Below are 144,179 nucleotides of genomic sequence, written 5' to 3'. Positions count from 1 at the left end.
ATGCCACGCTGCCAGGCCCAGGAGAGAAATCAATTCAAATGACTAATTGACATATGAAAAAGGTGCTGGCTTGCTGGTTGTCAGGGATATACAAATGAAAAGCACACTGAGATTCCAACTAACATGACTAAGATTAGTCTACATTCATAACTCTACTAACAACACCTGCTGGAATGGACATGGGGAGAAAAGCATCCTCTCTCATTGCTGCTGGGAAAGTGGGCTAATATGATCACTATGGAAGTCAGGATGGACATTGCTAAGAAAACTGAAAATGGACCTGCCATATGACCCAGCTAGCCCATTGATGGGAATATATACAAAGAAAATGAAATCTACATGTGAGAAAGGAATCGGTAATACTTTATCTACAGCAGCACAATCTACAATAGCAATGACATGGAAAGAGTACAGATGCCCATCCATAGAGGATTGGATAAGAAAACCATGGTTACTGTGGTTACAGAAAATGGGTGGACATCACCGTTAACTCAGTCAGAGATCTGACACTCCCCAAAGGCTGCCAATTCCATGTACAGGCTGATGATGCACAAAAGCCAACATTCTCTCTCATATCAGAGCCCAATCAGAGCTGATGTCAGCACCCATGTCAGAGGAAGTAGAAGACCTTTGTCTCCACTATGCTGCTGGTCTTTCACACTTGCAGTCCTCTCTTCTCCTGTCTATTCCTCCACTGCACACCATAGGCCCAGGAACTGACTTCTCTTCACAAAAAAAAGGTCTGTTTCTACTTGGTCCGCATTTTCTTTTTTCAGTAGAACTAACAGAAACTGTGCTACATCTACTCCGTGGAACACCACTCAACCACCAGAAAGAATGAAATTCTCCCCTTTGTGACAATATGGACCCAACTACAGAACATTATACTCAGTGAAATAAGTCAACCTCAAAAGGACAAATACCATATGTTCTCTCTGGTATAAGGCAAACCACATAGAATTATAAGATCAAAATCCTTTCAATATGCTGTCTGTGTTATGTTCCAGGTATTTTTGTTTTAATTTTTATTCATTCAAATGAAGTATTTATATTCCCTTACTGATTTCATCACTGACTCAATTACACAGTAGCATCATTGTGTTCCAGAAGATTTTTGAGTTTATATTTTCATTTCTTCAATAACACTGATCATTCAGGACTATGGTATTTGCCTTCATTTTACAGTTAATTTTCTGTTTTACTTCCTGATATTGATCTTATTATGTGGCTTTTCTATTATGGGGATGTACAATAACTGTGTGATAGAGACTAACGTATTGAGATGTGAAGACACTAAGCCGTATACATGTTTAATTCTAAAACAAAGATGTACTATCAGTGAGACTGTTCCCATCATTGTTAAAATAGAATGCTGCCATTGTCCATGCTATGGATGTTCTTGTCTATTTTGAGTGGTATGCAGTACTGCTGCATTTTCTCTGCATCTTCTCCTTATGAAATGCTGTTGAGTGTTGTTTTGTGTCTTCCTGGAAAGCTGCAAATCTTGTAATTGGGTAGCTGTTTAGATATTTTCCTCTTTTATTTTGCCTTTTCATTGTTGAATGGATAGTTTCTTTCTTTGTTTCTAAAGTGTACGTACTTATTTGAAAATCAGAAACATCTCCCAAGTGCTGTTTCATTCCCCAAATGACTGCAATGTCCAGAGCAGAGCAGTTAGGAGGCTGGTATCCAGGAGCATCTGGAAGTTCTCTCAGCTGGCTTCAGGAGCCCAAGGGCTTGAACTGCTGCTACCTTCCCATGCATGTTAGCAGGAAACTGATTCAGAAGTAGACTGGCAGGACACGAAAGATGAATGTTTTCTCTATGAAATATCCTAGCAATAGGCTGAGCGAAATTTAAATATGGATGTGGAATGAGCCTTAAGGCTGTGTAATGGCAACAAAGAATTATTTCACAAAGAGATCATAAATAAAAAATACCACAGAGTTCAAAAAAAGTACATTTAACAACATGAAGGCATTATGATAGTATTTAATAGTTACTGATTTGAAAGATATGTTCAAAATTTCCACACTCTTGCTATTGTCTTTACTACTGTGAAAATGAGAAGAGACACATTCCACATGTTCTGTTCTAAGCAAGCCCTGCTTTACTCATCCCCTCAATTTTAAACGGAGGAACATAGTTTCTTTCTGCAAATTGAAGTGTTTGAAATTTCCATTTATCACTTAAAGGATCCATGTGATTTATACTGCAAAATCATATGATATTTGCTGAAAAATAATACTGAAAAAGTAAAGAATCCTCATGATACATACTGCCAAATCATGACAATACATTATCAAACAAGAATATGAAAATTCATGGGACTCTTTAGCCATCTGACTCTAACATGGCTAACACACAAAGTGCACGTTGGACAATAACTTTATGGTTTGTATCTTGGCAGGGTCTTAAAGCATATGAATAATAACTGAGCATATGAATAATAATTGAGCATTAAGTTTGGAGCCATGATTAAGTTACTAAGCAGTTCTGCAAAGGAGTATTCATTCTGCTATCACAAAAGAATTATTCCACAGGAAGATACTAGAAATGTTTTCTTTTCAGAAGATACTGGTCTAGAGATCAATTACCAGTCAAATTAAGCATCTGGTCATGTTTAATGTGCTATTGATTTTTAATGGGACACATTACATCTTTCCTTTGTTATCTCTGTGTCTGCTATATAAAAGTCAGTGGAGAATCTTTCTTTGTTTCATTTGTATCTCCTGACAAACTCAAAACTTAACTGGTCTTCACTGGTTCTTATGTCTTGTGCAGATATCATTGGGTATTTGATCGGCATATATTTCATGGGTTACAACAAATTATTGTTAGAAAAAGGTAAAACTGAGTCAAAACATTTGAATATGACTTCAGAATTTTGCAGCCAGCCGAGTGCGGATGCAACACTTTCCATCTCTGCAAGAATTAGTCCTATAGGATAGATCCTGACCATGGATAGCAAAGTTGCCCCATTTAAAGTGATATTGCAACCCTTAAGGCAACGTTTCCCTGAAACCTTGGTCATAGACTTCAATTTCAAGCATGCTTTTCAACTAATGATATTTCTTGTCGTGTGGTGCACATGCTAACAACCCTGAACTACTCACAATAGTGATTCAGGGGATAAATCTACTCTGTGAATCTGCACCATACAATGACTCCTACACATTTACTCAAATTACACTCCAGTTTTCTGCCCTCACACTTTGAAATCTCAATGTCACCTAACCCCTGTGTTACTGTAGGGAAGCTGTTCTCAAGTATCATAGGCAACCGTCTCATCAGCCTAGTGCACTTCTGTCAAAATGCCATTTTATGTCTTGACTGTAACAAATTTATTGCACTACTGAAACAGGAAACTCACGCAAAGTCCAAAGATTTTGAATCTATGAGATGAAAATAATCAAATTCAATTGGAGATAGATTGAGAAATGGGTAGGAAACACAGTTATGGTTATATTCACATACCTTTGTATATACCAGCTCAAATCATAAAATAGAGAACACTTGTAGAAACTTTAACAATAAAGATGAAAAGTTCCTAAGAGAAAGGCATCTGTGTAGTAGAGATTATCACACAGGATACACAGGAAAGAAGTTCAGTAAAACTTATAAATACCTGAATGATGATGTAAACTAAGAACAAGTGAAACCAATCTATGTAAGGTGCATGCCAAATATACCAAATGACCTTTTCTATCTGTGGTTAATTGTCCAGTCTAACAAATCAAGAGAATGATCATTGTCTTACTGTGTCCAATTCATAAGCTCCCAGTGAATTTCCTCTCTAACCTTTCTGCTGCTGCAGTTTTGCCTATCCCTGGAGTTTGGATTCCATGCCTGTTTGTTGACTGCCACAGGTGTATCTGGTCTCTGTTATGCTGCTGTGCTCTTGTCACTTTCCCCGTGTCCAGGGTGTTGCAGGTAACCCACTGCAACTGGTGTTGGCTATGGCTACCATGAAAATCCCTGGGCCACACCAGATGCTCCGAAGTTTGCAACACATCTGAACTCAGGGCGAGCCTGGACAAAAGTGGCAGTGGGCCAGGTGCTACCACCTCACACTCCCCAGACCTGTAACCACCTTTTTATTGGAGATTGGGTGTCTACGTTCACCCAAGGAGTGCACCCAGGGCCCAACCAGGGTGAAAAGGCCTCAGTAGTGGTAGCGATTATCAACACTGAGCCTCAGGAGGGGTGCCCAATAATTACTACATCGCAACGGAGTTAGGCCTGAGTCTTGCTGAGAGGCACCCAAAACTGCCCAGAGCAATTACAGGAAATCCTAGGGTTACACAGTTCCTTACAAGTTCCCCAACCCTCACAGCACACTCAAGTCAATCCAGTAGCCAACAAACCACAGGGGAACCAGGTTTAGAGGCATAAATTCAAGGGTAAACAAAAATACCCAACAACCCAACAAAGCATGCTATCCCTAACAAAATACAGAGTATCTCATTGGTGTCTTCAATCCATACAGCAGGAATAGGACCACACCTACTGTAAGCTACTGCGCTGAGGTCAAAGTATGCCCAAAATGATGAGAAAGCAACACACAATCGGGAAAAGTATCAGAAAAAGCAATGATTCAGACCAAAAAACCAACACCTCTCCCAAAACAACCAAAAACCAACCCCTGTCGCTGAGAAGCGAGATGAAGACATTGAGGAGATACCAGGGAAAGAATTTAAGAAAATACTCACAAAATTCATCAGAGACAGCGAGAAACACTGGGAAGAATTCTAAGAATTCAAATATCACATTGTTGTGGGTATCAAGCAAGTCATAAATAGATTCCTTGGTTTATAGTACAAAGTTGACAGTCTACCAACAGAATGAATTCAGCAGAAGATGGGTTATCAGAAATGGAAGACGCTCAGAATGGAAACAAGCAGCTCATTATACGGCTCATTATACAGCTGGAGAAAAACCTGAACAAAGCCAGCAGGACCATTCAGGAAATGAAAGACAACTTTAAAAAGTCAAACATCAGAGTAATAGGCCTTCCTGAAAGAGAGGAAAGAGAGACAGCCTTACGACAGCTGTTTAATGAAATAATACAGGAAAACTTCCAAAATACTGGAAAGATGAATCTACCCCAAATTCAGGAAGGACAAAGAATGACCAACAGATTTGATCCAAAGAGATCTTCACCCAGATATGTGTTACTCAACTCCCCTTCAGCGAATGTCCTAAACCCAGAGAAAAAGGAAGCAAACTGTAAGCAACGATGGCAGATGGCAAGAACTCCACACTAAAGCCCACACAAGCAAAGGACCAGCTTCCACTAAGGGATAGCATAGCGGATAACTCTTTGGACAAATTCAATGCTCAGGAACCATTGGTGACAATGGAGGGAGTGACACACATTCCAGTTAGACTAAGCACACTGGGGGTCCCCACATGATGGAAATAAGTGTGGAATGCGTACCAGCACCGCAGTGCCAGAGCCATTCCAACATTGGTTAAGGCCTCACTTAACTACAGAGCAATTCAAAAGGGTAGCATTAGCACTCATGGAAACAATAAACATAAATGGAGCTTGTACATATACATAAATAGCATTATAGATAACATCACAACTGCAATTAACTTTAACATTTTCTTCCCATATTCTAGAACTATTACTATTATACTTACAATTTCTTATCACTACCTTATCAATAAATGCAAAAGCTGATATATCTGAACACCTACCCCTACTAGTGCAAAGTGTTCAGACATTCCAAGACTTAGCAGAAACAGATTGAACAAGGTTACCACATGTATAGTTATACCCCACAAAGGCAGAATTTGAACAGGTAGGAAATAAATTGGTCACAGCAAGATCAGGTGCTACTCTTTTAGGATTAACAGTAGTTTGACAGCTTTCCATTCTGGGGGCCATTTCCAAGGCCCTAGACAGCGAGACAATATTTGCTGCACCCCTTTTATGGTGCAGTTTTAGCTGGAGATTCTGGTTGTCTCCTCTCGGTATCTGAATGAACATCAGGCTGGTCAGCATCCACCACGTCCACAGGTTCATCTTACTCTGGCTTTCTTATCACTTGCGTCAAACGTTCTGGCACCCACACTGGTCCATCAGAATCCTACGGAAAAACACAAACCGCTCCTCGTGTCCGTTTTAAGACAGGATACGGGCCCATCCATTGTTTTGTTACTTTCACGGGCCCAGCGCGGTGGCGCAAGTGGTTAAAGGTCCTCGCCTTGCATGGCCGGGATCCCATATGTGCGCAGGTCTAATCCCAGCAGCCCTGCTTCCATTCCAGGTCCAGGCCTGTGGCCTGGGAAAGCTGTCGAGGACGGCCCAAAAGCTTTGGGAACCTGCACACGCGTGGGAGACCCGGAAGAGGCTCATGGCTTCGGATCGCCATAGTATCGGCCCGTTATGCTCACTTGGGGAGTGAATCATCGGGCGTAAGATCTTCCTCTCTGTCTCTCGTCTCTGTATATCTGCATTTCCAATGAAAAAAATAATAAAAATAAATCTTAAAAAAAAAAAATACTTTCACATCACCCAATCTTTGCAGGTGCCGGTGCCAACAACGTGGCTTTTGGCATCAGAATGGCCATCCAAATTCAAAATCAAAATTTGAAAATATAAGTAGCTAAAGCCAATTGATGTTTAGGACTATTGGGATATAGGGTGGCTCCTACTCCCCCTTTTTGTTTTATTAATAATGCTTTGAGAGTTCCATGGGCAAGCTCTACCACAGCCTGGCCTGAGTGATTATATGGGATGCCAGTGGAGTGTTTAATCGCAAATTCTGAACAAAATTTATCAAATGCTTTGGCTGTATAGGCAGGTCCATTATCAGTCTTATAACACCGTGGGACTCCCCAGGCTGCAAAAGCCTGAAGGCAATGAGATATAACATCTTGAACATTTTCCCCTGTATGAGCTGAGGCATAAAGAACCCCAGAGCAGGTATCAATAGAGACATGAACAAAAGAAAGGCGACCAAAACTGGGAACATGGGTAACATCCATCTGCCATATATGATTAGGCAAGACCACGGGGATCCATCCCAAAGCAAGGCTGGGATAAAAATGGGACACAAGTTTGGCATTGTCTAATAATAGTGCGGGCAGCATCCCGAGAGATTGGGAAGTACTTTACCAAGGTTTGTGCGCTAACATGCCACCTTTGGTGAAAGTGCTTTGCCTCTTCCTCCACGGAGAATGCTAACAGGAATCTAGAAGCAGAGTCAGCCTTGTCATTGCCTTGGGCTAAAGATCCAGGCAAGTTGGAATGTGCCTGTATAAAGCCCACATAAAGAGGATTGGTCCAGGATAATATCAATTGTCGGACTTGAAACAGGGCCTCATGCAACATAGAGCGAGGTAAAATATATTCTACCATCTCAAGGCATTTAACAGCATTCACCACATGTAAGCTGTCAGAAAGAATGTGCAGTGGCTCATTCACTAGCCACAAGGCCAAAGCAACGGTAGCCAATTCTGCAGTTTGTGGAGAAGAGGAAGCAACCGCAATTGGGAAAATTTGGGTATCCAAGACAACTGCCCCTCTGCCACCTTTAGCCCCATCTGTAAAAGCAAGCCGAGCTCCGCTAATGTGCCACTCCTTAACCACCTTGGGAAAGCACAATGGGACTTCTTTGCAAAACTGCACCCATGGATGGGATGGATAATGCGTATCAAATTGCAAAGAAAAGCAGGATAGCAAAATGGCCCAAATATCTACCGTTTGGCATAGACTGGCAATTATTTCTCTAGAATAAGGGGTAACACATAAGCGAGGATAAACACAAAAGGTTTCTCGGGCTCTCTCCACTGCTTTAAGAATCACTTGGCCCATAAGTTCAGGGAAGGTGGCAAGCACTTTGGAAGGTTGCATGAGTAAACACATCCAGACTAAATCCCCCACCCCCGCCATAGCAGCATAGCAGGAATACTTTCAGGTATAATCAGAACAGACAATGGTTGTGAAGGATCACAACGCTCAACCTGAGCTTCTTGGAGTCTATGCTGGACTAATTAAAGAGCCTTGTGTCCCTCCAAAGTAAGCTCTCGGGGTGAATCTAATGCGGTGTTTCCATGAAGTATAGAAAACAGGGGCTCTAAATCTTTGGTGCTAATATGAAGATAGGGTCGGATCCAATTAATATGCCCCAATACCTGCTGGAAATCATTAAGGGTCTTTAAACCATCCATTCTGATTTTAATCTGTAATGGGGCAACCTGACGGACTGTCATCTGTAGTCCCAGATAGTTTACATTGGGGCCCTCTTGAATCTTCTCAGGGGCAATGTGCAATTTCCACCGTGCCAGTTCTGGCTTCAAGCACACTAAGGCGGCCTGCACTTCTTCTTTCTGCTTTCCTGCCACAAGAATGTCATCCATATATGATATATGCAAAGCCGTGGAAACTTTCATCTTACAGGGCACAGTGCTTGAGCTACATATAGTTGACACATAGTAGGACTATTCATCATACCTTGTGGGAGTGCAACGCATTGGTATCTCTGATCTGGGCCTTGATGATTAATAGAAGGCAAAGTAAAGGCAAAACACTCTGAATCTTGTGAATGTAGAGGTATAGAAAAAAAGCAATCCTTAATATCAATCACAATAAGATACCATTCTTTAGGCACTACAGTGGCTAAAGGCACTCCAGGTTGTACTGCACGCATAGTTTGCATAGTGGCATTTATAGTGCGAAGATCATGCAAAAGCCGCCACTTCTCTGATTTCTTTTTAATAACAAAAATAGGTGTGTTCCATGGAGATACTGAAGGCATTATACGTCCCAATGATAATTGTTCTAACACTAACTCCTGGGCAGCCATTAACTTTTCAGAGGTTAGAGGCCACTGCGACACCCATATGGGCTCATTCGATATCCATGCAATCTTGAATGTCTGTTGTTTCGCAGTGGCCCCAGCTGAAACCCCAACCCTGCCCTTCCTAGGTGTTGTCTAACCACAATTGGTTCTATTCTTCCTTGTTCTTCTTTACCTAGACCCTTTCCTGAATAACCCATATTCTGGATGATATTCCATGCTTGTTGGCTTCCTGTTTGGTAGTACTCATTGCTCAGACTAAGTCCCATAACACTTAAGACTTCCCGGCCCCATAGGGTCACAGGGATGGCATAAACATAAGGCTGAAAGGACCCTTTGTGACCTTCGTGGTCCACCCAGGAAATAACACATGTACTCTGTTGTGGTTGGCAAGCCACTCCTAAGCCTCGTAAGGTTTGATTAGATTGCTTTAGGGGCCATTCTTTTGGCCAATCTGATTGCCTAATAATGCTGACATCAGCCCCAGTGTCCAAAAGACCTTCGAATGGGGTGCCACGTAGCATATGGGTGGCCAATGGTCGGTCCTTGAGAGAGACAGATAGATTAACTAAGGCGTCTCCTGAGGATCCAAAGCCTTTGTCCCCATGGGTGCCATGGCGACTCCACCAACTCACAAGACAGCTAGGAAAGACTAACTGTTGGGCAATACGCTCTCCTGGAATTATAACAGTTATTCTTTTTGGCAAAGAAACCAAAACTTTGACAATGCAGTATAATGCAAATCAATTATTCCTGGGTGAACAATCAGGCCCTGCATGGTCTTACAACTCCGTCCAAACACCAATCTCACTGTGCCATTAGGAAATGGTCTGTGAAAATCAGTACCAAGTGCCTGTGGGCCCATCTCAGGGGTTAATACCATGTGTGAGGTGGCACAGAGGTCCAATCCTGTGCTTGCATGTTGGCTCCACGTATTGCCTGGTGGCCTGTTCTGTCTGCTCCTGGTGCACCCCGTATGCTCTGTGGGGGCCCTGGGATACTAGGCCCCTCTGCCTGTTTTTTGGCTTAAAGTTTCCTTCCAGGGTGTGGCCAGAATTATCTCACACTGAGCGACACTCATTAGCCCAGTGATTCCCCTTTTTACATCTTGGGAATAGCCGAGGCTGAGGAGGAGGATGAGTGGGCTCTCTTTGCTGGCAGTGACTTTTAAAGTGCCCCGGTTTACCGCATCTGAAGCATATCTGATCAAGCCCTTTAAACCCCTTCTCCTGTTTCATAGCATTCATTATCACTTTAGCCTGTTTCCTCACCTGCATAACTCCAGCTATAACTTGATCATGCACATCTCTATAGATTTTAATCCATGTATCCAAGTCCTTATGCTTTCAAGGGTGTATGGCTTCATGGCACCATTTATTAGCATTTTCATAGGCCAATTGCTTCACTAATGGCATAGCTTGTTCTACATCAGGAAACAATTTTGATGCAACCTCCATGAGGCAGCTCACAAAGTCTGCATAGTGCTCATTAGGCCCTTGGGTCACTTTAGATATAGAAAAGCGCAGATCGCCTTTGCTATGAAGGGCCCTCCAAGCATTATGCCCTATGGTGGCTACCTGGGCATAAACAGGCTTGGAACAATCTATTTGGTTTTTTTGTCCTGCTTAAGCACCTTCCCCAAGGAGTACATCTACGTCCCATGCAGGATTGCCTGCTAGGGCAATACGGCATGCAGTGTCTAGTGCTAACTCACGGCAGGCTGACCGTCAGACCAAATATTGTCCAGGGGAGAGGGTGGCTTTAGCTAAATTTTTCCAATTATCGGGGTCAATGCCGAGCCTGCTATCTGCTCCAGCACTGAGAGGGTGAAGGGGGCATGAATACCATAGGAATCAACAGCGGTCTTCAAATCTTTAATTAACTTGAAATCAAGTGAGACCCAGGAGCGAACTGGGGGATTTTGTGCTCTATCCTTTGTAACTGGAAACACTTTCCCTGCCTTGGCAAAATTGCACCATGAACTTGCACCCTGAGGCGAGGGGGCACTTACACAATCTCCCTTTTGCTCCTGGCATTGCCAAGGCGGCACAGTTGGTGTGAGTGGTAGGTCTCCCAGAGGGGGAGGCAGCTGCCAGACAAACTTTTTGATTGCATTGAAGTGGTCTCTAGTTTCTGCGCGAGTTCATCAATATCCTTGCCAGAGGCCCCGCCTGACTGCCTGAGTCTGAGTATTCTTCACTGCTAACTCCACCTTTCAAGGAAGCTTCTTCCTCAATTGAATAAGTTAAATTGCCCATGTTTCTAACACAACTCAGATCCTTGCTAACCTGCAAACTTGACTGATCATTAAATCATGAAATTGTGTGATCCTTAACCACAAACTTGAATGGGCACTAGACTTCGAACCTGAATGGGCCATAAACATGATGGATCGTGAATGGGCTGTAAACGCTATTGTAAATGGGCGGTAAATGCGATTGTGAGTGGGCGATAAACACGATCGTGAGTGAAACTGAATGATTCTGAATGGCTGCTAGACCACTAGCCTGAAGGGTTGCTAGGCCTGTGCTTTAATGGTCACTACCCTGCGAACTTGAATCATCGTTAACGCTTGAAGTTGAAGTGCACATCCCCCCTGCTATAGCAGTTTCCAGAGCAAACGTCTCAGTTGTAAACTAATTCCCTCTGGAAGCAGCTCCCTGAGCTATCTGCTCAGCTTACCTTCCTGGCATTCACCAGCTGACTTCTATCCAAACAAAAGTGCCAGTATTTTTGTATCTGAGTCACAGCACAATTTTCGGGGTCCTCCTGTCCGGAGGAAGAAATTACCAGATACTTGGGTCAGAGTATTCATTCTGCCATCACAACGGAATTGCTCCACAGGAAGATGCTAGAAGTATTTCCTGTCCAGAAGGTAATGGCTTAGGGAACAGTTTCCAGTAAAATTAAGTATCTGGTCATCTTCAGTGTACAGTTAAGTTGCAGTGAGACAAATTACATCTTTCTTATCTGTTTGTGTCTACTATATAAAAGCCAATAGTGAATCTATGTTTGTATCATTTGTATCTCTTGCCGAACGCAAACTTTTACTGGTCTTCATGGTTCTTACACCTTGTGCAAATATCATTGTGTATTTGATTGGCATATATTTCATGAGTTACAGCAAATTATTGTTACAAGAAGGTAGAACTAAGCGATACAGTTCAATATGACTTCAGATTTGTGCAGCCAGCCAATTATGGATACAACACTTTCAATCTCTGCAAGAATTGGTCCTATAGCATAGATCCTGACCATGGATAGCGAAGTTGCCGCATTTAAAGTGATATTGCAACCCTTAACGCAACTTTCGCCTGATACCTTGGTCATAGACTTCAATTTCAAGCATGCTTTCGCCACTAATGTTAACTCTTGTCCTATGATGAATACACTAATATCTCTGAACTAGTACTCACAATAGTGAATCAGGTGATAAAATTACTCTGTGAATCTGCACATTACAATGAATCCTACACATTTACTCAAATTACACTCCAGTTTTCTGCCTTCACACTTTCAAACCTCAATGTCATACAATCCCTGTGTTACTGTAGGAAAACTGTTCTCAAGTATCATAGGCACCCATCTCATCAGCCTAGTGCACTTCTCTCAAAATCCCATTTTATGTCTTGACTATAACAAATTCATTGCAACACTGAAACAGGAAACACAAATTCCAAAGATTTTGAATCTATGAGATGAAAATAATCAAATTCAATTGCAGAGATTGAGAAAAGGGTTAGAAACACAGTTATGGTTATATTCACATACCTTTGTATATACAAACTCATATCATGGAATAGAGAACACTTGTAGGATCTTAAACAGTAAGGATGAAGAATTCCTGAGAGAAAGGCATCTGTGTAGTAGAGACTATCACACAACACACACTGGAATGAAGCCGGGTAAAATTTATTAACAGCTGAATGATTATATAAACTAGGAACAAGTGAAACCAAACTATGGAAAGTGCATTATAAATATTCTAAATGACAATTTTCATCTGTGGCTCATTATTCAGATTAACAAATCAAGAGAATGATCATTTTCTTCCTGTGTCCAATTTGTAAACTCCCAGTGAATTTCCTCTCTAACCAGGCTGCTGCTGTAGTTTTGCCTATCCCTGGAGTGTGGATTTCATGCCTGTTTGTTGACTGCCACAGGTGTATCTGGTCTCTGTTACGCTGTTGTGCTCTTGTTGTTTTCCCTGTGTGCAGTAGATTGCAGGTATCCCACTGCTATTGGCCATATTACTTTTTCTGGAATCTAGCCTTTGTTCTTCACCTTACTATTGATTCTGCTTCAGGTATACCAGTCTGTACCCTATACAGACATCTTTCTGCTTCAATGATTAAATTTTTAAACAGCCAAATTACAGCTCCATTAGTTACATCTCACACATGTTTGGCATTCCACTGCTCACCAGGAGCTTGAGTTGGGAATGGGAACTGGAAGGGGGCTGGACCTCCACTGGGGTGTGGGGTAAGAACTGCAGCAGCCGCCTGGATGCAGGATACCATGGAACAGGGGTGTCTCATGCCTGGATACACACACCTGCAACCACTTGCACGTGATGGGTTGCACCTTGGCCTGTCTAAGCGCCATGGGCTAGCCTTCACTTGGGAGTCTTCAGGCTGTTAAGCAGGCCTGGACCCTTCCACTGCTAGCTACTAGCTTGAGCTGGGAATGGGAAGAGTGGGAGCTGAGCCTGTGTGATTGACTTCCAGGGCCACCTGGCTTCTGGGGTGCCAGAACCAGTGCTGTGTCATGTCTGGATACACACAAAAGCATCCACGTGCACATGGTGGGCTGTGCCCAAGCCTGAAAATGCCCCTGGCCTGCTTTTCACTGGGGTAAGTCTTGGGGCTTTGTTAAGCAGGTCTGGACCCTGCCACTGCTCACCAGATACTTGAACTGGGGACAGGAATGTGCTTGGGCAAGACCTAAGCATGAGGTTTTGGACTTCCAGCAGCCACCTGTTTGCGGTGGCCCAGGGACCAGGTGTCTCTCATACCTGGATACACATGCCAGCCACCACGTGCATGTGATGGCTTGTGCCCAAGACTGACCAAGCCCCATGGGCTGCCCTTCACTAGGGTAAGTCTCAGAGCTTTGATAAGCAGGACAGGACCCTGCCACCCCTCCCCAGGAGCATGAGCCAGTGATGGCATTGGGAGGGGTTGGGACCTGAGCTTGGGGCTTTGGACCTCCAACAGCCACCTGGCTGTGTGGTCCCCGTTACTGAAGGTGTCTCATGCATGGATGCGCATACCACCCACCAAGTGTATGTGATGAACTCCAAATGCTCCACTTGCTGGACACACGGCAAGTGAGCTCTTTGATTTTGGTTCTTTGATTTGCTGCTTAGGTAGGTCCCGGCTGAACCCACAGTGCTTTGGGGATGAGAATCAATCCTAATGATTACCAATGACAATAAATCTTCCCCTGAAGAACCTGCAATTAATATTATCTCAACATCACACAGCCCATACCACATGCCATAAGATATTGTGAAATAACAGAAGAACCAACAGTCAAAGTAAGTCAGACTGTTTATGATCTACATCAGAGAACTAACATAAAACCTAATATACTTTAATACTCTATGTTATTCCATAAGAGAGTGGGAGAACAGAGAAATCTTCCATCTCCCTAGAATGTGTAAGGTAGATGTGATATACAAGCTAGGAGTATCATACTGGCAACTGATAACAACAGACTCGAATCAGAATTAGACAATTGTTAAACAGCAAAGATATACAGAAGGATTCAAGAGCGATCCTGACAACCTCTTAAGCGGAGGTCATATTCAAAGTGCAGGGTGGGATGCCAGAGTGGAGCATGGGGACAAGAGGAGGCTTGTATCTGAACCCTGAAGACTCCGAGATCCTCACCAAGTTCTATCAGTATGAGCACTAAGGACTACATTCCAGCTACTAAGGAGACAATGAGGAATTGAAGTGCCCTCGGAGGCCAAGAACTCTGTGCTCATCCATTCCTGCTTGAGTCTACCACATGGAATGGAACAAGTCCAAATCCTCCCTCACAGGATCCAAGAGCAACAGTCAGGAGTCCTGAGCAGTCTGCAGATACAAAAGAACAATGGACTTCCTTTGTGACTAGGGAGGGGAGCTCTCTCTGGTCCTTGCTTGGTTCCGACTTTGATTCCACACACTCCCTGGCAATGACCATCAGGGTCACTCCAGAATCCCCTCAAAACAAATAACCAACCAAACTAACTAAAATCTAGAATATATAGACAGAGAACAACATGGAAAGCCTAGAAATAGACAGGAAGCAGTCAGCGTGGACTCACTTATATCATACTAGGTGAGACACAAAGATTAGTTACTCCTCACTGGGGAATTAAAGATTACTCTGCACACCCTTCTATAAAACTATTCTGCACCTAAATTGTTGATATACTACACTGAAAATAGACATGAGACAACTGAATTAACCTATAGCAATTTTAAGGTGTATAGAATCTGGTTGTATATAAACTAAAATCGAAATGTCAGTGAAGAAGTCACAGGATGTGGTTAAGAGCTTGCATTTTTTTTTAACATATTGACTACTCAGTAATATGTCCCCTAATTCCATAACATTATAAATTGTTGCTGATGATATGTTGGGGCTTTTGGTTGATCGGGATGATACTCTGCCAGCTTTGCCTTCACACCAGAGATGGTCTCCATAAGAAGCCATTGAACTTATCTGGACTGTGAGATACTGTACTCTATGCTTGGTGTATGATTGCAATGAAAAAGTCTCAACTGAACTTGAACTGTGGCAACACAGGAGGTGGAAGAATCCATAATGGGAGGAGGGTTTGGGGAGGTGTGGGACGAATCCCAGTATATAAGAAACCATATCAATAATGCAATGTAATAATTTTAATGAATAAATAAATAAATAAACAAAAAACAAATATGCATTCAATGGACATAGCATGGTCGACTAGCAGCCATAGTAGCCATGAAGCTCACATTTCATGCACCAAAGAACTCATAAGACACTGATTCTAATACTGGTAATGCCACTAACTGTACAAATTCTGGCTTGTGGCCTTGGGAAACAGTGAAGAATGGCTTAAGCCTTGGGGCCCTGCACCTAGGACAGCAGATCCAGGAGATTCTCCTGGCACCTGGCTTTGGATCAACACAACTCCAGCCATCACTGATGCTTGGAAAGTGGATCAACAGGCAGACGATCTTCCTCTCTGACTCTCTGTTGCAAGCCGCATCTGTATGCACTGGCCACATGCTGTGTCTAAAATGGCGCCGGCCGGAGAAGCCACACCTTCGTGCGTGGTGGAAGTCACGTAGCCTTCGCGGTACTGCGCAGGCGCCTAGGGCATGCACAGTGAGCTGCGGCGTGGCCGGCACGTGAACACTGGGGACTGACGAATCCGGTCGCCCAGGACCCTGCGTGATCATGACGCCGACCTATCATCGGCGGAGGCGGGGCCGGTCAGCACATAAGAGTAGAAAGCCTGCCGGGGTTGGGGCCCCCTTCCTCTTCCTCATCTTTGTGCACGCAATAAACTCTACCGCAGAAGACTCCACTCGCGTCTGCCTCTTACTGCTGGGCGGTAAGACACGTGGGCGCGACAACTGGTGCCCGAAACCCGGGACCTGGAGGGGGCCTCCCGTTTCAAACGGGAAGGAGTCAGAACTGCGGCCATAAGACAGGTAAGGAGCTCTGAGAGGGAGAACTTTCGGGTGACTAGGAGCATAAATCGGAGGTATAGGAACCACCGCTTCTGGTTATAGACATGGGCGCACGGTTCTCTCTGGTGAAATTTTTGCAGAGGGTTTATGCCCTCCGTAAGGGAGCGGTCAGAGAGAGTGACAAAGCCCTTCAGTCTGCCCAGGATAGTCTCTCAGAAACAGAGCGGGAGAGGAGAACCGGTTTGAAGCAAAAAATAGAGGTGAAATTGAAAGCAGTATCTTCCTCATCAAGTTCGGAGACGTCCGACGCGGAGGAAGGGTACAAGCGGCATAGGCGCTTAGGACGCAAACAACCCGCAGGAATCAGAGGAGGATCAGAAAAGGAGAAGAAAGAGAATGGCGGTGCTACTGCGCCGGCCACGCTCGGCCCATGGCCTCAGGGCTCTGGAGCCATTACACTAATGGCTCCTCCTGCTGTGAAGCCATCTGCCCCGCCCATGAGTTGTGGCGCCGGCTCCTCCCTCATTGATCCAGCCACACGCCGGGAACTTCAAAATATGTTCCCCGTCTTAGAAGAAGAAAGGGAAAGAGTTTACAGACAGGTAGATGCAGCATTAGTGCGAGAATTGGCCATGTCTGTAAAGCAATATGGTCTTCACGCCAATTATACTTTGTCCCTGTTAGAACGTATGGGGGGAATGAATATGACTCCCTCTGATTGGCAATTTGTGGTGAAGGCTGTTCTCCCTAATATGGGATCATATCTAAATTGGAAGGGCCTATGGCAAGAGCTTTTGGCTGAGACCGCCCGGGCAAACCAACAGCGCGGCGGTGATGCTTTGACCTGGACTTATAATATGCTTTCCGGACAAGGCCAATACTCTGATGATCAAAATAGATATCCATGGCCAGTGTATACCCAGATCTCTACTGCAGCTATAAAGGCTTGGAAGGCCCTTTCACTTAAAGGGCAAGAGAAACTGGGCATTACACAGGTTAAGCAGGAGCCAGATGAGCCCTTTGGTGATTTTGTGGCACGTGTAATGCAGAAAATGAGTGTCAAATTAGTGACTGGCATCCCTTATAATCCACAAGGTCAGGGGATAATCGAACGTGCTCATCGCTCTATTAAGGAATTGTTGCAAAAACAAAAAACCACCTGGGAATCACTTGGCCTCGCCAGTCAGAGCCCTCGGGCCACTCTAGCCCTGGCTCTCTTCACCATCAATTTTTTACAGCTGGATGAGCAAGGCCTTAGTGCTGCAGATCGTCATTCCCTTAACACGGCGCAAGAGCAATCTTGGGTCAAGTGGAAGGATGTTCTGGAGTCCAAATGGAAGGGCCCAGACCCAGTTATTAGGCAGGCTCGAGGAGCCATTTGTGTGTTTCCACAGGACGCCCCAGTTCCGGTTTGGGTTCCAGCTCGATTGACTCGTTCCTGTCCATCACCGCCTTCTGACGTTTCTGCAACCGCTGGAGCGCTTGCACGAGGATCTGACTTGGGGAAGATTCATGCAACCCCGCAATCAGAAACTCCTCCTACAATCCCACAGGACAATGGTGCCCCGCCCAGTGCAAACACAGCTGATGGTGCAACTAATGGTCTGTATGGCGCTTGTGAGGACCGTGATTGCTGAGCCACGATGAGGAGTTTTGAGTGTTTTTCCACGACCCTTACCGGTCGCCCACTCAGCCCGAGTGTTTCCTTGATTTTTTCTTCTTTGGATTTGCCTTTTCTCCCTTATGATGATATTAAGGAGAATGTGAGTAATTTTTTATTCCCCCTACAGGACACGCTTTGTTTTCAAGCATTTCCTGAGAATTTTAGTGTCAAGGTTTATGTGTTACTTCCATTCCTTTTCAGAATGTTTCAACGGCTGCTAATCTTTCTTGCCAGCTTTCTTCTTATCTTTTAGGAAATTGGACGAGAGAATTTGATATTTCACAGTCTGAGTTGAGAATTGCCATTGTCCAGATTAATTCTACACGGGTGGATCCTGTTGTTGCTGAAACCCTGGCCACTTGGATTTGGAACATCACTTCCCATATTAAGGAATGGGTGGGAGTGGTTGTGCTGATTCTGCTCTTGTGTGCAGGCTGTGCCTTATGCCTTTTTTGCCTGTGTCATCTGAGACGCCGCGCTCAGCGAGATCGTGTGGCAATACATCAAGCCCTACTAGCCATGCAGTATGGTGACTCCCCCATGGTATGGTTGAGCATGCTTCAACGGGTTTAGTTAAGAGCATGGACATCATGGCTCCTGCACCTCAGGCCATTATGGCATTGCACTGAGTTCGAGCATGATGCACCTGACTAGCCCTTGCACCTCGCAGGACTTATCCATTGCACGCGAGAGGGTAGTCACTCTTATAACTGCCTTGTCGAGACATTGCTCTTTACAACCACCGCGGTTGTAGCCCATGACGGGTAAGATAGACCCAGACAATTATCGGTCTAAGACAGGGACTACGTCAAGCTACGCAGCCTCCCTATGACGGATCGTGCGCCTTGAGTCTACAACCTAAGACAGGCCCATACCAGCTTATTTTTTCTATTGTATAAGAAGGGGAGAGATGTTGCAAGCCGCATCTGTATGCACTGGCCACATGCTGTGCCTAAAATGGCGCCGGCCGGAGAAGCCACACCTTCGTGCGTGGTGGAAGTCACGTAGCCTTCGCAGTACTGCGCAGGCGCCTAGGGCATGCACAGTGAGCTGCTGCGTGGCCGGCACGTGAACACTGGGGACTGACGAATCCGGTCGCCCAGGACCCTGCGTGATCATGACGCCGACCTATCATCGGCGGAGGCGGGGCCGGTCAGCACATAAGAGCAGAAAGCCTGCCGGGGTCGGGCCCCCTTCCTCTTCCTCATCTTTGTGCACGCAATAAACTCTACCGCAGAAGACTCCACTCGCGTCTGCCTCTTACTGCTGGGCGGTAAGACACGTGGGCGCGACAACTCTCCTGCTCTATATATTTGATTTTCCAATGAAAATAAAAGAAAACTACTTTAAAAAATGAATTCAATGAAATAACAAATGAGACATTTCCTAAACTACACAAAGAATGGAAATTAATATCCAAGAGGGGCACAGGACTCCCAAGAGGGTTGACCAAAGTGATCTTGACCATAACGCAAGATAATCAAACTCTTGTCAATTGAATACAAGAAAGAAATCCTTCAATGTGCTCAAGAAAAAAAATCGATTGACATATAGATGTAGGAAAATTAAATCCACAGCTGATATCTCACAGGAGACTACAGGTCAGAAGAGAATGGTGTGATACATTCCAAAATCTGAAAGCAAAATTTGTCACTTTAGAATAATGTACCCAGCAAAGCTTTCTTTTGTCGTCTTCTTCTTTTGTATTATATATATATTTTTGCATTTTATATACTCATTATTTATGTATTATTAATAAAATATTACATATTTTATGTTTATTTTATATTATTATATAATGTATTATTTTATACATATTTATTATTGTTTAATATATATTATCTTTTATATTATATATATTATTTTTATGTATATTTACTTTTGTAGATTTTTTACATATGTGATTAGCAGGAAAAAGAACAAGGGCTACAGGAAGGTGGCTGAGATTACAATTTCCTCACTGTCTTTTTTATCCTCCTGAATCTGAAGGAAAGGAGGAGTCAAGGAGAGAAGTCACATCCAGCCTCCTTTATTGAAAAGGCAGATAGGACCTGGTGCGATGGCTCAGGGGTTAAGGTCCTCACCTTGCACGCCCAAGATCCCATATGGGCACCGATTCTTCTCCTGGTGGACCCGCTTCCCATCCAGCTCCCTGTCTGTGGCCTGGGAAAGAAGTTGGGGAAGGTCCAAAGCTTTGGGACCCTGCAGCCGTGTGGGAAACCCGGAAGAGGATCCTGGCTTTGAAGCGGCATAGCATCGGCCATTGTGCTTATTTGGGGAGTGAATCATCAGACAGAAGATGTTCCTCTCTATCTCTCCTCTCTGTATATCCGCCTTTCCAATAAAAAATAATAAAAATAAATCTTATAAAATTAATAAAAAAGAAAAGGCAGATAAACAGAGAGGAGGAGAGATAGAGAATTTCTAATAACTCACTCTTGGAGCAACCACAATGGCCAGAGCTGAGCCAATCTGAAACAAGGAGCCAGGAGCTTCTTCTAGGTCTCCCATGTGCACTCAGGGTCCCAAGGCTTTAAGCCATCCTCAATTGCTTCCCCAGGCCACAAACAAGGAGCTAAATGGGAAGTGAAATGTGCCACCAGGATTAGAACCAGTACCCATATGATCTCCTGGCCTATTCAAGGTGAGGACTTTAGTCTCTAGGCTTCTGTGCTGGTCCCAATTTGTATTATAAAAATGAAACTTCTTCTACAATGAAAAAAAAAAAAGAGTTAAAAGAATATGCCTTTCCTGCACTTCATGAGCCACCATGCACGTGGAGTAGTGTGTGTGCCTTCCAAAGCCAAAGTGCGTTTGGGAGCAAGAAATGTCTTCGCTCTCAGAATATGCCCTTTGGATGAATCATCTGAGTGTGGGCTCTTTAGTGAAGTTGCCAGGCACACTGGTTCCAAGTCTGTGAAAATGGTGAGACTATTCAGCTTAAGCCAAATAGAGGGAATTTACAACTGGCATCCCTATAGCAACATGCTCTTGGCCCTCATGGTGATTCTCCCATTTCATGGCCTCTACAGAGATGAGCATTAGGCTTTTTGGAAGGAGGAGCAAGCACAGGTAAAGAAGCTTCATGAAAAGGGAAGCCAAAGAAAGAAGGGGGAAGAGAAACAAAAAGAAATAGAGTTGGCCTATGCAGAGGGAACTTCGTTTGCAGAGACTGAAAGGACCATGTGTAGTTCTTGTCCATGTTGGAGGTTGTTCCTGGTTCTCAGTGACCTGCCTTATGTGAAGACAGTCATCTCCACGCTGAAGCCAAATGCAGGTAAAGTGTGACAGGTCACCTCAGTATTCTAATACTGCAAAATCATTCTGGTACTGGGTTTGTAAGCTGACGTTCACCTAATAGAATGAATTGAATAGTGAAATGGCTCCATCAATGAATAAATGATTGTCTCATGACTTATTTAGCATGGAGATGGAATGTTGGAGAGCAGCAGGGGCTGTGAGGGGTAGCCTCATTACATGGTTTTTGGAGAGTTTCTTCCTCAGTCATTTCTTGCTTCCCTACTAACTTAACACTAAGCTTCTTTGGCCATCAGCCTCTGTTTCCCACAGCAAGATCCAAAACTACATTTCACCTACCCCTTTGAGAATATCTAGTAAGATGGATCTGTATATTAAAGGAACTGCCTGAGAAGAGAGAAGTGAACACCATCCTATGTACAAAAGGTCCTGGATACATGATAATGTGGTGATTACCAAGAGAAAAAGTCCCTATTACATAGAAAAGTGAATCGTATGGATGATACTAATATTACATATAATTGCATTAAACACTACAAAGGGAAAAGCCAGACTTTGATGAAAGTGTGAATGGATGGCTAGATGGGTCCAGAGGCAAGGTCCAAAGCTCATCAGTTGAAATAAAAATTCCATGATGAAATATTTAAACTGAACTTCAAAGGATCAATGAGAGCCAGAGGCATAACATTTGCTCTAATGATTAAGACACTGGTGGAGGGGTCAGCATCGTGGTCACTACCTGTAAGTTAACCTGTAATTTAAGCCATTACCTGTGATGCCTCATGCTGCATGAGTATGGATTTGAGTTCTGGCTTCTCCACCTCTAATCCTTTTTAAATATGAATTAGAAGTAAACAAACAAAAAAATGGTTGAAGCACCATGCTCCATATCAGAGTTCCTGAGTCTGATTCTTGCTAAGGCTCCAAATTCCAGCTTCCTTCTAAAGCATACCTGGGAAGCAGAAGTTCAAGTGATGGCAACACAATCCATGTGCAAAAGCTGGATTGAGTTCCCAACCCCCAGTTTTCACCTGGTCCAGTGTGTACATTGAGGATATGTGGAGTGTGAAATTGGAGTTTTTCTCTCTCCAGGAAGTAAGAGAAGAAACAAGTACTAAAGGTATTTGGAGCAAATAGATTTTCATTTGCAAACCTTAAGGTTAGAGAACACCAATCTCTACAAAGAACCAAGAACAGGCAACAGGCTTGGCCATAGGAAATAATCAAGCCATCAAGGGCTTTGGAACTTTCGTGAACAAGCTTGGATTTAACCCACTTAGTCAGAGTTCAGAGTATATAAGATACTTTTGTTGGATATGACAGTACAGTATATTTGGCAGCTAGCTGCTGATTTGAATGTTTTGTAGCATTGAGTTTCCAGAGAGGTTTGGGGGCTTCTTTGAAGTATTTTTCCAAGAGTAGGTCTGAAACAACAGTTCCCGGTAAATTTTTGAAGTGTGTTTTAATTATAAGAAACATAATAAAATGTACCATCTAACAGAAAAATGAATACAATTCTTCCAATCCTTCCTTGCATTGATACTTAAAAATATACTCTCTTGATGGAGAAAAGGAATAGCAAAACAAAATGTAATGGCAAATGTGAAGAACATCTCAGTAAAATAACAAGAAAAAAAATCAAACAATGAATATACCATTGCTAAAATGACAGGGCCAAATCACCACCTCTGTATATAAATCCTGAATGGAAATGGCTAAACCCCTAAACCAAATGCATAGATTAGCAGACTGTGTTAAAAAAAAAAAAAGAACACACACACAAAAAAAACATAAAGCATTTGTCTGTTTCCGACAGGAGACATATCTCAATAACAAAGATCAGCGAAAACACTATCTTACAGATTCTGATGATTTTGTTTTTATTTTCATTACTTCAAAACATTTTTCTCATAATATACATCTTTTTCAGCAGTGCATGGCACCTTCGCAGAATTGACCACATGATTAGGGCACAATGGAAGACTCACTAACTTCAAAAAAATAGGAATCATACCAAGCAGCTTCTCAGAGCACAAAGGAGTGAAAGTGGAAATCAATGAATCAAAATGCCCCAAGAATCACGTAAACACCTGGAGGCTGAACAATCTGCTACTAAATGAAAAATGGGTCAGGGAAGAAATAAAGGACGGGATCAAAAATTTTATGGAAACCAACGAAAACTCAGACACAATGGTCAAAAACTTGTGGGGCACCACCAAAGCAGTGTTGCATGCCAAGTTCATAGCAATCGGTGCCTATGTCAAAACCCAAGGAAGATGCCAAATACAGGAATTAAATACACACCTCCAGAAATTAGAGAAACAACAACAAAATGACCCTTCAAACAAAAGAGAATACATCATCAAAACCAGGGAGGAAACAAATCAAATTGAAATTTAAAAAAAAAGAAAAGAAAAGAAAATACTAATCACAAAATCAATGAATCAAAAAGCTGGTTCTTTGAGAAGATAAATAAAATAGACAGCCCACTGACCCGTTTGACAAAGAAAAAAATGAGAGAAAACGGGAATTAGTAGCATCAAGGATGAAAAAGGCAACATAACAACTGACACCACAAGCTCAGAGGCAACAGAAGACCTGAACAAACCTGTAACTGAGATATTGATTGAGTCAGTGATTAAAGATCTCCCAACAAAGAGAAGTCCAGGTCCAGATGTTTCACTACAGAATTCTACAAAACATTCCAAGCAGATCTAACCCCAATTCTCCACAATCTCTTTAACACAATAGCAAAGAAAGCCACCCTTCCAAACTCATTCTATGAAGCCAACATCACCTTAATTTCAAAACCAGGTAGAGAATTAACAGAGAAGGAAAACTCCAGACCAAACTCCCTGATGAATATTGATGCTAAGATTCTTAATGAAATCCTAGCCAATATATATATATATATATATATATGTCTGATATATATATATATCAGACATATCATTCATCCAGATCAAGTAGGATTCAACCCTGCATGCAGGCATGATTCAACATTTGAAAATCCATAAGTATGATACATCACATTCCAAAACTGGAGAATTGAAATCATAAAATGGTATCAATTGACACACAAAAAATCTTTAGACAAAATCCAACACCACTTCGTACTAAAAACCCAAACCAGGGTAGGCGTAGAAGGAACAATCCACAACATAATCAAAGCAATATACAAAAAACACAACACTAGCATTAGACTGGATGCAGAAAACCTGGAACACTTTCCACTGAGATCTGCAACAAGACAAGGATGTTCACTATCACCATTGCTATTCAACATAGTCTTAGAGGTACTTGTAGAGGCTTTCACTATTTGCAGATGACATGATCATTTACACAAAAGAGCCAAGAGACTCTACAGAGATTGCTAGAACTTATACAAGAGTTTGGAAGAATGGCAATGTTCAAACATATGAACAAAACACAATAGCCTTAGTGTATGCAAACAGTGCCAAGATGGAAAAAGATCTAACCAGCACAATCCCATTCAAAATAATAGAGAAGAGCATGGAGTATCTAGGAATAAACCTCACAAAAATGCACGAAATCTCTTTGAAGGAAACTACAGTAAGCTTAATAAAGAAATGGAGGAAGATTTCAAAAGACGGAGAAACATCCTATGGTCCCGGATAGCTAAAATCAATATCGTTAAAATGACTATGCTACCTAAAATTATATACACATTCAATGCTATCCAAATCCAAGTACCCAAAACATTCTTCATAGAACTTGAAAAAAATGATACAAAGGTTCATCTGGAAACCCACACACACACACACACACACACACACACACACACACACAAGTACGAGGAGCTAGAACCATCTTGAAGAATGTGAAGTTAATGGGGAAACCACAGTTCCGGACCTCTGGACATACTATACGTGGTGGCTATTAAAACAGCATGATACTGGCAAGAGATAGAGAGGAGGACCAACGGAGTTGAATAGAAACAACTGAAGGGAAACCACATAGATACAACCAAATAATCTTTGACAAAAAAAAAAAAATACAAAACAAACAGATGACAATGCATGGAAATGGGAAGGTGTCTTTAATAAACTCTGTTGGGACAACTGGCTAATAGCCTTAGGAAACTGCAAAAAAGACCCACACCTTTCACTATACATAAGATCAAATCTAAATGGATAAAAGACCTAAACCTACACCCAGAAACTTTAAACATTTGGAAGAAAATGATGGACACATCGGGCAAGAGTTAGGCGTAGGCAATGACTTTCTAAATAGAACACCAACAATAGCTCAGCCAATAGCTCAGCACCATTGAGAGAGTGCAGAGGGGGCTAGAGCCACTCTATGGGTCTGGGTCATAGAATCTTGGCTCCAAACTATGGATTAACTACCGGGTTTACTGCTGTGCTCAGCCAGAGACCCAGAGCATCGCACCTCAGAATCAGCTAACCCAGAAGGAGGTGAGGGCTAGAAGGGACATTGCTTCGCACCTTACAGCTGGGGAACACATCTAAGTGAGTCCAGCAGGAAACTTCACAAGGCCTGGACAACCCAAGCTTTTCTGACCCAGCTCCTTGCTGCGGATTCCAAGCTGCAGGCAACTGGAAACTCCAGCAGAGACCAGCTTTCCTAACCCTGCTTGGGGCTGCAAATTCCAAGCCTCAAGCCAGCAGCTGGCGGCTTGGGCGGAACCCACTGCCAGGCTCAGCTCTTAGCCCAGAGGTGGGATACTGATTCACGGGCTAGCAGGACCACAACAGTGTGTTCCACAGTGCGACAGTGCCTTTCAGAAAGCGCAACATATGCCCTCACTAGATCGGGGCATGCCAAGTTGTCCCAAACCAGCTTGGGGCTGCAAATTCCAAGCTACAGGCAGCTGGAGCTCTGGTGGAACCCCCTGCCATGCTCAGCCCCATCTCCAGAGGCAGGGCAGCACTGCTCCACACAGCTAGCTGAGCCAGGCAGTGTCACAGGCTGGCAGGCTTGGAGGGAGATGCCCGTGCACCTTTGAGTGGGACAGCGCCTTTGAGCGAGTGTAACAGGTACAGCAGCCTCGTACTAGGGCCAGGCCCACAGAAGCTTCCAACACAACTCAGGGTCGGAAAGAACAGCAGGTGGCTGGAGAGTGGGGCTGAACAGCCTACTGTGCTATACTCAGCTTTTACTCCAGAGGCGGGGCACTGCTCAATAGAGTCTGCTGACCTGGGCAGAGGCACAGATAATTGGGCCACAGCAGCATGTTTCCCAACAGGTGAGTACATTTGTGAGAGTATAGCAGGGTGTGGAACCTCACAGTCTATATCTACCCAGAGCAAAGACAAGAAACCCAAGCCTGCAAAGTCTTTCATCCACACTCTATCCCTGTTGGCACACACAAGACAATACCTAACCGAGGAAACAGAAGGAGGTTGACCAAGAAGGGCAGGCATAGAGGAGGACATGGTAATAGAGGGATAAAAGATAGCTGAGGAAGAGCATCAGACCAGAAATGTGCAGAGAAGAGTGCTTGAAGCATACCTGAACACGCAGCAACCAAGAAGAATCACACAACTTAGGAATCCAGAGAAAGTAAGCAGGAAACACAACAATCCCCAACCTGGAGCATGGAAAAAAATAGTACAATGAGAAAAAAGCATCAGAAAAAGCAACAACTCATTGGAGGGAGCCAGCACACAAAAAATGAGGGCCAAAAGCCATTACCAATATTGGAGATGCGAGATGAAGACATGGAGGTACCAGACAAGGAATTAAAAAAAATAATAATAATGCTAAAATTTGTCAAAGACCATGAGAAAAAGTGGGAAGACTTCAAGAGTAAAATAGTCACAGAAATACAAGTCAAAACAAAAATGGCTGACATGGAATTTAAAATGCAATGTTTGACCAACAGAATAAATACAGCAGAAGAAAGGATCTCTGAAATTGAAGAAACATATAATGCAGACACCCAGCTCGTTAAACAGCTGGAGACAAGCCTCAACAAAGCTAATAAAATGATACAAGATATGAAAGATCACTTCAGAAAATCAAATATTCGGATCATGGGTCTTCCCGAAGGAGTGGAAAGAGAGTCACGAATGCAAGGGTGCTCAGCGAAATTATACAGGAAAACTTCCAAAACACTGGGAACATGAATCCAACCCACATACAAGACAGACAGAGAACTCCCAACAGACATGACACAAAGAGATCTTCGTCCAGACACATGGTACTCAAGTTCGACTCCAACGAAGGAAAGAAAGAATTCTGAGACAAGTACGAAGCAGAGAAGTGATCACATACAGGGGAAAACCCATCAGAATCACTACTGACCTCTCTGAAGAGACTCTACAAGCAAGGAGAGAATGGACAAAGATTTTCCAAATCCTGAAGCAAAACAACTGTCAACCAAGGATAATATACCCAGCAAAGATCTCATTTATATGAGAATGAAATCAGATACTTCCATAGCAAGGAAAAACTAGAAGAATATGTCAATACAAAACCAGTTTTATAAAATCTCCTTAGAAATGCACTAAATCCAGAAAAAAAGGAGGCAAACCATAAACCAAGATGGCAAACAGGAAGGTCTTCAAACTAAAGCCCACACAAGAAAAGGCAATTACACAGATAACAACATGCACAAAACACACTTGCATGGCAGGGCAAAATCTCAACCTCTCAATTTTAACTCTTAACACAAATGGTCTAAACTCACCAACCAAAGAAAAAGATTAGTGGAATGGATCACCAAAGAAGACCCAACTATATGTTGCCTACAAGAAATATAGGCACTCTTGTAAGTTGAAAAATATGCTATTAAACAAACAAGGGAAATAATCAGCAAAGTAAAAAAGCAACCCATAGAATGGGAGAAGATCTTTGCACACTGCACAGGTGATAGGGGGCTAATCTCCAGGATTTACAAAGAACTCCAAGTCAACCAAAACACCAAAACTAACAAGACACTCAAGAAATGGGACCCTGGAAATGGGCAAACATTTCACAAAGGAACAAGCCCAAATGGCAAACAAACATATGAAAAAATGCTCCAGTTCCCTGGCAATAAGGGAAATCCAAATTAAGACATCCATGAGGTACCACCCAACACCAGTAAGATTGACCCACATCAAAAAGAACACCAACGACATTTGTTGGTGAGGATGTGGAGAAAATGAACCGTACTCTACTGCTGGTGGAGCTGCAGGTTGGTACAACATTTATGGAAATCAGTCTGGAGAACACTCAAACAACTCAAAATCTGCATACATATGACCCAGCAATAAGCACTCCTAGGAATACGTCCAAAACACTTGTTTCACAAAAAAACCAACATACACCACTATGTTCATAGCAGCACAATCAGTAATTGCAAAAACATGGAAGCAACAAAAATGCCCATCAGCAGAAGATTGGCTAAGAAAGCTTTGGTTCACCTATTCCACAGAATACCACTCAGTTATTTAAAAAAACCAAAATGCAGCTCTTTGTGGCTAAATGGGCCCAACTGGAAACTATAATGCTAAGGGAAATGAGTGAATCCCAAAAGGTTAGATACCACATGTTTGCCTTGATTTAACCTGTAATTTTGGTTTGGTTGGTTGTTTGGTTGTTTGTTACTTTTTGAACTTGTCATTGATACTGTCTCAACCCAGGGGTTTCGGAGAATTGAACTGGCATTATTTTTAACATATTGTTTATTCCATACTATGTCAATTAAGTCCATAATATTGTATATTGATGCTGATGTTTTGTTGGGGCTTTTAACTGACCGGAACTTTACTCTGTTAGCTTTACCTTCAGACCAGAGAAGGTCTCCGCAAGAAGCCACTGAACTTATCTGGACAATAAGATGCTGGACTCTATGCTAGGTATATGCTTGCAATGAAGGAATCTCAACGGAACTTGAACTGTGGTTATGCAGCAAGGTGGAGGAATGAACTATTGGGGGGAGGGATGTGGGAGGGGCGGGTGAATCCCAGTGCCTATAAAACTGTATCAGATACTGCAATGCTAATGAAAATTTAAAAATAATATTAAAAAATGAAATGAAATAATATATATATCATAAAAAGAGAGAGAGAGACAGAGAGAAAGCTTATAACTGTCTTGATCATAACTGCCCTGTTTTTTCTGGCAATGGTGGGCTTGGCTACAAGGGTTGCATCCTTAATCACCCAGACCAGAGAGATCAACTGCTTAGGAGCAGCAATTCAGGAAGGTCTGGCGTACATAGAATTAGCCATTTAGAGAAGTCTCTCTCCTCTATATCTGAGATAGTTCATACACAATGATTCAGGGTTGGATCTGTGGTTCCTAAAGCAAGGTGGACTTGGTGTTGCCCTGGGGGAAGAGTGTTGCTTTTATGCAGACCACACTGGGGTGGTGAGAGACACCATGACTTAACTCGGGGAAGGTCTGGCCCAAGGAAAAATGAAGGAAAATCCCAGCAAGGGTGGTTTGAATTATGGTTCAACATGAGCCCATGACTAACTACACTGTTGCCCTCCATCTGGAAAGGCCTATAGTCATCCTAATCCTATTAGTTACAATCGGTCCTTTCAGGAAGAGACTAATAAAATTTGTAAAGGACCATATCAGTATTGTCCAGTTGCTGGCCCTCAGAAAGCAGTTTCCAGCATCAGCCCCAAACTGAGAAAGATTTCTCAGTATAAAACAGAAAAGGGAGGAGAGGTAGAGTGTAGAAAAATATTAGAATGCTATGTAGGAATGATGGTATAAATAATTTGCTAAAATGAAATTTTTGTTGGGCAGTGTGAGATTCCTTTGTGCTGAAATAACCGCTACTTTGCTATGCCAGGAGATGCCTGGACTTTTGGAGGATTCTGGTTTAGTGATAAATCTGTTCTTTGTTGCCTAGCAACGTTGTGAACCCAGGTGCAGGCTGGCAAGGGTGCAATTCTTCTCTGATCCTAGGGGCAAGAGGAAGTTAAGGGTGTGAGAATGGGATGGGCCATAAAGATTTTGGGCATGGGAAAGGAACAGGCTGTCTGAACCTGAAGATCATAAAAATAAACATGTCTAAGATTAATATTTTTTTAAAGATTTATTTTTATTATTTTTTTCATTGGAAAGGCAGATATACAGAGAGGAGAGACAGAGAGGAAGATCTTCCGTCCGATGATTCACTCCCCAAGTGAGCACAACGGGCCGATACTATGCCGATCCGAAGCCAGGAGCCTCTTCCGGGTCTCCCACGCGGGTGCAGGTTCCCAAAGCTTTGGGCCGTCCTCTGCTGCTTTTCCAGGCCACAGGCAGGGAGCTGGAAGGGAAGCGGGGCTGCCGGGATTAGAACCGGCGCCCATATGGGATCCCGGGCGTGCAAGGTGAGGACCTTTAACCACTTGCGCTACCGCGCCGGGCCCTGAGATTAATATTTTAATGTATTTCCCAGCCAAAAGCGTCCTATATAATCTTCTTTCTTGGGCTCATTTGGGGTCCAACCGCCCAGCTTGGTTGGCGCTTATGGCCCAAGTATGGTCTGACCCAAGCAGGCTAGTGAAGTAAACCCCAATTGCTGTTTGCATTACCAGGAAGACTTTGTCATTCTCTAGGGGTTGACTAGCTCACACCTTTACTTTAGGAGGTTTAGCTCAGACTCTAACATGGGAAAGTGTGATCTGGCCAGAAAATGCATCTGCTTGCATGCACAGAGCAGGGCGTCAGGAGACATCAGGCTAATAGTTCCTGGCTGCTTTATGACTGCACAGCTAGGTCATTGTCATTATGCTTAGCAGCACCCCTCTGGGAAAACACCTGCAACTCTGATGTTGACCTACATTAGCTCAGTACTGTCAAAACCTGCTGAGACCCCGCCATGCAAGTTGGTTGAAAGAGCACAGAAAATGGCCACCCAGATCAATAGTACAAGGTTGGGAGCCAGACTTCCCAGCTGCTGCAAGGGTGGTGGCTCCTGAATAAGGACAGAATTCATCCCTCCCACTAGGATCAGCCCTGTGATGACTCCAGGTGCTGTCCTCTGGATGTCACCTTCCTCTGGCCTTAATATCTACCTTTTGTCAGCTTAAGCCATGGCTCTGTCCTTCATAGGGAACAACCAGGAAAAGGCCATGGAGCTACCACACCTGTGCCCCTCATGTGGACTAGATCAGGGAAAAGAAGGGCTCGGCGGATTATTCCTACTTGTGTAAACAAAATTAAATTGGGCGAGGTTTGTTTGGGCTTAGACGCAGCATCAACTGGAATCTGGGAGTGGGAGAGGCCTGGGAGGGAAATAGTTGGCTCATCTCTCTTGAGTTACCACTTCCACGGGAGGACATAAAACTAAGATAGCGGCTGGGATGGAATGGGGTGTGGGACAGACTGGAATACTGCTACACTTACTAGCAAACCACGGTAGGGGGCGGGTCTGGTGGGGGTTATTGTGGGTCGCTCCAACTAGGCTGCAGGTCCCACTGGTTTATGAGAGGGCCAAGTATGTGCGGGGCAGAACCAGACTGGACTGCAACACCCATTGGTTCCAGTGGAAGTCGGGAGTGAAAACAGAATCAACCCAGCAATTACAACCACCAGCTGATTGGAGTGATGGGCGGTGCCAGGCTCTGTACTTGTTAGCACATACAAGAAGTTTCTTTGGAGATCTTCCTAATCTAAATGCTGGAGTCAGAACCTTAACGAAGAAAAGAGAGAAGACAGAACGGGTCAACCAACCATCTCAGTTATGATGGACTATGTCAATCAGTGGATTTTTCAAAGACCTCATAGTGCTTGGAGTGGCAAGATTGACAGTGATTCATAACTGTGGCAATATCAGGACCACTTGAGCAAGAACCTCAGAGCATGCCCTACATGCAGGACCTGGGGAGGGTGGGAAATTGGGTAGCCCTTCTCCCTTAATACCCCCCTTTAAACATGAAGGTAACAATATGGAAAACATACTAGTATTATCCACTTTCCTGTAGTCCTTGAACCTTCTTCCTCTAACCAACTATGTAAAGAATGTCAAAATAAATTTTCTTAATTAAAAAAAATATATATATATTGTAATTCTCAGTGCATTTAAGTGTCCAACACCTGAAACAATTCACATTGAAATCCAATTCATGTGATTATATAATCATTTCCAAGTCTGCATTGTGTTACCTTTCTTGTGGTTACTGTGTCTCTCCTGCTTCAATAATACATTGTTCTGAAGTACGTCTCTTACCTACCTGGAGATCCTGGCCTAGTGGAGCTGTCATTGCTCTTGCCTTTGCTGTCCCAGTCTCAGGGAGTCCTCTCTGTCCCTGTGGACCCCAGCACCATCTTCAGCTCTCCTCAGCTATAAATGAAACCTACAAACATCATGTTGAGTACAAAAAAAAAAAAAAAAAGAAAGAAAGAAAGAAAGAAAGAAAGAAAGAAAGAAAGAAAGAAAGAAAGAAAGAAAGAAAGAAAGAGAGAAAGAAAGGAAAATCAAGATGTGGAAGAAAGATATACCACAGCAACTTTATAAAAAGCATTCATTTCCATGCACTTGATTTCCACTTTATTTGATAAGGAGAGAGATGGGTGAGGAAAGGAGGCCTTCCATCAAGTGACTCATGCATCATATTCCTACAGCTTCCAGAACCCAGTGTGGGTCTGCTGCACGTCTGCTGTCACTACCTGATGCCTCCCAGGGTGTACAGAGTCAGGAAGCCAGAATAAGGAGCTCTGATACAGAAAGATTTACCACCCGTACCAGACACCCGCATCTTACAGCAAACTCTAAGTCACACAAAAAAATATAACTCAAGCAGGATCTTTTTTGTTTAGGCAAATTTATAAAAAATTACATGAAGTTGACATTAAGTATGGTCAGGTGTCACTTTGTCTTAGAGTTATGTTTTGAAAAACATATCCTTAGACAATTTTGGCATAAACAAAATGGTGCAATATCACTAGAAGATATAATCTATAGAACTATTTTATATGACTGTAAATGGTATTAAAATTAAATAAGTATTAAACTCTCATCACTTTAATGATTGCAATGAGCAGATTATTGTAGGCTTTTCAACTTGTATTTGAAAGGCTGATTTATAATTACAAGGTATTGTAGAAAAGTTTTCCTTCTGCTGGTTCACTTTCCAAGTGTTTGAAATTGCTTGAGGTGAACCAATCAGAAACCAGGAGCCAGGTGCTTCTTCCAGGTTTCTCATGAGGGTGTAGGCTTCCCAGGCTTTCTGTCATCGTAGTCTACTGCTTTCCCATGCCAGAAGTAGGAAGTTGAATGAGAAGTGGAACAGCCAAGAGCTTTGACTTGAAGTGGTGCCCTTGGGGTGCTGGTGCAGGAGGCGGAGGATTAAACCTCTCTGGTACTGTGTCAACCTCAAATCAACTGACTTTACAATAAGCAGAGTATTCGGGATGAATCAAGTGAGCCCAGGATAAGCAATGTATGCTAAATAGTGGAAGAGGAAGGTAGCAGAAGTAACCTGAGAATTCAGGCCTGAGAAGGAACCCACTGGGCATATGTGGGTTTGAAGGCAGGCAGGAGCAATCAGCCAAGGCTTATGTGGGTCACAAAAGAGTGAGAAGAGCACACAATAGCACACAGAATCTGGCTTCTAGAGAGAAATTGGGCATCTGGGTCCCACAGCCATTTGGAACTGAATGCCCCCTAGTAACCTGAGTAAAGAATAATGCATGGAGAGAGAGAGTAAGAGATCAAGTTTAGGAGACATGCTGAGGGAAGATGAAGGAGGATTTTGTAGGGTAAGACACACATCTGGTCCGGATTTCACAGTGGGATTGTTTCAGGAATGTTCGCTCTAGAGATAGAATACATTAGGCTGCTAGAACTACTTCTAGTCTGACATGGTTCTGCAATCAAAGCAATTCTGGGGAATGCTCTCTGTGGCATCCTCCTGGATGTTGGCAATGTTGTTTGTGTTAAGCCTCCCAGATCTAAACTTTTTTTTTTTCAGGAGACAACTTCCTTCCTCTTAACTTCCATAGAAATAACACTCTCTGTGACATGTCAGCACAGCTTGTTTTGACCTTGATCTCAAGTTTACAGCTTGTCTAGGACAGAAACTCACACATTTTCTGGGAAGGGCCAGCGAATACCTACTCAGGCTCTGTCACAACCACTCAAGTCTGCTGTTGTAGCATGCAAAAGGCTCTGAAGAACACAGACCACACCCAGGCATAGCTGTGTGCCAATATTTTATGTGTGGACATTGGAATTCACATCCTACAGACATTTCACATATCATTAAATATTCTTCCCCCTAGCTCATTTAGCAAATGTGGAAATCCCGCATACTATATGCTCCTGCACCAACAGGCGAGGGGTAGTTCTCTGCCCGCAGGTTGCAGGATGATGAGTGTCATGCACAGCATGTGATTGATCTGAAGGCTATTTTCAGGTGGAGCAGCAGGTTCTTAGGGCAGAGAGCTGTTCTTTGGCTGGTGTTAACTTGGACCCAATACTTCAGACTTCTCATTTCTAAGTTTCTGTTTTGTCTGATATAAATAAAACCTATTAAAATTAGGTATATAAACTATTTAACTTCTAATATTTGTCCAGTAATTTTAGGATTTACTTGTGAATATTGCTGTCATAAAAAATATTTCAAATGCTTCAAATGCATTCACTGGCCTTTACAATTAAGGAAGGACTGATTATGCTCTCCCATTCACTTACTCAACTATTTATTTTTGATTTTAAAAATTCCTGTATTTGTTTTTATTGGAATGCCAGATTTCCAGTGAGAGGGGAGACAAAGAGAAAGATCTTTCTTCTGCTGGCTTCCTTCTTAAGTGGTCACAATGGCTTGTGCTCAGCTGAGCCAAAGTCAAGAGCCAAGGGTTTTTCCAGGTCTCCCACACAGGTACAGGATCCCAAGGAGTTGGGACCTCATTGACTGTTGTCCCAGGTCATAAGCAGGAATGGGATGTAAAGCAGAGGAACGGGGATATGAGCCAGAGCCCAGATGGGATCTGGTGCATCAAGGTGTGAGGTCTTTAGTCACTAGACTCCCATGCTGGGACTTATTCAAGTGTTTATTTATATCCATGAGAACTCTCAGATTTCTGGTACTTTATTAACAGCATTTGTTAATGAGTGGAATAATTATCATCACAAAACACCCTGGACATATTCAGTCTGATGGATATTTTTGAGATGACTTAAAACATCCATCAGTTCCCATAAACCAGGTCTTGGAATAACTTGTTCATTCATTCACCAACTTTTCTTTCCAGTCAGCATCGTGGAACCTGACCCGCAGGAATCAAGCAAACACTAGAGGTGTGGATCACCAATTGAATGGGAAGAGGGAAGGAGGGAGAAAAAGTTGGAGAGAGGGAGGAAGGGAGGAAGAAAAGAGAGAGAAAAACAGAGAGAGAGATGTAGGAATGGACAGGTACATGAATGGATGGATGGATAGAGGCATAGATAACAATTGGATGGAAGGATGAGTGAACTGGTGTATAGACCAACATATATTTATATGTTGTTGGTGGTCAAGCCAGTAATTAAGTGGGCAGTGAGTTGATAGACAGGTTTGTGAGTGGATGTGATGGATGAACGAATTTAAGCAGTTTTTTTCATGGAGACAATGGGAGGCTTAGCTGGTCTCTAAGTCCTTGTATAGCTCTTTTCTTCTGTGATGATCTCTCCCTGTTCTCTGCTCACTAATCTTGATAAGCTGTTATAAACCTGAATGGCTGATGCTTCTGCTTTCCAACGGCATTTGAAGAGAAAGGTAAGATTCAAGGGAATCCCACATTTGAATTCCCATAACAAAGATTTTCTTGAGATTCCTCTGGATCTTGGGACCCTTCCAGAAATCCTGGGAATGGTTGGAATGTGGATCATGTGCTGACTCTGACCTCGGATGAGGGCAGAACTAGTAAAAATAAACTACTGTCATTTTTAAGATCCATTAAGGCACAGAATCAGAACAGCTTCACTCTTTCATTCATATTTCTGGTAGCAGAGAAGAAGGAATGCCTGAGGGATATCACATCTCTTTAGTGACATCCCTCACTCACTCTCGCTTTAGTTGGGATTCATAAACTTTAGGTTCTTAAAGTGTTAAAAACAATGAAGGTCCTAAAGACAGTTCCTTTTTTCAATTTGAATCATCTTTGTGTATTTATTTTGTTACTCTTGAAGCATTTTGGTTTAAGATGTGCATTCATACAAATGGTCAACAGGCTCACAAGGAGACATGCAGAATTCTTCTCTATCAGTAATTTCCAGGTCAAAATCTCAATGAGGTATTGCATCACATTAATTAGGATGGCTGTATGCCCACAGGAGAATGATATCGAGTGTTGACTAGGGTGTGGGAACATTACCTACTGTTGCTGGGAATGTTCAGTGAGTCTGTTGTTTTAGAACATTCTGGAAATTTTCCAAACTTTGAACATTGCACAGCTAAACAATTCTCCTCTTAGAGGTATATGCAATAGAATTAAAAGAGAAATCCACAAGCAGGGAGCTGGATGGGAATTGGAACTGCCAGGATTAGAACCGGCACCCATATGGAATCCTGGTGCATTCAAGGCGATGACTTTAGCCGCTAGGCCACAGCGAGTGGGAGGCTAGGAGGAGGCTCATATCCCAACCATGAAGACTCCCAAATTTTCACCAAGAACAACCAGTACTGACACCAAGGACTACATTCCAACCACTAAGGAGACCACGGCAATAGGAGTGCCTTCAGAGGCCGAGAACTCTGAGGGCACCCATCCCCATCTGGAGACTCTACAGCGGATGGAAGAAGTCCAAACTCTGCCATGCAAAAACCAGCATCATTGGAATGATGGCCAGGATCCCTGAGTGGTCTGCAGAAATGGAAGAATAATAAACTTCCTTTGGGACTAGGGAAGTAAGCTCTCTCTGGTCATTGCCTGGCTCGGGCTCTGGGTCCCTACCTTCCCTCACGGTGACTATTAGGATCACTCCAGAAACCTCTCAAAACAAATGAACAAACATACAAAGAAAAAAAAAAATGAATGGACAGACAACAACAAGGAAAGCTTAGAATCAGACCAGAAATGGCCAGCGTGGATCCAATCATGCCTCACTAGGTGAGACACAAAGATTAATTACACATCACTGGAATATTGGGGATTTCTCTGCACACACATCCTAAAAAAGAAAAAAAAAAGTTCTGTACCTGAACTGATAGCTCATGTCTTGCTAGAGTTATAAGCCAGTCCAGACCACCCGAAAAATAACTAAGTTCAGCAAAACCATGCTTCAACCGTATAAACAGCTAAATGCAATAACCAAAACAGATGAGACAGTTGAATAGTGATCTAGAGCCATTTTGAGGTGTATGCAATCCGGTTGAATATAAACCAAAAGTGGAAATGTGTATGAAGAAGTCTCAGGATGTAGTTAAGAACCCACATTTTCCCATTAACATCCTCTTAATCAATAGCATGCCAATTAATGCCATAATGTTTTAAATGGTTGTTGATGTTATGTTGGGCTTTTTAATAAATTGGGATGGTACATCGCTGGCTTTATCTTAAGACCAGAGATGGTCTCACTAAGAATTCATTGAACCCATTAGGATAATAAGACACTGGGCTTTATGCTTGGAAAATACTTCCAATGAAGGAACAACTGAATTTGAACTGTGGTAATGCAGCAAGGTGGAGAAATTCACCATGGGAAGAGGGTTCAGAGAGGGGTAGGGAAAATTCCAGTGAACATAATACTGTGTCACATGCCAGTGGAAACATCATTATAAAACCGGTGTCTTTTTCTTATATTCCTAAAAGAGAAATAGCTGTAACAGAATTTTAAATATGGACAAAGACTTGAAACATCTATATTCCATTTCATGATAGCAACTACTCCATCCCTTCAGCAAGGCAAGCTAATTTTAAGTTTTTTTTCCTCCCTCTCTCTCAATCCTTTTTTTTTTTTATCTTGATGCTTTGCAACAGCCTTCTATGTATCACAGACATAAAGAATGTCAGTAGGAGTTCTTGCTGCATTTGTGCATTTACAGTATTCCTATACCCATTTTTCTTCAAATAAATTTGGATTTTAACGCTGTGGTTCAATCCATTAAGCAAGCTGCTCATTTGTGTAAATGGAAACCTACTTGTATTACCCGTCATAAGGAGAAAAATCACTCATAAAAATATAAGAAAGACAACAACATGGCATTCCTGAACGATGTTTGTGGGGAATGTCCCAACTTCTCCCTGCCTGTAGACAGCCTGGGTCACCCCAGGGCCCCGCACTGTTGCCCAGAAGTGGTGACAGTGCCAAGGCCAGGCACATGAGCAGAGATCTCGGCATTGAAGAGGTGGGGCGACTCTGCGTGAAGGTGCCACCCAGCCCTCAAATCCATGGCAGTGCCCCACATGAGTCAAAAGCTCCTCAGATCCAAGGTAGAGCCCTGTGTCAGCCTCACAGCCATCAGACAAATCAATAATCCCTGCAGGAGCTGCAAGGCCCTCCTTCTTGGCAGAGCCACATATGGTCTGCAGGCCTTTCAAATTCATTGTGAAGACTCCTTGAGGTGAGGAACACCTGTGTCCTGAGAGTTGCAACCTTTAGTTCAAAAGCAGAGCCTCATGTCACTCTGCAAAGCCATCAGATCCATGACAGAGTCCTCTGTGATTTGCCTGCTCCTCAGATCCATGGCAGAGCCCTGTGTGGTCAAAAGCCCCTCAAATCCATATTAGAGACCCATGTGGTACTCACTGGCCTCAGACCCATGGCAAACTCCTGTTCAGGTACACTTCCCTTTGATTCACGACAGAGCCCCAAGTGGTCTGGAAGGCCTTTGATTCATTGCAGAGACCCCTATTTGGTCCACACATACCTCAGATCCAGGAAAGTGCCCCATGTTGTCTGCATAGTCCTCAGTTCCATGGCAGAGCCCTGTGTAAGCTACACAACTTTCAGATCCATGGCAGAAACCTATGGTGTACTCTTAACCCTTAGATCGATGGCAGTGCCCCATGTGTCCCTCACAGCAGAACACCACATTATCCTCAAGAGCCTCAGATTCATGGCAGAGTCCTGTGTGAGCTGCATGATCCTTGGATCCATGGCAGAGGAGCATATTGTCCATACAATAGTAAAATAAATGGCAGACAACATATGGTCTACAAAGCCCTCAATTCATCATAGAGATCAGCAAAAGATTCACAACCTCATGTCACTGGCAGAGCCCCATTTGGTGCTCAGCCTTGGTCACATGACAGAGTCCTGGCTGAGCCATGTAACCTTCAGATCAATGGAAGAATGACATGTGGGCATCCAGAACCTTAGATCCATTTCAGAGACCCCTGTTGTTCTCACAGGCCTCAGATCCATGGCAAAGCCCCTAGTGAGCCATACTCCCCTCTGATCCATGTCAGAGCCCCATGTGAGCTGCACATCTCTCAGATCAATGGCAGAGCCCCATATGTTTGAGAAGGCCTTTGATTCATTACAGAGATCCCCATGTGTCCCACACGCCCCTCACAGTCATGGAAGAAACCCCATGTTCGGCAAAATTTTCATATTCAACGCTGAGCTATGCATTAGTGGCTTATTCTGAGTCATGCATAAGCCACACAGCCCTCAGACCCAAGGAACAGCCCCATGTGGTCCTAATGGGCCTCACATTCATGGCAGAGCTCAATGTGGTTCTTTTTAAAATTTTTTATTTAGTTATTTTTAATATATTTTTGACAATCTTTACACACTTAATTAGGCTAAAAAGTTTCAAGGGCTATAGGAAAGTGAGTAAGACTATTATTTGCACATTGTTCCCTTCATGTATCTATCTGGGGTAAAGGGGGATATTGAGAGACAAGCCCAACCCACTTTCGCATCCATCCAGGGTCCCAGATATGAGGCATGCTCTGAGATACTTGCTCAAGTCGTTTTGATACTTCAACAGTTATGACTCCCTGACATTATCGCCACTCCAACCACGATGAGGTCACTGAAGAATACACTGATTGACATAATCCATGATAGAGTCTCCATTAGCCCAGTATTTCACTGCTAGCATATAGATGACGTGGTTGATTCACTTGTTCTGTCTTCTGGCTTTTCTTGCTTAGGGTTCTGAGTCTGGCATTTCAATTGGGGAGATCCCCAGAGAAACTTAGTCTGAGGTGTTCCCAGACCAAATTCTTGTATGTTCTAGCAAGCACAGGGCCCAGCACAGTCCATTGTCCTGAACAGTTGGTGGTTGCAATTGCTGAGTTGGTTCTGTTTTCAACATCAACTTCAACTGGAACCAATATGTGATGCATGGCAGGGCTGCTTGCCATCCTCATGGCCCTGATTTATGGCAGAAAACAATGTGGTCTGCGCACCCTTCAGATCTCTCACAAAGAGAGTATGTAGTCTATATGACCCTGATATTTGTCGCCTCCCAGGGTGGTCCACAGTCTGCACATATCCATGGCATAGCCCTATATAGGCTGAGAGCCTCAGAACAATGACAGAGCAAGAAGTGAATTGCACAACTTTCATGTTATGGCACAGCACCATATGCTTTGCAAGATCCCCAGATTGATGGCAGAGACCCAAGTGGTCTGCACAAAATTCAGATCCATGACAGGGTCCTGAATGAGCCATACAGCCCACAGATCCCTGCTGGAGCCCTCAGTGACACACACCCTGCTAAGATCCATGGCAGTGCCTAGTATAAGGTGCAGGCCCCTCAAAACATGGCAGATCCCCAAATCATCCACAGAGCCATCACATTCATGGCAGTCCCCTGTGTGTTTTGCATGTTCCTCAGATCTGCGGTAGAACCCCATGTGGTCTTCAAAAGCATCATTTCCATGACATTATCTGGTGTGAGTTGCACTCTACTCTAAATCATGTCTGAGCCCCATGTGATTCACACACCACTCACATCTATGGTTGAAACCCATGTGGTCCTCACTACCCTCACATGAATGGCAGAGCCCATATGGATCCGAAGGATTTGATCCATCGCAAAGACCGCCATGTGGCTCACACATCTCTCAGATACAAGGAAGAAACTCACAGTTGCCAAAAGGCATTCAAATGCATGGCAGAGCCCCGCACAACTGCACAGACCTTAAAACCATACAAGACCCCAGTATGATCCACACAGTCCTCCAGTCCATGGCATTGACCCAGGTGAGCAATGCTCCCATCAGATCCATGCAGAACTTTGCATTATCCAGGTGATCTGAATGCCCCTCTAATCCATGGTAGAACCGTGAGTGAGTCATATTCCTTTCAAATTCATGTCTCATCGCCACGTGGTCCGCACAAACCTGAGATCCATGCAGAGGCAAATGTGGCTTGCATTGCACACACATCCATGACAGAGCCCTGAATAAGCCACACACCCCTGAAATCCATGGTCATCACAGTCCTCAGGTGCATGGAAAAGCCCCACATGAGCCTTCAAATCCATGACAGAGCCTACAGTGTTTCACATATGCCTGAGATCCATGGAATAGCACCATGTGGCACACATGACCCATAAATCCAAAGGAGTTTCTTGGGAAACCACACAACCCCCAGATACATGGCAGAGCACCATGTGGTCCATACAGCCCTCAGATACATAGCAGATCCCTATGTGGTCTGCACAGTTCTCAAATCCATGGCAGAGTCCCACATGAATTGCACAGCTCTCAGATCCAATGCAGAGCTCCATGTCGTCCTTATGGCCCTTATCTATGGTATGGCCCATGTGATCCCAAACAGCCCTGAAATGCATAGCAGAGCTCCTTGCCATCCTTATGGTCTTCAGATTCATTGCAGAGACCCATGGGGTCCACACACTCTTCTGATCTCTATCAAATCCTTATGTTTTCCTCACACACCTCATATCCATGGCCTCTCTGAGTGCTGCATGAACCACAAATTCACAATACAGTCTCAATTAACCTTCACAACCCTCTGATCCATGGTGGACATGGAGGTGCTCCTCACACTCCTGAGTAAAGCAGTCTCACGTGGTCCTCATGCCCCTCAGATACATGGCATAGCCCTTTGTGAGACATAAGCTCTACTGATCCATAGTAGAATAAAAAGTGAGTTGCACAATCCTCATGTGATGGCCGAGCCCTATATGGTCCTCGGGCACTGCAGATCCATGGCAACATCCTGGATGAGCCTCATGACCCTCAGGTCCATGACACAGTCCTTCATGAGCCACACACCCCTCAGATTCATGGGAGATCACTGGGTGATCCAACTCCACTCAAATCCATGACAGAATCTTGCATAACCCACATGCACCTCAGATCCATGGCAGAGCCCAGGTGGTCCACACAGCCCTTGATCCATGGCAGAGCCCTGTATGCTTTACATGCTCCTCATATCCAAAGCAGAGCCCATGTGGTCCCACAGAGCTCAGATTAAAGGCAGAGCCCATGTTGTACATACATCACTCAGGTACATGTAAGTGACCATCATAAGCCATACATCCCTCAGATCATGTGGGAACCACATTTTGTCTTCACACTGCTCTGATCTATGGCAGAATCCCATGGGAGAAATACTCCCTTAAGCCCATGGCAGATCCCCTGGTAGTCCACACAGCCCTCAGATCCATGCAGAGCCCTGTGTGTTGTGCACGCTTCTCAGATCTATGGAAGAGCCCCAAGTGATCTGCACATTCGTCAGATCCATAACAAATTCCCTGGTGAGCCACACTGCCCTCAGATGCATGGCAGTACAACACATGATGCTAGAGCTTTCAAATAGGAGACAGAGTACCTTGTTGTCTGCACACACCTCAGATCTATGGCTGAGGTCTATGAAGTCCTCACAGCCCTCAGGTGCATGGCAGAGCCCCACGTGGAGCACAAGGCTGCCCTGGTTCCATTGCTGCCAGAATTCAGCTCCAGCTGAGCTCAGAACTCTCAAAGGTTGTAGGGATGAGGCACAAAGAGGAACAAAACAGGCTACTACAGTTCCAGGATCACGATGGACAATACAAGAAAGCTGTTCACTTTATTTATACAGAAGCACTCATGAGCCAATGCACAGACTTTTGACATTATGGCAGGATAATTGTGCCACTTGTTTCACCTAACAACTGTAGAAGTTCCGGCTACAATTCTTATTCTACAACTCAATCTTGTATCACAAAGAAAAGGAGAAGCTAAACATCAAGGAAAGAGTGAAAACCTAATAATACAGGTCCCTTGATTACCATGAAGTCAATGGGAACAGTCAAAACAGTATGAACAGCAAACAGCCCTTTTGCAAGGTGTGATTATTGACATTAACCTCCAAGTTCAGTGAAATCCAACTCGACAGGAGCAAACAATGCCTGAATGAATTAGAATTCTTCAAAAGGGTGGTCCAGTGTCCATGCAAAGGAAGATGGAGTCGCATTCAGCTGGTTGTAGAGACATCCCCTGGCCATTGCCATAGAGCGGGAAATTCCTTGTGGCCCTGCCTGCAATGAAACAATCGTTTTCCCCACTTGGTGTCCCCACATATCAACTACACAGATCCTAACATCTTCCCTTCTCTTATTATTAATTTTGACAATGCAAAGGGGAGAACAATTAGTATGATTCATAAATCTACAAAAAGCCGGTAGAAGGCCTTTCCGGAAATAAAATATGAAGGAGGGGCCCGGCGCCGTGGTGCAAGTGGCTAAGGTCCTGGCCTTGCACGCCTGGGATCCCATATGGGTGCCGATTCTAACCCTGAAGGCCCTACTTCCCATCCGCTCACTGCTTGTGTTTTGGAAAAGCAGTAGAGGATGGCCCAAAGCTTTGGGACTCTGCACCCACGTGGGAAACCAGGAAGAGACTCCTAGCTTTGGCATCGGCCGTTGCGCTCACTTGGGGAGTGAATCATCGGAAGGAAAATCTTCCTTTCTGTCTCTCCTCTCTGTATATCTGCCTTTCCAATAAAAAATAAAAAATAAATCTTAAAAAGAAAAAAAAAAAGAGTGAGAGAAAAAAAAAGGAAAGAGAAGGGAAGAATGGATTAGTATTGCTTTCTGTTATGGAAACCTGATAATGAGAGTTAGAAATTGAAGAAAACTAGGCATGTGATCATTGGATACTAATACTAGTAGATGTGTCATTCCATACACATTGGAGATGAGTTTTAACATCACTCCAAGAGACATGTGAACGAAAATAACTGAGAGTTATATTGTAGTATATTTGTATATTGGAGACATAGTTAATCGCATGAAGGAGGATTATGCAAGGTGAAGCAGAGTGGATAAAATCCAAGACAAAAAGAGAGGACAGGATGAAGGCAAACGGACACTTGGAGAACCACCAAAGCAGAAAAAGCAGCAGAGATAGAGAGGAAACATATTAAGTTGGCTTTCAGAGTGTCACTCAGAGGTCCAGGTCTGCATTCTTATGTTATATTTTCACCAAGAACTCTGTAGTTAGATGTTAGATGTCAACCAAGAACTTCCAAAATGCTGGTTCACCAATCTCCACTTCCATGATACCATGCTGAAGTTGCACCATTGTCTCTGCACCATTTTTCCTACTTTAGGTTGGAACAGGTCGCAGGAATAGAGAGACACCAGGTATCCTATAGAGCGAGATGGTTGGTGGCACTGATCTTGCCAGAACCTGCCATAGTCGGTATTATGTTCCTGAAGAACCATTGCAATCCATGGAAATCACTGAGTTCTCATAAGCTCAGCACATGTGCAGTCCACTGTTGTCCCGTGCAGTCCTAAAGTTATTGCCACAGTATATGCAATGGTGCCTGACATAACAATGCTTCAGTTCTTGATCTTCTGCCCATCAGATCTGAAGGCTACGCAGACCTGTCTTGGGTGGAACCTGTAGAATGCCATGCTGATGCATGTACCTGATTCAGAAGTGATTTCACTCACAGCTCAGCGTATGGTCAGTCCTTTCTTGTGCGTTTGCATCCTTATGCAAAATGGTGCCCAGTTCAGCTCTTGGAGTCTAACTGGGCTGTGAAATCCATGCTTTTCTCATACTGCTCATCTGTGATCTGCTACTCTGTCTCTGTTTCTGGTCAAATTAAATGAATCAGCAGGATGGATGGTTCCTTGTCTGGGTTCACCTCCCAAGCTCCCAGTGAAATTCCCTTAACACTTGGTTGCTGGTGGAGTTCTGGTTGCTGGTGGCATTCAGATTGCCCGTTAGCTGAATGCCACTGGAGTATCAGTCACTGCAACACCACACGGTTGTGTCCTTTGCTTTCCTGTGTCTGACAATGTCCAGGTATCCTCTTGCACTTGTCTGCTCTCTTCTATTTCCTGGAACGTGTTCTCTATACTTCAGCCTGATTAAATGTGTTTTTTTTTGTCCATTTAAACAGTCCATAATGGTTTTTCCATCTTGATTCTCTTACCTTAATTAAAGTGAATTAATATGTAGCTTCTTAAAAATTACACAGACATTCAAATATTCCACACTATTTAGAAATATGTGACATTTTGATACACACGTGCTTTGTGTACTTTTTCAAGCAGTAGGTGCTTTGTTTTGTTTTGCAAGCAAAACGGACATGTTGCTTTTATTAGCATATTTATATTTATGTAAAATTTAGACAATGCAACTACTAATATTCAATATCTTGTGTGACACAGGAATAATCATGGTTCTAAATCAAAGCATACTGGTCATATCATGGTCTCACATCAAATAATTTCATTTCTCTATCTTCTCCTCTTGGTTTCAAGAAATGATAGAAACATTAAAATCAACACTAGCTTTCCATTCGATGAAATAAATCACATATAAATTTGGCTCTGGCAGAGCTGTCATCCTGAAACTATTGGCTGGGCCTTTGGAATGGAGTGACATCATCAATCACTGATAGAATGTTTCTGGCACCTTGGTGAGGACTTATAACATTCCTGACTCTGTGCTGAGTAGCGGGCAGGACATTAGGCAACTATTGGAGAGGATATCAATGACATTAGTTGTTTTTGAATATTCTAATATTGTTATGTTTTACAATTCACTGACTATAACAGCAAGACTTTAGGGGGCAAGCAGCAGCTTTGAGTAATTCCCTACTGTTGGGACCATGAAGCGCAAGCAAAAGACAAAACATCTGGAAGGAACAAACTGTGCACCAGCTGCAAAGACTGCGACAGGTATGTCTGGGAATAGTCTTTGGCAGATGGTATCTGGTACTGACATCTGAAAGACAAGCAGGGGTGCTGCTAACTGTGGTGGAAGGAGAACAAAGATGAAAAGAAAAGACCAATGAGTGAACAAATACTTTGGTTATTGTATTCAAAAACATTTTCTTGATCTAAGTATTCATATGCATTGTTTCCTGCCTCTCTGAATTCAGAGGAACTGCTTGATTTCAGCTTCTGCAATGCTTTCCTCCAGCACATAGCTTACCAATGCCACCTAACTTTCCCTCGCTTTGTCCTTCCTAACTCCATTTTGCATGTTTCTTTAATTCATATTTGACATCTGCAGATGTCATTGAAAGCAAATTTCTGCACCACACACTCTTTTCTACCACATAATTTGAAAACTTACACTGGCTCACATGGTAACATTCACAATCTCCAGACATTAGCATACAACCATTGGATTCGAGCTGTTCACAACACTCATGAATTCATAAAACAAAATAGCACATAATTAAAGAAACATATAATACATTCAACAACAGCAGAGCTTTAAAACAGATGCAATCCAACAAGTGACGCATAACTACTGTGTCCACCAATTTACTAAGACACTGAGAAACCTAGAATTTACTTAAAATTTCTGCAATAAGTTTTGAGTGGCCTATGTCATAGCCCTGGCATGCATGAAATCCCCTTTACTCCTGTGACAGCAAGATTTGTGAGTATTCCCATGAGATAAACAACATGTGTGTTATGTACTGTACTTTGGAAAACAGACAAGTAAGATGCCACACCCCAAGTTTAACTTGTTGTCATTTTCGAATCAGTATCCAAGAAGCCTCATGAAGATGCTCCTGAGATGTGTGTGGAGGTCCCAACCCATTACACATATGAAGGAGAAAGTTGCTCTACATGTGACGATGTCTATTTTGTTTCTGCTTGGAATGAACCCATTCTTGTCAAAGGAGATGGTAAGGTGCAAATACCAGGTCCAAACTCAGAAGTTATACTTTAGGCAGCCAACCCAACCTCTACTCACTCCACTTTCTCATCACAATGACTGCTTTACAGCACAGCGAATAGATTAGAGGCTTTGAGAAAGGACACATAGCTAGTGTGGTGCCAAGAACAGCTCAAAGCTCTTTAGAACCAAATAAGCTTTTCATCATCGGAAGATCTGCAAGTGAGGCCAGGTGCATAGATGATGCTTATGGAAGCCTGTTTGGAGCTTCCACACACACTTCTCCCCAAATCACCTGTTCTATCATCCCATTAAGAAAAAAAAAAAAAACAACAACAACAACAAAAAAAAAAAAACTCAAGGCATTTTGCCTAACTCATCAACTAAAGTCCATCTGCATCCATCCTGCCCTTCACTACCCTGTATAGACTGCATAGTGAGATATTTATACCTTCAAGTCTGTAGATTATCTATAACCATGGGTAATGGATGCACTGCATTCCATTCCAATAAAAGTGCCTAATTTTAGGTCACATGGACAACAACTGTGTTTATCATGAGAATTCACTTTCCTTTTCTAACATGAAGTTATTATGCATTATGTATTTAAAAGGAATAAAGAGCCCCCATCAATTTCTGCTTCTTTTTCCCCATCAACTCTCCAACTCACACACACCTTTATATTAGTGACAGTTTAGTCACAAACATCCATTCACCTCACAGGTCGCTGAAGCCACAGAAAATTCAACCTGTGCAAATGCAAAACACATGGATAAATGCACTACAACACACACACACACACTCACCACACAAAATATACTCTGTTTATGACAGACTATGCACAAATCCAAAATGGAATGGTGTGACACTGATATATACAGGAGTGTATAAACTGTCATTCAAATAGATGAAATTTCCTTCTAAACTCAATATTCACTGCAATATTCACTTTAGTATGCACTTAATAACATATTAGCTTCAACACAACATTTGCTAATATGATGAGGGCACATACCACCAGAAGACTGAATGCAGTGACATATTGTCCTGCAATGTGCGAGTCCAGTGAGTTAATCGTAAATAAAACTACTTCCTGACACACTAGCTAATCTCAAGATTTGTGCACCAAGTTTTGAACTATTTTAACAATCAATAGCAACAATGATCTGAACATTCATAGAGATGTATATTCTTTAGAGACTATATTTGAAAAAGTAAACATGTGTATATGCTTCATTTGAGCCTGTGTTCATATTGAGGTGAAGTGGAGCGAGAGTGTTAAAAATGTAGTGGAGCTAGAGACTCAAAAACATTATCCAACGAAGTTGTATCTGAGGTCCATGCTACAAAACACTGAGAGGCACAAGACTCCTGCACATGCTAATTCCATTTCAGTTCCTTATGTCTAATCTAGACTCTGGCAAATGTGCACACATTGAGTTTAGAAATTAGCAGGATAGGCTTTATTTTTTTCCCTCAGATTAACTTGTGGAAACACAATGACACATCAGATCATGATTAGAATTGTTCTAAGAATTGGATATTTGTCTTAGAAAAGGGTAAACTGCTTTGAACTCAAAATGAAAGCAATTGCAAAGAATGGCCTAACCATGGCAGAGATATAACCTCAAGGCAAGCTTAGTTAGTTTATCTACTATGTATTAACAAGTATCACAAATGGGCACAAACTGAAAGAAAATACAGCAAACTCTTCTAGCATAGCTCAGCCTGTGAAGCTGAAAATGAACTCAGCCTATGATATGGGCTACAAAGTAATTACACAAGGCCTACTTTTTCAGTGGCTTAAGAAGAGAATGACCTCATGTTTTGTACGTACATTCTTTGTGCTATACCACCTTAATTGCTTAGTTCAAACCCTTGTCACTCTGCTGCGTCACCTTTAAATTTGATTTTTTGATGCCTCTGTCTATTAAGTCAATCTGCAATTGTAATGCAGAGTCATCTTTGAATTATAAAATGTTTAATTTTCTCACTTCGAACAATTCCCATTTTACACAGTTGGTAACACTAATAAGCTTGAGAAAGCTACAATAAAACATCATGATCTGAGAGCATTACATAAAACAATTCATAATTTTAAAACAAACATGAAACAGAAAAGCAGATGTATGGAATAGTGAATGAATATTTAAGCACCACACATGGATAAATTCTAAGTGAGGAAAGCTTTAATATAGCAATTCCCCATGACTATGATGAGTATATAAACACACACACACACACACACACACACACACACACACACACACACACACGCACAGTGCCCATATAAAAACAACAGATGCAGCTAAAATGAGATTTATTGATGATTTTCACTTGACCGCTGACCAGGGAATAAATAAGAGTGCTCAACGGGTAGCATATCTCATTTTAGGTATGTTGAAGCTAAGTTCATTCCAATTAAAGCATGCCCCATGTTGACTGACAATATATACACTGTATGTGCTATCATGTGCAAAGAGAACCTCAGTTCAAACCGCATTTCAAAGGCCACAAGAGGAGAATGCCACAATGAAATTTTTTTGAATGCTGGTTCTGGTGGATTACTGACTTACACAAACAGTTTCTTTTTGAGCCAAGAAAAAAATAAATAAATAATAACCCACAAATCTTACACATAAAGACAAAAGGAATATAAGTATCTCATGTAAATGTTTATACACAGACATATATGTGTGCATATTCATACACATTTATATGTTGATATCTATGCATGGAAAGATTGTGAAAATAACCTCAACGAACAAACCAGTATGAAAGATATGAACACTCTTGCTTCTGTGCTTTGGCTGGGGCATATATCTCAATCAGTATGACAAACACCAAGAGGTAACAATGTAGATTTACTGTTTGGCACAGTTAACCTTCTTTCCTATTTTTTTCTGCAATTTTCAATGCCAGTCACAACACTAACATAAATACTTGCTCTACTATACTTTGAAATGACAAGCAAATCCAATGATGCCACAGCTCAAGGCTGACAGGATGTCACTTCTCACACAGCAATCCAAACACCTCAAGAGGACACTCAAGGTCATCTAACAAAACAAGGAGAGAGTTGCTCCATTTCAGAAGAAGTCTCCTTCGTTTCAGCTTGGACTGAACCCGGTAATATTGAAGAAGATGGTAAGGAAGAGTACATGTGCAGGCCTAATTGGTGATGAGAGATTAAACTCATCCACAAAGCTCAAACACAATTCTCTGCAGATTCTGAAAACAATGTAATTAATCAGGATATAAGCACTAGGATGGAGATCTGGAGAGAGATTCCTTGGGAATGTAGCCCCAGTTACAGGAAACCTGTCAGTGAGAAACTTGGACATCTCTAAATGGTAACCTGGGCATTTTAGAGAAGAATAGAAACTTCTTCAGAGGCTCCCCCATACATTGAGATGAGCTCCTGCTCAGAAAATTACCTGCTTCACCCCACTTAATGTAGAAGAAATCTTTTAACCCTCTAACACATTTTCTAAAATGTATTTTTTCATTTGCCATTGCCTAACCAGGCTTAAGATGTGTTGTAAATTAAACTTTGCTTTACATTTGCCTTTCATAGACAGCCATTGACATCACAGGACACATCATTAATAATCAAGTTAGCTTTTTAGATACAGGCAAGTGGAAAGGGAAATTCTCTAGGATTTTCCACCTTGCAATGTCTGTTTTCTAATAGTGTGACACAATCAGAAACCGTTTCAGCTGAGAATATGCACAAACCACACCTCTGGACACAAACCCCCATGCACCACATTTAGCATTTAGCATAGAACGAATAGAAATCTAATATGCAGATTTATATAGATTAATTCAATAGCATATATACACTGTACATAATACATCACAATGTGTATATACCATATGTAATATAAGATATAAAGACACCATCACTCCTGACAGAGTTGGCCAGGACATATGCCATGAGTGAAATGGCCAGGACATATGCCATGGTCTGCACTGGGGTGGATAATGCTGGCTTCATTGAATGATGAACAACTAGCGTCAATGAATGATGATGTTATATCAACGCTTAAATGTCAGTCTTATGCATGAGTTACAGCATATTAACTAGATGTGCTTTTCTTTTGAAAACCTTGACAATTAGATGATGTAGCATTTAAAATTACCTGTTTTCATTTTCTCTCTCACAATTTCAAGTGTCTCAAGACAATGCTCCTGAGATGTCTGCGGCACTCCAAAGACATCTTATCAAAAAAGGGGATAAATTTCCCAACTTAAATGAAGCATCCTGTGTTTCCGACTGCATTGAACCCATCATTATTGAAGAAGATGGTAAGACACCTTGTAGGTAAAACCTAAAACAGAGACAGATGATTGAATTCAACCAGCCCATACACTATCCAGTTCAGTTTCCCCTCACAAGGTACTGCTTCAGGATACAGGCTCTAGGATAAGGACTCTGGGTAATGATTCATGGGAAATGTGGCAGAATGGAGGGCATGGTTCATGAAAAGCAAGTCAGATGCACAGAGGTAAACCTCCCAAACAGATTACAAGGGCAGGAATGGGACATATGGAAACCTCTCCAGAGCCACATTTACACACATGGAGTAAGATCCTGCAAACAAAATTGTCTGATTCATCCCACCACACTGTGATTTTCATTTTGCTTCTAACAAATCCTTGTAAATACAACTTCACTCACAATGTCCCTACAAACCTTTTGAGGAATTGCACATTGATTTTGTGAAAATTGATTTTCATAGACACACATGGGCCTGATAGTTTTCAATTTGCTATGTATCAAGCCCTAAAAAGAACAGCATGAGAAGGAAATATGTCTATATATTGCCAACAGGTTTTAGGAAGTGCTCAAGCAGCGAACATGCAAATATAGAAGCCATACTACTAAATCCACAGTAACATACAAATATAAACACATAGGCTGGCACCACATAACACAGGCGTACAAAGTGAGTATATATCATATGTATATATGTATGTCTAAATATAACTACATGCATAAGTGAGAATTGTGAAACACTTGAATTTTTATCGTTTGGATTAAACATCTGCCTTAGTCTACATGGCAGTGGACCAATAGGAAACAATCAAGATTCATGGAAGCGCAAAGACACCATTGCTCCTGAAACATACCAACACAAGTATGGTCACATGCAGAAAGACATACTGACAGTGTGTGCTAGTTTTTTTTTTTTTTAAGACTTGTTCATTTTTATTGGAAAAGCAGATATACAGAGAGGAGGAGAGACAGAGAGGGAGATTTTCCCATCCAATGTTTCACTCCCCAACTGACTTCAAGATACTAGACATGAGCCTATCTGAAGCCAGCATCCAGGAGCTCTTCTGGGTCTCCCATGCGATTGCAGGGACCCTAGGCTTTGGCCATCCTCATCTGCTTTCCCAGAAAACAAGCAGGGACTGGATGAGAAGCAGGGCTGCTGGGGATAGAACTGGTGCCCATATAGGATCCTGGCCTGTGCAAGGCGTGGGCCTTAACCACTACATTTTCACGCTGGGCCCAGCACGTGCTAGTCTTTGAAAACATGATCCACCCATATGAAGCTGCATTTCAAGATTGTGTTGTTGTTGTTTTATTCCAAACAGCATTCCAGAAACCTCAAGAAGATGCATGCGAAATCTGTGTGGAGGTCCCAACTCATCTTGCAAAAGAATATGAGAGTTCTGTCACATGTGAAGATGCCTACTTTTTGCCAGCATGGGTTGAACCCATTATCATCAAAGATGATGGTAGGGGAGACATTATGGCATGCCCTTTTGTAGAAAAGAATTGTAATTTTGTCACTGTCATCAGTCTCTACTTAACACGCTTCTTTCACAACGGAGTACTTCAGGGCATAGGAATGAAAATGAGGTCTGTTTGCTGAGAAACAATGGGAATATGGTCCCAAGAATAAATCACAGCCCCTCAGCTGTATATCAGATGTGAGTGATTGGACATCTTCATGTGATGTCATGGTCAGGGATGAAATTTATGAAAACTGTCCAGAGCCACATCCAATCAATGGGGACAAGCTCCTGTATACAAAATATCTTGAACCTCTCTTCTCAGGGTGGAAGATGATTTTCCTTTTCACTAAGCCACTTAAATGCATGCACCTTCTGTTATCATTTCATCCCACCCCCACCACAGTAAATGCATGATAACATAGAACCAACCTCTGACCTGCCAGCTATTGAACTCTTGGATATTCTGCTGTCAAATGACAGAAATTGTATTCACAAACAAATGTATGCACTTTTGGAATTAATATTGATATAGAGTCACTTGAAACACAGGAGTCTGCAGCAGTAACATGTTCATCTCTTTGAAGCACTACACATGGTGAAGCATAATATGTTATCATTAAGATACTGGTTCTGGTTTCTCTTTATCACGAATCGTGACATATTCAACATTTTTTAGCGATCTGAATGTACAAGTACAAGTGCCATAAGTTTACACATACATCACATGCACAAGTGCATGGGCTTGCATGCACACACACACACACACACACACAACATTGTACACTGATAATGTAACATATCATAGAGTAAAAAAAAAAAAATATGTAATAATACCCTTCATGCCAGCATTCAGGACGTAAAATGAAAAAGTTTTATGCACTGTGGATGGAGTCTCCTACCAGGGAATGTGCCAACATTTGATTGGATCTCTATGTGATGAAAAATAATCTTGGAATGCTAAATTAGTTATACTTCAAAGGATTTGCAGATTATGCCTTGTGACAATTGACATTCACAAACAGCTATGGCTTCAGAATCATGGCTCTGGCAACACTTTCAGCGCTTCAAAGAACTGTGTGTTATATGACCTCGAGTATGCTCATCATCTCATGCAATATCTTGCCCTCTGTGGACTGACACAAAATTAATAAATTTGTGAGCTTAGCAAAATCAGAGAGGTAGACCATGCACTGAACAGATGAATCAGTCCCCACACAGTCCACACACACTCAAATGCATACAATCAAACACATATATACATATACATGCAACAATGAATACATGCAGAATGAATACATTATCTGTGGATGGGTAGACCTAAGCATCTGCACAATTCAATATATACTCTTGTTACTCTAGTTCATTGGCCAAGTGAATGTGGATTTTCAAAGACCTCATAATGGTTGGAGTTGCGATTAATAACTGTGGCCATATCAGGACCACTTGTTCAAGAACCTCAGAGCATGCCGTACATCCGAGACCTGGGGAGCGTGGGAAATTGGGTGGGCTTTCTCCCATAATACACCTCATTATACATGAACGTAACACTAAAGAAAACATACTAGTATTATCCACTTTCCTGTAGCCCTTGAACTATCTTACCCTAATTAATTATGTAAAGATTGCAAAATAAATTTTATTAAAAAAAATGAGCAAAAAAAAAAGGGCTCCAGTGGAAGCTACTGAGAGATGTGTGTAATGCTGTGAGTGTGTCTTCGGAACGAAAGAGAGACTTTCAGCATCTCACTTACATTCTGCTTTTTATCAACTTAATTGAAAATATTCTTCCCACAAGGGATGGTAGGCCAAGCACCAAGTAAGATTTGAGAGCAGTGGGAGATCCTCATGTGTGGACATGGGAGTGAGAATAACACAGATCTTTCCATGCATTGGTGAAGTCATGCATTGGTGAAGTCTCACAAGTTCACATGCTCTATTAGGCCTCATTGTGGAAGGAATCTCTTCATCTTCTAACCAGTCCTCACAATGCATTTCCATTCACCATGTCTCTGCCAGCTCACAAAGTCTTTGAGCATGCACACTCATAGAAAGACATTGATACTACAAGTCAGAACAACTGCAAACTCTTCGGGGCTTCAATGCACTGTGTGTGATAATATACGACTTGCTTTTGCACACGCTATGTCTCATGTGTGTATGGCACACCCTCTGGAGACTTTTCAAACCTTCCTCTACTGATGAAACAAACGGAATCAAAACCATATAAAATATATATATATATATACACAAAATCTAAGAATAACACATACACACATACAAACTACACAAAATACCAATTACATATAACACTGAGATGCTCTATATTCATATATATATCTATAAATACACAAACACACTCGTATATATATACAATGGTAAGGTTGTGTTAGGACCACATGTATACATATGATCCTAAAACTATCTTACTAATTTTCAAATGCATACATATGATATTTTTTAATAAAATATAAATTTACTTTTTATTGGAAGCCGATATACAGAGAGGAGAAGAGACAGAGATGAAAATCTTCCTACTGATGATTCACTCCCCAATTTTGTGCAATGGCAGATATTGTGTCAATTAGAAGCAGGTAGCCAGGAAGTCTTCTGGGTCACCCCACACGGGTGCAGGGTGTCAAAGATTTGGGCCATCCTCAACTGCTTTCGCAGGCCACAAGAAGGAAGCAGGATGGAAAGTATGGCCACTGGGATTAGAACCGGCCAACAGATAGGATCCCAGTGCAACCAAGGCGAGGTCCCTAGCTGCTAGGCCATGGTGCTGGGCCCATGCCCTTCTCTCTTTCAGACAATGGGCTTTCAAACTTGTGATGGGAACAGATGTCATCTCTGATATAAGTCAAACTTTGTGCCAAACAAGATAATTAAGCTGCGTGAGTTCACCCTTATTCAGTCTCTGTTGTGACCCACTGAAAAGAGCAAGGAGCTGAATCCAGGAGCTCAGAGGAATGTACGCTGAGGGGAGGAGTACTGTAAGGAAGGAGTGAATCAGGAGCTCAGAGGAACACTCACTGAGGGCAGGAGTACTGAGTGTAAGCAGGTGACCATGGTTGAATGTAGTGACTTCTTTTCCTCAGCCAAGGGCACCTCTGGCAGCCCAGGTTCACACTCCCTTTCCATCAAAGAGCCCCACACCTTCCTGAATGGGGAGTCTTGTGATTTTTCTTCTGTCCTAAACATTTAACGGCATTCAGGGTCCATTATACAGTGAGTGGGTAAAATCACCTGAGGGAAATGCTTACCAGAGCCAGGGGACAGTACCAATCAGGTGGGAGAATGAGCTGTAACAGAGTTAGAAATAGAATGGTAGGAGGAGAACGGTCTCCATCAACTGGGAGAACAAATCCTTTGCCTGTGCTTGCTGCCTTCTCCCCGGGGGTCTTGCTGAGTGCACAATGACCCCTTTGACCAAGAGGGGCCAACAAGCCAGTCATCTCGGTGTGAGATGTCTGACCTCCAGGTGCAGGCAAGTCCCTCTGCAATTTTGCACAACAACATCTCGGGCAAGCAGAGAGGAATCCACACAGGTAAAAAATAAGGCAATAACAGTGTCAGCCACAAGCACAACAGGACACCAAGTTTTCGCTGCTGCCCCCTTGCAAATCTCTTTTGGGGAGACAGAGCACTGCAATCTCAGCTGAGAGAGAGTCCTCAGGAGGCTGAGAAAGTGCTGGGCAATGGAGGTAGAGGGAAATGTGGCAAAGGGCCAGTCTCAGGCCTCGGGCTCTGACCTAGGGACAGAAACCTCTATTCCCACTTGGTGGTGGACATCATCCCAGCTGCCCACCAGGTCTGCAAGAGCTGTTATTAAACAATATGGGTGCAAACAAAACACTGCCACACCTTGTTATAAGTAAATATTAATAACTGGAGGAGCAGGAGAGACTGAAGAAAAGGCAAGATAGAATTGTGTGTGCCCAGAAGCACAACAGTCCACAGGTGACAAACTCCTCCAGAGGTTCTCACTGCTTCGTGGGGACTGGGAAACATGACAAATTACCAAGATTTGGATCCTTTTGGAGACAAAAACAGAGAGAAAGAGCTTCTATAAACTCCCAGTGTCTACTCACGGAGTATAATGGATTGTCCAAAGCAAGACTTCCCTGGGGCACGGCCTTAGCCAGGTGTGGAGCAAGGCACCATGCTGGGCCCCCAACTAGCTTTTCAAACCTTGAGTTGAGGCAACAGTGTTGTAGCGTAATGAGTAAAGGCACTATCTGTGATGGCAGCATTCCATAGGATGCCAGTTTTTTAGCCAACTGCTGTATGTCTGATCCAGCTTTCTGCTTGTGGCCTGGGAAAGAGGTAGATGGTGATCTGAGCCCCAGGAGAGACTCTGGAGCTTCCCCAGCATATCAGATAAAATCATCGCCTATAGGTGGCCCAGCCATTGCAATCTTTTGGGGAATGAGTGAATGCATACATGATCACTCTTTCTGCATCTCTCTCCCTCAATGCTCACATCCAGATTGTCCAGGGAGTTGAATGCACTGAGGTCATGGAGGGGCGATAAGGAGGAAGGCCTCTCTTTTCTCTTCCTCTCCCTTGGTTCCCCCTAGCTCTTCCTCTGCCCCTGGCAGGTCCAGCTGGACATCCAATAGAGACACCAGACAGAAAGTGCGAGTAAACGTGCTGTAAGTTTACACATACATCACATGCACAAGTGCATGGGCTTGCGTGCACACACACACACACACACACACACACACACACACACACACACACACACACACACACTGTACACACATAATGTAAGATATCTTTGAGTAAAAAATAAATATGTAAAAATACATGCTGCATAAAAAAATGCTGCATGCCAGCATTCAGGACGTAAAATGAATAAGTTTTATGCACTGTGGATGGAGTCTCCTACCAGGGAATGTGCCAACATTTGATTGGATCTCTATGTGATGAAAAATAATCTTGGAATGCTAAATTAGTTAGATTTCTTAGATTGAAGTCTCGAAGTTTCAGAGCCTGATGAACAATGGTTTGATCATTTATTTTCAGAAGTAGAGAAAACACAGCTGATGCCACAAGTAAAGATTGACATGCTGTCATTTCTCACACAGCCATCCACAAGACTCAAAACGGGACTCCTGAGATGCATGTGGCACTCGAAGATTGTCTAATCAAAGAAGGAGAGCATTCCTGCAGCTCAGATGAAGTCTCCTTTGTTTCTGAATGGGTTGAATGCGACAATATTGAAGACGATGGTAAGGATGGGTGTATGTGAAAGCTGAAATGTCAACAAGAATTTTAATAAAGCCATTCAGCCCTATCACTATCACTTCATTTTCTCCTCCCAATATAGTTATTCAGGACACAGGCACTGAGATGTAGTTATTGCACAGAGACTCAATGAGAATATGGCCCTTAAGGCAGGTCATATCTACACAGGGCTAAGCCTCATGTGAGTGGTGTGTGGGAGATCTCCACTTGAGCATACAGGGAGAGAAGCCATGACGTGCATGGACCCCTGTACAGTGATTCACCTCCTAATGGGAGTATACTCCTACTCAGAAAATCAGCTGCTTCAATCAAGCTCAGTGTGGAAGAAATCTCTTTTAGATTCTAAGTCTATGGCATGTAGATTCATTCATTCTAGTTTTATGCTTCAAATGATTTGCAGATTTTGCCTTGTGACAATTGACATTCACAAACAGCTATGGCTTCAATCATGGCTCTGGCAACACTTTCAGTACTTCAAAGAACTGTGTGTTATACGACCTCGAGTATGCTCATCATCTCATGTAATATCTTGCCCTCTGTGGACTGACAACATTAATAAATTTGTGAGATTAGCAAATTAGAGAGGTAGGTTATATGCTGAACACATGAATCAGTCCTCACATAGTACACACACACTCAAATGCAAGCACTCAAACTCATTTATAAATACACATGCAACAATGAATACATGCAGAATGAATACATTGTCTGTGGATGGGTAGACCTATGCATCTGCACAATTCCATATATATTCTTGTTACTATTGATCATTGGCCAAGGGATTTTTCCTAGAAATGCATGATTTTTTTTTTTATTGTTGCTTACATTGTATTATGTAGTACAGTTTTATAGGCGCTGGGGATTCCCCCCACCCCTCCCATACCCCTCCCCCCATGGTGGATTCCTCCACCTTGTTGCATAACCATAGTTCAAGTTCAGTTGAGATTCATTACTTGCAAACACATGCCTAGCATAAAGTTCAGCGTCTTATTGTCCAGATAATTCCAGTGGCCTCTTGGGGAGACCTTCTATGGTCTGAAGATAGGTCTAACAGAGTAAAGATCCGGTCAGTTAAAAGCCCCAACAAGGTCTCAGTATCAATATACAACATTATGGAATTTATTGACATAGTATTGGGTAAACAATATGTTAAAAATAATGCAAGTTCCATTCTTCGAAACATCTGGGTTGAGACAGTATCAATGACAGGTTCAAAAAATAACAAACAACCAAACAAAAAATTACAGGTTAAATCAAGGCAAACATGTGGTATCTAATCTTTTGGGATTCACTCATTTCCCTTAGCATTATAGTTTCCAGTTGTGCCCATTTAGCCACAAAGAACTGCATTTTGTTTTTTTTAATAGCTGAGTAGTATTCCATGGAGTAGATGAACCAAAGCTTTCTTATCCAATCTTCTGCTGATGGGCATTTCGGTTGCTTCCATGTTTTTGCAATTACTGATTGTGCTGCAATGAACATAGGGATGCATGTTGGTTTGTCGTAAAACAGGTGTTTTGGATATATTCCTAGGAGTGCTATTGCTGGGTCATATGGCATGCAGATTTTGAGTTGTTTGAGTGTTCTCCAGACTGATTTCCATAAAGGCTGTACCAATTTGCAGCTCCACCAGCAGTGGAGTAGGGTTCCCTTTTCCCCGCATCCTCGCCAGCAAGCGTCGTTGGTGTTCTTGTTTATGTGGGCCAATCTTACTGGTGTTAGGTGGTACCTCATCGATGTTTTAATTTGGATTTCCCTTATTGCTAGGGAGCTGGAACATTTTTTCATATGTTTGTTTGCCATTTGGACTTGTTCCTTTGTGAAATGTTTGCCCATTTCCCGTGCCCATTTCTTGAGTGGTTTGTTTGTTTTGGTGTTTTCGTTGTTTTGAAGTTCTTTGTATATCCTGGAAATTAGCCCCCTATCGCCTACATCATGTGCAAAGATCTTCTCCCACTCTGTGGGTTGCTTTTTTACTTTGCTAATGGTTTCCCTTGCTGTAAAGAAGCTGCTTAGTTTGATGAGGTCCCATTTGTTTATTCTGTTGTCAACTGCTATTGCTTTTGGTGTCCTTCTTAGAAAGTCAGGACCTAATCCTAGGTCTTGCAGGGTATTTCCAACATTTTCTTCCAAGTGTTTGAAGGTTTCTGGATGTAGGTTTAGGTCTTTTATCCATGTAGATTGGATCTTAGTGTATGGTGATAGATGTGGGTCTATTTTTTTGTTTCTACAGGCTATCAGCCAGTTGTCCCCACAACATTTACTAAAGAGGCCTTCCCACTTGCTTGAGCTGTCATTGGTCTTTTTGTCAAAGATTAATTGGCTGTATTTGTGTGGGTTCCCTTTTGGTGCTTCTATTCTATTCCATTGATCTTCCTTTCTGTCTTTCTGCCAGTACCAGGCTGTTTTGATAGCCACTGCTCTATAGTATGTCCAGAGGTCCGGGATTGTGATTCCCCCTGCTAACTTCTTATTTTTCAGGATGGTTCTAGCTATTCGTGGTTTTTTGTGTTTCCAGATGAACTTTTGAATCATTGTATCCAGTTCCGTGAAGAATGTTTTGGGCAATTTGATTGGAATTGCGTTGAAAATGTATATTGCTTGTGGTAGTATAGACATTTTAATGATATTGATTTTGCCTATCCAGGAGCACGGGATGTTATTCCATCTTTTGAGGTTTTGTTCAATTTCCTTTTTAAATAGTTTGTAGTTTTCTTCGAATAGGTCTCCTACGCTTTTGGTTAGATTTATTCCCAAATACTTCATACTTCTCTCTGCTATTTTGAATGGTATCCTGTTGGTTAGATCTTCTTCCATCTTGGTGTTATTTGCGTACACTATGGCTGTTGATTTTCGTTCGTTAATTTTGTACCCCGCCACTCTGCCAAACTCTCGTATAAGTTCTAGCAGTTTCTGTATTGAGTCTCCTGGTTTTTCTATGTATAGGATTATGTCATCTGCATATAGTGAAAGCTTGACTTCTTCGTTTCCTATACGTATGCCTTTGATTTCTTTTTCTTGTCTTATGGCCTCTGCAAGTACCTCTAGGACTATGTTGAATAGCAGTGGTGATAGCGGGCACCCTTGTCTTGTTCCAGATCTCAGTGGGAAGGGTTCTAGCTTTTCTCCATTCAGTATGATACTGGCATTGGGTTTTTCATAAATTGCTTTGATTATGTTGTGGATTTTCCCATCTATGCCTACTTTGGCTAGAGTTTTTAGCATGAAGAGGTGTTGGATTTTGTCGAAAGCTTTTTCTGCATCTATTGAAACTATTATGTGGTTCTTGTTTTGCAGTTTTTGGATATGGTTTATAACATTTATGGATTTCCGAATGTTGAACCATCCCTGCATTCCAGGGATGAATCCTACTTGATCCGGATGAATGATCTGTCTGATGATTTTTTGAATTCTATTGGCTAGGATTTTGTTGAGAATTTTAGCATCAATGTTCATCAGAGAAATAGGTCTGTAGTTTTCCTTCTCTGATGGTTCTCTGTCCGGTTTTGGGATGAAGGTGATGTTGGCTTCATAGAATGAGTTTGGGAGGGTTGCTTCCTCCTCTATTGTTTTGAAGAGCTTGTAGAGGATTGGGGTTAGTTCTGTTCGGAATGTTTTGTAGAATTCTGTAGTGAAGCCGTCTGGGCCTGGACTTTTTTTCGTTGGGAGATCCTTGATGACTGTTTCAATCTCTACCTCAGTTATGGGTTTATTTAATTCTGCAGTTGCCTCCGGACTGAGTTTTGGTAAATGGTGGGAGTCCAAGAACTTTTCTATTTCTTGGTGGTCCTCAAATTTGTGGGAGTACAGTTCTTTGTAGTAATTTCTAATTATTTTCTTAATGATTGCAGTGTCTGTTGTTATGTTGCCTTTTTCATCTTTAATGCTATTAATTCTCACTTTCTCTTGTTTTTTTTTTTTTTTTTTTTTGTCAATCGGGCCAGTGGAGTGTCTATTTTGTTTATTTTCTCAAAAAACCAACTTTTTGATTTGTTGATTTTATGTATAGTTTTTTTGATTTCTATTTGGTTTATCTCCTCCCTTGTTTTGATGATTTCTTGTTTCCTATTGTGCGTGGGACTCTTCTGCTGCTGTTTTTCCAGATCCTGGAGGTGTGAAGTTAGTTCCTGTATTTGGCGTCTTTCTTGGGCCTTGACATGCGCTCCGATTGCGATGAATCTACCTCGTAGCACTGCTTTGGCGGTGTCCCACAAGTTTTGGAATGTTGTATCAGAGTTTTCATTGGTTTCCATAAATTTTTTGATCTCATCTTTGATTTCTTCTCTGACCCAATGTTCAATTAATAGCATATTGTTCAATTTCCAAGAGTGCCTATACTTCCTGGGGAGTTTTGAGTTGTTGATTTCCAGTTTCATCCCATGGTGGTCTGAGAGGGTACATGGTATGATACTAATGTTTTGGAAGTTGTTTAGATTCGCTTTATGTCCTATCATGTGGTCGATTCTGGAGAAGGTGCCTTGCACCGCTGAGAAGAATGTATAGTCTGTGGCCTTAGGATAAAAAGTTCTATATATGTCTACTAAGTCCAGTTGTTCTATTGTTTGTGTGAGCTCTGTTGTTTCTTTGTTGAGTTTTTGTTTCTTAGACCGGTCCATTGTTGTTAGAGGTGTGTTGAGATGGCCTACAAGAATTGTGCGGGTGTCTATGTCTTCCCTTAAGTCTGTAAGTAATTGCTTTACGTAAGTAGGTGCATTAAGATTCGGTGCATAAACATTAATGATGGTGATTGCTTCTTGATGGATCATTCCTTTCACCAGTATAAAATGGCCTTCCCTGTCTCTTTTGATGTTAGTTAGAATGAAATCTATCTCGTCTGAAATTAGGATAGCTACCCCAGCTTTTTTTTCTCGTCCATTAGCGTGAAATATCTTTTTCCATCCCTTCACTTTCAGTTTCTTTGCATCCTTTCTGGTTAGATGCGTTTCTTGTAGGCAACAGATGGTTGGGTCTTGTTTGATGATCCATTCTATTAATCTCTGTCTTTTGATTGGTGAATTTAGACCATTTGTGTTGAGAGTTAAAATTGAGAGGTTGCAATTTAGCCCTGCCATTTGTTTGTGTTGTTGCCTATGTAATTGTCTTGTTTGTGCGGCCTTTAGTTTGGAGACCTTCTTATTTGCCAACTTTGTTTGTGATTTGCCTCCTTTTTGTCCGGGACTAGCGCATTTCTAAGGAGACTTTGCAGGGCTGGTTTTGTGTAGACATATTCTTCTAGTTTTTCTTTGCTATTGAAGTATCTGATTTCGTTCTCAAATACAAATGAGATCTTTGCTGGGTAGATTATTTTTGGTTGACAGTTGTTTTGTTTCAGGACTTGGAAGATCTTTGTCCATTCTCTCCTTGCTTGTAGGGTCTCTTCGGAGAAGTCAGCAGTGATTCTGATGGGTTTTCCCCTGTATGTGATCATTTCTCTACTTCGTACTTGTCTCAGGATTCCTTCTTTGTCTTCATTGGAGTAGAACTTGAGCACCGTGTGTCTGGGTGAAGATCTCTTTGGATCATGTCTGTTGGGAGTTCTCTGTCCATCCTGTATGTGGGGTGGATTCGTGTTCCAAGTGTTTTGGAAGTTTTCCTGTATAATTTCATCAAGCACTGCTTGCATCCCAGATTCTCTTTCTACTCCCTCGGGGAGGCCGATGATCCGAATATTCAATTTTCTAAGGTAATCCTTCATCTCTTGCATCATTTTATTAGTTTTGCTGAGGTTTGTCTCCAGCTGTTTAATTCGCTGGGCACCTTCATTTTGTGTGTCTTCTGTTTCAGAGATCCTTTCCTCTGCCGCATTTATTCTGTTGATGAGGCTTTCAATCTTATTATCTTGGGCATCCAGTTTGGTTTTGATTTGTTGTATTTCGGTGATTATGCGGTTCTGGAGGTCTTCCAGCTTTGTGTCCACGTCTCTGAGAAATTTTAGCATTATTTTCATCAATTCCTTTGCTGGTAACACTTCCATGTCTTCATCTCGTATCGCCGATATTGATAATGGCTTTTGGCCCTTGTTTGGTGGGGTGCTGGCTCTTTCATCTGGAGCACAACTCTTTCTGGTGGTTTTTCCCATTGCGTTGGTGTATTCTGGTGAGGCAAATGGACCCGTGTGTTGAGGGGCTGTCAGGTGCTTTCCTGTAGAGATTGGAGCCTGCAGGCGTGGTGTTGCCGGGCGTGGTAATTTTCAAGGCACCGTTGGTGCGTTCTCAGGGCCCGGGGCTGTAGAGCACCACCTTGGGGGCCCAGTGGATTCCAGGCACACTCTGGGCACCTCTTCTACAGGTGTGACACCCCAGGGCGTGGAGGGATGGAGGCGCTCTCTCGGTGTGCCCCCTTCACGGGAATCCACAGGGCGTAGAAGGTTTTATGTGTTTTCTCCCTGCGTTCTCCGTGTCAGGGACTGCAGGGTTTTTCAGAGCCCACCTGGTGCGTCTCCCACAAACGGGACTGTGGGTGAGGCACTTTCCAGGCGTGGCTCTTGTGCAGTGAATCCACCACTCGTGGTGGTGTGTGGGTGTTCAGAGCCCCTGCTCCCGTGTGGCTCCCCCACACAGGCCCTCAGCGGAGGAGTGGCCCAGGCGCCCTGTTATAATGACTTCAGGGCAGGTTCACGCCGTGTCAGTGTGGTGCAGGAGTTTTCAGAGCTCTCCTGGTGGGTCACCCACGCTCAGAACTGCGGGGTGGGAGGCGAGAAGTGAGCAGTTCACACTATGGGAGTGGTACCTGCGTGTCAGGGACACACAGCGCTACACTTCCCAAAACTCAGAGCCCTCCTGGCACCTGACAACTGCGCTGTGGAGGCGGCTGCTACAGGCGGGACCACCCAGCCCGCTAGGGGCAGCGTTCAGAGGCCTTCTGGTGTTCTTGCGCACCCACCAGGTAGGGTGTGGGGGTCTCCAGACCCTCGCCAGCAGCCTCTGCGCACCGAGACGCACTGGCCCCCTCAGCGCAGGAACATCCGAGGTGCCTTCCTGGGGACCCCTCAGCCACTAACACCACTGTGCGTAGTTCCCAAGGCACCGACCCGACAGTTTCAGGCTGCCTGCCCCGAGTTCTCAGAGGCTGAATCCTCAGCAGGTGTTGAGGAATGCGGAGGCTGTTATGTTAACCCTTTGCTCACCAACGTCCGGCTGTTGCAGTCTGCCTCTGCTGCTCTCCGCCAGCGACGATCCCTCTGATTTCCCTGTCTCTGAGCTGGCCGCGTCTCCCGTCAGGCCGTTTTGAAAAGTGACTCAGCAGGTCTGGAGTGTGATGTCGGTTTCTCTACCTTTGCCCTGCTCCGTTCTCGTTGTTCTTCCGAGTTGTGTGGATCTTTTTGGCTCCACACTGTCCCAGGGAGCTTCACGGACCTCTCCCTGCCGTTCCATGCTGTTCCTCTTTGCTGCTTCTGTAGCGTTCTATCCCTCTCTCACTAGACGCTCCCTCACAGCCTTCCTCCTACGTCGGCCATCTTCGCTCCCCCTCTCTAGAAATGCATGATTTAATGCTTTGGACAGGGTACATGCCTCAGTTTGTGTGAAATTTCCATGAAGGAAATTATCTAGAGGGAAACAATGGCAAATACTCTCCAGACAACAGCAAGTCCCATGAGTGCTGTTGTGATCAACAGCATATTCACTTGATGTGCTCTTGTTCTGAAAACAGAGACAACTCAGGCGATGCCACATCTGTAGACTGCCAAGTAGCCATTTTGCACCCAGCATTCAAAAAGGTTCCAGAGGAGGCTCCTGAGATGTGAGTGACGCCGTTAGTGTGTCTTTGGAAAGAAAGAGAGCCTTTCGGCATCTCACTTACGTTCTGCTTTCTATCAACTTGCATTGAAAATATTCTTCCCACAGAGGATGGTAGGCCAGATCATAAGGGCAAAGCCTGAAATCCAAGAAGGCTTGCAATTAGGCACAAAGAACACTATTTCCTCAAACTACCCCAACACAAAACATGCTCCTCAACACAGTCACTAGGAGGAGGTCTCTGAGGATTGATTCATTGGGGATGCATTCCCAGGAAAAAGTCAAAGCTTGTTGAGCTTTCTGGAGCCCCAAGTAAGATTTGAGAGCAGTGGGAGATCCTCATGTGTGGACATGGGAGTGAGAATAACACAGATCTTTCCAGAGACTCCCCCATGCATTGGGAACAAGCTGCTTCTCACAAGTTTACATGCTCTATTAGGCCTCATTGTGGAAGGACTCTCTTCACCTTCTAACGAATCCTCACAATGCATTTCCATTCACCATGTCTCTGCCAGCTCACAAAGTCTTTGAGCATGCACACTCATAGAAAGACATTGATACTACAAGTCAGAACAACTGCAAACTCTTCAGGGCTTCTATGCACTGTGTGTGATACAGTATCACTTGCCTTTGCACATGCTATGTCTCATGTGTGTATGGCACACACTCTGGAGACTTTTCAAAACTTCCTCTACTGATGCAATACACAGAATCAAAACCATATCAAATATATATGTACATATATATATATACACAAAATGTATATATATATACACAAAATCTAAGAATAACACATACACACATACAAACTACACAAAATACCAATTACATATAACACTGAGATGCTCTATATTCATATATATATCTATGAATACACACACACATATATGCATATATGTATATAGGTAAAGTTGTGTTAGGACCACATGTATACATATGATCCTAACACTAGTTTACCAACTTTCAAATGCATACATGTGATCTTTTTTTAGTAAAATATGAATTTACTTTTTATTGGATGCTGATATACAGAGAGGAAAAGAGACAGAGATGAAAATCTTCCTACTGATGATTCACTCCCCAATTTTGTGCAATGGCAGATATTGTGTCAATTAGAAGCAGGTAGCCAGGAAGTCTTCTGGGTCACTCCACACGGGTGCAGGGTCCCAAAGATTTGGGCCATCCTCAACTGCTTTCCCAGGCCACAAGCAGGAAGCAGGATGGAAAGTATGGCCACTGGGATTAGAACCGGCCAACAGGTGGGATCCCAGTGCGACCATGCTGAGGTCCCTAGCTGCTAGGCCATGGTGCCGGGCCCATGCCCTTCTCTCTTTCGGACAATGGGCTTTCAAACTTGTGATGGGAACAGATGTTATCTCTGAAATAAGTCAACCTTTGTGCCAAACAAGATAATTAAGCTGCGTGGGTTCACCCATGTTCATTCTCTGTTGTGACCCACTGTGAAGAGCAAAGGGGTGATCCGGGAGCTCAGAGGAATGCACGCTGTGGGCAGAAGTACTGGAAGGAAGGAGTGAATCAGGAGCTCAGAGGAACACTCACTGAGGGCAGGAGTACTGAGTGCAAGCAGGTGACCATGGTTGAATGTAGTGCCTTCTTTTCCTTAGCCAAGGGCACCTCTGGCAGCCCAGGCTCACACTCTAATTTCATCACAGAGCCCCACACGTCCCTGTATAGGAAATCTTGTGTTTGTTCTTAAGTCATAAGCTTTCATGGTCCATGTTTCAGTGAGTGGGTACGATCACCTGAGGGATATAATTACTAGCGCCAGAAGGCAGGCACAATCAGGTGGGAGAATGAGTTGTAACAGAATTAGGAAGAGAATGGTAGGAAGAGAACGGTCTCCATCAGCTGGGAGAACAAATCCTGGGCCTGTGCTTGCTGCCTTCTCCCTAGGGGCCTTGCTGAGTGCACAATGACCCCTTCAACCAAGAGGTGCAGGCAAGTCCCTCTGAAATTTTGCACAACACCATAACTGGCAAGCAGAGAGGAATCCACACAGGTAAAACATAAGGCAGTAAGAGTTTTAGCCTTGAGTACCGCGTGGGGCCGGCTTTGCACTGCTGTCCCCTTGCAAATCTCTTCTGGGGAGACAGAGCACTGCAATCTCAGCTGAGAGAGAGTCCTCAGGAGGCCGAGAAAGTGGTGGGCAATGGAGGTGGAGGGGGATGTGGCAAGGGGCCCTTCTCAGGCCTCAGGCTGTGCCCAAGATGGGATTTGGGCCTAGGGACAGAAACATCTATTCCCACTTGGTGGTGGACAGCATCCCAGCTGCCCACCAGGGTCTGCAAGAGCTGGTATCCACACATATGTGCACAAACAAAACACTGCCACACTTTGTTATAAGTAAGTATTAATAACTGGAGGAGCAGGAGAGACTGAAGAAAAGGCAAAATGTATTGCCTGGGCTTCCTTACACATCACCTATCTGCATGGAGCTTTTAGGCTGTCGGCCTCACTGTACAGCTTCTTGTGAGGAACAGACCCAGGCAAGTAGGACCTAAGGGGGAACCTCACTGCAACTGCCCGCCATTCCCGAGGTGCCAAGGCCATGGCCCACAAGGGAGGAGTGGGCAAGAAGTGCATATTTGAATCTCCAATTTTAGCTGAAAACATGAGTTCTGGGACATTTGATGGAATGCGGCAGGAAGGGGGGGAGCAGTTGGCTCCTGAACTGGCATCCTGTGGAATGCTGCCATCACAGATAGTGATTTTACTCATTATGCTACAACACTGTTGCCTCAACTCAAAACTTGTAAAGCTACTTGGGATGCTAGAAATGAATAGAACCTTCAAAATTCACCTCATTAGGGCTGTGCTTGCAGCTGGCCTGGCAGCATATCAGATAAAACCATCGCCTATAGGTGGCCCAGCCGTTGCAATCTTTTGGGGAATGAGTGAATGCATACAAGATCACACTGTCTGCATCTCTCTCCCTCAATGCTCACATCCAGATTGCCCAGGGAGTTGACTGCACTGAGGTCATGGAGGGGCGATAAGGAGGAAGGCCTCTCTTTTCTCTTCCTCTCACCCTCTGGGAGACACCTGACACCAAGTGCCAAAGTCCTACACAGGAAGGTAGGGAAACCTGCAACATCATTTCAATAAAATCCCTGGAGCATCTCAGCTTTAACCAACTTATTCTTGCAAGAAATATCAAATGTCAGTCAGCTTAATTTGAAAACTGTTTTTGAGATTCTGCTATACTCAGGGAAAAGTTCATTAGCTCTCTGTGAACTCAAGTAAATCTGTGAAAATCTGAACAAAATGTTAAACATAAATTTAAAAGGTCGAGAGAGGGCAAGATGGAGAGATCTTCCATTTCCAGTTCATATTTCCAGTGACAACAATAGTCAGGCCTGGGTCAGACTAAACCAGGAGCCAGAAAATCACCCAGGTCTCCCATGTGGGTGCAGGGACCCAGCCATTGGCCTGTCTTTTGCTACTTATCCAGATGCATTAGCTGTGACTTGGTCGCAGCTAAACTGGCTGTAACAGCCTAGTGTTCTGATATGGGGCGCTGGCATACATCTTTTTGAGATGATCTCTCCTAGCACAAGCTGCTGAGCCATACTAAGAAGCTCCTTCAGATGTATCTCTGTCATTCTTGGATTTGAGAGATTCTCCATGGCCATAGAGTGGGCTTTGCCTGCCTTCTTTTCCTCTCACTCCCCCCAGCTAAAAGTCTGCTTCAGGCAGAAATGAGGGAAAGCTTTTTGCAGCACAATGGGGAGAAGAGAAGAGAACATCCCTTGACAAGTGATACTGAGTGTGGCTCTGCAGCAGGGGCACACAATCAACAAAGGGAAGATTAGGTATGAGACTGAGGAGACAGAGCCTACTGACAGAGCCAGTAAGAGGGCCTGAGAACTACTCTCTCAGTGCTTGGTCAACCCACTGCTTGTTTCTCAGTCCCGGGGTTCCAGGGCTACTACATGGTGTGTTATAAATTTCTGCAGGACTTTGTCCACTCCTAGCTACAAAATTCTAGTCGATCAATGCCCTTTGCATCACCTGAGGACATACCAACCATTGCCAAGCCCACAGGCTCCACAACTTAGCAGCTTAAATTAGCAAAGGTTTTAGGGAGGTAATGAGAAAACAAGAGGACATTCTTTAAGAGATGGTAAAAAATGCATCTTCTGAGATACTATTTGTGAAGTTCAATTGTTGCTTCCATTTTCCATAAATGTCTGGAATCACACTCATATTTTAGTATTATGACTATTACCAATTTGTGGGTGCAGAGCTGAGGAACAGCCTACCTGTATGAGCCTCTCCTGGCTTGTGGCTGCTAGGGAGGCCACTGCTGGTGGTCAGCTCAGAGGCAGGCTCTTTGGAGGGTCCAGGGGACACCACTCTCTCACTGGTGGCTCTAAGCTGGAGGCCTTGGTTTGACTAGAACTGTTGGTTGAACACCTACTCTGTGTAGAAGACTTCTTGTACCTGAGCTCCCATGGTGATAATCCTAGGCTTCTACCTTGCCTGCTAGGACATTCATTTAGGTATAACAGTGAGGTAGGCATGGGCACCTCTGTCCCACCCTCACATAGCTTCCCAGAACTCGAGCTTGCCAGAGTGCAAACTCAGGCTCTCTACCATGGGACTCAAGCTGGGATATACACCCCTTCCAGGCAGGGAGGGTGGTTCTGCACATTTTTATCACTAAGCCCGGGAAGGGTACATCCTATACCTCCAGTGGCCTGAGGTATACTTCGACCAGCTGAGGCAGCAATGAGGACATGGATAGGATCTGGGGATGAAGCACTGACAGGAGACCAATGATGGTGGAAATCTCCCCATAGTTTATTACTTCTTATATACTCTTTCAATATGATGTCAAGCAGTCCCATTACACCAGCTGCTTTCAACCACAAGCCCACACCCTGCAGTGCTCAGCTTAACAAGTGCTAATCAACTCCTTAGCACACAACAGGTACCCCTTGGTTTTGTTTCAATGCAGACTTGAATATGCCTGTCTTCAGTTGTGAACTCTCATGTTATCTGCCTTACCCATATCAGGAATCTCCATAGCATGTCAGAAACCCTGTCTTAGGTTGGTGTGTGCCAGGTCCATCTTACCCATAACTGGCTACCATTCAATGTGTTGTCTGCTGCAGCTGCAGAAAATATACTTGGGGAGGCTGATGACCCTGTTCCATGGCTAGGCAAGTCTTTAATGTGGTAGCAATTAGCTGACAGCATTTCACGGGCTTGAGAAACAAAGCACTGCACAAGTGAAACATATATAAAAGATATAAAGGCTTAATATAGGACAAGAGACCTATATCACACAGCCTCTGCTGTTCCTCTGCCAACAAATCAACCCACTGTTACAAAGCAAGCATGCCACCCACACGTGTTCAGTTGTTCCATAGCCCAAGCAGTCAGTTCTGCAAGCTTGTTCATTGTCACCAGAGTAGCTGGTGGTTTGTGGCTGGTGACATACTGGCTATGATGTTCACCATTATGTCAAAGTCTCTTTTAAGCTTTTCAGAGAAACAGAGGATTCTCCATTAGCCCCTTCAGTCACAGGCAAGATTCTGGGAAGCTGCATAATGACAACATTAGCATTATAACTATCACCAATTTGTGGATGTAAGTGAGGCACAGCCTGCCTGTGTGTTGTAGTTTATTTATTCATTTATTTTTTACCCCAAATAAGGCAGCAATCTCAATTTCTGTCTCGCAGGAAAGAAGAATTTTCATGTGGACACAGTGAAATTTCAAAGCAAAATTTGTTAGAAAAGTTGAGAAAGGAGATTCTGTCCTAGTGACATGGGGCTCTGAGATCCTCTGCCATCATGGCAGGAGTAAAAGCAAGAGAGACAAACCTGAATTAATGGTGAAGAGAGCAGCTTTAACGGTGTGCTTCAAAGAGGCTCTCCAAAGACAAAAGGAAATTTCTGGTCACGCTGGTGTCTGGCTTTGGGACAAAAGACCAGACAGGTGTCAGACATTGGACATTCCTGGCCTTGGGAATATGAGTAACACTTCCTCCAGTCCTTCAATGATAAGGAGATTAGGGTGATGTCCTCCCACACAATGGCTGGAGATATTGGCTGATGTGTCAGTTGGGGAATTAATATGCTAAAAGCACCATTGTCCCTTGGAAGAGACCTCCTCTGGTGAATGCAAGACATGATGGGGAAAATGCTCTTTTATATTTGAGGAAAAATGATAACTTGGGGGCACAGAATAAACTAACTGCCTACTACCCTATATAACTGCAGCATTCCAGCATGCTGTCAGGGTACACTGGAACTCAGTGTCATTCTCTTCAGAGGTGTTTCCTGTATGTTAGAGAGAAACATGGGGATAACACAGGCAGACACAAGCTTACACTTCAAGGAGCTGAGGTCCACCCACGTGAGCAAATCCCAAAGTCCAGAGGAGGGATGGAACTTATACATTCCATAGGAATAATTGCATTCCTGAAGAAGGAACAACAGTGCACATGCCAGTGCATGTCCATGCCCCACAAAGCTGTCAGATAGAAAAGGTTGGTATTTTCCCAGTGGCACTAGACTTGAATGATAAGAAAAACACAGGCAGAAATTGAGCTATTTATAAAGGGAGGGCTAGACCTCCAACAGCTAGTGACGCTCATTAGACAGTCTGATCATCTAGTTTAAGGAGAAACTGGCAGGAAGTATCAGGTCCTAAGTGCTCATAGGAGAAAGTAAAGAGAAAAAGAGGGGTGCTTTACAAATAATAACATACTTATATAAAATAAATTGGTATAATGTAGTTGCTTTTTGAGTCGATCTTCTGAATCAAATGCCAACAGCGTGGCCAGTATCGAAGCTTTCACAAGACTCTGCAGCAGGAGCTTGCTGGACAAGTCTCTCAGGAATCCACCGTGGACTATTTTCATTTTCTGGGATAACATAAACTGATCCTCACCCTCATTCATGAGGACAGGATCTGGGCCTTGCCCTGACCAGTCAAGGGAAACTTGCAGAGCAGATAACTCTTCTGCTTCTGAGATGGATTCCAACAACAATCTGCAACAGACTGCCCTACACCATCCAATGATAGAAAATTTAAAATAAATAATACAAGGTTCAAATATTTGCAGGGCGTGCTATACTCCTGCTTTTTTGTTTTAGTAGGTTAATCCTTAGTAGTATGCTTGCCACGTTCCACAATATCTTGTCTTTGAGGATACTAGGCAGAGGGGCCTTAGATCTGAGCTACCAGGTTGCTTACTATTATAGGGACAGTATAAAATGAAAAACGTCAAATAATAGCTTTACTAAACATTTATCCCACAGGCCTACATCTTGGTATAAATGGGACTGGAATACAGGTTAATAATAAATGTATCAATTATGTAGTACATTTTGAAAACAGTCTACTAATAATTTAAACTATGCAAATTAAAGAAATCTGTGTGAGACTTGGATGCTGGAGGTAATAGGAAGAGAGCCAGCTGGTGACTCTGAAGGAAGACTTTCCCGGGATTTCCTCTAGATGCTTCCCAGGAAGCACTAAGGGGTGGTTTCTTGCACAGGGTCTCTGGTTACTGGCTTGTACTGATACTGCAGGACACTCCTGGCATGAAACATGCCTTCTGGCATGCCCATGACCAGGAGGCCACTGTCTGGCTGTCTGTGCTCCCAACTCCTTGGCACTTTTGAGGATTGGAAGTCAGTGTTGTCACATGGTCTGCCAGTCCTCGCTGTTTGTGGACCCTAATTCTGGGGTTCATCCATGTGGTTCCCATTTCACTGGATGCGCTGAGGACTTCCCACTCTGAGGGGATGCTCTTTCAGTGAAATGTGACAGTTATGCACAAGGCCTTCCTCTATGGGTTGTGGGCAGGAACAGAGTGCATTGTGATGTTCCATCCTGTTCTGTTGGTATAAGCCATATTTTAAAAATATATATTTGTTTTAACGTTTATTTCATTTTTATTGAAAGTCAAATACACAGATTTATGGAGGGATAGAGATTTAGATCTTCTCTTCGTTGATTGACCACCACCCCCCAAGCTACTGCAGCAGATGATGCAGAACTGATCTGAAGCCAGGAGCCAAATGTTCTTCCAGTTTTCCCATGTGTTTTCAGGATCCCAAGGCTTTGAGCCTTCTTGAATGCTTTCCCAGGGCACAAACAGGGAGTTGAATGGAAAGCAGATGTCCCGGATAGAAGCTGCAACATTATGGGATCTGGTCGTGTACAAGCTGAAGACTTAATCACACCAGGATACCAACCCAGGCACTAAGAGATTTCTGTTTTAAGATGAATATTTTCCTTGACAAAGTAGATTTACAGAAAGAAGGAGAAGCAGATGGATATGTCTTCCATTAGCTTTCTCACTCCCCTGATGCCCACAACGGCCTGAGCTGAGCTGATCCAAAACCAGAAGCCAGGAGCTTCTTTCAGGTCTCCAAGTGGGTTCAGGCTCTCATGGCTTTGCACCATCCTCAGCTGCTATCGCAGGCCACAAGCAGGAATATGGATGGAAAGTTGAGCATCCACAATTTTATCTGGCTCCAAATGGGATCCAAGCCTTTGTAAGGCTAGGATTTAGCCTCAGAGCTATTGTGTTGGACCTTGGGCCAGTTGTTGTTGTTGTTATTTTTCTCTAATTTGCAGACCCACCGTCCTCCACAATATCATTGACAATGCCTTCCCCTTGACATGGCTGAATTGAGACTTTGTGGCTGGAAATGGAAGGTAGGAAGAGTCTCTGAGCTTTCCGCCAGACTCTAGTGACAGGGCTCAGGCACTGGAGTGAGGACCCATGAATTTGGCCAAGTTAAAAGGTATCAGACAGGGAAGAAAATGAATGCAGGTCCACGTTCCTCAAATACCTATGATGACACTACTAGGCAGTGCATTCCCTTAGATCTTACGGCTGAAGAAAAGCAATTGGAGGTAATTATGACCTTAATACACCAGGCAGCCCCAGATGTCAGAAGAAAACCGTACAAGCAGGAATAGCTGGGAGGGATGAGTATTAGTGATGTAATGAAGATAGCGGAGACAATCTTCAATAGCAGAGAAAGCCTGGAAGAGAAGGCAGGAAGAATCAGAAAGGAAGATCGTGAGTTCCAAAGGAGAGAAAAGAGAAAGTAGCAGAGGGGTAAGAGATGGGCCCAGGCCTCCAACATCCCAGGAGAAGGGAGGGAGTCCCCACTGGAAAAGGTCAAGTTTAAACAGAGAAAAATGCTTTCACTCACGCAGCTTAGAACATTGGAATAATGAATGCCCACTACTCAGAAGGAATCAGAGAGAGAGGGAGGAGGCAGAGGCACTGAACACAGCAAGAGTAATACTAGTGGTTGAAGATTAGGGAAGTCAATATAGGCTTGGCTCCAATCCCTGAATCTTTGTTAACATTCCATGCTCCTGGATCGGTAAAATCAACATCATTAAAATGTCTATACTACCAATATCAATGTATACTTTCAATGCAATGCCAATCAAATTGCCCCAAACATTCTTCACGGAACTAGACACAATGATTCAAAAATTCATCATGAAACACAAAAAACCATGAATAGATATAATCATCCTAAAAATCAAGAAGTTAGCAGAGGGAATCACAGTTCCCGACCTCTGGACATGCTATATAGAGCAGTCGTTATCAAATCAGCCTGGTACTGGCACAAAGATAGAGAGGAAGATCAATGGAATAGAATAGAAGCATCAAAAGGGAACCCACACAGATACAGCCAATTAATCTTTGACAAAAAGACCAATGACAGTCCAAGCAAATGGGAAGGCCTCTTCAGTAAATGTTGTTGGGACAACTGGCTGATAGCCTGCACACACAAAAGGATAGACCCACATCTATCACCATACACTAAGATCCAATCTACATGGATAAAAGACATAAAACTACATCCAGAAACCTTCAAACTCTTGGAAGAAAATGCAGGAAATACCCTGCAAGACCTAGGATTAGGTCCTGACTTTCTAAGAAGGACACCAAAAGCAATAACACTTAAGAACAGAATAAACAAATGGGAACTCATCAAACTAAGCAGCTTCTTTACAGCAAGGGAAACCATTAGCAAAGTAAAAAAGCAGCCCACAGAGTGGGAGAAGATCTTTGCACACTGCACAGGTGATAGGGGGCTAATCTCCAGGATATACAAAGAACTTCAAAACAACCAAAACACCAAAACAAACAAGCCACTCAAGAAATGGGACCCGGGAAATGGGCAAACATTTCACAAAGGAACAAGCCCAAATGTCAAACATATGAAAAAATGTTCCAGTTCCCTGGCAATAAGGGAAATCCAAATTAAGACATCGATGAGGTACCACCTAACACCAGTAAGATTGGCCCACATAAAAAAGAACACCAACTACACTTGTTGGCAAGGATGTGGGGAAAAGGGAACCCTACTCCACTGCTGGTGGAGCTGCAGGTTGGTACAACATTTATGGAAATCAGTCTGGAGAACACTCAAATAACTCAAAATCTGCATACCATCTGACCCAGCAATAGCACTCCTAGGAATACATCCAAAACACTTGTTTCACGACAAACCAACATGCATCCCTATGTTCATAGCAGCACAATCAGTAATTGCAAAAACATGGAAGCAACCAAAATGCCCATCAGCAGAAGATTGGATAAGAAAGCTTTGGTTCATCTACTCCATGGAATACTACTCAGCTCTTAAAAAAATCAAAATGCAGCTCTTTGTGGCTAAATGGGCCCAACTGGAAACTATAATGTTAAGGGAAATGAGTGAATCCCAAAAGGTTAGATACCACATGTTTGCCTTGATTTAACCTGTAATTTTGGTTTGGTTGTTTGTTACTTTTGCACCTGTCATTGATACTGTCTCAACCCAGGTGTTATGAAGAATTGAACTGGCATTATTTTAATATATTGTTTACTCCATACTATGTCAATTAATTCCATAATGTGGTATATTGATGCTGATGTTTTGTTGGGGCTTTTAACTGACCGGAACTTTACACTGTTAGCTCTACCTTCAGACCAGAGAAGGTCTCCCCAAGAAGCCACTGAACTTATCTGGACAATAAGATGCTGGACTTGATGCTAGGTATATGCTTGCAATGAAGGAATCTCAACTGAACTTGAACTGTGGTTATGCAGCAAGGTGGAGGAATCCACTATGGGGCGAGGGTTGTGGCAGGGATGAGGGGAATCCCACTGCCTAGAGAACTGCATCACATAATACAATGTTAATAACAATTAAAACAAATATATAAATCTTTAAAAAAAAAAAAAACAATTCTTACCTAAAGTTAATCGAAGTCATCCAAAAAATAAGCTCTCACTTCACTCTCAGTTTGACCTAAAAAAAATAAAATAATAATAATTTGCATTTTGTAACACAATGGTCACTCAATACCATGTCAGTTAACTGCATGATGCTGTAAATTGTTGTTGATGTTATGTTGTGGCTTCTCATTGGAGGGGATGGTATTGTGTCAACTCTACTTTCAGACAAGTGATGGTCTCTCCAGGAAACTATTGAATTCATCTGACAATGCATGTGATATGCTCGCAGCAAAGGAATCATGACTGGATATGAACTGCTCTACTGCAAAAATCTGGAGGAATCCACGATGGATTGAGGGCAAGGGTAGGGTTGGGGAGATTCCCAGAGCCTATGAAACTGTGTCATGAAATGAATATTTAAAAATTATAATAAAAATTTAAAAAATAGACAGAGGAAATAAGTCAATCAACCACTCCAGCCATATGTTGGCACTGAAAATCTAGGCAAACACAAACTCTAAAGTGGACTATGTCAACCAGTGGATTTGTCAGAGATCTCATCATGGGTGGAATAGTGAGATGGGCAGCAATTAATAACTGCAGAATTCTGACTTGAGTCCTAACTCTCATTCTTAATGACCATCAGGATCAGCCCCAAAAACCCCTCAAAGCAAACAAACAAAAAACTAGAATAGACAGAGAACCGCAAGGGAAGCTTAGTAAGAAACAGGAAATGATCAGTGGGGATGCACTTATAACTCACTGGGCAGGACACGAACATTAGTTACTACTCACTAGGGCATTGAAGATTTCTCTGCACACCCCTCCTGAAACTCTTCACCTAAAGTGTTGACATATGTTTTGTTAGAGCTATAGAGTTAGACTACCTGAAAAACAGCTAGGTTCAGCAAAATCATACTTCAACGCTATAAACCGCGAAACATTAAAAGAAAATAGACGCGAGACAGCTGATTAGTAATCTATAACCATTTTAAAGTGTATAGAAACAATTTATACATAAAGTAATAATTGAAATGTCAATTTAGAAGTCACAGGATGTGGTTCAGACTTGCATTCTTTCTCTCTCTCTCTCTCTCTGTTTTGAAATATTGGTTACTGAATACCATGCTAACTAATTCCATAACGTTCTAAAATGTTACTGCTGTTATGTCAAGCCTTTGGAATGATCAGGATGATACTCTGCCGCCTCTACATTCAGACCAGAGATGGTCTCCTGAAAAAAACAATAAACTCATCTGGAGTATAAGACGCAGCATTTTACACTTGGTACATGCTTGCAATGAAAGAATCTCAACTGAATTTGAACTGCGGAAATGCAACAAGGTGGAGAAATCTACCATTCGGGGTTAAGGTTTGGGTCAGTAATGCCAGTGCCTATAAAACTGTGTCACATAATGCAATATAATCAATCAAAAAAATAAATAAATACACTAAAAGATGTGGTATAGATTGGGCTTTGTGAAATCTTTTCACACACATGGTGAATATAAATATATATTTATAGTTATACTTATATGAGTAAGAAAACTTTATTTTAAAGTCATTTCTCATTTTTAAATCATGAGTCATATACTTATATTCCTTCCTAAAAGCACAAGGGGTTGGGCCCGGCGCGGTGGCGCAAGTGGTTAGGTCCTCGCCTTGCACGCCCGGGATCCCATATGGGCGCCGGTTCTAATCCCGGCAGCCCCACTTCCCTTCCAGCTCCCTGCCTGTGGCCTGGGAAAGCAGCTGAGGACGGCCCAAAGCTTTGGGACCCTGCACCCGCGTGGGAGACCCGGAAGAGGCTCCTGGCTTCGGATCGGCATAGTATCGGCCCGTTTCGGCTCACTTGGGGAGTGAATCATCAGACGGAAGATCTTCCTCTCTGTCTCTCCTCTCTGTATATCCGCCTTTCCAATAAAAAATAATAAAAATAAATCTTAAAAAAAAAGCACAAGGGGTCCTCCAGCCACATATTCTATGGCCCTGATAAAAATTTAGCATTGTTATAATTTCTATGCTCATTGTGACATTTAATACATCTCTTGAATTCAATTTTTCACTTTAGCTGAATTCTTATGAGGTTTTGACAAGGCAAACAAAATGAAATTTGTAACCTTCTCTAAGTTAAGATTTCATTTTTTTTTTCATTTTAGAGAATTCTATGATTTATCTTATTCGAAAGGTACACATTCAAGTATTAAATATAGGTTTTTCCTGTTTGATTTCTCCCCTGCACTGTTCTCATTTGTTATGTTTCACATTTTCACCTTTTCCTATCTGGCAATAAAATTTCATTTCTTTCTCATTTTAATTTGTAAACATTTGATTCATCAGGGTTAGCAAAAGTACCCATTCACTGCAACACAGATCTGCCAATGTGATTTTAATGGAGAAAATAGATTTCACAACTCATAGGTGCAATCGTAATACTACAATTAATGGCTTAGAAGATGAAAATGAGATCAATACCACTGCCAGGAGGAATCCAAGTGAGAGGTATAACCTCACTCTCACAGTAAGTAACACATGCACAATCTCCAGAATTCAAGGAAACAGGATCCACTAATTCCAAGGTTCAAAGGGAAAGTCCCTACCTCAGAGACCTGACTCCAATAAAACAATTAACACATTGCCCCTAGCCTTTCAGAAAGCAGTATACATGGAGAGGTGCTGAAAACAAACAAAAAAAAATATGCATTAGTTCAGATGCTGAGATTTCAGAAAATAGTACACATGTACACACTGACCACCATCCCACACATAGACACTGCCCACCAAAAACCAACCTACATGTGCTTCAAGCTCAAGTGAACAAAATGCACAACATGAATTTTGACTTTTCTCCTTCTACCTGGAGTTCAACTATTGAAAGAAAGTCTTCATTAGGTTCCAGAATGGTCCAGCAGGAATGTGACATCCTGAAGTTGAAGCTTGACTTGAGCTTGACTCATGCACGTCTTATCATTCACTGAGTAGGACACAATGGTGTTGTGCATAGTGCAAAGACATGAGTGCTTATAAGCTCAGCTCCACCCAGACCAACAGGACCCAAGTTTGAGGTGACCATGACTGATAGTCATGGCTCCTTCCTCCGCAATGCACCATCAGTTCCTAGATAGACTGCTTTCATCACAGCATCATCAGATAGCCAGTTACACACAGAACGCTCCATGATGGCATTTTTCTGAAATCCAGGAGTGTCACAGGAGGGGCAGCAATTTCTAAAAGCACTTAGGGAGAGCAGGAATAATAGACCAGAGCCCAGCTTTTGCCTTGTACTGAGAAACTTTCAACTTTGGCCTATGCCACAGGCCCCTTCACCCTGAGCACCTAACAAATTCCTCAGGGTGATAGCTCAGGGACCCTTGACCATTCAGGGACCATGCCCACTAGCTGGAGAGAGCTCATAGGCCTCACACCCCATGGGCTGCAAATAGCCCCACCCATCAGGTCACCAATCACACAGTTGCCCTTTGATCAATGTCCAGCACCGGTCCCAAACTGTTCAACTTGAGAGATGCCAAGCCACATCCACACAGATGCTCAGCCTAAAACAGTGCCTACACTCACCCAGGCTTCAGTCACCTCAAAGTAACAAAGGCACATACTCTTCAGTAGGGTTGATAAACTTCACATTTTAGACTCCAGCACTATTTTACCTGAGACTCCAAAACTTATCCACCTGTGAATAAGCCCATCTCTCTTTAGTACAAACATAAAGAAGAGCAAGTTGGCATGCTTGTCACCATCCCCACCCCAAGCAGCCCAAAATTCCAGCACTGTGTTAACTGGCACTCTGACCCACATTCTCGTTTCCATGACAATGCACCTCTCTTTATTGAGGCAGCTGATGTCCATAGCTGTAGGAAATCAGTGAGAGTGGAGCCTGCCTTTTGATCACTAACCTGCAGGTGCCACAGCCCATGGCTGGGTTCCTGGTTATTGGCCTGGCTCACAGCAAGGCCCTGCCTTTTCCTTCTCTCAGAATTCTGGCCTGATGACAGACTCAGAAGAATTAAATTGGGATGCTGGAATCACGTGTGTTGAGGTTCCTGCCAAAGCAAGCCTGGAAAAGCCTAGATCCAACATTGGGAAATCTGGAGGTGAGAGCGTGAGGCACATTGCTATGTTGCTGAAGTTGGCATGGGTGGTGAAGGACAGATTTTAACACTGGTAATGTAGACAACTGCATCTAGATGAGGGACATGAATGTTCCTCTCTGGTGACTGTGATTGTACAGCAACCTCTCGTGTCTTTTAACATCCCAAAATGCCTTCCAAGAAATTTCCATGTAGTTCTCCAAAGAATAGTTGTTAAATATTGGCAAGTCACAGATGACACACTATCAAATATTGAAATGGAAATATAGCATGCAGATTATATGGACCTATGCAACATCAGCCTTTTTTAGCCTATGTGTTTCCCATCCTATATCACTGACCATTGCAGGCACTGAGAAAAGGAGCCAGGAGATACAAGAAGCTGTCTTAAACTGTATGCAATAATATCTTTCAAATTATTCAAAATAGTCCTTTAAAATAAATTAGCATAGCTTTTCCAATAAACCTACCCAGAAAAAGTCTATCTTCAAATGGATTAATGAGGCTTCAAGTGCATATAGGCATCTCGTTGCTGGACAAATACACTAACAACTGGAATACATGTTCTCTGGTTAGTAACTGATGCTAATTGGAAGAAGCCAATCTCATTTACTTCCATGTGGGTGCAGCGTTCCAAGGCTTTGGGCATTACTCTGCTGTTTTCCACATCACAAGACGGATGCTTTCTGTTTGGAATGCAGGGCTTCCAGGACAGAAACAGCAATCATATGGGATCTGGGTGCATGAAAGTTGAGGGATTTAACTACTATGCTATTGTGCTTGGCTCAAACTACTACAAATATTTAATCATACCATTACTCAGCATCATAGATCCATGCTGCATGTAGCCATTAATTTCCAGTGGGATAAAGTTTACGTTTATGTGCTCCGTTTATCAGTTGTTACAGAGCAAAGAGTACATAGAATATTTGGCCTTGGGGACTAAAGTGTTCCTCTAAGCTTAAGGTTTCCTGCTGTGTCATTTTGTTGCAAACCCTAAGATTTTACTATTTTTATGGCTGAATATTCCATGCAATAAATGTAGCAGTTTTTCCAGTTATAAGCTGATTAACCTATGGGCTGTGTAAAAGTGGTGGCTGTTATGAATGATGCTGCTAAAAGCATGGGATTGTTGGTCACCCTCTCATGGGCAGAATTGATTTCATGTAGATATATTTTCTGTAGCAATTGGCTGGGCTATTTAATTGCACCCCTCACACTGATTTCCACCACACTTTCAATATGCTTGAAATATACTACTTTCTATTCCCACGACCATGCATCATGGTGCCTATCCCCTGTCAGGAATAACTGTCAGTCAGGTTGTTAGGAAACCTCTGTGCTTAAGCCACTCTTGCCAGGTTTTTATTTCATGTCCTTATGCTGGAGTACATGATTGTTGCTTCATATACATACTGTCAATTTTAACTTCATTATTTGAAAAAATAAATCTGTTAATGCTCTTAGCCATTTTCTTTTTCCAAACTTCCATTTTAATGGGAAAGTCAGATTTACCTAGATAGGCCAAGACAGAGAGGGAGATTTTCCATCTACTGATTCAATCCTCAAGTGGCTGCAATGGCCAGCAAGAGCCAGGAGGAAGGAGCTTCTTCTAGGTCTCCTGCATGAATGCATGCTTTTATGGGTCTGGGCCATCGTCTGTTGCCATTTCAGGCCATTCCACGCCAAAAGTAGGGAGCTGTAAGAGAAGTGGAGCAGTCAGAGTTCATATGGAACCCCGATGTGTTCGAGGTAAGAATTTTAACCACAAGGCAACCATGACAAACCCAACCCTTTTCTTGGGAACCTTATTTTGTTCATGCTGCTTTGGAGTTTCTTCATTCTTCTGTGCATGCTGGATGTTAGTTTAGTCCACTCTGTTTTGCAAAAAAGAATGTTTTCTCCCATGCTGCTGCTGCCCATTTACGTTCTTGAACATCTACTCAAATTCAACTAGTGCTTAACCTGATGTAATCCATTTGTTCTGTTGCTTCAATTTTCTATGTCTTTAGAGTACAGTCCTTTCTAATATGTCTTTAACTACACCGTTGTCTTTGCCAAATGCACATCCAGTACTTTGATGCTGTCATATTGTTTGTTTATTTAGTTCCTTTGTTTGATTTAAGGGTTGAATTTTAGTAAGATGAGAAACAGGGTGTTGTTTCTTAGTTCTGTATGTATATATCCATTTTGCCAAGATGATTTGTTGAAACAACTGTGTTTGCTCCCTGGTCCAGTTTTTAGATTCATTGGTTTTATTTGCTCTGACTTTGTGTGGCCACACATCTTTACGTTTCAGTACATAGCTCTATTTCACTGAGTTCCTCTATGAGTGTACATAAAGATATATTGTTATTTATACATATATAATTGAATACATATATAAATAAGAATATATATATTAGTAGATAGTATATATCTACTACTAATATATGTATTATATATATCTACTATGTATATTGGATATAGCAAATACATATATATATATGCCCGCATATATATATATATATACATTTGTAGATATATCCAGATACACATGCATGTGCTTGTCAAACTATATATAATTTTTTTGGTATTTTGCATGAATGTTATTTTATAGCAGAGACAATGTATAATATATGCATCAGTGGGATACTGAGCATAATTGTCTTCATCTGAAAATTTTTTTTGCAATGGTATGATTTCATTTTGTTGTGGTAGTACAGTACAGTATTCCATGGATTAGATACACCACAGAGTCTTTATTATTCAACTTAATTTGGACTTTTGATAGTTTAATAAATTGATGATGAAAATTAAAATGTTTTTTTAAGAGGAAATAGGAGATACATATGAACGAGATATCTACGATGTTCTTGCATCAGCAGGATCAACATTATCAAAATGTACCTATTACCAAAAGTAATATTTAGACTCAACACGATCAGAAACAAAATGCCAATAACATTCTTCTCAGAAGTAGAAAAAACTTACAGAGTTCCTCTGGAAATACAAGAGACCACAAATAGCAAAAGCAACCCTGACTAATAAAAGAGAAACTGGAGGAATCACATTTCCAGACAGCATATTTGAGGGAAGTGGTCATCAAAATAATCTGATACTTGTACAGATAGGAAGATAAATTAGAAACCACACAAGAGAGCCCACACATGCATAGCCCTAATCTTGAACAAGACAACTGAAAATAATTCAGTGGAAATATCGGGTCTCTTCAGCAAATGGTGTTGGAGCGATAGCAGTCTACCTAGGTAAGAGGCAAAACACCTACCTGTCACTGTACAATACTCAAAACTAAAGGGATCAAGAAAATAAACCTACACCCTGAAATCATCAGACCATTAGAGGAAAACGTTGGAAGCCCTCTACAAGAATCAAGCATTGACAAAGACCTCTTAGAAAAGTCACCAAAAGCTTAAGCAGTCAAAGCCAAAATAAACCAATGGGATTACATTAGACTACAATGATTCTACACAGCAAAGGAAATAATTAACAAGTGGAGATGTAATGAATGAAATGGGAGAATAATGTGGCACACTAAACAACCGTTAGGTGTCGAATATCTAAGATTTACAAAGAAATCCTTAAGCTCAACAAAAGTAGAACAAACAACCCTGTGAAGAAATGGGCAAAGGAAATTAATACTTTTAAAAGATTTATTTGTTTTATTATAAAGTCAGATATTCAGAGAAGAGCAGCGACAGAGAGGAAGACCTTCCATCCGATGATTCACTCCGTATGTGAACACAACCACCGGTACTTTGCGGATCCAAAGCAGGGAAACAGGAGCCTGTTCCAGGTTTCCTAGGCAGGTGCAAGGTTCTGAATTTTGGGTCATCCTTGACTGCCTGCCCAGGCCACAGGCAGGGAGCTGAATGGGAAGCAAGGCTGCCTGTATTGGAACAGGTGCCCATATGGGATCCCGGTGCTGTCAAGTTGAGGACTTTAGCGAATAGACCACGCTGCAAGGCCCAGGCGGAAATCAATACAAATGACTAATTGACATATGAAAAAGGTGCTGCTTGCTGGCTGTCAGGGACATACAAATGAAAAGCACACTGAGGTTCCAAATAACATCACTAAGATCAGTCTGCATTCAGAACTCTATCAACAACACCTGCTGGCGTGGACATTGGGAGAAAGGCATCCTCTTTCACTGCTGGTGACAGAGTGGGCTAATATGATTACTATGGAAGTCAGGATGGACATTGCTAAGAAAACTGAAAATGGACCTGCCATATGACCCAGCTATCACACTGATGGGAATATATCCAAAAGAAATGAAATCTGCATGTGAGAAGGGAATCGGTAATCCTTTATCTGCAGCAGCACAATAGCAATAGCAATGACAGCGAATCAGCACAGATTCCCATCATTAGAAGATTAGATAAGAAAAGGATGGTTACTGTGGTTACAGAAAATAGGTGGACAACACCAGCAACTCTGTCAGAGATCTGGCACTCCCCAAAGGCTGCCAATTCCATGTACAGGCTGATGATGCACAAAAGCCAACATTCTCTCTCCTATCAGAGCCCAAGCAGAGCTGATGCCAGCACTCTTGTCAGAGGGAGTAGAAGACCTTTGTCTCCTACTACCCTGCTGGTCTTTCACCCTTGCAGTCCTCTCTTTTCCTGTCTATTCCTCCACTGCACACCATAGGCCCAGGAACTGACTTCTCTTCACATAAAAAAGGTCTGTTTCTACTTGGTCCGCATTTTCGTTTTTCAGTAGAACTAACAGAAACTGTGCCAAATCTACTCCATGGAACATCACTCGACCACCAGAAAGAATGAAATTCTCCCCTTTATGACAGTATGGACCCAACTAGAGACCATTATACTCAATGAAAAAAGTCAACCTCAAAAGACAAATACCATATGTTGTCTCTGGTATAAGGCAAACCACATAGAATTATAAGATCAATATCCTTTCAATATGCTGTCTATGTTATGTGTGAAGTATTTTTGTTTTAATTTTCATTCATTCAAACGAAGTATTTATATTCCCTTACTGATTTCTTCACTGACTCAATTACACAGTGGCATCATTGCCTTCAAGAAGATTTTTGAGTTTATATGTCATTTCTTCAATGGCACTTTGATCATTCAGGACTATGGTATTTACCTTCATGTTACAGTTAATTTTCTATTTTACTTCCTGCTGTTGATCTTATCTTGTGGCTTTTCTATTATGGGATGTACAATAACTGTGTGATAGAGACTAACGTATTGAGATGTGAAGACACTAAGCCGTATACATGTTTAATTCCAAAACAAAGATGTACTCTCAGTGAGGATGTTCCCAACATTGTCAAAATAGAATGCTGCCATTGTCCATGTTATGGATGCTCTTGGCTATTTTGAGTGGTATGCAGTACTGCTGCCTTTTCTCTGTATCTTCTCCTTATGAAATGCTGTTGAGTGTTGTTTTGTGTCTTCCTGGAAAGCTGCAAATCTTGCATTTGGGTAGCTGTTTAGATATGTTCCTATTTTTAATTTGCCTTTTCATTGTTGAATGGATAGTTTCTTTCTTTGGTTCTAAAGTGTACGTACTTATTTGAAAATCAGAAACATCTCCCAAGTGCTGCTTCATTCCCCAAATGACTGCAATGTCTGGAGCAGAGCAGTTAGGAGGCTGACTTCCAGGAGCTCCTGGAAGATCTCTCACATGGCTTCAGGAGCCCAAGGTCTTGAACCATCATCTGCTGCTACCTGATTCAGAAGTAGACTGGCAGGACTTGAAAGATGAGTGTTTTCTCTATGAAATGTCGTAGCAATAGGCTGAGCGAAATTTAAACATGGATGTGATATGAGCATGAAGGCTGTGTAATGGCAACAAAGAATTATTTCACAAAGAGATCATAAATAAAAATACCACCGTCTTTAAAAGAATTACACTTAACAACATGAAGGCATTATGACAGTATTTAATAGTTACTGATTTCAAAGTTATGTTCAAAATTTCCACAATCTTGCTGTTGTCTTTACTACTGTGAAAATGAGAAGAGACTATACACATTCCACATGTTCTGTTCTAAGCAATCCCTGCTTTACTTATCCCCTCAATTTTACATGGAGAAACATAGTTTCTTTCTGCAAATCAAAGTGTTTGAAAATTCCATTTATCACTGTAGGTATCCATGTGATGTATACTGCCAAATCATATGATATTTGCTGAAAAATAATACTGAAAAAGTAAGGGATTCACAGGATACATACTGCAAAATCATGACAATGTATTATCAAAGAAGAATATGAAAATGTGTGGGACTCTTTAGCCACGTGACTCTAACATGGCTAACACACAAAGTGCACCTAGGAAAATAACTTTATGATTTATATCTTGGCAGGGTCTTAAAGCATATGAATAACAACTGAGCATTAAGTTTGGAGCCATGAGAAGTTACTAAGCAATTTAGCAAAGGAGTATTATTTCTGCTATCACAACAGAATTGTTCCACAGGAAGATACTAGAAATGTTTCCTGTTCAGAAGATACTGGTCTGGAGAAAAATTACCAGTCACATTAAGCATCTGGTCATGTTTAATGTGCTCTTGCTTTTAATGGCACAAATTACATCTTTCTTTTCTTATCTCTATTTGTGTCTGCCAATGAAAAGTCACTGGCGAATCTTTCTTTGTTTCATTTATATATCCTGATGAACGCAAACTTTTACTGGTCTTCACTGGTTCTTATGACTTGTGCAAATATCATTGGGTATTTGATCGGCATACATTTCATGGGTTAGAACAAATTATTGTTAGAAGAAGGTAAAACTGAGCCAATACATTTGAATATGACTTCAGATTGTGCAACCAGCCGAGTACGGATGCAACACTTTCAATCTCTGCAAGAATTGGTCCTATAGCATTGATCCTGACCATGGATAGCAAAGTTGCCGCATTTAAAGTAAAATTGCAACCCTTAAGGCAACTTTCGCCTGATACCTTGGTCATAGGCTTCAATTTCAAGCATGCTTTCCAACTAATGATATTTTTTGTGCTGTGGTGCACATGCTAACAACCCTGAACTAGTACTCACACATAGTGAATCAGGTGATAAGTCTACTCTCTGAATCTGCACCATACAATGAATCCTACACATTTACTCAAATTACACTCCAGTTTTCTGCCTTCACACTTTGAAATCTCAATGTCATACAATCCCTGTGTTACTGTAGGGAAACTGTTCTCAAGTATCTTAGGCACCCATCTCATCAGCACTTCTCTCAAAATGCCACTTGATGTCTTGACTGTAACAAATTCATTGCACCACTGAAACAGGAAACTCAAGCAAATTCCAGAGATTTTGAATCTATGAGATGAAAATAATCAAATTCAATTGGAGATAGATTGAGAAATGGGTAAGAAACACAGTTCTCGTTTTATTCACATAACTTTGTATATACCAGCTCAAATCATAAAAGAGAGAACACTTGTAGAAAATTTAACAGTAAGGATGAAAAGTTCCTGAGAGAAACGCATCTGTGTAGGAGAGATTATCACACAGGACACACAGGAAAGAAGTTGAGTAAAACTTATAAATACCTGAATAATGATATAAACTAAGAACAAGTGAAACCAATCTATGTAAGGTGAATGCCAAATATACCAAATGACCTTTTCCATCTGTGGTTAATTATCCAGTCTAACACATCAAGAGAATGATCATTGTCTTCCTGTGTCCAATTTGTAAGCTCGCACTGAATTTCCTCTCTAACCTGGCTGCTGCTGTAGTTTTGCCTATCCCTGGAGTTTGGATTCCATGCCTGTTTGTTGACTGCCACAGGTGTATCTGGTCTCTGTTATGCTGCTGTGCTCTTGTCACTTTCCCTGTGTCCAGGGGATTGCAGGTAACCCACTGCAACTGGTGTTGGCTATGGCTACCATGAAAATCCCTGGGCCACAACAGAGGCTCCGAAGTTTGCAATGCATCTGAACTCAAGGCAAGCCTGGGCAAAAGTGGCAGCCGGGCCAGGGGCTACCACCCCCCACTCCCCAGTCCTTTAACCACCTTAGTATTGGAGATTGGGTGTCTACGTGCACCCCAGGGAGAGCACCCAGGGCACAACCAGGGTAAAATGGCCTCAGTACTGGTAGCGATTATCAACACTGAGCCTCAGGAGGGCTGCCCTATAATTACTTCATCCCAAGGGAATTAGGCCTGAGTCTTGCTGAGAGGCAACCAATTCTGCCCAGAGTAATTACAGGATTTCCCAAGGTTACAAAATTCGTTACAAGTTCCCCAACCCTCAGAGCAACTCAAGTCAATGCAGTAGCCAACAAACCACAGGGGAACCAGGTTTAGAGGTATAAATTCAAGGGTAAACAAAAACACCCAACAAGGCACCAAAGCATGCTGTCCCCAACAAAGTACAGAGTATCACATTGGTGTCTTCAATCTATACAGCAGGAATAGGAACACACCCACTGTAAGCTACTGCACTGAGGTCAAACTATGTCCAAAATGATGAGAAAGCAAAACACAATGGGGAGAAGTATCAGAAAAAGCAATGATTCAAACCCAAAAACCAGCACCTCCCCCAAAACAACCAAAACCAACCCCTGTCGCTGAGAAGCGAGATGAAGACATTGAGGAGATACCAGGGAAGGAATTTAAGAAAATACTCATAAAATTCATCAGAGACAGTGAGAAACACTGGGAAGAGTTCTAAGAATTCAAATATCACGTTGTTGTGGGTATCAAGCAAGTCAAAAATAGATTCCTTGACTTATAGTACAAAGTTGACAATCTACCAACAGAATGAATTCAGCAGAACATAGGGTATCAGAAATGGAAGACGATCAGAATTGGAACAAGCAACTCATTATACAGCTGGAGAAAAACCTGAACAAAGCCAGCAGAACCATTCAGGAAATGAAAGACAACTTTAAAAAGTCAAGCATCAGAGTAATAGGACTTCCTGAAAGACTGGAAAGAGAAACAGCCTTAGGACAGCTGTTCAATGAAATAATACAGGAGAACTTCCAAAATACTGGAAACATGAATTATGTTCTTCATAGGTTATACTTTAGATTTGAATCAAATATTCTATGAAGAAGGATGATTTCTCTGCTCCTCTTCCCCATTACTGAGAAGCATAGGGTCTTAAGTTACATTAGGTTTTACAGTTCTTTCATGAAAATCATGAGCAGTCTGCCTCACATTGATTGTAGGTTCATTGATTACATCACATTCTCTTGTAACATGACATACAGGATGTTAGAGTTTGAAATAATATTACAATTTGCAGGCACCATTTTTGAGATAGACAGCAGTAGTTTAAATTAAGGAAAACATGTGGTATCTAACCTTTGGGGACTGACTCATTTCCCTTAGCATGATACTTTCCAGTTGGGTCTTTTGCCCACAATGAAGTGCATCTCTCTCATTTTTTTTTAAGCTGAATAGTATTTCATGGAGCAAAGAAAGCATAGTTTTCTTATCCAGTCTTCTGTTGATGGGCATTTGGGTTGCTTCCAAGGTTTGCAATTGTTGATTGTGCTGCTATGAACATGTGGGTGCATGTAAGTTTCTCATGTAGCAGGTGCTTTGGATATATTCTTAAGAGTGCTATTGCTGGATCATATGCTATGCAGAATTTCATTTGTTTGAGTGTTCTCCATACTGATTGCCACAAGGGCTGCACCAACTTGCATTCTCACTGGCAATGGAGAAGTCTTCCCTTTTCCCCACAACCCTGCCAGCAAGTATTGTTGGTGTTTTTTTCTATGTGTGCCATCCTTACTGTCTTTCTGTGAACCCCACTGCTGTCTTAATTTGGATTTCCCTTTATTTCCAGGGAACTTGAGCATTTTTTCATATGTTTGTTTGCCATTTGCATTTGTTCCTTTGTGAAATGCTGGCCCATTTCCCGTGCCCATTTTTTGAGTCTTTTGTTTTGGTGTTTTGATTTCTCTGGAGATCTTTGTGTATTCTGGAGTTAAGCCTCCTATCACCTATGTAGTGTGCAAAGATCTTCTCCCATTCTGTGAGATACTTTTTTCCTTTGTTGATTTTTTCCCTTGTTGTGTAGAAGCTTCTTAGTTTGATGTAGACCCATTTCTTAGTTTTGGTTATTTGATTGCTATTACTGTTGGTGTTCTATTTAGAAAGTCATTGCCTAGGCCTAACTCTTGCCTGATTGTCCATCATTTTCTTCCAAATGTTTCAAGCTTTCTGGGTGAATGTGTAGGCCTTTTATCCATTTAGCTTTGATCTTATGTATGGTGAAAGATGTGGGTCTGTGTTGTGGTTTTTAAGGCTATTAGCCAGTTGTCCCAACAGAATTTATTAAAGGCAACTTCCCATTTCCATGCATTGTCATCTGTTTTTTAGTCAAAAATTATTTGGTTGTATCTATGTGGGTTCCCTTCAGTTGTTTCTATTCTATTTTATTGGTCTTCCTTTCTATCTCTTGCCAGTACCAAGCTGTTTAAATAACCACCACCCTATAGTATGTCCAGAGGTCCGGAACTGTGGTTTCCCCATTAACTTCATATTCTTCAAGATGGTCTAGCTCCTCGTTGTGTGTTTGTGTGTGTGTGTGTGTGTGTGTGTGTGTGTGTGTGTGTGTAAGTGCATGTGTGTGTGTTTCCAGATGAACCTTTGTATCACTTTTTTCAAGTTCTATGAAGAATGTTTTGGGTACTTGGATTTGAATTGCATTGAATATGTATATTACTTTTGGTAGCATAGTCATTTTTACAGTATTGATTTTACCTATCCAAGAGCATTGGAGTTTCTCCTTCTTTTGAAGTCTTCCTCAATTTCATTTTTAGGCTTACTGTAGTTTCTTACAAAGAGATTTCGTGCATTTTTGTGAGGTTTATTCCTAGATATTCCATGCTCTTCTCCATTATTTTGAATGGGACTGTGCTGGTTAGATCTTTTTCCATCTTGGCACTGTTTGCATACACTATGGATGTTATGTTTTGTTCATGTTTCTACCTTGCCCCTTGTCCAAACTCTTGTATAAGTTCTAGCAATCTCTGTAGAGTCTCTTGATTCTTCGGTGTAAATGATCATGTCATCTGCAAATAGTGAAAGCTTGACTTTGTCCTTCCTCATTTGGATTCCTTTAATTTCTTCTTGTTGTCTTATGGCCTCTGCAAGTACTTCTAAGACTATGTTGAATAGCAATGGTGATAGTGAACATCCTTGTCTTGTTGCAGATCTCAGTGGGAAGTGTTCCAGGTTTTCTGCATCCAGTCTAATGCTAGTGTTGGGTTTTTTGTATATTGCTTTGATTATGTTGTGGATTGTTCCTTCTATGCCTACACTGGTTTGGGTTTATAGCACAAAGTGGTGTTGGATTTTGTCAAAAGCTTTTTTGTGTGTCAATTGATACCATTGTATGATTTCAATTCTTCAGTTTTGGAATGTGATGTATAATATTTATGGATTTTCAAATGTTGAATCATACCTGCATCCAGGGTTGAATTCTACTTGATCTGGATGAAATATGTCTTTTTTTTTTTAATTCTATTGGCTAGGATTTCAATAAGAATCTTAGCATCAATGTTCATCAGGGAGTTTGGACTGGAGTTTTCCTTCTCTGTTAGTTCTCTACTTGGTTTTGAAATTAAGGTGATGTTGGCTTCATAGAATGAGTTTGGAAGGGTGGCTTTCTTTGCTATTGTGTTAAAGAGATTGTGGAGAATTGGGGTTAGATCTGCTTGGATAGTTTTGTAGAATTCTGTAGTGAAACATCTGGACCTGGAATTCTCTTTGTTGGGAGATCTTTAATCACTGACTCAATCAATATCTTAGTTACAGTTTTGTTCATGTCTTTTGTTGCCTCTGAGCTTGTGGTGTCAGTTGTTATGTTGCCTTTTTCATCCTGGATGCTACTAATTCCCGTTTTCTCTCATTTTTTTCTTTGTCAAACGGGTCAGTGGGCTGTCTATTTTATTTATCTTCTCCAAGAACAAGCTTTTTGATTCATTGATTTTGTGATTAGTATTTTCTTTTTTTTTTTTTTTTAATTTCAATTTTGTTTCGTTCCTCCCTAGTTTTGATGATTTGTTCTGTTTTGTTTGAAGGATCATTTTGTTGTTGTATCTCTAATTTCTCGAGGTGTGTATTTAATTCCTGTAATTGGCATCTTCCTTGGGTTTTGACATAGGCACTGATTGCTATGAATTTACCATGCAACAATGCTTTGGTGGTGCCCCACAAGTTTTGGACCGTTGTATCTGAGTTTTCGTTGGTTTCCATAAATTTTTTGAACTTGTCTTTTATTTCTTCTCTGACCCATTGTTCATTTACTAGTATATTATTCAGTCTCCTGGTGTTTACGTAAGTCTTTGGGAATGTTGATTCATTGATTTCCACTTTCACTCCTTTGAGGTCTGAGAAGGTGCTTGGTATGATTCTTATTTTTTTGAAGTTAGTGAGTCTCCCATTGTGCCCTATCTTCTGGTCAATTCTGAGAAGGTGCCATGCACTGCTGAAAAACATGTATATTCTGCCTCTGTGGTGTGGAGGGCTTTGTAAATATTTGCTAAGTCCATTAGTTCTTTGGTCTATGTGAGTTCTACTATTTCTCTGTTAAGTTTCTGATTCGTTGTTCGGTCAGAGTTAATGAGTTGTTGAGCTCTCCCAGATTATTGTATGTGCATCTACAGCCCCTGTTATGTCCAGCAACAATTGTTTCATGCAGCTGCATGCACCTCTGTTTGCTGTGTAGAAGTTTACAACGGTAATCATTTCCTGCTTTAGGTTCCATTCAGCAATATGAAGTGTCCATCTCTGCTGTTTTGATGTTTGTCACATTGAAGTCTATGTCATCTGAGATTTGAACAGCTACTCCAGAATTATTTTCTGTTCTATTGGAGGAAAATCACTTTTTCCATTGTATTTATGCAGAAACAGCAAAACTCTGGCTCAGACCTTTTACGTCATGGTCAAGGAGGTGTTACTATGGATAATTCTGCCATTTGTTTCAAGTAAAACCAGTTTAAGTTCCTGCTACAATTCTTATTCTACAACTTAATCTTGTATCACAAAGAAAAGGAGAACCTAAAAATCAAGGAAAGAATGAAAAACTAAAAATAGGTCCTTTGATTACCATGAAGTCATTAGGGACAGCCAAGACAGTATGAATAGTAAAAGGCCCTTTTGCAAGATGTTATGATTGAGATTAACCTCCAAGCTCACATTGAGTAAAAAAGCAAACTCCACAGTAGCAAACAATGCCTGAATGGATTAGAATTCTTCCGCAGGGTGGTCCAGAGTCCATGCAAAGTAAGGTGGAGCTGCATTCAGGTGGTTGTACAGATACGCCGGGCCCTGTCACACAGTGGGAGATTCCTTGTGGCCTGCCTGTAACAGAGTAATAGTATTCAAACCTTCATGACCCCCAAATCCCCTGCATGGACCCTAAAATGTATACATCATATAACATGACACCCAGGTCAATCTGGATATCCACCTGCTATCTTTCTTCTGTAGCTCAGTGAATCTAACTTTGACTAAGTCACACAGCACTTGCCACAGGAATTCTTAACCCAAGAAGGAGAATGCCACATTTCCCATGTCAATAGGTGAACAAAACAGAGTTGGATTAAATCCGAGTATGTAAATGCCTACTTTACAAGGCTGATGAGGATTGTCAGCAGTGGCCTCAACAACTAAGCCTGCAAGGACTATGTATGTGAGTCCGAGGAACATGCAGACTGTGTGTATAGATTGTGCATGGACTGTGCACATAGATCATGTGCTTGACTTAGAGATTTTAACGTCTTCTTAATGGTTTCTGTGCATCCTTTCGACGTGCCCTGAGCTCTGTGGGTTATATTCACAATGGAACTTCCAATCATTTGCCCCCATGGTTGGGCCAGCCCTTGAAGGACCTTATCAATGAAAGCTGGGCCTTTGTCCAATTGTAGCATTACTGGACCCCATATCGAGGTATAAGTTCCTCAAGCAATGCTTTAGCCACTACCTCACTGGTTTCCTTCTTCATAGGGAATGCTTCCACCCACTCTGAAAATGTGTCTACAAAGACTAGAAGATACTGGTACCTGAACTTTTTCAGCCTTACCTCTGCAAAGTCTACTCCACAAGTATCTCCAGGTGTCCTCCTCCAAACCTGAGTACCTGTATGTGTGAATTCTCTCTTGCCAGGTTTCATCACCTGGCATCCTGCATTACACACCAATAATAATCTGGCCTCAAAGTCTGATGTGGGAAGCAGAGAAAGGCAGTATTGAAAAACCCAGCAGTTTTCTCAACACTAGGTGGGCAGTTTAATGTAGTTGGTTTGAAAAAAATTTCCCAGTTCTGCAGGCAAAAGTAGTCTTCGCTCCAAGTCACTCTACCAATTGTGTGACTTGGTATCCTGAAGGTGTTTACATTAGATTCACTCCAAATCTACTGAGCTATAGCTTAGCTTGGGCAATGTGGCAAGAGCAATGGTAATTTTTTTTTTTTTTTTTTTTGCTTCTTTATGTGCACAGTGGTTCCCCAGTGCCTCAGCAGTGTTTACTGACTGGTGACCAGGAACCTGCACCGTGGCAGCTGCCTTGGGTTTCTCTATTGCTGTAAGCTGGTGTTGTATTTCTGTCAGATTTTGCAGCTCCCTTCCATCTGTTCTCATGAAGCCTCGCTCAAGGTAGATGTCTCAGTGAACATATGTAGTACTGAAGGCATAATGGCTATCTATGTAAACAGTCACTTATATCGTCCCACTTGTACGTGAGCTTCAGGTAGTGCAATCAGCTCTGCCTTCCTCATTGAGGATCGCAGGGGAAGGGCATGGCTCCAGACAACTTCCCCATTGTGATTGACCACTGTTGCTCCTGCCATTTGTATTCCAGTCTTCACAGAGCTATTACCATCCATGAACCAGGTTAACTCACTGTTCAGCAAGGGCAGGTCCAGGAGATCGTGGCAAGCTTGAGTGACTTGTGTCAAGGTCTCATGGCAGTCATGAAGGAAGGTTTCCATGTGCATGTTAGGCAGTGTTCAAAATGACAGTTTCAAAATCACAATCCAGGAGAATCTACAAAGAGCCCCTGATAGTTCATGAGCCTCATGTTGGTCATCCACTTATCAGGGGTTATCTCAGGACTCCCTGCACAGCATGAAGAGCTACAATCTTCAAGTTCTTGCCAAAAGTCAGTTTGTCTGTGTCCCACACCATGAGTGCAATAGCAGCTATGACATGGAGGCACAGTGCCCACCTAGCAGCAACATGATAAAGTTTCTTTGATAGATAACCTACTAGTCATTTCCATGGGCACAGCTGTTGTGTTAGGACTCCTTTTGCAATCCCCTTTCTTTCATTCCTCAAGAGGATGAAAGGATTTAATGGTTGGGAGTATCAGTGCTGCGACTTTAATAAGGGCAACCCTCAGTTCTTCCAAGGCTTGCTCCTGTCTAGCCAGGTCTAGTGCTTTTGCTCTTTAGTGGCCTCATACAGGAGCCGAGCCAACTGTGCATAACTCAGTATTCAGTCTGCATAACCCATTGACCCTAAGAATACTCACACCTCTCATGGGGAGGTGGGCATGGGAAATCTGTGAAGTTTCTTTCATGACTGCTGTTAGGCTTTGAGCCCCTTTCTTAAGTTTATACACCAGGTGGATTACCAACTCTTTGCACATCTGGGCCTTCTCTGAACTGGCGCAATAAACCAACCTTCCTAGCTCTTCAAGCAAGTTTCTAGTAGCTCTCTGGCAATCTTCCACAGGCAGACTGGTGAGGAGTAAATCATCCACATATGGCAGCAAAACCAATGTGTGCCAATATGTTTCTAGGTCTTGGATAATTACCTCATAAAACAAGGTGATTTAGGTCCAAAACATATAGTCTAGTTAATGATAGTGATTCAGGATTGGAAGTCGTGTCATGGCACGCTAGTCTAGATGCTGAGGCCTTAATTTGCATAGGCCAGGATTCCATAAAGCTTCTGGTTCAAATGCTGATGGTCCTTTTTTCCATGTAGCTCCATGCTTGTGGCCATCTAGGGCAGTGAAAACTCATGAGAGGCAGCAGACACATGAGAGATCTGGAAGAGTCATTGATGTTCACCAGCACAAGCACACATGCCTTGATGCCCACCATCCCGTATCGCTGAGGCTGATGCCAGCACCCAAATCTTCCAGCTGCTCTCAAATCATCTGTCCTAATATTCCCCATATAGGAGTTATCCCCCCCCCAGGGTTCTTCCAGTGGGAGCTGCGAGACAACACACTCCTCTCAGGCCCATTACAACACACTATTTAAGCTTCTCTATAACTCCACCTACTGTCCTGCCCATCCTGTCATCATCATCATCAAACATCTGGTAAAAGTTCAACATGGCCTTCCCTGAGGTCACTGCTCCAGGAGAACCCACAGATACCTGCACATTGGTGACCAGGCTGATCACTTCTATCTTGCTTTCATCCACGCATAAGAAAGTAGCATTGAAAGGGTGGAAAAAGTGAATGTCTGATGCATATGCAGGATGTCATGGTCAGAGTAGGTTAGGTGTTCTATCCATCAACTCCAATGTTTGTCTAATGATTGGTTTCTTAAGAGAAACTGGGATCTCTTTCATGTCCTTCCAACACTTCTGAATTTTGGAATGTGTATATTTGTATATTTATGATACAAAGCTGATATGAATGATGTACATATACATTCATGCTGTGTATAAATACACTTATATATTTGTGTACCCTCTCATAAAAATGATTGGAAAGGCATAATCAGGGATCTGGCATTCATACGTTCACAACACAAGTGACTTTGATAGTCAGGACTAGGCCACACTGAAGTCAAGAGCATGGAGCTTCTTCTGGTCTCCCATGTGAGTGCAGGAGCCCAAGTACTTAGGCCACTTGATACTGCTTTCTTAGGTGCATTGTCACTCAGCTGGGTCAGAACTGGAACAGCTAGGATTCAAACCAGCACCCGTAAGTTATGGCAGAGCCACAGGTACGAATTAGATTGCTATGCAACCACTATCAGTAGGCATATTTATAAATGAGGGGAAGCCAATAAATCTTATTTTTTGTTTGTTGTGCTTTTTTTTCTTTTTCACAATACCAGTCTATTTTTTAAAGAGATATGTGTAGGAGTTTCAGTGAGTGTGAAAGTTCACTTGGTAAAAAAGTGCACATGCAAATTACAGAAAAATAACAACAACAACAACAACTACAACAACTGGCCCAAGGTCCAACACAATAGCTCAGTGGCTAAATCCTAGCTTTATAAAGGCTTGGATCCCCTTTGGAGCCAGATAAATTTGTGGATGCTCAACTTTCCATCCATATTCCTGCTTGTGGCCTGCGATAGCAGCTAAAGATGGTGCAAAGCCATGAGAGCCTGAACCCACTTGGAGACCTGAATGAAGCTCCTGGCTCCTGGTTTTGGATCAGCTCAGCTCAGGCCATTGTGGGCATCAGGGGAGTGAGAAAGCTAATGGAAGACATATCCATCTGCTTCTCCTTCTTTCTGTAAATCTACTTTGTCAAGGAAAATATTCATCTTAAAACAGAAATCTAAATCTCTATCCCTTCATAAATCTGTATATTTGACTTCCTTTAAAAATGAAATAAACTTTAAAACAAATATATATTTTTGAAATATGGCTTATACCAACAAAACAGGATGGAACATCACAATCCACTCTTTTCCTGCCCGCAAACCACAGCGGAAGGCCTTGTGCATAATTGTCACATTTCACTGAAAGAGCATCCCCTGACAGTGGGAAGTCCTCAGCAAATCCAGTGAAATGAGAACCACATAGATGAACCCCAGTGTTAGTGTCCACACCCACCGAGGACTGACAGACCATGTGAAAACACTGACTTAAAATCCTCAAAAGTGCCAAGGAGTTGGGAGCACAGACAGTTTTCATTTTATACTCTTCCTATAAGAGTAAGCAACCTGGCAATGTCCAGATCCTGTCCTCATATGGGGGTGAGAATCAGTTTATGTTATCCCAGAAAATGAAAATAGTCCACGGTGGATTCCTGAGAGACATGTCCAGCAAGGTCCTGCTGCAGAGTTTTGTGAAACTTGCATACCACCTAGGCTGGTGGCATTTGAGTCAGATCGACTCAACAATCAACTATATTATACCCATTTATTTTATATAAGTATGTTACTATTTGTTAAGCACCGCTCTCTCTTTATTTTCTCCTATGAGTACCTAGGACCTGATACTTCCTGCCAGTTTTTCCTTAAACCAGATGATCAGACTATTTCCTGAGTTCCACTATTTGTTGGGGGTCTAGACTTCCCTTTATAAATAGCTCAATTTCTGCCTGTGCTTTTTCTTATCATTCAAGTCTAGTGCCACTGTGAAAATACCAACCTTTTCTATCTGACAGCTTTGTGGGGCATGGACATGCACTGGCATGTGCACTGTTGTTCCTTCTTCAGGAATGCAATTATTCCTATGGAATGTATAAGTTCCATCCCTCCTCTGGATTTTGGGACTTGCTCACGTGGGTGGACCTCAGCTCCTTGAAGTGTAAGCTTGTGTCTGCCTGTGTTATCCCCATGTTTCTCTCTAACATACAGGAAACACTTCTGAAGTGAATGACACTGAGTTCCAGTGTACCCTGACAGCATGATGGAATGCTGGAGTTATATTGGGTTAGGGTATTCTGTGCCCCCAAGTTATCATTTTTCCTCAAATATAAAAGAGCATTTTCCCCATCATGTCTTGCATTCACCAGAGGAGGTCTCTTCCAAGGGACAATGGTGCTTTTAGCATATTAATTCCCCAACTGACACATCAGCCATTATCTCCAGCCATTGTGTGGGAGAACATCACCCTAATCTCCTTATCATTGAAGGACTGGAGGAAGTGTTACTCATATTCCCAAGGCCAGGAATGTCCAATGTCTGACACCTGTCTGGTCTTTTGCCCCAAAGCCAGACACCAGTGTGACCAGAAATTTCCTTTTGTCTTTGGAGAGCCTCTTTGAAGCACACAGTTAAAGCTGCTCTCCTCACCATTAATTCAGGTTTGTCTCTCTTGCTTTTACTCCTGCCATGATGGCAGAGGATCTCAGAACAGAATCTCCTTTCTCAACTTTTCTAACAAATTTTGCTTTGAAATTTAACTGTGTCCACATGAAAATGCTTCTTTCCTGTGAGACAGAAATTGAGATTGCTGCCTTATTTGGGGTAAAAAACAAACAAACAAACAAACAAACAAACAAACAAAAAAACCACAACACACCGGCAGGCTGTGCCACAGCTTACATCCACAAATTGGTGATAGTTATGCTGTTGTCATTATGCAGCTTCCCAGAATCTTGCCTGTGACTGAAGGGGCTAATGGAGAATCCTCTGTTCCTCTGAAAAGCTTAAAAGAGACTTTGGCATAATGGTGAACATCATAGCCAATATGTCACCAGCCACATACCACCAGCTACTCTGGCGACAATGAACAAGTTTGCATAACTGACTGCTTGGGCTATGGAACAACTGAAGAGGTGTGGGTGGCATGCTTGCTTTGTAACAGTGGGTTGATTTTTTGGCAGAGGAACAGCAGAGGCTGTGTGATATAGGTCTTTTGTCCTACATTATGCCTTTATATATGTTTCACTTGTGCAGTGCTTTGTTTCTCAAGCCCGTGAAATAATGTCAGCTAATTGCTACCACATTAAAGACTTGCCTAGCCATGGAACAGGGTCATCAGCCTCCCCAAGTATATTTTCTGCAGCTGCAGCAGACAACACATTGAATGGTAGCCAGTTATGGATAAGATAGACCTGGCACACACCAACCTAAGACAGGGTTTCTGACATGCTACAGAGATTCCTGATATGGGTAAGGCAGATAACATGAGAGTTCACAACTGAAGACAGGCATATTCAAGTCTGCATTGAAACAAAACCAAGGGGTACCTGTTGTGTGCTAAGGAGTTGATTAGCACTTGTTAAGCTGAGCACTGCAGGGTGTGGGCTTGTGGTTGAAAGCACCTGGTGTAATGGGACTGCTTGACATCATATTGAAAGAGTATATAAGAAGTAATTAACTATGGGGAGATTTCCAACATCATTGGTCTCCTGTCAGTGCTTCATCCCCAGATCCTATCTATGTCCTCATTACTACCTCAGTTGCACCACAGGCCACTAGAGGTATAGGATGTACCCTTCCCGGGCTTAGTGATAAAAATGTGCAGAACCACCCTCCCTGCCTGGAAGGGGTGTATATGCCAGCTTGAGTCCCATGGTAGAGAGCCTGAGTTTGCACTCTGGCAAGCTTGAGTTCTGGGAAGCTATGTGAGGGTGGGACAGAGGTGCCCATGCCTACCTCACTGTTATACCTGGATGAATGTCCTAGCAGGCAAGGTAGAAGCCTAGGATTACCAACATGGGAAATCAGGTACAAAAAGTTTTCTACACAGAGTAGGTGTTCAACCAACAGTTCTAGTCAAACCAAGGCCTCCAGCTTAGAGCCCCCAGTGACAGAGTGGTGTCCCCTGGACCCTCCAAAGAGCGTGACTCTGAGCTGACCACCAGCAGTGGCCTCCCTACCAGCCACAAGCCAGGAGAGGCTCATACAGGTAGGCTGTTCCTCAGCTCTGCACCCACAAATTGGTAATAGTCATAATACTAAAATATGAGTGTGATTCCAGAAATTCATGGAAAATGGAAGCAACAGAGAGGGGATTGAAAACAATTGAACTTCACAAATAGTATCTCAGAAGATGCATTTTTCACCATCTCTTAAAGAATGTCCTCTTTTTTTCCCATTACCTCCCTAAAATCTTTGCTAATTTAAGCTGCTAAGTTGTGGAGCCTGTGGGCTTGGCAATGGTTGGTCTCTGGGACTGCATGTCCTCAGGTGATGCAAAGGGCATTGATCGACTAGAATTTTGCAGCTAGGAGTGGCCAAATCCTGCAGAAATTTATAACACACCATGTAGAAGCCCTGGAACCCCAGCAGTGGACTGAAAAACAAGCAGTGGGTTGACCAAGCACTGAGAGAGTAGTTCTCAGGCCCTCTTACTGGCTCTGTCAGTAGGCTCTGTATCCTCAGTCACATACCTAACCTTCCCTTTGTTGATTGTGTGCCCCTGCTGCAGAGCCCCACTCAGTATCACTTGTCAAGGGATGTTCTCTTCTCTTCTCCCCATTGTGCTGCAAAAAGCTTTCCCTCATTTCTGCCTGAAGCAGACTTTTAGCTGAGGGGAGTGAGAGGAAAAGAAGGCACTCAATACCGAATCTATGGCTATGAAGAATTTCTCAAATCTAAGAAAGACAGAGATACATCTGAAGGAGCTACTTAGTATGGCTCAGTGCTTGTGCTATGACAGAGGTCATCTCAGAAACGTGTATGCCAGCACCCCATATCAGAAAACTAGGCTATTATAGCCACATTGCCTGTGACCAAGCCACAGCTAATGCATCTGGGAAAGTAGCAAAAGACAGGCCAATGGCTGGGTCCCTGTACCTACCTGGGAGACCTGGTAGATTTTCTGGCTCCTGGTTTAGTCTGACCCAGTCCTGACTATTGTTGTCACTGGAAATATGAACTGGAGATGGAAGATCTCTCCATCTTGCCCTCCCTCTACCTTTTAAATTTATGTTTAACATTTTGTTCAGATTTTCACAGATTTACTTGAGTTCACAGAGAGCTAATGAACTTTTCTCTGATTATAGCAGAATCTCAAAAACAGTTTTCAAATTAAGCTTGGACTTGTGACTGACATTTGATATGTCTTCCAAGAATAAGTTGGTTAAAGCTAAGGTGCTCCAGGGCTTTTATTGAAACAATGTTGCAGGTTTCCCTACCTTCCTGTGTAGGACTTTGGCACTTGGTGTCAGGTGTCTCCACAGATGGTGTCCAGCTGTACCTGCAGTGGGCAGAGCAGGAACTAGGGGGAACCAAGGGAGAGGAAGAGAAAAGAGAGGCCTTCCTCCTTATCACCCCTCCATGACCTCAGTGCAGTCAACTCCCTGGGCAATCTGGATGTGAGCCTTGAGGGAGAGAGATGCAGACAGAGTGATCTTGTATGCATTCACTCATTCCCCAAAAGATTGCAAAGGCTGGGCCAACTATAGGCGATGGTTTTATCTGATATGCTGATAGTCCAACTGCAAGCACAGCCCGAAAAGGTGAACATCTAAGTTTCTATTCATTTCCAGCATCCCAACTAGCTTTTCAATGATTTATTTTATTTATTTATATATATATATATATATATATATATATATATATATAAAATAAAATATATATATATATTTTATTGGAAAGGCGGATATACAGAGAGGAGAGACAGAGAGGAAGATCTTCCGTCCGATGTGTCACTCCCCAAGTGAGCCCAACGGCCAATGCTATGCTGATCTGAATCAGGAGCCTCTACCATGTTCTCCCACGTGGGTGCAGTGCCCAAAGCTTTGGGCCATCCTCTGCTGCTTTCCAGGGTCACAGGCAGGGAGCTGGAAGGGAAGTGTGGCTGCGATAGAACCGGCAACAATATGGAATCCCTGACTTGCAAGGCGAGGACCTTAACCACTGCACCACGATGCTGGGTCCCAAATAACTTTTCAAATTTTGAGTTGAGGCAACATTATTGTAGCTTAATGAGTAAAGGCACTATCTGTGATGGCAGCATTCCATAGGATGCCAGTTCAGGAGCCAACTGCTGTATTTCTGATACAGCTTTCTGCTTGTGGCCTGGGAAAGCCCTAGATGGTGGTCTGAGCCCCTGGAGAGACTCTGGAACATTTGAGATCCAGGAGAAGGTCCTGGGTCCTGGCTATGGATGAGTACAATTCTTATAATCAAGGCCAATTGGGAAATGAAGCAGCAGATAAAAGATCTTTCTGACCCTCCTTCTTTCTGTAAATCTGCATTTCAAATGAAAATGAAGATGCCTTAATTTCTTCCGCCCCTCCCCTTCGCATTGCATCAAATGTCCCAGAGCTGATGCTTACAGCTATACTTGGAGATTCAAATATGCAGGTCATGCCCACTCTTCCCTTGTGGGCCATGGCCTTGGCACCTCGGGAATGGTGGGCAGTTGCTGGGCTATGCCCACTTAGGTTCCGCTTGCCTGAGTCTGCTTCTGACAAGAAGCTGTTCAGAGAGGCTGACAGCCTCAGAGCTCCATGCCGATAGGTGATGTTTAAGGCAGCCCAGGTAGTTAACCCCTGCCTTGCTCCGCACCTGGCTAAGGCCGTACCACAGATAAGTCCTGCTTTGGACAATCCATTATACTCCGTGAGTAGACACTGGGAGTTTATAGAAGCTCTTTCTCTCTGTTTTTGTCTCCAAAAGGATCCAAATCTTGGTAAGTTGTCATGGTTCCCAGTCCCCATGAAGCAGTGAGAAGCTCTGGAGGAGTTTGTCACCTGTGGACTGTTGTGCTTCTGGGCACACAGCAATTCTATCTTGCCTCTTCTTCAGTCTCTCCTGCTCCTCCAGTTATTAATATTTATTTTAACAAGGTGTGGCAGTGCTTTGTTTGCACCCATATTGTTTGATTCCAGCTCTTGCAGACCCTGGTGGGCAGCTGGGATGATGTCCACCACCAAGTGGGAATAGATGTTTCTGTCCCTAGGTCAGAGCCCGAGGCCTAAGACTGGCCCCTTGCCACATTCCCCTCCACCTCCATTGCCCACCACTTTCTAAGCCTCCTGAGGACTCTCTCTCAGCTGAGATTGCAGTGCTCTGTCTCCCCAGAAGAGATTTGCAAGGGGGCAGCAGTGCAAACTCGGTGTCGTGTTGTGCTTGTGGCTGACACTGTTACAGCATTGTTTTACCTGTGTGGATTCCTCTCTGCTTGCCCGAGATGGTGTTGTGCAAAATTGCAGAGGGACTTGCCTGCACCTGGAGGTCAGACATCTCACACCGAGATGACTGGCTTGTTGGCCCCTCTTGGTCGAAGGGGTCATTGTGCACTCAGCAAGGCCCCGGTGAGAAAGGAGCAAGCTCAGGCCCAGGGTTTGTTCTCCTAGTTGATGGAGACATTACTCTTTGTACCATTCTCTTTCTAACTCTGTTATAACTCATTCTCCCACCTGATTCGTCCTGTCTCCTGGCTCTGGTAAGCATTTCCCTCAGGTGATTTTACCCACTCACTGTATAATGGACCCTGAATGCCGTTAAATGTTTAAGACAGAAGAAAAATCACAAGACTCCCCATTCAGGAAGGTGTGGGGCTCTTTGATGGAAAGGGAGTGTGAGCCTGGGCTGCCAGAGGTGCCCTTGGCTGAGGAAAAGAAGGTACTGCATGCACCCAGGGTCACCTGCTTGCACTCAGTACTCCTGCCCTCAGTGAGTGTTCCTTTGAGCTCCTGAATCAGTCCTTCCTTCCTGTACTCCTCCCTTCGGCGTACATTCCTCTGAGCTCCTGGATTCAGCTCCTTGCTCTTCACAGTGGGTCACAACAGAGACTGAATAAGGGTGAACTCACACAGCTTAATTATCTTGTTTGGCACAAAGGTTGACTTATATCAGAGATAACATAAAGTCCCATCACTAGTTTGAAAGTCCATTGTCTGAAAGAGAGAAGGGCACAGGCCCTGCGCCATTGCCTAGCAGCTAGGGTCCTCGCCTTGGTTTCACTGGGATCCCATCTGTTGGCCAGTTCTAATCCCAGTGGCCATACTTCTCATTTTGCTTCCTGCTTTTGGCCTGGGAAAGCAGTTGAGGATGGCCCAAATCTTTGACACCCTGCACCCATGTGGGGGACCTGGAAGACTTATTGCGTCCTGGCTTCTTTTCGCACAATTTCTGCCATTGCACAAAATTGGGGAGTGAATCATCAGTAGGAAGATTTTCATCTCTGTCTCTTCTCCTCTCTGTATATTAGCTTCCAATAAGAATAAATTATTTATTTTATTAAAAAAAAGATCATATGTATGCATTTGAAAATTGGTAAGATAGTTTTAGGATCATATGTATACATGTGGTCCTAACACAACCTTACCATTGTATATATATATACGTGTGTGTTTGTGTATTTATAGATATATATATATATATATATGAATATAGAGCATCTCAATGTTATATGTAATTGGTATTTTGTGTAGTTTGTATGTGTGTATGTGTTATTCTTAGATTTTGTGTATATATATATACATATATATATATATATATTTATATGTGTGTGTGTGTGATATGGTTTTGAATCTGTGTATTGCATCAGTAGAGGAAGGTTTGAAAAGTCTCCAGAGGGTGTGCCATACACACATGAGACATAGCATGTGATATTATATCACACACAGTGCTTAGAAGCCCTGAAGAGTTTGCAGTTGTTCTGACTTGCAGTATCAATGTCTTTCTATGAGTGTGCATGCTCAAAGACTTTGTGAGCTGGCAAAGACATGGTGAATGGAAATTCATTGTGAGGATTCATGAGAAGGTGAAGAGAGTCCTTCCACAATGAGGCCTAATAGAGCATGTGAACTGTGAGACTCCACCAATGCATGGGGGAGGCTCTGGAAAGATCTGTGTTATACTCACACCCATGTCCACACATGAGGATCTCCCACTGCTCTCAAATCTTACTTGGGGCTCAAGTATGCTCAACAAGCTTTGACTTTTTCCTGGGAATGCATCCCCAGTGAATCAATCCTCAGAGACCTCCTCCTAGTGACTGTGTTGAGGAGCATGTTTTGTGTTGGAGTAGTTTGAGGAAATAGTGTTCTTTGTGCCTAATTGCAAGCCTTCTTGGATTTCAGGCTTTGCCCTTATGATCTGGCCTACCATTCTCTGTGGGAAGAATATTTTCAATTAAGTTGATAAAAAGCAGAATGTAAGTGAGATGGCGAAAGGCTCTCTTTCTTTCCTAAGACACAATCACCGCATTACACACATCTCAGGAGCTTCCACTGGAGTCTTTTTTTTTTTTTTCATTTTTTTAAAATAAAATTTATTTTGCAATTGTTACATAGTTAATTAGGGTAAGATAGTTGAAGGGCTACAGGAAAGTGGATAATAGTTTTCCATATTGTTACGTTCATGTTTAAAGGGGGTTATTATGGGAGAAGGCCCACCCAATTTCCCACGCTCCCCAGGTCTCAGATGTAGGGCATGCTCTGAGGTTCTTGCTTAACTGATCCTGATATTGCCACAGTTATGAATTGCTGTCAATCTTGCCTCTCCAACTGCTATGAGGTCTTTGAAAATCCACATTCACTTGGCCATATATCAATAGTAACAAATATATATATGGAATTGTGCACATGCATAGGTCTCCCCTTCCACAGATAATGTATTCATTCTGCATGTATTCATTGTTGCAGGTATATGTGTATATGTGTTTGATTGTATGCAATTGAGTGTGTGGACTGTGTGGGGAATGATTCATGTTTTCAGTGCATGGTCTACCTCTCTGATTTTGCTAAGCTCACAAATTTATTAATGTTGTCAGTCCACAGAGGGCAAGATATTACATGAGATGATGAGCATACTTGAGGTCATATAACACACAGTTCTTGAAATGCTGAAAGTGTTGCCAGAGCCATGATTGTTCTGAAGCCATACCTGTTTATGAATATTAATTGTCACAAGGCAAAATCTGCAAATCTTTGGAGTATAAACCTAGCATGAATGAATCTGCATGCCATAGACTTAGAATCTAAAAGAGATTTCTTCCACAGTGAGGTGGATTGAAGCAGCTGATTTTCTGAGCAGGAACATGCTACCATTAGGAGGTGAATCACTGTACAGGGGCCCATGCACTGCATGGCTTCTGTGCCTGTGTGCACAAGTGGAGATCTCCCACTCACCACTCACATGTGGCTTAGCCTTGTGCAGATATGACCTGCCTTAAGGGCCATATTCTCATTGAGTCTCTGTGCAATAACTACATCTCAGTGCCTGTGTCCTGAATAACTACATTGGTAGGAGAAAATGAAGTGATAGTGATAGGGCTGAATGGCTTTATTAAAACTCTTGACATTTCAGCTTTCACATACACCCTTCCTTACCATTGTCTTCAATATTGTCACATTCAACCCATTCAGAAAGAAAGGAGACTTCATCTGAGCTGCAGGAATGCTCTCCTTCTTTGATTAGACAATCTTCGAGTGCCACTCGCATCTCTGGAGTGCCGTTTTGAGTCTTGTGGATGGCTGTGTGAGAAATGTCAGCATGTCAACCTTTACCTGTGGCATCAGCTGCGTTTTCTCTACTTCTGAAAATAAAAGATCAAACCATTGTTCATCAGGCTCTGACACTTCTAGACTTCTCTCTAAAAACATCTAACTAATTTAGCATTCCAAGATTATTTTTCATCACATAGAGATCCAATCAAATGTTGGCACATTCCCTGGTAGGAGACTCCAACCACAGTGCATAAAACTTTTTCATTTTACGTCCTGAATGCTGGCATGAAGGGTATTATTACATATTTATTTTTTTTACTCTATGATATGTTACATTATCAGTGTACAGTGTGTGTGTGTGTGTGTGTGTGTGTGTCTGTGTATGCAAGCCCATGCACTTGTGCATGTCATGTATGTTTAAACTTGTGGCCCATGTATTTGTACATTCAGATCTGGAAACAATGTTGAATATGTCAGTATTCGTGATAAGGAGAAACCAGAACCAGTATCTTAATGATAACATATTATGACTCAACATTTGTAGTGCTTTTAAGAGTTGAACATGTTACTGCTGCAGACTCCTGTGTTTCAAGTGACTCTATATCAATATTAATTCCCAAAGTACATGCATTTGTTTGTGAATACAATTTCTGTCATTTGACAGCAGAATATCCAAGAGTTCAATAGCTGGCAGGTCAGAGGTTGGTTCTATGTTATCATGCATTTACTGTGGTGGGGGTGGGATGAAATGATAACAGAAGGTGCATGCATTTAAGTGGCTTAGTGAAAAGGAAAATCATCTTCCACCCTGAGAAGAGAGGTTCAAGATATTTTGTATACAGGAGCTTGTCTCCATTGATTGTATGTGGCTCTGTACAGTTTTCATAAATTTCATCCCTGACCATGACATCACATGAAGATGTCCATTCACTCACATCTGATATACAGCTGAGGGGCTGTGATTTATTCTTGGGACCATATTCCCATTGTTTCTCAGGAAACAGACCTCATTTTCATTCCTATGCCTTGAGGTACTCCATTGTGAACGAAGCGTGTTAAATAGAGACTGATGACAGTGACAAAATTACAATTCTTTTCTACAAAAGGGCATGCCATAATGTCTCCCTTACCATCCTCTTTGATGATAATGGGTTCAACCCATGCTGGCAAAAAGTAGGCATCTTCAGATGTGACAGAACTCTCATATTCTTTTGTAAGATGAGTTGGGACCTCCACACAGATCTTGCAAGCATCTTCTTGAGGCTTCTGGAATGCTGTTTGGAATAAAACAACAACAACACAATCTTGAAATGCGGCTTCATCTGAGTGGTCCATGTTTTCAAAGACTAGCACGTGCTGGGCCCAGCGTGAAAATGTAGTGGTTAAGGCCCTCACCTTGCACAGGCCAGGATCCTATATGGGCACCGGTTCTAGCCACAGTAGCCCTGCTTCTCATCCAGGCCCAGCTTGTTTTCTCAGAAAGCAGATGAGGATGGCCAAAGCCTAGGGTCCCTGCAATCGCATGGGAGACCCAGAAGAGCTCCTGGATGCTGGCTTCAGATAGGCTCATGTCTAGTATCTTGAAGTCAGTTGGGGAGTGAAACATTGGATGGGAAAATCTCCCTCTCTGTCTCTCCTCCTCTCTGTATATCTGCTTTTCCAATAAAAATGAACAAGTCTTAAAAAAAAATAAAGACTAGCACGTGCTGTCAGTATGTCTTTCTGCATGTGACCATACTTGTGTTGGTATGTTTCAGGAGCAATGGTGTCTTTGCACTTCCATGAATCTTGATTGTTTCCTATTGTTCTACTTCCATGTAGACTAAGGCAGATGTTCAATTCAAATGATAAAATTTCAAGTGTCTCACAATTCTCACTTATGTATGTGGTTATGTTTAGCCATACATATATACATATGATATATATTCATTTTATATGCCTGTGTTATGCGGTGCCAGTCTATGTGTTTATGTTTGTATGTTACTGTGGATTTAGTAGTATGGCTTCTATATTTGCATGTTCGCTGCTTGAGCACTTCCTAAAACCTGTTGGCAATATATAGACATATTTCCTTCTCATGCTGTTGTTTTTAGGGCTTGATACATAGCAAATTGAAAACTATCAGGCCCATGTGTGTGTATGAAAATCAATTTTCACAAAATCAATGTGCAATTCCTCAAAAGGTTTGTAGGGATATTGTGAATGAAGTTGTATTTACAAGGATTTGTTAGAAGCAAAATGAAAATCACAGTGTGGTGGGATGAATCAGACAATTTTGTTTGCAGGATCTTACTCCATGTGTGTAAATGTGGCTATGGAGAGGTTTCCATATGTCCCATTCCTGCCCTTGTAATTTGTTTGGGAGATTTACCTCTGTGCATCTGACTTGCTTTTCATGGACCATGCCCTCCATTCTGCCACATTCCCAATGAATCTTTACCCAGAGTCCTTATCCTAGAGCCTGTATCCTGAAGCAGTACATTGTGAGGGGAAACTGAACTGGATAGTGTATGGCCTGGTTGTATTCAATCATCTGTCTCTGTTTTAGGCGTTACCTACAAGGTGTCTTACCATCTTCTTCAATAATGATGGGTTCAATGCAGTCGGAAACATAGGATGCTTCATTTAAGTTGGGAAAATTATCCCCTTTTTTGATAAGATGTCTTTGGAGTGCCGCCGATATCTCAGGAGCATTGTCTTGAGCCATTTGAAATTGTGAGAGAGAAAATGAATACTAGTAATTTTAAATCTACATCATCTAATTGTCAAGGTTTTCAAAAGAAAATCACATCTAGTTATAATGCTATTACTCATGCATGAGACTTACTTTTAAGCGTTGATATAACATCATCATTCATTGACGCTAGTTGTTCGTCATTCAATGCATCCAACATTGTCCACCCCAGTGCAGACTATGGCATATGTCCTGGCCATTTCACTCATGGCATATGTCCTGGCCAACTCTGTCAGGAGTGATGGTGTCTTTATATCTTATATTACATACGGTATATACACATTGTGATGTATTATGTACAGTGTATATATGCTATTGCATTAATCTATATAAATCTGCATATTAGATTTCTATTCGTTCTATGCTAAATGCTTTTTTTGTGTGTGAGGTGCATGGGGGTTTGTGTCCGGAGGTGTGGTTTGTGCATATTCTCAAGTGAAACGGTTTCTGATTGTGTCACTCTATTAGAAAACAGGCATTGCAAGGTGGAAAATCTTAGAGAATTTCCCTTTCCACTTGCATGTATCTGAAAAGCTAACTTGATTATTAATGATGTGTCCTGTGATGTCAATGGCTGTCTATGAAAGGCAAATGTAAAGCAAAGTTTAATTTACAATGCATCTTAAGCCTGGTTAGGTAATGGCAAATGAAAATACATTTTAGAAAATGTGTTAGAGGGTTAAAAGATTTCTTCTACATTAAGTGGGGTGAAGCAGGTAATTTTCTGAGCAGGAGCTCATCTCAATGTATGGGGGAGCCTCTGAAGAAGTTTCTATTCTTCTCTAAAATGCCCAGGTTACCATTTAGAGATGTCCAAGTTTCTGACTGACAGGTTTCCTGTAACTGGGGCTACATTCCCAAGGAATCTCTCTCCAGATCTCCATCCTAGTGCTTATATCCTGATTAATTACATTGTTTTCAGAATCTGCAGAGAATAGTGTTTTAGCTTTGTGGATGAGTTTAATGTCTCATCATCAATTAGGCCTGCACATGTACTCTTCCTTACCATCTTCTTCAATATTACTGGGTTCAGTCCAAGCTGAAACAAATGAGACTTCTTCTGAAATGGAGCAACTCTCTCCTTGTTTTGTTAGATGACCTTGAGTGACCTCTTGAGGTGTTTGGATTGCTGTGTGAGAAATGACATCCTGTCAGCCTTGAGCTGTGGCATCATTGGATTTGCTTTTCATTTCAAAGTATAGTAGAGCAAATATTTATGTTAGTGTTGTGACTGGCATTGAAAATTGCAGAAAAAATAGGAAAGAAGGTTAACTGTGCCAAACCGTAACTCTACATTGTTACCTCTTGCTCTTTGTCATGCTGATTGAGATATATGCCCCAGCCAAAGCACAGAAGCAAGAGTGTTCAATTTCTTTCTTACTAGTTTGTTGGTGCGGGTTATTTTCACAATCTTTCCATGCATAGATATCAACATATAAATGTGTATGAATATGCACACATATGTGTCTGTGTATATACATTTACATGAGATACATATATTCCTTTTGTTTTTATGTGTAGGATTCACTGCCTATTATTTATTTATTTTTCCTTGGCTGAAAAAAGTATCTGTTTGTGCCAATCAGTAATCCACCAGAACCAGCATTCAAAAAAATTTCATTGTGGCATTCTTTTCTTGTGGCCTTTGAAATGCGGTGTGAACTGAGGTGTCTCTCTGCACATGATAGCACATATAATGTATATATTGTCGGTCAACATGGGGCATGCTTTAATTGGAATGAACTTAGCTTCAGCATACCTAAAATGAGATAAGTTACCCCTTGAGCACTCTTATTTATTCCCTGGTCAGCGGTCAAGTGAAAATCATCAATAAATCTCATTTTAGCTGTGTCTGTTGTTTTTATTTGGGCACTCTGTGTGTGTGTGTGTTTATATACTCATCATAGTCATGGGGAATTGCCATATTAAAGCTTTCCTCACTTAGAATTTATCCATGTGTGGTGTTTAAGTATTCGTTCACTAATCCAAACATCTGTTTTCTGTTTCATGTTTGTTTTAAGATTATGAATTGTTTTTTTTTTTTAAGATTTATTTTTATTATTTTTTTATTGGAAAGGCGAATATACAGAGAGTAGAGACAGTGAGGAAGATCTTGTGTCCGATGATTCACTCCCCACGTGAGGGCAATGGGCCGATACTATGGCGATCCAAAGCCAGGAGCCTCTTCCGGGTCTCCCACGTGGGTGCAGGGTGCCAAAGCTTTGGGCCATCCACGACTGCTTTCCCGGGCCACAGGCAGGGAGCTGGAAGGGAAGCGGGGCTGCCAGGATTAGAACCGGAACCCATATGGGATCCCGGGCGTGCAAGGCCAAGACCTTTAACCACTTTCTCCACCGCACCGGGCCCAAGATTATGAATTGTTTTATGAAATGCTCTCAGATCATGATGTTTTATTGTGGCTTTCTCAAGCTTGTTAGTGTCAACAACTGTGTAAAATGGGACTTGTTTGAAGTGAGAAAATTAAACATTTTATAATTCAAAGATGACTCTGCATTACAATTGCAGATTGACTTAATAGACAGAGGCATCAAAAAATCAAATTTAAAGGAGAAGCAGCAGAGTGACAAGGGTTCGAACTAAGCAATTAAGGTGGTATAGCACAAAGAATGTACGTACAAAACATGAGGTCATTCTCTTCTTAAGCCACTGAAAAAGTAGGCCTTGTGTAATTACTTTGTAGCCCATAGCATAGGCTGAGTTCATTTTCACCTACACAGGCTGAGCTATGTTAGAAGAGTTTGTTGTATTTTCTTTTAGTTTGTGCCCATTTGTGATACTTGTTAATACAGAGTAGATAAACTCACTAAGCTTGCGTTGAGGTTATATCTCTGCCATGGGTAGGCCATTCTTTGCAATTGCTTTCATTTTTGAGTTCAAAGCAGTTTAACCTTTTCTAAAACAAATATCCAATTCTTAGAACACTTCTAATCATGATGTGATGTGTCATTGTGATTCCACATGTTAATCTGAGGGAATAAAAATAAAGCCTATCTTGCTAATTTCTATACTCAAGGTGTGCACATTTGCCAGAGTCTAGATTAGACATAATGAACTGAAATGGAATTAGCATGTGCAGGAGTCTTGTGTCTCTCAGTGTTCTGTATAATGGACCTCAGATACAACTTCGTTTGGTAATGTTTTTGAGTCTCTAGCTCCATTATATTTTCAACACTGACGCTTCACTTCACCGCAATATGAACACAGGCTCAAATGAAGCAATATACATATGTTTACTTTTTCAAATATAGTTTCTAAAGAATATACATCTCTAAGAATGTTCAGATCATTGTTGCTATTGATTGTTAAAATAGTTCAAAACTTGGTGCACAAATCTTGAGATTAGCTATTGTGTCAAGAATGTGCTTTATTTCTGATTAAATAACTGGACTCACACATTGCAGGACAATATGTCACTGCATTCAGTCTTCTGGTTGTATGTGCCCTCATATCATATTAGCAAATGTTGTGTTGAAGCTAATATGTTATTAAGTGCTTACTAAAGTGAATATTGCAGTGAATATTGAGTTTAGAAGGAAATTTCATTTATTTGAATGACAGTTTTATACACTTCTGTATATATCAGTGTCACACCATTCCCTTTTGTATTTGTGCATAGTCTGTCATAAACAGAGTGTATTTTGTGTGGTGTGGTGTGTGTGTGTGTTGTACTGCATTTATCCATGTGTTTTGCATTTGCACAGGTTAAATTTTCTGTGGCTTCAGCGACCTGTGAGGTGAATGGATGTTTGTGACTAAACTGTCACTAATATAAAGGTGTGTGTGAGTTGGAGAGTTGATGGGGAAAAAGAAGCAGAAATTGATGGGGGCTCTGTATTTGTTTTAAATACATAATGTATAATAACTTCATGTTAGAAAAGGAAAGTGAATTCTCATGATAAACACAGTTGTTGTCCATGTGGACTAAATTAGGCAGATTATTGGAATGGAATGCAGTGTATCCATTACCCATGGTTATAGATAATCTACAGACTTGAAGGTATAAATATCTCACTATGCAGTCAATACAGGGTAGTGAAGGGCAGGATGGATGCAAATGGACTTTAGTTGATGAGTTAAGCAAAATGCCTTTAGTTTTTTGTTTTGTTTTGTTTTGTTTTGTTTTCTTGATGGGATGATAGAACAGGTGATTTGGGGAGAAGTGTGTGTGGAAGCTCCAAACAGGCTTCCATAAGCATCATCTATGCACCTGGCCTCACTTGCAGATCTTCCGATGATGAAAAGGTTTGTACTGTTCTTGACACCACACTAGCTATGTGTTCTTTCTCAAACCCTTTAATCTATTCGCTGTGCTGTAAAGCAGTCATTGTGATGAGAAAGTGGAGTGAGTAGAGGTTGGGTTGGCTGCCTAAAGTATAACTTTTGAGTTTGGACCTGGTATTTGCACCTTACCATCTCCTTTGACAAGAATGGGTTCATTCCAAGCAGAAACAAAATAGACATCGTCACATGTAGAGCAACTTTCTCCTTCATATGTGTAATGGGTTGGGACCTCCACACACATCTCAGGAGCATCTTCATGAGGTTTCTTGGATACTGATTGGAAAATGACAACAAGTTAACCTTGGGGTGTGGCATCTTACTTCTCTGTTTTCCAAAGTACAGCACATAACACACATGTTGTTTATCTCATGGGAATACTCACAAATCTTGCTGTCACAGGAGTGAAGGGGATTTCATACATGCCAGGGCTATGACAGAGGCCACTCAAAACTTATTGCATAAATTTTAAGTAAATTCTAGGTTTCTCAGTGTCTTGGCAAATTGGTGGACACAGTAGTTATGTATCAATTTTTGGATTGCATCTGTTCTGAAGCTCTGCTGTTGTTGAATGTATTATATGTTTCTTTAATTATGTGCTATTTTGTTTTATGAATTCATGAGTGTTGTGAACAGCTCGAATCCAATGGTTGTATGCTAATGTCTGGAGATTGTGAATGTTACCATGTGGGCCAATGTAAGTTGGCAAATTATGTGGTAGAAAAGAGTGTGTGGTGCAGAAATTTGCTTTCAATGACATCTGCAGATGTCAAATATGAATTAAAGAAACATGAAAAATGGAGTTAGGAAGGACAAAGCGAGGGAAAGTTAGGTGGCATTGGTAAGCTATGTGCTGGAGGAAAGCATTGCAGAAGCTGAAAACAAGCAGTTCCTCTGAATTCAGAGAGGCAGGAAACAATTCCTATGAATACTAAGATCAAGAAAATGTTTTTGAATACAATAACCAAAGTATTTGTTCACTCATTGGTCTTTACTTTTTATCTTTGTTCTCCTTCCGCCACAAGTAGCGGCACCCCTGCTTGTCTTTCAGATGTCAGTACCACACTACCCTTTGCCAAAGATTATTCCCAGACATACCTGTCGCAGTCTTTGCAGCTGGTGCGCAGTTTGTTCCTTCCAGATATTTTGTCTTTGCTTGCGCTTCATGCTCCCAACAGTAGGGAATTACTCAAAGCTGCTGCTTGCCCCCTAAAGTCTTGCTGTTGTAGTCAGTGAATTGTAAAACATAACAATATTAAAATATTCAAAAACAACAAATGTCATTGATATCCTCTCCAATAGTTGCCTAATGTCCTGCCCGCTACTCAGCACAGAGTCAGGAATGTTATAAGTCCTCATCAAGGTGCCAGAAACATTCTATCAGTGATTGATGATGTCACTCCATTCCAAAGGCCCAGCCAATAGTTTCAGGATGACAGCTCTGCCAGAGCCAAATTTATATGTGATTTATTTCATCGAATGGAAAGCTAGTGTTGATTTTAATGTTTCTATCATTTCTTGAAACCAAGAGGAGAAGATAGAGAAATTAAATTATTTGATGTGAGACCATGATATGACCAGTATGCTTTGATTTAGAACCATGATTATTCCTGTGTCACAGAAGATATTGAATATTAGTAGTTGCATTGTCTAAATTTTACATAAATATAAATATGCTAATAAAAGCAACATGTCCGTTTTGCTTGGAAAACAAAACAAACACCTACTGCTTGAAAAAATACACAAAGCACGTGTTTATCAAAATGTCACATATTTCTAAATAGTGTGGAATATTTGAATGTCTGTGTAATTTTTAAGAAGCCTCATATTAATTCTCTTTAATTACGAGGCAAGAGAATCAAGATGGAGGATCCATTAGGGACTGTTTAAATGGGCAGAAAAACATTTAATCAGGATGAAGTAGAGATAACAGAAAAGAGCAGACAAGTGCAAGAGGGTACCTGGACATTGTCAGACACAGGAAAGCAAAGGACACACGGTGTGGTGTTGCAGTGACTGGTACTCCAGTGGCATTCAGCTAACGGGCAATCTGAACGCCACCAGCAACCAGAACTCCACCAGCAAGTAGGAGGAAGGGAATTTCACTGGGAGCTTGGGAGGGGAACACAGACAAGGGACCATCCATCCTGCTGATTCATTTAATTTGACCAGGAACAGAGACAGAGTAGCAGATCACAGATGAGCAGTATGAGAAAAGCATGGATTTCACAGCCCAGTTAGACTCCAAGAGCTGAACTGGGCACCATTTTGCATAAGGAGGCAAACGCACAAGAAAGGACTGACCATACGCTGAGCTGTGAGTGAAATCAGTTCTGAATCAGGGACATGCATCAGCATGGAATTCTACAGGTTCCACCCAAGACAGGTCTGGGTAGCCTTCAGATCTGATGGGCAGAAATCAAGAACTGAAGCATTGTTATGTCAGGCACCATTGCATATACTGTGGCAATAACTTTAGGACTGCAGGGGACAACAGTGGACTGCACATGTGCTGAGCTTATGAGAACTCAGTGATTTCCATGGATTGCAATGGTTCTGCAGGAACATAATACCGACTATGGCAGGTTCTGGCAAGATCAGTGCCTCTAACCATCTCGCTCTATAGGATACCTGGTGTCTCTCTATTCCTGCGACCTGTTCCAACCTAAAGTAGGAAAAATGGTGCAGAGACAATGGTGCAACTTCAGCATGGTATCATGGAAGTGGAGATTGGTGAGCCAGCAATTTGGAAATTCTTGGTTGACATCTAACATCTAACTACAGAGTTCTTGGTGAAAATATAACATAAGAATGCAGACCTGGACCTCTGAGTGACCCTCTGAATGCCACCTTAATGTGCTTCCTCTCTATCTCTGCTGCTTTTTCTGTTTTGGTGGTTCTCCAAGTGTCCATTTGCCTTCATCCTGTCCTCTCTTATTGTCTTGGATTTTATCCACTCTGCTTCACCTTGCATAATCCTTCTTCATGTGATTAACTATGTCTCCAATATACAAATATACTACAATATAACTCTCAGTTATTTTCATTCACATGTCTCTTGGAGTGATGTTAAAACTCATCTCCAATGTGTATGGAATGACACATCTACTAGTATTAGTATCCAAGGATCACATGCCTAGTTTTCTTCAATTTCTAACTCTCATTATCAGGTTTCCATAACAGAAAGCAATACTAATCCATTCTTCCCATCTCTTTCCTTTTTTTTTTTATCTCTTTTTCTTTTAAGATTTATTTTTATTTTTTATTGGAAAGGCGGATATACAGAGAGGAGAGACAGAAAGGAAGATCTTCCTTCCGATGATTCACTCCCCAAGTGAGCGCAACGGCCGATGCCGAAGCTAGGAATCTCTTTCTGGTCTCCCACGTGGGTGCAGAGTCCCAAAGCTCTGGGCCGTCCTCGACTGCTTTTCCAGGCCACAAGCAGTGAACTGGATGGGAAGCAGGGCCTCCGGGATTAGAATCGGTGCCCATATGGGATCCCAGGCGTGCAAGGCCAGGACCTTAGCCACTTGCACCACCGCGCGGGACCCCTTCTTCATATTTTACTTCCAAAAAGACATTCTTCTGGCTTTGTGTAGATTTATGAATCATACTAATTGTTCTCCCCTTTGTATTGTCCAAATTAATAATAAGAGAAGGGAAGATGTTAGGATCTGTGTAGTTGATATGTGGGGACACCAATTGGGGAAAAGGATTGTTTCGTTGCTAGCAGGGCCACAAAGAATTTCCCGCTCTATGGCAATGGCCAGGGGATGTCTGTACAACCAGCTGAATGTGACTCCATCTTCCTTTGCATGGACACTGGACCACCCCTTGGAAGAATCCTAATTCATTCAGGCATTGTTTGCTCCTGTCGAGTTGGCCGTTCACTGAACTTGGAGTTTAATGTCAATAATCACATCTTGCAAAAGGTCTGTTTGCTATTCATACTGTTTTGACTGTTCCCATTGACTTCATGGTAATCAAGGGACCTGTATTATTAGGTTTTCACTCTTTCCTTGATGTTTAGCTTCGCCTTTTCTTTGTGATACAAGATTGAGTTGTCGAATAAGAATTTTGTAGCAGGAACTTCTACAGTTGTTAGGTGAAACAAGTGGCACAATTATCCTGCCATAATGTGAAAAGTCTGTGCATTGGCTCATGAGTGCTTCTGTATAAATAAAGTGAACAGCTTTCTTGTATTGTCCATCGTGATCCTGGAACTGTAGTAGCCTGTTTTGTTCCTCTTTGTGCCTCATCCGTACATACTTTGAGAGTTCTGAGCTCAGCTGGAGCTGGATTCTGGCAGCAATGGAACCAGGGCAGCCTTGTGCTCCACATGGGGCTCTGCCATGAACCTGAGGGCTGTGAGGACTACATAGCTCTCAGCCATAGATCTGAGGTGTGTGCAGACAACAAGGTACTCTGTCTCCTATTTGAAAGCTCTAGCATCATGTGTTGTGCTGTCACACATCTGAAGGCAGTGTGGCTCACCAGGAACCCTGTTATGGATCTGAGGAATGTGCAGATCACTTGGGGCTCTTCCATAGATCTGAGAAGCATGCACAACACACAGGGGTTTGCATGAATCTGAGGGCTGTGTGGACTACCAGGGGATCTGCCATAGGCTTAAGGTAGTATGGTTCACATGGGATTCTGCCATGGATCAGAGCAGCGTGAAGACAAAATGTGGTTCCCCCATGATCTGAAGGATGTATGGCTTATGATTGTCACTTACATGTACCTGAGTGATATATGTACAACATGGGCTCTGCCATTAATCTGAGGGCTGTGGCGAACACATGGGCCTTGGATATGAGGAGCATGTAAAGCATACAGGGCTCTACCATGGATCAAGGGCTGTGTGGACCACCTGGGCTCTGCCATGGATCTGAGGTGCATGTGGCTTACACAAGATTCTGTCATGGATTTGAGTGGAGTTGGATCACCCAGTGATCTCCCATGAATCTGAGGGGTGTGTGGCTCATGAAGGACTGTGTCATGGACCTGAGGGTCATGAGGCTCATCCAGGATGTTGCCATGGATCTGCAGTCCCCAAGGACCATATAGGGCTCTGCCATCACATGAGGATTGTGCAACTCACTTTTTATTCTACTATGGATCAGTAGAGCTTACGTCTCACACAGGGCTATGCCATGTATCTGAGGGGCATGAGGACCACGTGAGACTGCTTGAATCTCAGGAGCGTGAGGAGCACCTCCATGTCCACCATGGATCAGAGGGTTGTGAAGGTTAATTGAGGTTCTACTGTGAATTTGTGGTTCATGCAGCACTCAGAGAGGCCATGGATATGAGGTGTGTGAGGAAAGCATAAGGATTTGATAGAGATCAGAAGAGTGTATGGACCCCCTGGGTCTCTGCAATGAATCTGACAACCATGAGGTTGGCAAGGAGCTCTGCTATGCATTTCAGGGCTGTTTGGGATCACATGAGCCATACCATAGATAAGGGCCATAAGGATGCCATGGAGCTCTGCATTGGATCTGAGAGCTGTGCAATTCATGTGGGACTCTGCCATGGATTTGAGAACCGTGCAGACCACATAGGGATATGCTATGTATCTGAGGGCTGTATGGACCACATGGTGCTCTGCCATGTATCTGGGGGTTGTGTGGTTTCCCAAGAAACTCCTTTGGATTTATCAGGCATGTGTGCCACATGGTGCTCTTCCATGGATCTCAGGCATATGTGAAACACTGTAGGCTCTGCCATTAATTTGAAAGCTGTGTAGTTCAAGTGGGGCTTTTCCATGCACCTGAGGACTGTGATGACCATGGATTTCAGGGGTGTGTGGCTTATTCAGGGCTCTGTCATCGATGTGTGTGCGATGCAAGCTACGTTTGTCTCTGCATGGATCTCAGGTTTGTGCGGACCACATGGCGATGAGACATGAATTTGAAAGGAATATGACTCACTCAAGGTTCTGCCATGGATTAGAGGGAAATTCAGATCACCTGGATAATGCAAAGTTCTGCATGGATCTGAGGGACATGCTCACCATATGATTCTCTGCCATGGATCTGAGGGTAGCATTGCTCACCTGGGTCAATGCTATGGACTGGAGGACTGTGTTGATCACATTGGGGTCTTGTATGGTTTTAAGGTCTGTGCAGTTGTGCGGGCCTCTGCCATGCATTTGAATGCCTTTTGGCAACTGTGTGTTTCTTCCATGTATCTGAGAGATCTGTGAGCCACATGGTGGTCTTTGCAATGGATCAAAAGCCTTCGGATCCAGATGGGCTCTGCCATTCATGTGAGGGCCATGAGGACCACAGGGGTTTCAACCATAGATGTGAGTGGTATGTGAACCACATGGGGCTCAGACATGATTTATAGGAGAGTGCAGCTCACACCAGATAATGTCATGGAAATGAGGCTTTTGAAGACCACATGGGGTTCTGACGCAGATCTGAGGAACATGCAAAACACACAGGGGACTGCCATGAATGTGATGGCTATGTGGATGATTTGGGGATCTGCCACTTTATGAGGGGCCTGCACCTTATACTAGGCACTGCCATTTATCTGAGCAGGGTGTGTGTCACTGAGGGCTCCAGCAGGGATCTGTGGGCTGTATGGCTCATTCAGGACCCTGTCATGGATCTGAATTTTGTGCAGACCACTTGGGTCTCTGCCATCAATCTGGGGATCGTGCAAAGCATATGGAGTTGTGCCATAACATGAAAGTTGTGCAATTCACTTCTTGTTCCGTCATTGTTCTGAGGCTCTCAGCCTATATAGGGCTATGTCATGGATATGCGCAGACTGTGGACCACCCTGGGAGGACACAAATATGAGGGTCATATAGGCTACATACTCTCTTTGTGAGAGATCTGAAGCGTGCGCAGACCACATTGTTTTCTGCCATAAATCAGGGCCATGAGGATGGCAAGAAGCCCTGCCATGCATCACCCATTGGTTCCAATGGACGTTGGTGTTGAAAACAGAACCAACTCAGCAATTGCAACCACCAACTGTTCAGGACAATGGACTGTGCAGGGCTCTGTGCTTGCTAGAACATGCAAGAATTTGGTCTGGGAACACCTCAGACTAAGTTTCTCTGGGGATCTCCCCAATTTAAATGCCAGACTCAGAACCCTAAGCAAGAAAAGCCAGAAGACAGAAGAAGTGAATCAACCACGTCATCTATATGCTAGCAGTGAAATACTGGGCTAATGGAGACTCTATCATGGATTATGTCAATCAGTGTATTCTTCAGTGACCTCATCGTGGTTGGAGTGGTGATAATGGCAGGGAGTCATAACTGTTGAAGTATCAAAACGACTTGAACAAGTACCTCAGAGCATGCCTCATATCTGGGACCCTGGATGGATGCGAAAGTGGGTTGGGCTTGTCTCTCAATATCCCCCTTTACCCCAGATAGATACATGAAGGGAACAATGTGCAAATAATAGTCTTACTCACTTTCCTATAGCCCTTGAAACTTTTTAGCCTGATTAAGTGTGTAAAGATTGTCAAAAATATAATAAAAAATAACTAAATAAAAAAAATTTAAAAAGAACCACATTGAGCTCTGCCATGAATGTGAGGCCCATGTGGACCACATGGAGCTGTTCCTTGGGTCTGAGGGCTGTGTGGCTTATGCATGTCTCAGAATAAGCCACTAATGCATAGCTCAGCGTTGAATATGAAAATTTTGCTGAACATGGGGTTTCTTCCATGACTGTGAGGGGCGTGTGGGACACATGGCGATCTCTGTAATGAATCAAAGGCCTTCTCAAACATATGGGGCTCTGCCATTAATCTGAGAGATGTGCAGCTCACATGGGGCTCTGACATGGATCAGAGGGGAGTATGGCTCATTAGGATCTTTGCCATGGATCTGAGGCCTGTGAGGACAACAGGGGTCTCTGAAATGGATCTAAGGTTCTGGATGCCCACATGTCATTCTTCCATTGATCTGAAGGTTACATGGCTCAGCCAGGACTCTGTCATGTGACCAAGGCTGAGCACCAAATGGGGCTCTGCCAGTGACATGAGGTTGTGAATCTTTTGCTGACCTCTATGATGAATTGAGGGCTTTGTAGACAAAATGTTTTCTGCCATTGATTTTACTATTGTGTGGACAGTATGCTCCTCTGCCATGGATCCAAGGATCATGCAGCTCACACAGGACTCTGCCATGAATCTGAGGCTCTTGAGGACAATGTGGTGTTCTGCTGTGAGGGACACATGGGGCACTGCCATCGATCTAAGGGTTAAGAGTACACCATAGGGCTGTGCCATGGATCTGAAAGTTGTGTAGCTCACACAGGGCTCTGCCATGGAACTGAGGACTATGCAGACAACAGGGGGCACCTTCATGTATCTGAGGTATGTGTGGACCAAATGGGGGTCTCTGCAATAAATCAAAGGCCTTCCAGACCACATGGGGCTCTGTCATGGATCAAAGGGAAGTGTACCTGAACAGGAGTTTTGCCATGGGTCTGAGGCCAATGAGTACCACATGGGTCTCTAATATGGTTTTGAGAGGATTTGACCACACAGGGCTCTGCCATGGATCTGAGGAGCGGGCAAATCACAGAGGACTCTGTCATGGATCTGAAGGCTTTGCAGAGTGACATGAGGCTCTGCATTTGAACTAAAGGTTGCAACTCTCAGGACACAGGTGTTCCTCACTCCAAGGAGTCTTCAAAATGAATTTGAAGGGCCTGCAGACCATATGTGGCTCTGCCAAGAAGGAGGGCCTTGCAGCTCCTGCAGGGATTATTGATTTGTCTGATGGCTGTGAGGCTGACACAGGGCTCTGCCTTGGATCTGAGGAGCTTTTAACTCATGTGGGGCACTGCCATGGATTTGATTGCTGGGTGACACCTTCACGCAGAGTCGCCCCACCTCATCAATGCCGAGATCTCTGCTCATGTGCCTGGCCTTGGCACTGTCACCACTTCTGGGCAACAGTGCGGGGCCCTGGGGTGACCCAGGCTGTCTACAGGCAGGGAGAAGTCGGGACATTCCGCACAAACATCGTTCAGGAATGCCATGTTGTTGTCTTCCTTATATTTTTATGAGTGATTTTTCTCCTTATGACGGGTAATACAAGTAGGTTTCCATTTACACAAATGAGCAGCTTGCTTAATGGATTGAACCACAGAATTAAAATCCAAATTTATTTTTAAAAAATGGGTATAGGATTACTGCAAATGCACAAATGCAGCAAGAACTCCTACTGACATTCTTTATGTCTGTGAAAACACAGAAGGCTGTTGCAAAGCACAAAGATTAAAATAAAAAAAAAAGGATTGAGAGAGAGGGAGGAAATAAAATGCTTAAAATTAGCTTGCCTTGCTGAAGGGATGGAGTAGTGGCTATCATGAAAGGGAATATAGATGTTTCAAGTCTTTGTCCAAATTTTAAATTCTGTTACAGCTATTTCTCTTTCAGGAATATAAGAAAAAGACACCGGTTTTATAATGATGTTTCTACTGGCATGTGACACAGTATTATGTTCACTGGAATTTTCCCTACCCCTCTCTGAACCCTCTTCCCATGGTGAATTTCTCCACCTTGCTGCATTACCACAATTCAAATTCAGTTGTTCTTTCATTGGAAGTATTTACCAAGCATAAAGCCCAGTGTCTTATTATCCTAATGGGTTCAATGAATTCTTAGTGAGACCATCTCTGGTCTTAAGATAAAGCCAGCAATGTACCATCCCAATTTATTAAAAAGCCCAACATAACATCAACAACCATTTAAAACATTATGGCATTAATTGGCATGGTATTGATTAAGAGGATGTTAATGGGAAAATGTAGGTTCTTAACTACATACTGTGACTTCTTCATAGACATTTCCAATTCTGGTTTATATACAACCGGATTGCATACACCTCAAAATGGCTCTAGATCATTATTCAGCTGTCTCATCTGTTTTTGTTCTTGCATTTAGCTGTTTATACGGTTGAAGCATGGTTTTGCTGATCTTAGTTGTTTTTCGGCTGGTCTGAACTGGCTTATAACTCTAGCAAGACATGAGCTATCAGTTCAGGTACAGAACTTTTTTTTTTTTTTTTTTTTTTTTTTAGGATGTGTGTGCAGAGAAATCCCTAATATTCCAGTGATGTGTAATTAATCTTTGTGTCTCACCTAGTGAGGCATCGTTGGATCCACGCTGGCCATTTCTGGTCTGATTCTAAGCTTTCCTTTTTGTTGTCTGTCCATTCATAATATTTTTTTTTCTCTTGTATGTTTGTTCATTTGTTTTGAGAGTTTTCTGGAGTGATCCTAAAGGCCACCGTGAGGGAAGGTAGGGACCCAGAGCCCGAGCCAGGCAATGACCAGAGAGAGCTCACTTCCCTAGTCCCAAAGGAAGTTTATTATTCTTCCATTTCTGAAGACCACTCAGGGATCCTGGCCATCATTCCAATGACGCTGGTTTTTGCATGGCAGAGTTTGGACTTCTTCCATCCCCTGTAGAGTCTCCAGATGGGGATGGGTGCCCTCAGAGTTCTCGGCCTCTGAAGGCACTCCTATTGCCATGGTCTCCTTAGTGGTTGGAATGTAGTCCTTGGTGTCAGTCCTGGTAGTTCTTGGTGAAAATTTGGGAGTCTTCATGGTTGGGATATGAGCCTCCTCCTAGCCTCCCACTCGCTGTGGCCTAGCAGCTAAAGTCATCGCCTTGAACGCACCAGGATTCCATATGGGTGCCGGTTCTAATCATGGCAGTTCCAATTCCCATCCAGCTCCCTGCTTGTGGATTTCTCTTTTAATTCTATTGCATATACCTCTAAGAGGAGAATTGTTTAGCTGTGCAATGTTCAAAGTTTGGAAAATTTCCAAAATGTTCTAAAACAACAGACCCTCTGTACATTCCCAGCAACAGTAGGTAATGTTCCCACACCCTAGTCAACACTAGATATCATTCTCCTGTGGGCATACAGCCATCCTAATTAATGTGATGCAATACCTCATTGAGATTTTGACCTGGAAATTCCTGATAGAGAAGTGTCCTGCATGTCTCCTTGTGAGATTGTTGACCATTTGTATGAATGCACATCTTAAACCAAAATGCTTCAAGAGTAACAAAATAAATACACAAAGATGATTCAAATTGAAAAAAGGAACTGTCTTTAGGATCTTCATTGTTTTTAACACTTTAAGAACCTAAAGTTTATGAATCTCAACTAAAGCGAGAGTGAGTGAGGGATGTCACTAAAGAGATGTGATATCCCTCAGGCATTCTTGCCTCTCTGCTACCAGATAAATGAATGAAAGAGAGAAGCACTTCTGATTCTGTGTCTTGATGGAACTTAAAAATGGCAGTGGTTTATTTTTACTAGTTATGCCTTCATCCGAGGTCAGAGTCAGCACATGATCCACATTCCAACCATTCCCAGGATTTCTGAAAGTGTCCCAAGATCCACAGGTATCTGAAGAGACTCTTTGCTATGGGAATTCAAATGTGGGATTCCCTTGAATCTTAGCTTTCTCTTCAAATGCCGCTGGGAAGCAGAAGCATCAGCCATTCAAGTTTATAACAGCTTATCAAGATTAGTGAGCAGAGAACAGGGAGAGATCATCACAGAAGAAAAGAGCTATACAAGGACTTAGAGACCAGCTAAGCCTCCCATTGTCTCCATGAAAAAACTGCTTAAATTCATTCATCCATCACATCCACTCACAAACCTGTCCATCAACTCACTGCCCACTAACTCACCGGCTTGACCACCAACAATATATAAATATATGTTGGTCTATACACCAGTTCATTCATCCTTCCATCCAATTGTTATCTATGCCTCTACCCATCCATCCATTCGTGTACCATTCCATTCCTACATCTCTCTATCTCTCTTTCTCTCTCTCTTTCTTCCTCCCTTCCTTCCTCTCTTCATCTTTTTCTCCCTCCTTCCCTCCTCCCATTCAATTGGTGATCCACACCTCTAGTGTTTGCTTGATTCATGCACTCCGGTTCCACGCAGCATGCATTTACGATGCTGACTGGAAAGAAATGTTGGTGAATGAATGAACAAGATATTCCAAGGCCTGGTTTATGGGAACGGATGGACTTTTTAAGTCATCTCAAAAAATTCCATCAGACTGAATATGTCCAGGGTGTTTTCTTATGATAATTATTCCACTCATTAACAAATGCTGTTAGTAAAGTACCAGAAATTTGAGAGTTCTCATGGATATAAATAAACACTTGAATAAGTCCCAGCATGGGAGTCTAGTGACTAAAGACCTCACACCTTGATGCACCAGATCCCATCTGAGCTCTCGTTTATATTCCAGCTCCTCCGCTTCACATCCCATTCCTGCTTATGCCCTGGGACAACAGTCAATGAGGTCCCAACTCCTTGGGATCCTCTAACTGTGTGTGAGACCTGGAAAAATCCTTGGCTCTTGACTTTGGCTCAGCTGAGCACAAGCCATTGTGACCACTTAAGAAGTAAGCCAGCAGAAGGAAGATCTGTCTCTTTGTCTCCCCTCTCACTGGAAATCTGACATTCCAATAAAAACAAATACAGGAATTTTTAAAATCAAAAATAAATAGTTGAGTAAGTGAATGGGAGAGCATAATCAGTCCTTCCTTAATTGTAAAGGCCAGTGAATGCATGTAGAAGCATTTGGAATGTTTTTATGAAAGCAATATTTTATTCCAACAAATTCACAAGTGAATTCTAAAATTACTGGACAAATATTAGAAGTTAAATAGTTTATCTACCTAAATTTAATAGGTTTTACTTATATAAGACAAAACAGCAACTTAGAAGTGAGAAGTCTGAAGTATTGGGTATAAGTTAACACCAGCCAAAGAACAGCTCTCTGCCCTAAAAATAGCCTTCAGATCAATCACATGCTGTGCATGGCACTCATCATCCTGCAACCTGCGGGCAGAGAACTACCCCTTGCCTGTTGGTACAGGACCATAAGGTATGCGGGATTTCCACATTTGCTAAATGAGCTAGGGGGAAGAATATTTAATGATGTGTGAAATGTCTGTAGGATGTGGATTCCAATGTCCACACTTAAAATATTGGCACCCCGCTATGCCTGGGTGTGGTATGTGTTCTTCAGAGCCTTTTGCATGCTACAACAGCAGAGTTGAGTGGTTGTGACAGAGCCTGAGTAGGTATTCGCTGGCCCTTCCCAGAAAATATGTGAGTTTCTGTCCTAGACAAGCTGTAAACTTGAGATCAAGGTCAAAACAAGCTGTGCTGACATGTCACAGAGAGTGTTATTTCTATGGAAGTTAAGAGGAAGGAAGTTGTCTCCTGAAAAAAAAAAAAAGTCCAGATCTGGGAGGCTTAACACAAACGACATTGCCAACATCCAGGAGGATGCCACAGAGAGCATTCCCCAGAATTATTTGATTGCAGAACCATGTCAGACTAGAAGTAGTTCTAGCAGCCTAATGTATTCTCTAAAGAGCTGACATTCCTGAAACAATCCCACTGTGAAATCCGGACCAGATGTGTGTCTTACCCTACAGAATCCTCCTTCATCTTCCCTCAGCATGTCTCCTAAACATGATCTCTTACTCTCTCTCCATGCATTGTTCTCTACTCAGACTTACTCAGGTTACTAGGGGGCATTCAGTTTCAAATGGCTGTGGGACCCAGGTGCCCAATTTCTTTCAAGAAGCCAGATTCTGTGTGCTATTGTGTGTTCTTCTCACTCTTTCGGGACCCACATAAGCCTTGGCTGATTGCTCCTGTCTGCCTTTAAACCCACATATGCCCGGTGGGGTCCTTCTCAGGCCTGAATTTTGAGGTTACTTCTGCTACCTTCCTCTTCCACTATTTAGCGTACATTGCTTATCCTGGGCTCACTTGATTCATCCCAAATACTCTGCTTATTGTAAAGTCAGTTAATTAGAGGTTGATGCAGTACCAGAGAGGTTTAATCCTTCTCCTGCTGCACCAGCACCCCAAGGGCACCACTTCAAGTCAAAGCTCTTGGCTGTTCCACTTCTGATTCAACTTCCTACTTCTGGCATGGGAAAGCAGTAGAGTAGAATGACAGAAAGCCTGGGAACCCTCCACCCCCATGAGAGACCTGGAAGAAGCACCTGGGTCCTGGTTTCTGATTGGTTCAGCTCTAGCAATTTCAAACACTTGGAAAGTGAACCAGCAAAAGGAAAATTTTCTACAATACCTTCTAATTATAAATCAGCCTTTCAAATACAAGTTGAAAAGCCTACAATAATCTGCTCATTGCAATCATTAAAGTGATGAGAGTTTAGTACTTATTTAATTTTAATACCATTTACAGTCATATAAAATAGTTCTATAGATTATATCTTCTAGTGATATTGCACCATTTTGTTTATGCCAAAATTGTCTAAGGATATATTTCTCAAAACATAACTCTAAGACAAAGTGACACCTGACCATACTTAATGTCAACTTCATGTAATTTCCTATAAATTTTCCTAAACAAAAAAGACCCTGCTTGAGTTATATTATTTTGTGTGCCCTAGAGTTTGCTGTAAGATGTGGGTGTCTGGTACGGGTGATAAATCTTTCTGTATCAGAGCTCCTTATTCTGGCTTCCTGACTCTGTACACCCTGGGAGGCAGCAGGTAGTGACAGCAGACATGCAGCAGACCCACACTGGGTTCTGGAAGCTGTAGGAATATGATGCATGAGTCACTTGATGGAAGGCCTCCTTTCCTCACCCATCTCTCTCCTTATCAAATAAAGTGGAAATCAAGTACATGGAAATGAAAACATTTTATAAAGTTGCTGTAGTATATCTTTCTTCTACATCTTGCTTTTCCTTTCCTTTCTTTCTTTCTTTTTTTTTTTTTGTACTCAACATGATGTTTGTAGGTTTCATTCATAGCTGAGGAGATCTGAGAATGGTGCTGGGGTCACAGCGACAGAGAGGACTCCCTGAGACTGGGACAGCAAAGGCAAGAGCAATGACAGCTCCACTAGGCTGTCGCGCCCACATTTCTTATCGTCCGGAGATAAGAGGCAGACGCTAGTGAAGTCTTCTGCTTTAATCTTTATTGCGCGCACGAAGATGAGGAGGGAAAAGGCTCCGACCCCAGTAGGCTGTGTGCTCTTATGTGCTGACTGGCCCCGCCTCCGCCAATGATAGGTCGGCATCATGATTATGCAGGGTCCTGGGCGACTGGATTCGTCAGTCCCAGTGTTCATGCGCGGCCACCCCTCAGCTCACTGCGCATGCGCTAGTCGCCTGCGCAGTACCGTGAAATCTACGTAACTCTCCATCAGGAACCAAGGTGTGGCTTTTCCGGCCAGTGCAATTTTGGGTACGGCATGTGGCCAGTACATACAGATGCGGCTGGCAACACTAGGCCAGGATGTCCAGGGGGGTAAGAGACATACTTCAGAACAATGTATTATTGAAGCAGGAGAGACACAGTAAGCACAAGAAAGGTAACACAATGCAGAATTTTAAATGATTATATAATCACATCAATTGGATTTCAATGTGAATTGTTTCAGGTGTTGGACACTTAAATGCACTGAGAATGACAATATTTTTCTTTTTAATTAAGAAAACTTATTTTGACATTCTTTAGATAGAGTAAGAAGGTTCAAGGGCTACAGGAAAGTGGATAATAATAGTATGTTTTCCATATTGTTACCTTCATGTTTAAAGGGGGGTATTAAGGGAGAACGGCCCACCCAATTTCCCACCCTCCAAAGGTCCTGCATGTAGGGCATGCTCTGAGGTTCTTGCTCAAGTGGTCCTGATATTGCCACAGTTATGAATCGCTGTCAATCTTGCCACTCCAAGCACTATGAGGTCTTTGAAAAATCCACTGATTGACATAGTCCATCATAGCTGAGATGGTTGGTTGACCCGTTCTGTCTTCTCTCTTTTCTTCGTTAAGGTTCTGACTCCAGCATTTAGATTAGGAAGATCTCCAAAGAAACTTCTTGTATATGCTAACAAGTACAGAGCCTGGCACCGCCCATCACTCCAATCAGCTGGTGGTTGTAATTGCTGGGTTGGTTCTGTTTTCACTCCCGACTTCCACTGGAACCAATGGGTGTTGCAGTCCAGCCTGGTTCTTCCCCGCACATACTTGGCCCTCTCATAAACCAGTGGGAGCTGCAGCCTAGTTGGAGCGACACACAATAACCCCCACCAGGCCCGCCCCCTACCCTGGTTTCCCAGTAAGTGTAGCAGTATTCCAGTCTGTCCCCCACACCCCATTCAACCGCAGCCACTTAGTTTTATGTCCTATCGTGGAAGTGGTAACACAAAAGGGATGAGCCAACTATTTCCTTCCCAGGCCTCTCCCACTCCCAGATTCCAGTTGATGCTGCATCTAAGCCCAAACAAACCTCACCCACTTTAATTTTGTTTGCACCAGTAGGAATAATCCCCCGAGCCCTTCTTTTCCCTGATCTAGTTCACATGAGGGGCACAGGTGTGGTAGCTCTGCCTAATATGGTCTGCCCCCATCCCAGCCCATGCTCTCCTGCAGAAGTAGCTGTACTGCAAAGGAACCCTCCCTTATTCCCCTGCTGGATCTGCCCACTTCCTTTCTTGTTCGCAGGCTGGTTGGACGCTGCGGTCCCTTCCAGTACAGGCAACCTCACCTCGGCATTCCATATTGTGCACTAGTCTTTATTGCGACCAAACCTGGTTCGACCAACACTGGTGCCTGGATTTGCCAGTGGATGACGTGGACACATTCAGCCTGGTCTTGCCTCCACGTCTGCCAATTGTATGCCAGTGAGTAGCATTCCATGGCCTTTTCTAGGCTGTTCCCTATGAAGGACAGAGCCATGGCTTAAGCTGACAAAAGGTAGACATTAAGGCCAGAGGAAGGTGACATCCAGAGGACAGCACCTGGAGTCATCACAGGGCTGATCCTAGTGGGAGGGATGCATTCTGTCCTTATTCAGGAGCCACCAACCTTGCAGCAGCTGGGAAGTCTGGCTCCCAACCTTGTACTCTTGATCTGGGTGGCCATTTTCTATGCTCTTTCAACCAACTTGCATGGCGTCGTCTCAGCAGGTTTTGACAGTACTGAGCTGATGTAGGTCAACATCACAGTTGCAGGTGTTTTCCCAGAGGGGTGCTGCTAAGCATCATGGCAATGACCTAGCTGTGCAGTCAGAAAGCAGCCAGGAACTATTAGCCTGATGTCTCCTGACGCCCTGCTCTGTGCATGCAAGCAGATGCATTTTCTGGCCAGATCACACTTTCCCACGTTAGAGTCTGAGCTAAACCTCCTAAAGTGAAGGTGCGAGCTAGTCAACCCCCAGAGAATGACAAAGTCTTCCTGGTAATGCAAACAGCAATTGGGGTTTACTGCACTAGCCTGCTTGGGTCAGACCATACTTGGGCCATAAGCGCCAACCAAGCTGGGCAGTTGGACCCCAAATGAGCCCAGAAAAGAAGATTATATAGGACGCTTTTGGCTGGGAAATACATTAAAATAATAATCTTAGACATGTTTATTTTTATGATTTTCAGGTTCAGAGAGCCTGTTCCTTTCCCATGCCCAAAATCTTTATGGCCCATCCCATTCTCACACGCTTATCTTCCTCCTGCCGCTAGGATCAGAGAAGAATTGCACCCTTGCCAGCCTGCATCTGGGTTCACAACGTTGCTAGGCAGCAAAGAACAGATTTGTCACTAAACCAGAATCCTCCAAAAGTCCAGGCATCTCCTGGCATAGCAAAATAGCGGTTATTTCAGCACAAAGGAATCTCACACTGCCCAACAAAAATTTCATTTTAGCAAATTATTTATACCATCATTCCTACATAGCATTCTAATATTTATCTACACTCTACCTCTCCTCCCTTTTCTGTTTTATACTGAGAAATCTTTCTCAGTTTGGGGCTGATGCTGGAAACTGCTGTCTGAGGGCCAGCAACTGGACAGTACTGATATGGTCCTTTACAAATTTTATTAGTCTCTTCCTGAAGGGACCAATTGTAACTAATAGGATTAGGATGACTATAGGCCTTTCCAGATGGAGGACAACAGTGTAGTTAGTCATTGGCTCATGTTGACCCATAGTTCAAACCACCCTTGCTGGGATTTTCCTTCATTTTTCCTTGGGCCAGACCTTCCCCGAGTTAAGTCATGGTGTCTCTCACTACCCCAGTGTGGTCCGCATAAAAGCAACACTCTTCCCCCAGGGCAATACCAAGTCCACCTTGCTTTAGGAACCACAGATCCAACCCTGAATCATTCTGTACGAACTATCTCAGATATAGAGGAGAGAGACTTCTCTAAATGGCTAAATCTATGTATGCCAGATCTTCCTGAATTGTGCGTCTAAGTAGTTGATCTCTCTGGTCTGGGTGATGAAGGATGCAACCCTTGTAGCCAAGCCCGCCATTGCCAGAAATAACAGGGCAGTTATGATGAACACAGTTATAAGCTTTCTCTCTCTCTTTTTATGATATATATATGATATATATATATATAATGATATATATATATATATTATTGTATTTCATTTTTAATATTATTTTTAAATTTTCATTAGCATTGTTTTATGTGATACAGTTTTAGAGGCACTGGGATTCACCCACCCATCACATATCCCTCCCCCCATAGTGGATTCCTCCACCTTGCTGCATAACCACAGTTCAAGTTCAGTTGAGATTCCTTCATTGCAAGCATATACCTAGAAAATTGTCCAGCATCTTATTGTCCAGATAAGTTCAGGGGCTTCTTGGGGAGACCTTCTTTGGTCTGAAGGTAGAGCTAACAGAGTAAAGTTCCAGTCAGTTAAAAGCCCCAACAAAACATCAGCATCAAAATACAATGCTATGGAATTAATTGACATAGTATGGAGTAAACAATATGTTAAAAATAATGCCAGTTCAATTCTTCAAAACCCCTGGGTTGAGACAGTATCAATGACAAGTTTAAAAAGTAACAAACAATCAGCATACCATATGACCCAGCAATAGCACTCCTAGGAATATATCCAAAACACCTGTTTTACGACAAACCAACATGCACCCCTATGTTCATTGCAGCACAATCAGTAATTGCGAAAACATGGAAGCAACCGAAATGCCCATCAGCAGAAGATTGGATAAGAAAGCTTTGGTTCATCTACTCCATGGAATACTACTCAGCTATTAAAAAAAACAAAATGCAGTTCTTTGTGGCTAAATGGGCCCAACTGGAAACTATAATGCTAAGGGAAATGAGCGAATCCCAAAAGATTAGATACCACATGTTTGCCTTGATTTAACCTGTAATTTTTTGTTTGGTGGTTTGTTATTTTTTGAACCTGTCATTGATACTGTCTCAACCCAGATGTTTCGAAGAATGGAACTTGCATTATTTTTAACATATTGTTTACCCAATACTATGTCAATTAATTCCATAATGTTGTATAATGATACTGAGGCCTTGTTGGGGCTTTTAACTGACTGGATCTTTACTCTGTTAGACCTATCTTCAGACCATAGAAGGTCTCCCCAAGAGGCCACTGAACTTATCTGGACAATAAGACGCTGAACTTTATGCTAGGCAGGTGTTTGCAAGCAATGAATCTCAACTGAACTTGAACTATGGTTATGCAACAAGGTGGAGGAATCCACCATGGGGGGAGGGGTATGGGAGGGGTGGGGGGGATCCCCAGCGCCTATAAAACTGTACTACATAATATAATGTAAGCAACAATAAAAAAAAAAAAGTAACAAACAACCAAACAACCAACCAAACCAAAATTACAGGTTAAATCAAGGCAAACATGTGGTATCTAACCTTTTGGGATTCACTCATTTCCCTTAGCATTATAGTTTCCAGTTGGGCCCATTTGGCCACAAAGAACTACATTTGGTTGTTTTAAATAACTGAGTGGTATTCCATGGAGTAGATGAACCAACGTTTTCTTAGCCAATCTTCTGTTGATGGGCATTTTGGTTGCTTCCATGTTTTTGCAATTACTGATTGTGCTGCTATGAACATAGCGGTGCATGTTTGGTTGTTGTGGAACAGTTGTTTTGGATATATTCCTAGGAGTGCTATTGCTGGGTCATATGGTATGCAGATTTTGAGTTGTTTGAGTGTTCTCCAGACTGATTTCCATAAATGTTGTACCAACATGCAGCTCCACCAACAGTAGAGTACAGTTCATTTTCCCCACATCCTCGCCAACAAATGTCATCGGTGTTCTTTTTTATGTGGGCCAATCTTACTGGTGTTAGGTGGTACCTCATGGATGTCTTAATTTGGATTTCCCTTATTGCCAGGGAACTGGAGCATTTTTTCATATGTTTGTTTGCCATTTGGGCTTGTTCCTTTGTGAAATATTTGCCCATTTCCCGAGTCCCATTTCTTGAGTGGCTTGTTTGTTTTGGTGTTTTGGTTGTTTTGAAGTTCTTTGTAAATCCTGGAGATTAGCCCCCTATCACCTATGCAGTGTGCAAAGATCTTCTCCCATTCTGTGGTTGCTTTTTTACTTTGCTGATTATTTCCCTTGTTTGTTTAATAGCATATTTTTCAACTTACAAGAGTGTCTATATTTCCTGGGGAGTTTTGAGTTGTTGATATCTAATTTCATCCAATGGGGGTCTGAGAGGGTACATGGTATGAGTCTAATATTTTGGAAGTTGTTTAGATTCGCTTTGTGTCCTATCATGTGGTCGATTCTGGAGAAGGTGCCATGCACCCTTGAGAAGAAAGTATAGTCTGTGTCCTTAGGATAAAAAGTTCTATATATGTCTACTGAGTCCAGGTTTTCTATCGTTTGTGTGAGCTCTGTTGTTTCTTTGTTGAGTTCTTGTTTCATAGACTGGTCCATTGATGTTAAAGGTGTGTTGAGATCGCCTACAAGAATTGTGTGGGTATCTATGTCTTCCCTTAAGTCTTTAAGTAATTGCTTTACGTAACTAGGCGTGTTGAGATTTGGTGCTTAAACATTATTGATGGTGATTCATTCTTGATGGATCATTCCTTTCACCAGTATAAAATGGCCTTCCCATTCTCTTTAGATGTTAGTTACATTGAAATCGATCTCATCTGAAATTAGGACAGCTATCCCAGCTTTTTTTTTTTTTTTCTTGTCCATTGGCATGAAATATTTTTTCCATCCCTTCACTTTCAGTTTCTTTGCATCTTTTTTGGTTAGATGTGTTTCTTGTAGGCAACATATAGTTGGGTCTTCTTTGGTGATCAATTCCACTAATCTTTTTCTTTGGTTGGTGAGTTTAGAACATTTGTGTTAAGAGTTAAAATTGAGAGGTTGAGATTTTGCCCTGCCATGCAAGTGTGCTTTGTGTGTGTTGTTATCTGTGTAATTGACTTTTTTGTGTGGGCTTTAGTTTGAAGACCTTCCTGTTTGCCATCTTTGTTTATGGTTTGCCTCCTTTTTTTTTTTCTGGATTTAGTGCATTTCTAAGGAGATTTTGTAAAACTGGTTTTGTATTGACATATTCTTCTAGTTTTTCCCTGCTATGGAAGTATCTGATTTCATTCTCATATATAAATGAGATCTTTGCTGGGTATATTATCCTTGGTTGACAGTTGTTTTGCTTCAGGATTTGGAAAATCATTGTCAATTCTCTCCTTGCTTGTAGGGTCTCTTCAAAGAGTTCAGTAGTGATTCTGATGGGTTTTCCCCTGTATGTGATCTCTTCTCTGCTTCATACTTGTCTCAGAATTCTTTCTTTCATTTGTTGGAGTAGAACTTGAGTACCATGTATCTGGACGAAGATCTCTTTGCGTCATGTCTGTTGGGAGTTCTCTGTCAGTATTGTATGTGGGTTGGATTCATGTTCCCAGTGTTTTGGAAGTTTTCCTGTATAATTTCGTTGAGCACCCCTTGCATTTGTGACTCTCTTTCCACTCCTTTGGGAAGACCCATGATCCGAATAGTTGATTTTCTGAAGTGATCTTTCATATGTTGTATCATTTTATTAGCTTTGTTGAGGCTTGTTTCCAGCTGTTTAGTGAGCTGGGTATCTGCATTATGTGTGTCTTCAGTTTCGGAGATCCTTTCTTCTGCTGTATTTATTCTGTTGGTAAAACATTGCATTTTAAATTCCCTGCCAGCCATTTTTGTTTTGACTTGTATTTCTGTGACTATTTTATTCTTGAAGTCTTCCCACTTTTTCTCATGGTCATTGACAAATTTTAGCATTATTTTTTTAAATTCCTTGTCTGGTACATCTTCCATGTCTTCATCTCGCATCTCCAATATTGGTAATGGCTTTTGGCCCTCATTTTTTGTGTGCTGGCTCCCTCCAATGAGTCGTTGCTTTTTCTGATGCTTTTTTCTCATTGTACTATTTTTTTCCACGCTCCGGGTAGGGGGTTGTTGTGTTTCCTGCTTACTTTCTTTGGATTCCTAAGTTGTGTGATTCTTCTTGGTTGCTGCGTGTTCAGATATGCTTCAAGCACTCTTCTCTGCACATTTCTGGTCTGATGCTCTTCCTCAGCTATCTTTTATCCCTCTATTACCAAGTCCTCCTCTATGCCTGCCCTTCTTGGTCAACCTCCTTGTGTTTCCTCGGTTAGGTATTGTCTTGTGTGTGCCAACAGGGATAGAGTGTGGATGAAAGACTTTGCAGGCTTGGGTTTCTTGTCTTTGCTCTGGGTAGATATAGAGTGTGAGGTTCCACACCCTGCTATACTCTCACAAATGTACTCACCTGTTGGGAAACATGCTGCTGTGGCCCAATTATCTGTGCCTCTGCCCAGGTCAGCAGACTCTATTGAGCAGTGCCCCGCCTCTGGAGTAAAAGCTGAGTATAGCACAGTAGGGTATTCTGCCCCACTCTCCAGCCACCTGCTGCTCTTTGTGACCCTGAGTTGTGTTGGAAGGTTCTGTGGGCCTGGCCCTAGTGCGAGGCTGCAGTACCTGTTACACTCGCTCAAAGGCGCTGTCCCACTCAAAGGCGCATGGACATCTCCCTCCAAGCCTGCCAGCCTGTGACACTGCCTGGCTCAGATAGCTGTGTGGAGCAGTGTTGCCCTGCCTGTGGAGATGTTGCTGAGCATGGCAGGGGGTTCCACCAGAGCTCCAGCTGCCTGTAGCTCGGAATTCGCAGCCCTAAGCTGGTTTGGGACAACTTGGCGTGCCCCGGTCTAGTGAGGGCAGATGGTGCGCTTTCTGAAAGGCACTGGCGCACTGTGGAACACACTGTTGTGGTCCTGCTAGCCTGTGAATCAGTACCCCGCCTCTGGGCTAAGAGCTGAGCCTGGCAGTGGGTTCCGCCCAAGCCTCCTGCTGCTGGCTTGCGGCTTGGAATTTGCAGCCCCAAGCAGGGTTAGGAAAGCTGGTCTCTGCTGGAGTTTCCAGTTGCCTGCAGCTTGGAATCCGCAGCAAGGATGTGGGTCAGAAAAGCTTGGGTTGTCCAGGCCTAGTGAAGTTTCCTGCTGAACTCACTTAGATGTGTTCCCCAGCTGTAAGGTGCGAAGCAATGTCCCTTCTAGCCCTCACCTCCTTCTGGGTTGGCTGACTGTGAGGTGCAATGCTCTGGGGCTCAGGCTGAGCACAGCAGGAAACCCGGTAGTTAATCCACAGTTTGGAGCCAAGATTCTATGACCCAGTCCCCTAGAGTGGCTCCAGCCACCTCTGCACTCTCTCAATAGTGCTGAGCTATTGGCAGGCATTCTGCTGGCGCCCCCTCCCCTGCTTGTCCTCAACTTCTGCAGGGGTTGATGGCCACTATGTTCAAACCTGTAGCCACCCTTAGAGGTTCTGGGGCTCCAGTAGTCTGTGGCTCCCGCTGGTGTGGGAGCTTTTTTTTGCAGTTGCCTTTTTCTTCCCTGGTTAGGCCAAGACTGCTCAGCTGACTTCCCCCCCCCCCACCCCGTGTGGGACCTCAACTCACCAAGTCTTTCACAGTGTGCTGTCTTTCCTTTCTTTCTTTTTCAGACTGTCCCTGCAGGCTGTGTTCATCTTCTTACTTAAGTGCAGTCTACTGACTTTCCCACTCCTCTCCCAATAATCCTGTGTCTCCTGGTTTGTTCCACTGTTGAATCAGTCCTTTTCTCTTTGTTCTCCACCTTATACCAGCTCCTCGAGGTCGGCCATCTTAAAAAGAGTCCTCTGCATTTCATTTTATAACAACATTTCTTAGGCTCTGAGGTTTTCCTATCCCTGACTTATGCGCTTCCCAAATAGTTTATTTCTCCACCTTTTTGCTGGATTACAGTTCAAATCCAGTCTTGTTTCTTTCATTGCAAACATGTGCCATACATAAAGTCCAGTATCTTATTGCCCAGCTGAATTCAACAGTTTCTTGGGGAGACCAAGCCTGGTCTTAAGTATAGATGGCAGAATATCGTGCTGACCAAATAAAACCCATAACATAACATCAGCAACAGTTTCCAACATTATGGTGTTGATTAACATTGTATTGAGTGACTGAGGTGTTAGACAATGCAAGTTTTACCCACATCCTGTGACTACTTCATTCACATTACAAATATACTTTGTATACTGTAGGAGGACATTGTGAGCCTGGAAGGCCAGCGAGCACGGGTTTACAGTTCATTGGGCAGTATTTGCATGAAAATGACCAAATGGCTATCTCTTGCATACCTGTTGGGAGATAGTTCCTACAGGTTGAGTAAACAGCATGTAAATGAGAACACCTAGCGCTATGTAAAGACTAAAGGAATTCTAATCTAGAGTGGATAACAGTTGATGGTTTTGTTTATGAGCTGGATACTTCCTCCCCAGCCAATACGGACTTTCAGAGTATAAAGTCTGATGCCCCTAAAAAACTTCGGCTTTGACCATCAGTCAGGGTCCACGCGTGTTATTATCGGCTCCGTGCACCAAGTCCGTCGCTGCGGGACAGCGACAAGTGGCGCCTGAACAGGGACTTGAAAGAAGAGAAAGTGCAGCGGAGACCCCCACGGAAAGTGGTGAGTGGGACAATGGGCCAGAACCAGTGTAAGGCACAGTCGTTTATCTCTCTTATGCGGAATTTTTTAGTGAAAAGTGGAGCAAAGGTAACTAGGCAGCAATTGCATTCTTATTTAGAGCTTATTGGTGAATATAATCGCTGGTCTCCAGATGAATGGACACTAGAAACTGGACTTAAGAATTTTACTCAGAAAAATCCTGAAAAAGCCGGAAGGTTAGAAGATAATCAAGTTAGCTTTTGGATTATATCAGCTTTAATTAGAGCTGTTATTATAATTTTAGAAGGGGAATGTGCAAGAAACTCCTCTAAGAGGAGACACCCCCAAAATGTAGCCAAAAAAGAAGTGTTTCATAATATGGACAAGGAAGAAAGAGAAAGAGGACTTTTAAGAGGTTCACCAAACAGGAAAGGCTACCGTAATATTTCTAAAAAAGAAGCGCCTCATAGTACAAATGAGGAGGATGGCAAAGAGCAGCCTGTGAGAGATTTCCCTAACGGGAGACGCCACCTTAACGTGGCTAGGAAAGAAATGGCTTATACTACAGATGAAGAAGATGAAAAAGAATGTGTGAGAGACCCTCCTGTGAGGATATGCCACTGTAATGCAGCTAAAAGAGAAAGGCCTTATGCTGCAGATGTGGAAATTAGGAAAAGAAAACTCAGGAGAGATTCTCCTAATGAAAGATGTTACCATAATGTGACTGAAAATGAAATGAGAACTAAGAAAAAGAAGAAAATTTGTAGTGTTAAACCACAGGATTTCTCTAGTGAGGTAAACAAGGATAGGATAACGGAAGAGTTAAATACCAGCCCATGCCATCTCACTCTTAAATCTGATCAAAGACGTTTCCAAATGTCTGATGTTCCCCGGAGACCTCATGAACTCCGATTGCTTTTTCCAATCATACTTAGTCAAGAAAACCATCAACCTACCTATGAAAGCTTAGATGTTAATGCCATCACAGCTTTTAAAAAGGCTTGCGTGTCCTACGGACCTACTTCTTCGTACGTGTGGGAATATTTAAATGGCTGGAGCCAGGCAGCAAACTGGATTCCTTATGATTTTGAAGTAATAGCAAAAATAGGACTTTCTCCTTCTCAATATTTACAATGGAAATGTGGAGAAACGATATGGATAAGGAAAAATTGCGATCGTTAGGAGCATCAGGTTGCCAATTCCCTGGAGGGGGGCAATTGACTTATGATATGTTAGTCGGAGATGGACAATGGGTTACTACAGAGCAGCAGATACTGCTACCTCAAGCTGCGTTCATTCATATACGCGACGTAGCATTGTGGGCATGGGAGAAAATGGAAGCTGGGTCTGAATTTGCAGGCAGTTATACAAAAGTCTTTCAAGGAGCCAGAGAATCTTATGCTGATTTTGTAAGGCGTTTGACAGACTCCATAGAAAAACAAGTTAGAGGAGAAGGCACTAGGAAATTGTTATTAAAGCAACTGGCTTTTGAGAATGCAAACAAGGACTGCCAGACTGTTATTCGTCCTATAAAAGAAAAGGAAGATATTTTTGGTTACCTCAAAGCCTGTCGCAACATAGGCACATTTAAACACCGTGCCCACCTAGCAGCACTTGAAACCTTTGCCATTCAAAAACAAATGAATGCTAAATGTTTTAACTGTGGCAAGCAAGGACACCTGAGAAAAAATTGCCAGATGCTTCCTACAACTCAAAGATACCACGCTAATACTTCTAACAGTCACTCCCCAGGAATATGTCCTAAGTGCCAAAGAGGCCGGCACTGGAAAAAAGAATGTAAATCGAAGTTTGATCGTGGTGGCAGATGCCTGTGGCCAGAAGACTCCTGGAGAAGCCATTCCCAGGTCCCAAACATTCAGGAGTTTACAAAACAGGAACACCCTATTCAATTTGTGCCTGCAGAGAAGCTTCAAACTTAAAGTAGCCAGCAAGTAAATCCTGGAGGCTGAAATTCCAATCAATTGTGGTGAATGCATGTTATTCATATAGCACTTTTTCTATACAGCATTGCTTAATCATGTATGCCAATTTTGGAGTACAAGTTTTTACATTAAGTTATGTTCTCTGTCTCATTAAGTTCTTATTGTTTAAAATTAACAAAGTGATGTTCTTGCTTTGAAGAGTATTTGGGTGACGGCATTATATCGTTATAAGGTGAAAGATTGCTGTTTTTGTGTTAATGTACCCAGGTGGTAACTGCATGTCTTTTGGAATGTTTTATCCATTGCAACTTTTGGGAACTTGGAATTCAAAGAAAAGACTGGGCTTTTGTAAATCTTGAAGGTTTTTTTGGGAGACATTTTTAAAAAAGGAGTGAAATTTTATCGTAATTTTGGTATAGAATTGAACTGCAACACACTGTTAGATTATTTCAAGCTATAAGTTAAATTAATGTGATGTCGTCTACAAAGTGTTTGCATGTATTAATGTGATTCTTATGCTTTTGGCTAGTTATCAAATCTCTCATTGCCTTTAATGTGTCAAGGTTTTGTATTTGTTTTAAAGATATCTGAGTGACGTTCTCACATCAATAACAAATTGTAATGTATAATGTATTATGCTAACTTCAACAACAAATCTTTCAGATATTTTCAGCTACCTTTTTTTTTTTTAAGATTTATTTTTATTATTTTTTTATTGGAAAGGCGGATATACAGAGAGGAGAGACAGAGAGGAAGATCTTCCGTCCGATGATTCACTCCCCAAGTGAGCGCAATGGCCAATACTATGCCGATCCGAAGCCAGGAGCCTCTTCTGGGTCTCCCACGCGGGTGCAGTGTCCCAAAGCTTTGGGCTGTCCTCGACTGCTTTCCCAGGCCACAGGCAGGGAGCTGGAAGCGAAGCGGGGCTGCTGGGATTAGAACCGGCGCCCATATGGGATCCCAGGCGTGCAAGGTGAGGACCTTTAACCACTTGCGCCACCGGGCCGGGCCCCTCAGCTACCTTTAAAAAAGCATTTAAGTATTCAAAGGTTTCAAATCCTAGGGCTTCCCTTGGTATTCTTACGAGGCCTCAAGAATGCCAACGGATCTATCTCCTGTTTTGTGGAGACAGTTGACCAGACTATTGAATTATATTAAGATTATTGCCAAATGCAAAATGGAGTAAAATTTTATTGTGTCAAAATGGTGTATGCTTCCATGGAATTGTGAAGGTTTAAATTTTAGTTTACATGCTTTTAATGATTTAGCTCTAAAGTTGTATCTGGTTGTTAACTATGTATTCTTACAATGCCTATATTACTGGGAAGACTGAAATTTGCATTTTTAGATTGATAGAGGGATTTCATAGCGGCGATCAATGTTTTCACTGAGTTTCTTGGTTCAAGATTATTGATTTAATATCATTTCACTTACAGATTTCTGGTGAACACTGCTACTAAGCTTGGTTGAGAATAATATTTTAAGTCTCCAAAAGTGTGTGTGTCTGTGTGTGTGTGCGCGCATACATGTGTGTCTTAACATTTTGTCTTTTGTAAAAGTTGTTTAAAATTGTTATCATGTGTTGCTGTTTGTTTATCAACAAGAACAGGTTGCTCAGAGCTTTCTGATAGAATTGTAAAAGTATCTACATGATTTTAAACTGTTACTAAATCAAATTTACTTTGTCCAACAATATATGTTTTAAAATCAGAAGGGGGAATATCCCACCCCTGTGCGTGCATTAATTTGGTCTTATTTACCTTAAATTTTCTTCAGATTTTGCCTTCTAGTAAGCAGCAGCTCTGTATTACTGGAGGCAGTTTGCAGGCCCAACACAGATGTCTTTGGTTCAATGGAGGGACCTAGCCACTCACAAGTGTAGAGGTCCTGACTCCTTGCTAACTGTGGGAAGAGGATATGCTTATTT

Source organism: Ochotona curzoniae, unplaced genomic scaffold (genome assembly GCF_017591425.1).
Source record: "Ochotona curzoniae isolate NIBS_2020 unplaced genomic scaffold, NIBS_Ocur_1.0 contig_1758, whole genome shotgun sequence".
NCBI lineage: Eukaryota > Metazoa > Chordata > Mammalia > Lagomorpha > Ochotonidae > Ochotona > Ochotona curzoniae.
The sequence above is the reverse complement of the archived record's forward strand: the minus strand, read 5'-3'. Positions refer to the sequence as shown.